At 39.1% G+C, this 144,179-nt stretch overlaps 1 protein-coding gene across 4 annotated transcripts; it reads right to left on the minus strand.

Annotated features, from left to right (window-relative positions):
- Positions 1-36,435: 36,435 nt before the first annotated feature.
- On the minus strand, positions 36,436-119,539 carry LOC138103804 (transducin-like enhancer protein 1). Of its 4 annotated transcripts, none has more exons than XM_069002375.1 (20): positions 119,419-119,539; positions 118,733-118,833; positions 117,080-117,143; positions 116,941-116,985; positions 97,886-97,948; positions 96,918-96,992; positions 77,694-77,895; positions 76,936-76,952; positions 68,806-68,922; positions 65,683-65,736; positions 63,939-64,091; positions 62,979-63,123; positions 62,080-62,270; positions 60,562-60,638; positions 51,996-52,245; positions 50,061-50,308; positions 48,214-48,361; positions 47,688-47,838; positions 47,196-47,272; positions 36,436-47,035 (listed from the first exon to the last, which is right to left on the minus strand). In XM_069002375.1, the coding sequence occupies exons 1-20, from the start codon at positions 119,440-119,442 to the stop codon at positions 46,928-46,930; spliced, it is 2,310 nt and encodes a 769-aa protein (XP_068858476.1). In that variant the 5' UTR covers positions 119,443-119,539; the 3' UTR covers positions 36,436-46,927. The 4 variants fall into 4 exon arrangements, with proteins under 4 accessions (XP_068858476.1, XP_068858475.1, XP_068858473.1 ...); XM_069002374.1 differs by having other exon boundaries at positions 77,694-77,898; XM_069002372.1 differs by having other exon boundaries at positions 77,694-77,898; positions 96,888-96,992.
- Between the last annotated feature and the right edge of the window lie 24,640 nt (positions 119,540-144,179).

The following is a 144,179-nucleotide window of genomic DNA, read 5'->3' on the forward strand; positions in this document are numbered from 1 at the left end:
TTTTCCATCATCACTATGGTCAAAAAAGTTCCATCCTTTTGATTTCTTGTCTGGCACTGACTTCATTTTAAATACAACCTAGTAGAGTACTCGGTTGCCAAATTGCTGCATTTTTAAACATTCTAAATAGGACATTAGTTCTTAGCATGAATGTTTTGAAATCTGATCAACAAGCCATTTCTCAATACATTAGGCAAAGCAAGCAAAATTAGGCTGTTTTATGTCAGGTACTTAGCACAAATCCCTTAATAATGTGTTTGAGTGCAGAAACCATTAATAAATGCATAATTCCCTAAGACAGGCTTGATTAATTAAGTCATATGTGTATCCTTCTAATTAAAAAAAGAACATTAGGCAGATGAGTGGAATTTCTGAGTACAAAATTCAAAGGCTGTTTTGCTTTTATTTGAACAACGAAAGAAAAGCTGCTCGTTAATATAGCTGCCAAAAAAACAGCAAGAGTGCTGACACAAACCCCCCAAACTCTGACTTGTTCAAAACAGCTAAGCATTTACTCACTCATTTGTAGTCCAATTTTTAATCAGGTAGCTGCTTGATTAATCCAGGCAGCTTAAATTACAAAGGCAGCTGGTGCTAATATACACATAACTAGATGATATGTTGGTTGCATTTCTTCCAGTAAATTGTTTAAAACCAAAGACTCACAGGTTTTCAAACTCTCAGAGAAAACTATTTTATGAAAAAATAACAGTCTAATGGTTGACCCCAGACTCTTCCCAAGCATGTACTTTACTGTAGTGTGGACTGCAAATTTTGGTATGATACCATAATTTGCAGCAACACTGAAGCAATAGTTATTCTCAAATGCACAGCTTTTCTTGTAAAACAATTAACTTTTTGAAGTTCCTTGCTAAAACAAGTAAACTAAACCAGAAAAAGCAGAAAACATAATGTTATGAGACATAACAGGAACATAAAAAATTCTGCTAAGCTAATAGATACTGTTAAGCATAACAATTTTGCCAAGGTGATTTTTGAGGATAAGTAGGACTGATAACAGTCAGCACAATTTGGTATAATAATGCTACCAACAATTTTGCCAAGGTGATTTTTGAGGATAAGTAGGACTGATAACAGTCAGCACAATTTGGTATAATAATGCTACCAAGCCAAATACAAGCCCAGTACTCTAAAAGTTTTAGTCTTAGAAACATGAACCTGTTGAAGATAAATGGTAAATTTAGTGGCTCGTGGGTGGGCAAACCTGGTACCTGTGAGGCACAGACAACAGACTGATCTGCAGGATTAACTCCTGTTGGGGAAAGGACTCTACTGCTTTGAGTAGGGGGTTTGAACTATATGAACTTCAGAGGTCATTCTGTGACAATGGCCCTTGAAGCATTGACCTATTTACAAGAACACAATGTCCTGTGGCCATTTAATTTACAGCAAAGTGTTTTGATTTTGATGAGAAAACAACCAGGTGTCTGAAAGCAAGAGGGAAAACAGTAGGCAACAATGACTAAGGAGCAGACACTGATAGATTTGATAAAGATTTGACAAAATACATTGCATCCGTGGGACAGGATGGAGAGAGGAAAGCAGAAACAAGGGTGTAGAAGTGATTTGAGTAAGATTTATGAGCATCCCAAGAAATATTATTTTGACCTAACGGAGCTGGTAAAGGACTTGAATCTCATGGCCTGAAAGAAGCTAAAAGTCAGATCCAGTTATAAAGCCACTGAGTTGGTTTCTCCAAAAACAACCGATGATTCAAAGGGATTAAGTGTTTTAGTTCTTCAGCTGCTATATCCTAAAACATCCACATAAGCAACATTCCCAAACTAAAAGCAAAGCAGCTCAGCATAAAACCAGCCAGAAGGCTGCTGTATGTAGTCCTAATCGGTTGGTGCAGTTAGATTTCCAGTCTAGGCCTTATACCTAGGCAATAACATAATTTGCAACAGGAGTGACAAGACTGAAATAAGGCCCACCATGACTGCTAGGTTTCCCCCCTGTGTCTTCCTCTAAAAGAGAGTTAGCTACAACTGAGAGAGTGGCTAAAGCTTAGACAGACAGGCTGAGTCTGCAGCTATGAAGAAGACAGTACATTACTGCCACACAATTAGTGCAAGATGACTTGCTGTGTTGAACGTTTATAGGAGGTTACATAAGGGCACAGTTGTTGTACAATCTGGAATGTGACTTTGAATTAAACAGAAATCCACTTTATTAGACAAGTAAGACTGCGTACAGCTCATCATGGGAGTTCCAACTCCCTGAGTTGCAAGTCTGAGATCTCCACACAGACAGACATGCTTAAGTACTTCTATCCAAAAAGACATACAGCACTGCACTTGCCCTTGTCTGCTTTTGCCATAACATATATTCATGCATCTACCAGAGTTCTGCTTAGTATACTGATACAAGGCTACCACTCTTTAAAAATCCAGTAAAGAAGATTTAAACGAGCATCATAAGACAACAAATCCTGTTACTAAAAGGTTGGAGAATTACAGGGAAATCTACAGATACAAGATGCTGGAAATGAGCAAAAAGAATATATATAGTAAAAGTTAGGTTGGAAAATGCTTAAATCAGGAGGGAGTGTTGTTACAAGAATCAGACTTGAAAGCAGCTTGCCTGTTGACATGGTCAATAAATATGACAGAGAAAACAAACACAATCAGTCTAGATTTAACTGTTTAATTGCAACTCCAGTTAAAAAACAGGCTCCAGCTTGGCCTCAGTTGGATGAAGGAAAAGAAAATAAAGTTTCCATATTTTAGATGGGTTTGAGTTTAATGGAATTAATTTTTGGCATGGGAGGAAGTAATATCTATCCTACAAATCAGCCACCTTTTCCACCATTTTTTCTATCTAACACAACTCGAACTCTCAGTGCCTTCTTGAACTGTAATTAAATCCATGCACTAATTTCCTCCTGTGAGAAAACTGTCTTCTTTCTAATGTTTAGATGCAAGGCTATGTCTCCTGTTGTTCTAACTCTCCAGATCATTCCTGTGCTATCCACCATCTCCCATGCCCTTTGTCTGTTGCCCTCCTGGAAGATTTGCCAAGCTTAGTACACTCTTGACGCAGTCCAGTGCCTTAATTGTGCCTCCCCTGACGGGAGATACTTTTTAGTCTTTGCCAGGAGTCTGAGAGACGGACAGGACCTCTGTATTTTCTCGGTGTTCAGGTTGTTTATTATATCTTATCAGTAATTCACATGCTGACAGCATAGCATGAAGCAGAGCAAAATACAAAAGGCGAAATGCAGGTAAGCTCAAGGCTTTTTAAAGGTAAACTAACCAGTGGTCACTTAAAATTAAAGACATTTTCACTTTTCTACCAATTATCTTGTCACATAGACAGGAACTGCAGAATTCTTTATCCAATCATCCCAAACTACTTCTACTGCAGAATATGGAGTAGAAGAAGAAGAAGAAGGTCTGGAGAACAACAACAATCCTCCATTTTGAAGTTTTTTGCTTTTATCTACTTAGTAGACTAACAAACCCAAAACCTCTAAGTTTTTCACCCTGTGATAATCTTACATAGTATTCTATCACCTAGTTCACACCAGTGTAGATTCTAATTCTTCCCAGAGGGTAGGCAATTTTCTGCACGGACGAAGGTCAGAAACAGTGTTGTCCAGTGGGGTAGAACCCTTCAAAACAGGCAGAGAAATATTCTCTGCACTCTGGGTTCCCACACACTCTCAGGAGGTTAAAGCCTCTCTCATCTCCCACTCACCAAATTCTTCCTTTCCTCTCCTTCTTTCTACTGTTCCACCCACAACTTTGTCAAAAGCCTATGTATTTTGATTTGGGTTGTGGTGTTTTAATTTTGATTGTTTGTTTTGGTCTTTTGAGAAAAAACTCCAACACAATTATCAGTTATGCTGCATATTGTACGTGTGAAAATGAGAGCTAGAATGGTCTGGAACCGGACAGTTTTACTGATGAGGCTGATTTAGGTGACCTCAGAATGTGAAGTCATGCTGATTTACAAATAGAAATCAAAATCAGACCTTATTCTGCAGACAGCCATTGAGAAATCTCCAGTAGGTGGATTTTTGTCAATACTGTTAGTTTTCCTTAAGCATTTGTTTTCTGCTATTGCATGTTCTTGGCTCCTGGCTGACAACACATTAGAGTGCAAGTCTATTCCCTGAAGACCAGCATTCTATCACCGCTTATCTTTCCTTGGGACTCAGGTCAGATTAAGATCCAGGTCCATGCGATCTAATCTTCTAAGGTCAAACATCACATCACACTAATAATAAAATAATTTTTTTTAAAAATTGTTAAAATACAGAGGTTGTCCTCTCTATCAAAAACCTTCTTCCATTCACTCTCTTACTGTCTTCTGGATCAAAAAGCTAAGAAACTAGGACAATTTGAGAATGTACTTTACAAGTGTCTTGGTCTGAAAGACAGGTGTCTGCTAAGGAAGGCAGGAGCCCCCCTTGGAATGGCAGATGCAACCCCCCTTCCCTCCGAGTTATTATAATTTTGAAATCAAGGGGCTTTCAGGCAAAGATGTGGAAAATAGGAATAACAGTTCTTTACTATTCTATATCTATATGTGTATAACCAGTCAAACAAACACCAATAACTCTGGCAGTAACAGCAAACAATCCCAAACCCAGTCCCGGCCTTCTCGGCTGTCGGGCCCTTTCCCCTCGGGTGCAGTTCCGCTCGCAGCCGGCAGGGGCGCTGGCGGCTCCCGGTGAGCAGGGCAGGTGCGATGGTTCCCCCGCGGCTGCAGGGGGCGCTCCGGAGCGAGCTCAGGGAGCACGCGGCACTGGTGCCCTGGGATCCCAGGAAGGGATGGAACAAAAAAGCTTCACAAACCGCTGGGTAGACGATCCTGGTGTCTGGCCGGACCCTCAGGAACAGCAGGCTGGAACGGCAGGCTGGAACAGGAGGCTGGAATGGCAGGGATGAGCACAAATCCCGGGTGGCAGACGAGATGTATCCAAGCAGGGAACCCCCCGGAGGTCTGGGCCGGCAGGGCGAGCACAGCTACAACATAGCGAAGGCTCCAAGCAGCAGCGGGGCAGGGCGGCCACAGCCCAGCTCCAAGCGGGGCGGGGAAGGCGGGTTTTGGGATCCCGGGGCTTCTCCAGCAGAAGGAAAAGCAGCTGAAGAAAGCAACCTCCCTCTCTGTCCAAATGCTGGAGATTGACTGCCCACACATCCAGATGAAACAAAAGAGTAGCCAGCTCTTTTGTTTTTCTTAAATACCCAGCCATTTGTCTCCCCAGCAACATGTATGGGGGAAATTCCTTTAACAGAAAAAAAAAAAAACAGGAGAGCTCCTAAAACCCCAACAACAAGTAAGCACTCATTTTTCCTCTCTCTTTTGCTGGGTTTTTAAAAAAAATTTTGGCGGTTTTTTTGGTTGGTTGTTCCTCTTTATATCTGTGTTTTGTAGAAAATGCTTACAGTTCAAGTACATATTCAAGGACACCAAAATTATTGATTTTCACCTTCCCTATATACATAAACCTTTCCTATATATGTAAAACAGCATTTAGACAGGGTGTGCTGACATGCTTCAAAAAACAAGGGAAAAATATTTGTCAATTTTCAACTTTACTAAGAAGAGCATCTCTTTCCTTGCAAGACCTCATTCTGGTGAATATTAGGGACAGACGATGGAGCATGGACATTCAGAGACAAGTTTCCTCAACAATTACATTTTCTTCTCTTGTACACAATCCCAGTGTTATTAAATGTTTGCAGACCATTCACTGCAGGAGACAAGGGCACAGCCAATTCAGACTGAAGCCTGGAACACGGATAAACACTGAAATTCTGGAACTCACCTAACAGCCAAGGGTCTGGAGCCAGGGCCAGAATATAAGCCAAGGCTGAAGCCAAAGACAGGAACCAAACAAACTGCCAACAGGCAGGACCCAGAGCCAAGATAGGATCCAAGGGCTGTGAGCCAGAGCCAAGATACAAGTCAAAGGTCAGGAACAGATGCCAGGGACTTGGATCAACAACAGGCTCCAACCATTCAACAGCTGAAGACAAAATACAGACACCACTTTAACACCCAGCAACTAACTACATGGGATGGCCACACATGTGACTGTGCTGCTGAAAAGCATCAGCCCTCTCTCACCCAACAATCTATAACAGGCTCCAGCTAGGACTGAGCTCAGGTCAAAGCCAGCAGTCCAGGCTCAAATAAATTGCAAACTATTGCATCACAGCTAAGTGATGGGGTACGAGCTAAGGTCTGAAAGTGGCATCACAGTTTCCTTGCCCCCACAGACCCGAATCAGACTGATAACATAGTTCATTACACACACCACATGCATGTGGTGCTGAATCCTTGTATCTTTGGTAGGGTGAGCAAGAGCATCCACTACTGTCAGCATGCAACAGGAAATGGGATGCCTAGATGACTGGAGATCAGAGCACAGAAGAGTTACAGGTACAAAACTACTTTTGGGGATAGTTTTATCAACAAACTTGTTGCTATAAAAACAGATATTCCAATAAAGCCAGATGGCAATCTGGACCTTTTTTCAGTAATCAGACTGTCATACTTGCTCAGACAAAATTTAGGAAAGAAGACAATGAGTAAATACATCCTTTTGCACAGACACAGACAACCACAGCAACATAATTAATTCACTTTCTTCTATAAAGTCTGAAAAGTCTTAAATGAGAATTAGAAGTTTCAGAAAAGAGTAGGAGAACAGCATGAACTACCTTATCACAATCTTTGGCTAACTGGAGGAAAAGAAAACCAGTAATTGCATGCAAGCTGCAGATGTAACAAGAGGGCTTATCTAACCAGTAAGCTAATAAGCCCGAACAGTGGAAGAATGAACTAAGACAGATAATCAGAGCCCATTGCACTGATGCATCCAAACCTCATTCAATTAGAATTAGAAGCATTGATAAAATAGTGTTGTCTAATTTGCCTTGATTAAATACCTGGCATTTCCCCAAACTTCATCCTCTCTGTATCATGTTTGAAATAAATTTTAATGAGATACATATATTCCTTTAATTTAGCCTTCAATATTTATTTTTCAGATGCAAAATTTCAGGCTTTGTAGCAAGAAACAAGTTGTATATTATCAGCATCCAAAATCATCAGGAGTCATGGTCTTCAGGCTCTTCCATATTTGCATTAAACATCCTGCTGACCCAGGTCAGGTCAATGACTGCTTATGAAAGGAAAAGGTGATGTTTTTCACTCCATTTTCTTTACAAATAGTTTTTTTAATAAAGTTTGGTTTAGAGCTGATAGTAGTTTCTATAGTAGCTCCTTAGGCAGGAGGATGAGAGGTATGGTTATGAACAATATTATTCTTAAAAAGGTAGGATAAGGAAAAGAAAAACAGAATGATACATGTTTTGAAGTATGTTAGAAAATTCAATTGATAGGACGTATCAATCTCAAACCCCTCAAATAATGGCTGCTTCTCTTGTCTGCTAAAAAAATCCAAAACACAATTCTCAGACTTCAGAACATTTAAAGCTTTAGGCTTTCATGTGGCTGTTGTCACTAGAAAATCAGCACATACTCTAAGAGAAGTTTTCTCAGTGAAAGAGGCTGTGAAATGATTGCAGAGAGGTCTCCAGCTAAAATGTGGGGGGTGGGGGGCAGAGGAGAAAGACTCATCCCTTCTTTAATTTTTGTTGTGAGACTGTGCTGAGGAGATGGATGTAATTCTTCTTGTCATGAAGTGAAACTGCTCAGATACCATTACTGAAACCCCTTTCTCTCCTATCCTTGAAGGTCTATATCTTTCTAGTTAAATACTGAAAAATATCTACTATCAGGAGTGCTAATATCAAAAACGATCAAGAATTTGTTGCGTAGGTGTCAAGCATCTCCTGAACAGTACTGTTAAAACTTTATATGGATTTTTTTTTTTTCAGACTAAAGAAATATCTATGTGTTGATAGGGACAAGTCCTGTGGAGTGCTAATACACTTTAGAACAGCTAGAAAGGATTTACTTAGGCCACCCATAATGCGAAAAAGAGTAAAAGTAGCTTTTAGCTTGTCATTTAGCCTGAGGTCTAAAAATAGTTTGTGACAAGGTTATGACACATGTCCTATAAGTAGAAGATCACTTCTCTACAGGGGAAGTACCTGGCTGCTATTAAAGCTGGATGGGTTATTAACAACACGGGTGCCCCTGTAATTTCGCAGCTGCCTGGAGGGTTCATCAGGTATCTCTTCATTTAAACATCAGCAAGTGCCTGGAGGCAAAACCATATGGGATGAAAAGAGCTCTCCCAGTAAAGTAATTTCTTACTTGTAAATCCTACTAATTTATGACCCTGTGTTAATTCCTCGAGCCCTTGAAGAACTATTACATAAATCTTTTTAACTGCATTATCATCTCTTGCACACAAATCATAATTTATTCTAAGGACTTCAAAGGTCATCAGTTATCCTGGCTGCAGCTCCAGCCTGACACGGCAATCCATTAAAAACCAACAAAGTTTTTCACTTTAAATTGCCAGATGACTGAAACTGTTAAGAGGTCACTTTCAGACAAATAGTCATCATATTTTTATCGTCTTTAAAATCCTCTGTTAAATTCTGCAGTCTACTAAGACACCAGCTATCTTCCCCATGGCCTCTATTATTCAAGAATTATTTAACACCCTCATTATGATATGTAAATGTATATTTGACCTTGATGAGCTTCATCTTCAGTATTATCCCAAACAAACTCTTAGGATGGAGCACACATCAGAGAATAAGCTTCTGCTTTGTAAATGTATTCAGAAGAAAGGCACCCTTTTCAAAGTATTTCAAGCAATATTTCTTTGGAGTTCAAAAAAGATCTTCCTGTTTCACATCTGTTTATACCCCTGGTTTGAATATGCTCTCTGTATCAAAAGAGTAAAGCATCTGTAAAAATACTTTTGAGTGTTTATCATACAAAGTCCAAAAAACAACTCCAGAGGGACTGGGAAATGTAACTATTTAAAAAAAAACAAAAAACAACAACCAATAAAAAAAACCAAAAACAAACAAACAAACAAAACTCAAACAACCAAAAAACCCCAACAAATTAAAAAGGCTTGAAAGCAAATCAAACAAAGAGGGATTTACCAAATGGAAAAGGCAGCTGTAATGGCTGAACTATTTTTATCAGTATTCTAACAAATAACACCTCCTGTGCTTTAAATATTTAATGTGAAATCCATGGATTTATATAGCTTACAAAATGCCAGAGGCTTATTATCTTTACAGATTGCATGACAGGAATATTCATATAATTTGATTCCACTTTTTAAGACAACAGGAATTCCTCCAGGTGCTAATGGTAGATAACTTGTGTGCTGCTTCAATAATCTACTAATTATAGAATCCCTCAGGTAGAACAATGTCATTAATCTGATTAAATTATTTATATTTCTGGAAAGCAAAATCTTATTAGGTCCTTGGCATTTGACTGTGTATATTATGCAGCTGCGTTTGCAGTTTATGGTGTGGAGGAAAAAGATCTATATTTTACCTAACCATCAGCATATCTGGAAAGGGACCAGAGTCTCTTTTAGCCTAGCATTGCCGTTCATAAATTCCAGGGCATAGCCTGCATTGCATAGGTTGTCCATTTAGAGCACTATAACACTTATGAGAATGAAGGTTTGTTGTAGGCATTTATTAGACACCTTGTCTTCAGCAATATAACAACAGACATGGATGGATTCTCATCCACCCACTGCATGGTAAGCATGTTAAGACTAGTGAAATTATCAGACATTCTCATGTAAAATCAGAATAAAGCCAACTGCCAGAATTAAAGTGAGGGTTTTAGTTTTCTACCAAATATAGCAGGACCAACAAAAGCAACATATGTTTGCAGAAAGCACAGTCTGATCCCACTTCAGTAGCTTTGATTTTAAAACAGGAAGGAAAGGAGGGGATTGAGAGCTGGGATTAACTTGTAACTTAGCACGTAATAATGACACTAAAACTAGATTCATTTTAAGTTAGGGAAAACAGAAATTTTGATTAGTTCTTGCAGCAGATAAGATACTTTCTGCAGCAAGCATTATCACATCATATGGGATAGATAATGTGTTTTTTAATAGAGAAGCAAAAAATTCCACAGTCATCTCTGTACACCATTGTGCAGTATATCTAGCTTCTATTCTGCCATGTGCTTCCACTTGAAATTTATCTTCCTATATTTGCATGACAATTAGACAAGTGTAACTAACATAAATACGTTCCCATAGTGAAGAAATAAAAACAACAGTAAATTTTTAGTAATTTAAATATTAATATATTTAGAGATTTCTTAAGGATGTGATTTGGTGTTGCACCTGTTTTAGCTGCTATATCAGACAACTTACATGTACAATAATTTACTGAATAATATAAAGGTGTCTCAGTAGGTCATTATTCTGCTAACATTTATTTACAGTCAACATAAATTCACATCCAGTTACGGCTACAGACAGGCTTAAATGTTAGCAGTATCCCTTCGAGCAAAAGATTGCTGTGGTGCTTTTATGAAAAACATCAACTCATGATCATTTATCTTCTTGCCCTTCTAAACTTCTAGAATATTTAAGTACAAAATAAACTGTATAGAAAAAGTTGAGAACACCAGTGTCCGATTTGGTGTCTATTAAAATATATGATCTAACAGTTCCTTCTTGCGTTAAAAATATATGAACTTTTACATTTCATATTTTGCCAAGAAATTCTGTTTTGTTATTGGAAATAACTTATACAGTACATACTGGATGTAGGCAGCCACTCTAAATACTATAAAGCATTATTATAAAACATTACAAGTCCTAACATTACTGAATAAAGTAGAGGTTTTTATTCCTTTATATGAATTACCAAGGATTCCTGCCAGGGCATTACTGTCCATCTATCAAATGTCTGAAAAGGGATTAGAAGGAGCAGCTTCACATATTCAGCTGATTCTTCTAGCAAAAAATAGTTTCAGTTTGTGAGTCATCTCACTTTCTGGCAACGATAACCCAAAAAAAAAGTGATAACATATTTCACCTCTGTACTATGCAAATCTGGTCCTATAAAATGTAGGATGTTCATGACAGTGAAAGTGAGAAAAAAAAGAGTTCTCTTCACCCTTCTATAGCAGCTCCTGCAATGTGTCATAGCAAAAATTCTCCTTGCATAAAACACAATCTTTCTCTCAGGCCAAATTCTCTCCTAGTTGATCTGGCACAGTATAACTGAAATTAAATAACCATCAACCATTTGTACCATAAGAAAGTTCAGTGCTCTTTTTATTAGCAGGTTTCTGATGTGCTTCTTGAGAACAGACTTTCCCAGGGGAAGCTGGTTTGCATGTCACAGATCTGAATGACAGCACATGCCTGCTGATTATCACCATCTTGGTAGACTTCCTTAAAGTCTCTTAAGTGACATAAATGCCCGTTTTTCAGACACATCCACTTGAGTGATTGCCAGAGGAAGTTTACAAGCCATCCTGAAGAATGCTAAAGTGATGAGTCTTCCATCTGCCTTAAATCACAGGGGTACTAAGTTTGTTCCCACAATCAGTTCACTGCTCAGTTGGACAACATGCTCAAGGTTTGATGCTTTCTTATGCTTAAGAAAGGCCTCTGCAAGGAATGAGATACATAGATACAAGCACTTTTTTTGTGACTGTCCTCATTGTTCCTCAGGCCAAGAAGGTCTGATTCATGTTTGCTAGATAGGGCATGCATCTGCTAAATAGCCAAGTTAATAGAGAAGAGAAGAGAAAAAGCCTGCAAATCACCTTCAAGTTTAAAGACCTCATTTTCTCCTTCTCTACAGCTACTGTGGTATCACAAGGCATTATTCAGCATATATAATGCTTCTGCAAAGTCTACTATATGGAGTGATAAAAATCCAAGTGGGTGGAAAAACAAGATTATTCAACGCTGAATGCACAGTAAATGCCTGTTAAAAGCTCTCTGCTGAAGGATTTTAGAGTTTGCTCTAGCAATACTCTTATTTGTTTTCCTAAGTCCACTAGCCATCAAATCCCAAAACAATGACTTTTTTTCACCTCTAAGATGTTATATCACTCGTCAGAACACAAATCTAGATTCAGAAGTCACTAAAACCAGCACTGGTTCCTATATCTGTTAGTGGGAAGGAGAAGATTACCAGAAATGACAGAATCAGCTATAGGTAATGCTGCCACGTTATTCATAGTTCTCAGTGCAAAAAGGCTTTTGGCTTAAGCTATCATGCCTTCTCATCTAATGTGAATAGCTCTCTTTCAGTCTTTTGTAGGAAAGATAATGAAATTCACCAGGAAGATAAGTGCAAGAACCCTGCTATTTAGAAAAAATTCTAAGGCTCCACTTACAAAATTAAATTTGCTTTTGCCCTACACAAAGGACCATTTTTACTTATCCTCAAAAAATAGAAAACTAGTAATAGAAATTTTTAAAGATTTAATTAATGCATAGTATTCTTTCTCTTTCACTACAATTTAAATAGGTCCTAAGTTCTCATGCAGGTGTACTCCATTACTGAAAGTTAAACTGCAAAAAGCAGACCAACAGTTCTTCTCACCTGAGTGCAAATAGACATACTAATAGAGTGAGCCTAGGGCACAAAAAACTGAGGGAATGCAAGACAGAATGCCATAAGACAGGACTAACAGATAATCTATTGTAAACTGCAGAACCTTCTCTGGCTCTGGTACACTACAGTGGCTTGCACAGCTAAGAGCTCTCCTGGGATGAGAGACGGGAAAGAGGGATCAGACAGAACAAGGTGTCACAATGCCTTGTCAAAACTGGATTTCAGATGTTAACCTTTAGTGAGAGCTCTTTGATATTCAAGCTATCCAAGATGTTAGTTCAGTGGTGGTGACTAGAGAGGTGAACAATCAAAAATATCTGCCAGGCCAAAAATATCCTTTTGCATTACTAAATTTCTACTCACAATGGGTATTACAGTTGCATTGTTTGTAGCAGGATAAAGGTTACTATTTTGCGCTTTTTCTATATCACTATGTACTTGACTATGGTTTCATGGTTGCCATTAATTTTTGGCAGATTAAATAATTGTGTGGTTAAAAGAAGGATATAGAAAGTTGTGAATTTTTTAAAATAACTATTCTTGCAACATCAGTGACATGTACACAATTCTTTAATTACTCATTAAAAATGACAACCTCAGGTACAAAATCATTCACATTTTAGTCACTGAAAAAAATATAAAATCTGATTCTCAGAATTTAAATATGCTCAGGCAAGTCTGCTGCCTCCAGCAAAATGACACCTGATGTCCTTTATAGGATTTAACAACAAATATCAGCAAGTGTGAAGCAATGTATTAGATGTCTGACTGTTCTGTTTGCCTCCATCATTCTTAAGTCTTCATTTCCATCCAGTAAAACAATGATACCAGCATCACTCAGATGCACTCTTGGCTTTGTGTGGGTTTTTTAATTCATAATGAATATTGTCCCTCCATCTACTTAATTCTCCTGATTAAACTGGTGTGAAATTCAGTAAAAAAACAAACACTGGTAGCCCTAACTAAAGAAAGCTGTCATCTCAGATACCTATAGCCCATTACCTAAGAATCCATCAGATCATAAATTCAATGATCATTTACAATAAAATCACTATATCACAGAACTACAGACTCATGTAATTCAGAGAAAATGCATCACAATATAAATTATAAGTATCTGTATATATTTATGTATATAAATTGTGTATGGTGGGTAAGATAGGGGCACTTAATTTAGTTCTAAAAACTCATCTCAAACATATATTTTTATTGCTTGGTTTAGACCTCATATGCTAGCTGAATGCAATGCTTATTAGGTTTTGGGAAAACAGGGACTAGTCAGCCACAAAAGATAAAGATAAAAGAAAAAGATAATTCTATAGCAGTAGGAATGTGGACTATGTGTATTTTTATCACTTTTTCTATCTCTAGTTTTCATGGTTGGATGGTGAACTATTTATAAATATTGTCTTTTCTCAGAATGCCCTCAGCAACATGTAAATACAATTTCAATGCTATAATTCATTCTTGGTGCTTCAGATGATTTAGCAATACTCCAATCCTCAACCCTTCTTGTGTCACTCAGAAATATCCACCAGTACATATATACAACATTATTAAGTTTAGAAAAAAACCTTTAAGATTGTCACATTCAACTATTATGCCAGCACTACAAAGTCCACCACTAAACCATGTCCTTAAGCACCCTGTCTATATGTCTTTTAAATACTTCCAGGGCCGGTGACTCAGCCACCCACTTGGGCAGCCTATTCCATTGCTTAACAACCCTTTTTGTGAAAGGGATTTTTCCTGATATCCAATTTAAAACTTCCTTGGGGCAACTTGGGGCCATTATCTCTCACCTAGTTGCTTCCTGCTTAGGAGTAGAGACCAGCCTCCGCCTCACTACACCCTCCTTTCAGGTAGTTTTAGAGAGTGGTGAGGTCTCCTATCAGTCTCCTTTTCCCCAGGCTAAACAACGCCAGCTCCCTCAGCTGCTCCTCACAGGGCTTGTGCTCCAGACCGTTCACCAGCTCGGTTGCTCTGCTCTGAACACACTTCAGCACCTCAATGTCTTTCTTTCATGAGGGGCTCTAAACTGGACACATGATTCAAGGTGTGGCCTCACCAGTGCTGAGTACAGAGTGACAATCCCTTCCCTATTTCTGCTAGCGACACAATTTGTAATACAAGCCAGGATGCCACTGGCCTTCTTGGCCACCTGGGCACACACTGGATCAGGTTCAGTTGCCGTCAACAAGCACTCCCAGGTCCTTTTCCCTCGTGCAATTTCCCAGCCACTCTGCCTCCAGCCTGTGGCACTGCCTGGGGCTGTTGTGACTCAAGTGCAGGACCCCACAGTTGCCGTGTTGGACCTCATAATTTCGTTCTCGGCCTGAGTCCAGATCCCTCTGCAGGGCCTTCCTACACTGTAGCAGATCAACATTCCCACCCAACTTGGTGTCACCTGCAAGCTGACTGAAGGAGCACTCATCCAGGTTGCTGATAAAGATAGTAAACAGAACTGGCCCCAACACTGAGCTCTGGGGAACCCCACGGGGGACTGGCTGCCAACAGGATGTGGTACCATTCACCAACGTTCCGTGGGCCAGGTCATCCAGCCAGTTTTTAACTCAGTGAAGAGTTCACCAGTCTAAGCCATGAGCAACCAGTTTTTCCAGGAGAATGCTGTGGAAAACTGTATCGAAGACTTTACTGAAGTCCATGTAGACACATCCACAGCTTTTCCGTCCTCTATTGAGAAAGCCACATGGTCATAGAAGATCAGGCTGGTCAAGCCAGACCTGCCTTTCACAAAGCCCTGCTGGTGGGACCTGATCCTCTGGCTGTCGTATATATGATGCATGATGACACTCAGGATGATCTATTTCACCACCTTTCCCAGCACTGACAGACAGATCCAGTTCTCTGGATCCTCCTTCTGGCCCTTCTTGTAGATGTGGCTAAGACTGGCCAACCTCCAGTCAAACTGGGACCTCCCTGTATAACTGGGACTGCTGATAAATGATGGAGCATGGCTCAGTGAGCACATTCACCAGCTCCCTTAGTACCCCTCAGGTGGATCTATTCTGGCCCCATAGATTTGGGAGCATATAAGTGGGCAAGCAGGTCCCTGTCCATTTCCTCCTCGATTATGGGGCCTTCATTTTGCTCCCCATCCCTATCTTCCAGCTCAGAGGGCTGGGTACCCTAAATATTACAGACTGAGGCAAAGAAAGCATTACAAGCTTTCCCCATTTGTAGTTGCTGCATTGGCATGGTATTTCTACATGGCATCCTGTAAAAGCTGATCACCCTGTGCTACAACCTAACAAAAAGTCTACACCTCACCACACGAGTTATTTCCTAGTACTTTAACTGAAGTGAAGAAGCACAAATAAGGATAGCAAATGAAGCTCAGATAAGAAGTGAGGTCTAATTCTCTGACACTAACAGTCCCCAAGGGTGCATTATCACCACTTTAAAAAAGTGTAATTAATTCTAATTCCAATCCTGCTCAGCATTTGTGTATCAGGGACAGGCCTAGAGCCTCTCTAAAAAAATGTAACATGCCATATAACTGTTGGTCACTTTATGTCTAGTATTCATCACATTATTTTTCCGGAGTACTTGCACTGTTTGGGATCATTTCTGAATGAAGACTTTGTGGTAGGTCTAGTTCAGAAATATCCTGATTAATTGTCTGCTCCATAAACCACCAAAATACCTAAAAGTTACCTTGCCACTTATTAAAACTGATGGCCATTTCTAAACTCTTCTCAAAGGACTGGAGCATGGAGCTCCCGGCCTTAAGACCCCCTGAATTCTCAGTGAATCTACTGACCAAAACCACCAACGAGCCAGTTTGCAGACTGCATGGCTGCTCTGCACAGCCTACAGTGGCCAAGGACATCCTTTATCACTTGCCACAGATCAAGAGGTCCGTGTAAAGTGTCCAGCCAGGACCACAGACAATTTATGACTCCACAGAACTGAAGGCATGCAAAAACTGTGGCCAAGAGGATAATTTAGAGTTTAGGTGCTCTCACTCAATTTCATATAGAATTTTCTGAAGTAAAGTCACCACCTGATTTTTAAGTATTGTGGTTTAAAAGACAGATGTCTGCCAAGGAAGGCAGGAACCTTCCCGGAAAGGAAAAATATGACCCCCTCCCCTCCAAATTATTATAACTGTGAAATTACAGGACTTTCAGGGAAAGATATGGGGAAAGGAATAAGAGTTCTTTACTATTATATATATAACAAGAGAAACAAACAACAATAACTCTGGCAGTAGCAGCAAACACAAACCCAGTCCCGGCCTTCTCGGCTGTCAGGCCCTTTCCCCTCGGGTGCAGTTCCGCTCGCAGCCGGCAGGGGCGCTGGCGGCTCCCGGTGAGCAGGGCAGGTGCGATGGTTCCCCCGCGGCTGCAGGGGGCGCTCCGGAGCGAGCTCAGCTGCCTCTCTCCACACGGTAACGGCGGCTCGGGCGAGGGGAGGAAGGGGAGGTGGTTCCCCTTGCAATACTCACAGGGAGCAGGAGGTCTCAGTGCCACTCCAGGTGGCCAGCTGGACTGTAGCAGGAACCTCGGAACAGCGGTCTGGAACAGCAGAAGTGAGCAGATCTGGGGACAGCAAATCAAAGTGTAGCAATAACCCCGATCCAGCTGCAGGAGCAGCGGCAGGAAACCACGGGGGCCAGACGCGAGGGGCATCTAGCTAAAGTGTGGCAAAAGTCCACATAGCAGTGGCAGGAAACAGCGGGGCAGGCAGGTCTGATCGGACCTGGTCTCAGAATGGACCCCGGCGTCACTCACTGGCAGCTGGCAGCGATGGTGAAGGCAGGCAGGTCCAATAAAGCAGCGGTTGATGTCAGCAGCCGGTAGAAACGGGAAGAAAAATAAAGAGATGCCGGGAGCAAAGAACAACGCAGCCTCATCAAGGGAAAGACAGGCTTCTGCTTCCCACATCATTCGTGGCTGCGATTGCGGAGAAGAGAAAGGGCTCAACCCAGCCCCTGAGCCCCAGCCAAGTCCCAGTTAGACCCCGACCTCTGGAAGTACCGCTGCACTTCCAAGAGAACCTCCCAGCCAGAGAGCTCACTCTCCAGCTAAGACACTGCCACAACTGCGCCCCTTCCCCCCCTCCCCCCCCCCCAGGGCCATCGCAGTGGAATTTGGAGACACCCAGCCATGTTTTTTGTCTTTTAAGTACTGTCTGTTCATCATCTCCAGGGCAACAAATGGGAAGAAAAGTCCCTGAGAGAAAAAAAAAAAGAAAATGCCTAAAGCCCAAAACGAAGATACTTACTTTTCCTTTCTGTAGGAAAGTTTGGAATTTCTACTTCTTGTTTCAGAAAGCTAGAATTTTGACTTTTGGACCAGATTTACCATCTTATGTCTGAAGTAGACAAATCATCATCATAAAGAAAGGAGCACCATGGAAGAGTATTTTCGGTGCAATTCACCTTTCTGTGTTCTACGGGTCCATTTGATGTTCTCAACCTTAGAATTTTAACGTAGTGGTCAGACCACACCCTTGCCATATTCTTTACTTCCTTCTAAAGGCTGCATGAATGGTGAAGGCAGCAAAGACATGAGGAGGTGCCTATGCAAGGGGGAACTAGGACCTGTTGAGCTGTCACCCTGAGTGTGGATGCAGAGGCAGGTTTTGTCCAAGCAAGTTGGCTCAAGCAAAGCCAGCAGCAGCACCAGCTGCAGCTCAGGCAGCCAGCACTGGGTCTGCCAGCAGCACCATCACAGGGGGACCTGCAAATGATTTGCACAGCTCAGCTCTCAGAAGAAGGAAACATCTAGCTTATCTGGCTGTACTACCTATTCCCCCTTGGAAAAAAGAGGGCATGCTTCCTCGAGGCTTCCCACAGCTGCTCAGAAGAAGCTGATGCAATCAGTACGCTAACCTTTTTTGGCAGCAGTCACCTCATGCATGCTGTCACTTTGCTGTGAGGCAGAGACTCCCAATTACATACTCTGAACCCAGTTTATTTTCTGCAAAAGAAAATCTTTATACTGCTCCACTGTTGCTGTCCATTGTGCATCCAAGACGGGACAAGACAGCTGCCAGCTGGAACTAAGCTGATTTATATCCAGTGGTGGACATCACTGGGGAGATGAGAAGATTCAGGGCTAACTAGATTCAGTCATAAGACAATTTTGGTGCTTGTGATCATATGTCTGTGATGGGCATTAGTCAGAGGTAAAAACTGTGCCAAAAGGAGAGAGATCAAGATTATTGCAAAGCCCCAAACAGTAAAAATAAATCTAAGTTTGTGGATAGAGATGCACACATTTCAGCCTTGCCTAGACATGACTCATTAGTACTCCTCTCTCCATGCAGCCTGAGGAGCTGCCCCAGAGCTTCCCTCCATCTCCCTCACTTACAAACCATGTTGGCCATGGATTTACAGCTGTATCCCTGCACACAGATGGCATATCGTGCATAGAAATTCAAGGACTACTGTTAAATAACTTTCTGTCAGCAAATCAGGATGCAATCAGATTAGCCTTCACTGCCTGACCTTACAGCCACACTACCCAGAACTTAGAAACAGTGCTTCATTTTCATCATAACATTAATGCAACAAGGAATTATTATAACCATTTTATAAAGGTACAGAGTGGTTAAGCTGTTTGCTCACAGTCAGCAGCAGATTCCATAGCCAAAGTCATAAAACTGAAAATCCCACAACTTAAAAAATACGGAGTCATCCATTATCTCTCTCCTTGATTACTCTGATGCTACATGAGAGAGTTTCCATGCATGGTTCCACTGCTTCTTTCTAAATGCAGTTACCATTTTCCAGATTTGCAAATAATAGAATGAGAGAGGGTAGACATTATAGGATGAGTTTATCTTTACGCTTAAGAACAAAATACAGATTAATTGATTGCACAATAAAACCTCAGGGAATTACACAAACAAGTACCACATTGTATACGTTAAAGCAGAAAGATAATATCCTAGTACAAAGGAAAAAAACTTCAAAAGTACAGCTGTGGTCAAAGAACTACAAATAAATTTATTTAGAAGTATCTATTGGAAATCTTACTGAGAGATTTTGATCACCCTGGACATAGCCTCCTAGGGGAGTCTTCATGCTCCTCCAGCCTTTAAAAGCAAGTGTATTATCATTGCTTCAAATTCCCCCACCTCTCACTCCTGCCCTTGACAGTACATGTTCTATAAGACATTTCCCAGATCAGAACAAGATGCCAACTCACTGTATAACTTCCCTTTCAAAAGAGCTAGTTTAAGCACTAAGACATCTAGTTTCCAAACAGAATTTTAACCTTGGAGAAGGTATTTCCTAAAGAGAAAGGCATAAAAATTCAGCCAAAAGGTTGTTTTTCCAGATATACAGGATGTAACTTCAAGACTTCCGCTGTTACACCACATCCAAGGAAAAACACTTCTCTTCCTCCCATTCACTTTACAATTAGAAACCGTGTGAAATGAGAAGGAGCTACACGAGCTACACAATTTCAAAGTAAGTATAAGGTAAGCAGAAGAATTTCAATGCTCTTTTCCTGCCTTGTTCTGTATAGAGATGTTTTTCTCAGATTTGTTTAATTCAGATCATTTTCCTTTTATTTTTACGGGGCTAAACTTTTGCCTTGTTTCAGTGCAACAAGTACTTTGAAATGTTATTAAAAGTTTGCACCATTTTTAATTGTTGCATAGGTACATGAGAGAAAAATATAATTTTTTGACCATTTATAAATTCTTTCCACCCCTCTGCCCTGGTGAGATCCCACCTGGAGTGCTGTATGCAGCTCTGGGATCCCCAGCAAAGGAAGGACATGGATCTATTGAAACAAGTCCAGAGGAGGCCACCAAGATGATTAGAGGGATGGAGCACCTCCTATGAGAAAAGGCTGAGACAATTGGGATTGTTCAGCCTGGAGAAAAGAAGACTTCAGGGTGACCTAATTGTGTCCTTCCAGTGCCAAGAAAGCTGGAGAGGAGCTTTTGCAAGAGCATATAATGAACAAGACAAGGAGGAATAGCAAAAGCGAGTAGGTTTAGATCAGATATTGGGAACAAATTCTTTACTGTGAGGGTGGTGAGGCACTGACAGGTTGCCCAAAGAAGCTGTGGATGTCTTATCCCTGGAAGTGTTTAAGGCCGGGCTGGATAGAGCTTTGAGCAACCTGGTCTTCTGGAAGGTGTCTGTATCCATAACAGGGGGATTGTAACTAGATGATCCTTTGAGGTCCCTTCCACCCTATGATACTCTATGATTCTATGACAAAAATAAGTAAATTATACTGATAGGTCTGTCATTTTTACATATTTATTATTGTGCTTGGTTTGTATAATAAGAAGATATTTCATTTAAACATTGGGTTACAGTGAATAGTGTCACTGTTGGGTAAACTTTAATGCATAGAGTTTAGCCTGGCTGATCTCTAGTGATTCATGAAGATGAGCTCATTATAACTTCAATAAAGAAAGCATATATCACACAAAGGAACAAAAACCAAAGGAAGATGTAGCTGGAGTGTCAGGGAAAATTGGTCTAAGTATGCAGAGTTACTGCATCACATCCTCGAGAGGAACAAAAAATAGCGAAGGAAAAATACTTTTCTCTGTTAAAAAACCCTGCCATTTTTAGGATATTTTATGGGCTTGAGAGCTAGAGAGAAAAAAAAAACTAAAAAGAAAGAAAAGAGAGGGAGATAAATAATCTATTTCAAGGCTAAGTGAAATTTTGGCAAATAGGATAAAGGTTCGTTATGTCTCTCCCTGCTTCTTTGTAGTTATTCTCTACGTAGACAACTTTTAATTGTTTGTGATCTGGAACCCAGAAACCTTTTTCTATGTCTAAATATCTACAGAGAACAAGTTTCTGGAAAAACACTTCACAATAGAATAACCTAGAAAGAACAGTGGAAAAGATACCATAATCACTGTCCTTTTAGTGAGGCTTCTTACATTAATCTTGCTGGGAGATGAAAAATATCAATGTATGAGATCTATGATGGGAAGGGTCACCATTCCACTGCTCTGAACAAGCTCCACATGGTATAACTTACACATCCCTGCTATCAGCTTTCTTCTTTTCCTGTGTGGAAGAGGTTTCTCTGTACTCTTTTTCAGCAGTTACAAACAAACCATGTTTTAACCTCCAAACCCGTCACAGTATAGCTGACACTCTGCCTTATGGTTTGCAGACTGCTCACACACCTCGTCTTTCGCTTTTTTCTCACTGACCCATGCTTCTTCTGCAGCTGCACAATATTACCACCACCCCACACGCCTTTTACTGTCGGTCATACAAGTGCCTTTCACCTTCTTGGAGTCACAAGTACTAGCAAGGTACTTGTTTGTTCACTGATTCCTCAGGCCTTGGCTGACATCTTACACTTTCTTCTAATTTGACATCAGGCTTTTCATTATTTTAACATCTTTCACATGGAAATCCCATAGGCAAAAGTCATTTAAAGGTGATGCAATTTGTCTTTTTCTGTCTCATTTTTAAATGAAAATTTCCAAATCCCCGCACTTGTTATTGCTTTCACTGGGTACTGATGGAGCCACCTTTCAGCACTATTGTGTGCAGAACTTCCCACTCAAACCAAAAAAGGACATCACGTCATTCTGATAACATGTCAGTTGAAGAACAGTTTTCTCTTCCTCCTCACATGAAGATCTCTTGTGTCCATGACACAGACTCATCAGGAACATCTCATGACAAGGGATGGTCACAAATGAAGTTGTGCTAATGCATAGGTCTTGGTTCTTGGGTATTAGCTTATTTGTTTTCCCACAGGGAGATCAACCTATTCTTACCCTACAATTTCCTTCACTTTGTCTGGAGAATAAGAAATGTTTGCAGATCTCAAACATATGCATAGCATTTTTCCCCTAACCTGTTTTAAAACAAGCATTTGTCATTTAATCTTGAATCTTTAATGTAACATTTTCATTTTTCAGGTGAAAGCAGCCTGAGATGCTCAGGTAAAAGCAGACTGAGATGTAACCATAGACCTCAGATGTCCTCAGGAAATTCAAAGAGCTTTAGCTAAGCTGTTCTCAGTTTCAGTATTGTGGGTGTTTGGAATTAGCACTTGTCACATTTATCTTAGAATGGCTACAAATGCATCACTGAAACCACGACATTTTAACAAGCTGCCACTACAGATTAGTGCTACCTAGATTTTACATGGCATTTTAGATGTGAATCTCAAGCACAGTACAGAAGATGATAAGCAACATGTCATTAGGCAGACAAATAAGAGTGACAGACACCGTGGTTAAAAAGCCTGCAAGAGGCTTCTCGGGAAAGCAGTTCCTGACAACTTAAACAGGGGTCAGTAACATCCTGAGCCAGAGCGGTCTCTCCCTGCCTGCCAGCAAAACTTCAGAAACAACTTGGAGACATGGGTCCAAAGAGTAGGGTTTCCATGCCATGCTATGGATCTTGAACCCTTGATGCTGCAAAAGGGTAAGGGCAAGGCACAAGGTACCTTGCAAGACTTCACTTCCACAGGTTGGCCTTCTAAAATGTTTTCTCAATTGCTTTTTCACCAGGAGTGCTTCTTCTGTTCTATCACACTCCAGTTCCATATTTTTAGACTATTCAAACTAGATTCCACTGCTGAAACCACTTGAAGTCTTCCCAATTTATACTTGAAAAACAAAGAAAGACTCTAATCAAAACATGTTTCCATATGAAAATGTCAGCAACCATCTAAAACTGCGATGTATTTCTTTAGGAGATGATTGAAAACAACCAGGCTCTTAGCCAGCCATTCTACTCTGCTGTACTGTATCTTCCTTCACTAAAGAACACTGAAGCTTTTTTAACTAATCACGCAGTCTCTAACATTGATAAAAAACAGGTTAAGCAGCAGACAAAAAAAAGAAAAAAACACATTCAAACATCCTGTTGATAGAATAAAACAAGGGTAGTCTATGCCAGTTAAAAAAAACAGGTGGCAAAAGTAGCAAACTCCTAGTTTTTAAAAGCCAAAATGAAAAAAAAAAAAAAATTTAAAACATCCATGGGAGAAGTCTTTGGCTTGAATAAACAAAATTCCAACTACATCTTTCAAGAAAGAGAAATCTGTGACGCAGTGCTGGATATCCAAACCTGAACTTCTTGGTTACTTGCAGTAGGAAGCAAATGCATAACATGCATAGAGGACCATGCTTAAGCATCTATGAATCTCTGTATATCTGACGTGTTTGAAGACCACTCAAAAGGCATCTCAGAGAGAACTGCAGCACTAACACTGCTTGCACCTGTGTGCCTCAGCACCACATCTTCTGTCTCAGGGACAGCTAAACATTTGCCAATGTTGGCAAAGGGATTGATGTGACACACCATAAGTTTTCTGTTGTGTATCCTCTCTAAGTCTTTTTCAACGCTTTGAAGAGTGGATTCATGCTGCTTCAGCCATATAATATGGTTTAAAAGTAACTGGAAGGAGAATAAATTGTAATTTGCATACCTTGAGTACAGCGCTCAGAATGAAAAACATTTTCAGAGCTACTTTTGAATTGTTGGACTTGCATGGCAACTTCAGGCTTCCAAAGAAAACTTGCGTTTCCTGCTTAAAATTACTCAAGAAAAGGGCAAGATAGAGATAAACTTTAAAAAGACAAAAATAAAGTTTTAAAGATATGTTTCATAATCATATTACATGGGGCTTCTAGTTTGAAGATTTCATGTTCATATTCTTGTAGGTAAATCTGCCCAGTTAGCTCATGTTCTCTTATGATGCATTACTTGTATTCAGAGTGGTTGTATTCCCTCCAGTATCCCCACAATGAAACCCAGTCAGGAATTTTGAGCACTAGGAAGAAGAGCAACCTGAGGACACAGAAGACTGCAGCATCTGAGAACAGAAGGAATTGTATTTTAAACAACAAAAATAGATTTTCTGTGAAAAAGATAACACCGTTCTTGAGAAGAAATTAGACTTTCAATTAGCCTTAGTTACAAACAGCAGCCCCCTTTTTATTGTAGAGGACCAGCAGATATTCTAACTGAATTTCTGTAATTAATCATTACAACAACAAATAACAAATTATCTAGTTAGATAGTGATATAGAAGTAATACACACTTCTAAAGGAATTACTTTACAAATGACCTGATTAATATATTTCTTGTGCTACAATTTTCAATTTGCTGGCCTGACAAATAATGCGCGCTGAGAGGAAATTATGAATTTTAATGTCCGAGCAATTCTGTCACAACCTTGATATTTAGTGTATGTTCACACAAGGGCATGCAAGAAGTGGAATCATTCACTAAATCACACTTATATTCGTAGACAGGGTATTCAGTGTGTTGTATTAAGCAGTAGCTGTAAAAAAGTAGTAAAGATACCTATTGATGTTTCTATCCATGCATTGGTAACTTTATGCATTTGTTCCTGGGTGAAGGGCTTTTTGTTTTGATTTAATACTGTAATTTATTTTTTTCAAAACGAAGAAACTGGCAATAATACCATAGTTTTTGGCTAAGAAAGGATCTCTGTATTGTCTAGAGGAAGAGCTGAAAATAAACAAAAGATTAAAGCAAGAATGTGATATTCGAAACCTTTAATGGTACATAAGGGGGTACTCATACCACCCCACTCAATTTAATTTTTTTTAAAAAAAGGGGAATGGAAAAAAAAACCAAAAGTAGCCACAAGGACAGTGTAGGATTATTTATTTCAGCAAACACTGGCATTCACAGCCATCTTATTCCCTGGGCCAGTATTAGGAAAACAGTGTATTCTCAAAGCAGATTCTAAAGCCCCCTACATCTTAGCAAGACAGAAGAGAGTAGGGAAAGTATCAGTCAGTATTATGACCTATATAAAAGAAATACAGTAAGAAAAATTTCTAAAATGATACTCCAGGGGTTACTATACTGAATAGATGTTAAATTTTTTTTTTCTTAGAGGATGATGGTTAAGAAAGAGTGGTTTCAGGCTCACAGGATAACATTCATGCTACTCTCTCAGTTACAAGCTTCACTTTCGTTTGTGTGCCCGATATCCTGTTCTACAGATATGCTCAATTTTTCATTCCTAGTTTCTTCTTCATAATGTCAAGGCTGCTTCCTCCTTCTTATTTTTTTACTTACCAGTTTCTTCAAATCTTATTAGAGATGATTAGAAAGAAATTATTTTTCTGTTGAACTGAAAGTTGGAAGCATTATTCCATAGAGAAATAACAAATTTACTTTCCTCCACAAAGGAAAAAAAAAAGATTAAGTTAAAACATAATTAAAACATAATTATGTGCACTTTGCCAAAAATAGCTTTTTTCCTGTGCTTTCTTTAAAAAAAAATTCAGTGCATGCTTTCCATTGAAGTGTGTAGCCTTTCAAACAACAAAAAATGCAATCATTTCCTACCAATCCTAGAAAGTCTCAATGCACAAGAGACTAAAAAAACAGGATAACACAAATCCCACAAAAACCCCACATGATTCAAAAACTTGCCTTCATGAGAACATAACAATCTAAAAAAGCAAAGTAGCCAACATCTCTCTCCTTCAGTTTCTCCCCACTGCTTGCATAAAGAAACCTAGTCCTCTGCCTCTAGTCTTCTCTGGCTCTCTTCCCATAGTTTCTCTTTTCCAGAGCCATTCAGTTCTAGCTCAAACCTGTTTAAACAAAGCTTGGGGTAGGCTGCAGGGAGTCACCTCTGAAGCTCACTGCCTCCAGAAATGTAGATAGGGTAAGGTGAGCATCTTTCATGTTCAAAATTATTTTCAAAGCCATAACTTTTAGATGGAAATGAGGATGGGTGGCAACAATAGAGGTGACCCTTTGTTCATATTTTCCCCCTTTTAAGCCCTTACCCAACCCTGTGAAGGGATGTATGTGGGTGAGGAAGCTTTGTGGCACATGCCTATGCTCTCTGCATAGGCAGTGGCTCAAAGCAAACACAATCACCAAAAGTGGAAGATGTATTTTGGCTTTCTGGCCTCTGGGAAGGGGTGTTTGGCAGGATTCTGGTCATTCCCATGTCCCCTGCTCCTTGGCCATTTTTAGGCAAGCTCTTCTGATTTGCAGAAGAGCAGTTTCTAGATCCTGGAACTTCTCCTCTTCCTTCATCTCCCATGTAGCAGTAGTCACATAATGAATATATTAAAAACAATTTTCAGATTAGGAAGAGTTAATCGAAGTATTTACACAATCCACATTCCTATTGAGGCTTGGAGTGGCACCCTCCTAGCTTGCTTTCATATATTACTAAATACAACCCATCAGGGCATTTCTACATTAGTTGTAACAATGAAATTCTAACATGTGTTTTCATTATTTTAAAATTGTTATATATTTCTGGCATTACTTAACCTTGGTTTTGTCAAATGCACCCAAAATAACATACACAATCCCTATCATATCCTTGTTCCCCAGTTATCACATATTTAATTCCCAATAACAGTTCTTGCCTTTTGCCTTACGTTATCTTCAAAGAGCAGTAGAGTTGCAATTAGCAAAAACTTGTGAAAGCAGAGCCATACCCATTCAGCTTTGGAAAAACAGAGCTAAAGTTGTACTGATGTGATTCAGCTTCCATTCTGGAGGCTGACAGCTGTGTAAGATGCCTTTCAACACAGTGAGAACAAGGATTTCCCCTCCTCACTCGTACTGAGTAACCTGGAGATGTAATTTATGATGAATTCACACACAAAATGGTCAGTGGTTCAGTACAAACCAAACATAAGCAGACACATTTCTAAACCCATCCGTCATGCTGCTTACACAATCTGTTGATCCATTGAACAAATATATGTTGAAAGATTAGGCGGGAGTTGACTGCCATTCAGTAAAATAAATGTAGACTAGACTCATTTTCTGCCTGACTTAACAGTTAAGGATTTGTATTAAAGGAGAGGGGGAGGGAATTCCAGCCACCTAGATTTTTGGAATGAGATTACCCTTCCAAGGACCTCACACAGAGGTCCCTACCAGCCCTCTTTCACATACTGAATCGTCTGGTTTTTGAATAAAATTGCTAGGCAAGTGAACTGGTACTAAAGGAGCACTAATTCTGGCTATTCAGGGTTTTTTCTTGGCAGAAGAGAAAAAAAGCAGAAGGATGAAGTTGTATGGCATACAGTTGTAAGTTAAAAGCGCTAGCTGTGCTGTCATGGTCATTGTTATACTGTTGTTTCACAACAGAATTGCAGAAAACTGAAGATCATTAAGTGGGGAAAAGCACTCATGCTGCCTAGGGCCATCCCCTAGCATGAAATAACACAGTATTTACTCAGCTTCTTTTTGGTGACAGTCACTCTAAAAGCAGCAGAGTTCCTAGAGGAAGACTCCTTGGGTTTTGTCATAAAAATCCTTCACCAAAAGACATACGGGTTTTTGGAAATTGTGTCCAAAAACCGTGTTTAAATCATGATTGGTTTAGATTAGAAGTAGTGCCTAAAGGGAAATGAGCTTGTTTTAGGACTCAGGTTTCCCAGGAGACTTGGGAAATACTGACATCCCCAGCAAAGAGGGCTACTGAAAGTTTAGGTAGGTGAGCTGACAAGAGCTCCAACAGGCTTAACCCACCTCAGGTAATTCATCATCACAAAGCACTACCTTTTCTGACAAACAAACAAACAAAAAGAAACCCAACAAAAGAAGAAAGTTTCTCATATGTTCTTACACAACTCTGAGATGTAATTCTGAATATTTCCGGCAGGTCTTCAATAGACCCCTGAAGAAATATTGAAAATAGAATAGATACATCTGTTTTGTCGAAACATTGCATAGAAAAATGTGATAAAATTCCAGATTCACTGCGGTCAATGACAACATATCTGCAAGTTTGAATGTATGTATGTTTTCAAAAGCTTACCAAGAAGCCCTCCATCTTTCCACTGTGTGTCTGAAGTTTGAATCCCACATGCTTCTGGGAATGTGTCTTACTGTAATGATTCCAGCAACCTGTACCAGGTTGTCTCTCTTGTGGTCCTAGGTCCCCTGGCAGCATCTCAGAGCCTTCTATCCCATGATACCTGAAAGGCATTTGTAAAGATTTTGGAACAGGTGACAATTTTTTAAGCATCTTGATTCTAACCCCTAATGCTTGCTGCATTCTCACATGAGGCAAAATTTGTCAGGCTGGATATGAATATCATTATACAATCCCTTGTCATGCAAGGACCTCTTGGACCAACACTGGCACATTCCCTTGAGTGTTTTGCTGCTTCACAAATAAGAGCAAACACCTTGCAAGCATCAGTGCCTGTTTCTCTTGTCTTACAAAAAAGCTACCCCTTCAGGTTTTTTGGGTTTTTTTTTGTTTTACAATTAAAAAAACCAACTTACAGTTCTTAACCTGGTCTACCACCACCTTTCTGCCAGTTTGTTTAATTATTCTAAAGCAGATCCTATAGCCTTTAGCACAGGATGCCTTTTTGGTTTGCTTGTTTCAAGAAGTGGAGCCTACTGAAATGCTGATTCCTACTGGACACTACTTAAATATTGAAAGCAGCATGTCAGCAAAATGAGTAAGCCCATTGTACCAGGTACAGCAAACACTGTCCAAACATTACTATGGTTGATTGCATCTCACTGATTCATGTGCAAACACTAGTCTCTGAATATTAAAGTTCAAGTTCACTGCAGGGATGGAAGCATCTTAGAAAACAGAAAAGGTTTTGTTTAATAATCGCCTAATACATATGATAAAAATCCCAGGCATACTCATGCATCGGTGCTAGTAGCTTGGTATTTTCTTGGGGTTTTTTATTCAGATGGAATTTTTTTCCTCCACTAGCAGTAGGTATTAGAGTTCCTTTAAAGATTTAATTCTACCAGGATCAATTCACATAAAAAAAAATTATTTAGTTCTCAGAATTGCTTAAGCTTTAGCCTACTTTGGTTAATCAATTAAATAAGATCTTCTGTCCCAAATTTTGGATACTTTTGGCAAATCTTTGAAATAAGTTAAGAAAGAAATCCAAAATAACAAGAAAGTATAGGAAGAAACAGTCTGGAAGCATGGGTAAAGACATCTATCTTATTTAGAACCGATGTTTCTTAGTCAATAACTGATCCAGCCATAGTAGGGACAAGGCAGCAACATTGGCTGAATACATTACACTTACAACTCGATGTTATTCAAACATCTAGATTAATCTCAGACAAAACACAATGTATTAGCTATCTCTAGATACCCTAAGCCAATCATTCAGTGTTGTACAGTGGTGTACTTAAAAAAAATAGAAAGGGAAAGAAAAACTAGAGGAGAAAAAGAGAGGGGGGGAAAGAAAAAGATTAGTTGAGTAGTTTAAATCCTTCAAAAATAAAATAATCAGGCACTTGAGATTAGTTTGGCAGACCCAGGCTTTTTAACCTAGCTGCTAAAATTATACTAGAAAAGAAAGCTACAATATGGTTCTAATGAATTCACTGGAGACAGTTTGCATTTTAAAGAAAACATAAACTTGACCATCTGGATTAAGTTACGGCAGATTGCTGAGTATTTTTCTTCCTCCAGTCCCACGTATATGACTAGCAACATCATATTTGGCACAGCAGTAATCTGTGATAGGCTCCATGGCTCTTTTGAAAGCCTGCTGGTACCTGCTCCAAAATTACGTAATTGAATGGTAATTGTCATGATAAATGACAAACAAGGAAAGCCTCATTTAGTAGCTTCCTTTCCTTAAAACAGCCGCTACTATTGCTCTTTCTTTTCATGATGTCATAACATATACTCAGCAAGTAGCATCTACAGATACCCAAATCAGTATATCATACCATTAGTATCTACAATGAGTATTTTAGACATACACACATACACACAAAGACAAAATCAGTATCTGCCCATAAGCTCTATGTTATTAATGAGCTCCTAGGAGTGCAAAATATGCCTAGTTCAGAATAACTACTTCGAATTTATCACACTTTCTCCACTCTCCTCAAGGAGGATGGATGTTCCACCTTTTATCCCTACTCACCAGAAAGGAGGAACAGACAAGCTATACTTGTTATATCAGGATTAGCAAACAACAACACAGAAACCAACAAATAAAAGTACACAGACAGCACATAGGAAATCCTGAGCTAGAAGAAATTGTTCACCGGCTATTGAAGTAGTCCAGTTCTTCATTCAGCACTGTGTACTTGCTCTTCACAAGGCACAACAAAATTATATACAACTGGTACACAGGTCAGGCTTACCTCTCTAAAAACTTTTACATTTTCTGCCCTTGAACTTGGAGATGAATTTGTCAGCTGCTAAACCCAAGAATTTTACAACCATTTACTTAAACAAATGTTGAAGTTTCAAACACACTTAAATTAAACTCTTCAAGGATAACAAAAAGAAATCCTGTTTGAAAGACAGGAAGTTGAGACTCAGAGTTTTTCCCAAAGAGGGAATCCCATAGTGCATTAAAATACTTGACCCAGCAAAAGGTAAGCAGTAGCAAGAAGAATGTATTTATTATGTCTGGAGAACACAGAACAGGTCACCCCTGCTTTCTGTTTGCACTGCAGTGAACCTCAAATCTCCTGGAGCAATTTGTTCACCTGTGTCTGCAAGCCACATTAAGTACTGTGTTTTATCAGGTAGGCCACATTTTACATTACCACCAATATCTCACATAGTTTTTGTTCTATGCTTATTACACTGGAAAAACAGTGCTTCTGCATCACAGGAACTTCAACTTAGACTTGACAAGCAGCAAACATAATCTATGCATCTCAGTGCTGTTGTAGAGTACATGGTGTCTAATTGGACAAGAACACAATGGATTTTGTAATAGCTGAAGCTGCAAATAGCTGAATAAGGAGCAGAAAATAAGGTCTTTTAGGATCTCTTCTGGTCCATCACACTGCATCTTGGATACATGCATATCTGACAGCACCAACAGCAGAGCTGAGTACTCCCAGGTCTTCTCCAGCAAGCATGCCCAGAGGAATATGACCATGAAAAGGTTGCTATCCTTTTGAATCCACACTTTGTATTATTATCACTAGCCAAGTTCTTTCCAGTGTTCCAAGTTCATTTCAATGTTCTGTGACAAAGACCTTTTAGGACAAGTTGAGCACAATAAGAGCTTTCTAGTGCTTTTGCTGTTCACCGGAGAATAAGTCCTTTTCCATAAAGTCAGTGCTGCATGCAAGTGCTGTGTTTGGAGTTAAGGTAAAGTCATCTCAGCTGCTGCATGGGAGGGAATGATTTATATACAGAAGAGTTTTAACAGTTCTCAAGGATGGAAACCACAATGGCACTTTTAAGATAAAAATTCCTTCCTCTTATAATGAAAGGGGGAAAAAAACATGACATGAATTTACAGCCTACTCAAGACTGAGTCATAATCATGGAGGAGTTAAAATTACCATTTTTTTTCCCCTACCAGGGAGAAATAACAGTCCACAAATCATTTTGTCCCATCAAACTCTTTCTGCTGGACTGGGCAAGGCACAGCTCTCTGGTCTTCACAGCAAATGGAAAAGAGGCAGCAGTCCTTATTCCAACAGCATTAGAAAAAACAAAACAAACAACATCAAAAACCCCAAAACAAGCAAAACACCCTCCCAAAAAACCAGAGAAGCCATAATGTGAAGAGCTAGGCACTGAAACATGTCGTCCAGAAAGCATATGGTATCTCTGTTCTCAGCGTTAAACAAAATCCAACTGGACAGGTCTTAAGCAACTCAACTTTGAAAAGGAGCTGGCAGAAGGTGAGAAGCCTTTAAGATAACCATCAGCACAAGGATTATGTTTCCTCCTTGGTTTTATTAAAGTAATGAATAGAGGTTAGGGAGCAAGAATACTATATGGAGGTAGAGGCCTACACTAAATAAATTATGTAGTTTTATGGGACAAATACAAGAGAATGGGCTGAAAATTAACTAGATTTTAGCAAAGACTGACATAGATGTATAATAGAGAGACCTACAGTGGCTGTGAATGTGTCATCCTCCCCTTGGTGGAGCCAGTAGGTCTAAAGAGAAAGGCTTTTTTCCAGTCATTTGTGTGGTTTGGTTGTGGTGGTTTTGTTGTGGTTCTTTTCCCAATAAATTTCCTGCTGGATGCTTGAATTGGTAGTTACGAGACGACCTCCCTCCACCCGCAGTGGGAAATCAAGCACATATTGATTGCACAAAATTACATTCATTGCAAAGCTAGCAGAAATAACAAAAAAGCTTCTTCTGCCAATACAACTAGATACTAACCACTGTGGCCTCCTAAGCTGCCAACAGCCAGAAGATTGAGATTTAAACCCATTTTTAACTAGTTTCATCTAAAGAGGTTAGTCCTAATTTACCCGTTCATGCAGAATAGTCCAGCAGCTCAACCCACTCACCACACTGATTCCTCAGGACCGGGTAAGAGAGAAATGGGTATTTTGCTTGTGTGCAACCCCAAGACAAACATCAAGGAGGAAAAAAGAGTAGAAGAGTTACAGATGTTAGGAAGGTCTTCCAAATCTCCAATTAGAGATACTGGAAAAAGGAAACACTTCCTTTAAAAAAGCTCAGAACTGAAGCAGAAAATAAATCAGTGAAAGTAAGATCAAATTAAAGCTGTTCTTCTAGAAGGGAAAACTTGATTTCTGTGGGATACTCAGACAATTGCTCAGAGCTGAAGCTGTTCTTATTGTTTAATTTCTGTTTTCTTTCATTTTACTTTTGTAATATGAATTTCTTCACATTGGCATAGCAGCAAGCTACCTCCCAAGGAGCTGGACAGACAGTCAAATAGCTGGCAAAGTTTTACTTTTGATTGAATGTCTTGCTCGAGGCATATTTTCAGGCTTTGGATGAAAGCATGGGAAATTGCTATTACAAGTCTTTGACTTACAAAAGCAGTGTAGTGGTGAAGACACTGCTATAGTACATATTGTGGAACATTTCAAAGCAACATGGCAGAACACTATTCTGTCACTGCACATGAGAATAACAACTCACATCAATATAAAACCCACTTTCAAGGATTTCTATGGTAGCAGACCTAGAAAAGCAACAATGATTTTGAACAATACCTGCGATTTTCTGTATTATTTCAAAAATAATTTTGCAAAGAATTTTCAGTTAGATTACCAAAGGATGGTGGTTTTTTTGGAGGTAAATGCCATACAATATTCAGCACTTTGTACATGGGCCTGTATTAGTTTCAAAACAGGAGTTTGTAATGTCATATTATAGTTACATCATGCTAAAAAAGGCAGCAGAGCCTTCCTCTGGGCAAATACGTCATCTGTTTCTTGCTCTATATCCAGGTTCCAAAGTCTCCAGTTTGACTTACCAAGAGTTAATAATCAACAGACTTGCACTGGGCATTTTAAGTCTTTTCTGGATATTGTATTCCTGAACAGGAAGGTGAAATTCCTTACAAGTAAGATATTTTCCTGGGAACAGAGAGAAGGATCGCTGATGGTACTTACATACAGCCTATTTTCGTTAGAACAATTGCAAGCAAGCTGTCTCAAATAAGAATGCTGAAGTCTCTGCCAAAAGCACATTTTACTTTAACCCAGTTGGTAGCCATTGCCTGGTTAGATAAGACCATTTCTCAGGAACTTACCAGACACGCAGATAAACATTTGCTTGGTTATTTGCTCTTCCACTGCCTTCTTTCCTGCGGGTATTAAAGAAAAACTCAGAACAACCAACAGTGAGTTCAGCCTTGCTGTATTTGGTTCAACACAAATGTAATATTCCACCCAAATATCTTCAATTGAGTAGAGTCTTGGCTTACCTTTTAGGTGTTGCATCTTCATTACTGCTCAAGTGTGCTGTTTCTAATGTATCTCCATTTCTTCTGTAAATGGAAAAGTCTTCCCTGCTGGCAGAAAAACAACGTTCTTTTCCAATCCAGTCCATAGTCACCTTCCTTTCCAGTAAGCAAGCCCCAGATAAAGTCCTTTGTCCTGGCTGAAGAAAGGCAGCAGAGCCAGGGTGTGCAATTCCTTTCCCTCAGGTGCTTCAAATCCACTGCAGAGCAGTTTGCTGCAGGGAGGTGAGGGAGATGAGAAGTTCGCTGTTAGTGGACACCCCCCAAGTGGAAGGAGCCATGACCAGCCAAAGACTTGATGTCACCCCACAAACCCCTTCACTCTGGGTCTTTTTCTTCACTTGTCCCTGGACTATCCTGGAGAAGCCCAGACTGACAAAAATACTTGGTGATGGGGCTGTAAATTATTTATTTAGAAATGTTGGGGCTCATCCTCATCCACAAGAGATTTATGCAAAGTCTTTTGATCCAAATTTCCCGCTGCTGACACTCTCCTCCTCTGAATTTCTCCCAGCAACCCTTCTCCCAGCAGGGCTCAAACACTGGCCCCTCTCCTGCACCTCCCCATCCCTCAGTTCCTTGCACAGCACTCCAGCCCCGCCTCTATCCCCAGCAGCACTGGGGCTGCCTGGGCAAGATGGAGGCCAAACTACAGCTACTGCTCTGTGTGCACACTGTTGCTTACATTTCCTCACCCCCAACTTTACTAGGAGTCCACCAGAACATGATACCTCTGCTCCTCCAAACCTTTACTAGCCCTGTCTTGGAGGCCACTGGTCTCTCCCAACTCATGGTCCAACTGATTCAAAAGGGAGGCTTTGCTCTTCATCTTCCTTCCCTCCACCCTATTTCAACCCACCCTCACACCATCCCAGCATGAAAAGCCTTTAGAAGCACTGTAGCTATGCTATATGCCTTCTTAGTGCCTTTTTTTAGCAGAAAGATGAATCTTTAATAGACTATAAAATAAGAATTTGGGGATTGTTCATAGAAATAAAACCTTTTTTGCTAAATGGACAAAGCTAATTTTGGATTTTGTTTCACAGTGTTAGATTCTTTAAAAAAAATGGTGGGGACTCGGTTTACTCTCAGCTAGAGTATCAGAAAGGTATGGTACAGGAGAAAGGATATTATGGTAGAGTCCAGGAATACTCAGAGCAACTGTTTCATAGAAATTAAACACCCAGTAGAAGCCATTGATGGAGAACTTGAAAAAAGTTGTGAATTTTTTCAATGAATGACATGAATATGATTCTGGGTACAATGAATAGTTTAAAAAATAATCATAGGTAAAAATTTTTGCTGGGACTAGAAGAAATGACACTAGCGAAAAATTTGATGGTCACCAGTATACTGCAAAATTAGAACCACCTTATGGTTCTGCACTTGGAATATTGGAAATCTGAACAGAGATGGGTAAAAAAAGCTGCATTTTTCTAATGTGGCAAGTGAGAAACATTACCCAGGAAAGCATAATTAAAAAAAAAAATCAGGCTGATTAAACAACTTGAATTTTGTTTTTCTGACGTGTTATTGGCTGTAACTATGCATTATGAAAAACATGATCTGACCAAAGTTGGACTGACCAGACCTTAGATTGAGAACAAACTCTCTTTCAACTATCTGCAGAAAAAGGATGCAAGCACAGTTTAGTGTGCTGTCTTTTGCTGGAGCTCATCAACTGTTACAGGACAAAGGGTGCTATGTATGGTTTGCACAACTTTTCCAGTCATTAAGTCTTGGCCGATAACTGGTTTGTCAAGAGTTGGTCCCCCCATTCCCCCCCCCCCCCCCCCGCCACCAATCCTCTTTTAAATCATCCAACTGTCCAGAGAAGCTTTTGGTGCACTCCGTGCACTCCAAATTCCTCACAGCCCAGTCTGAATTTTGGTTCTTTCCACAAGAAAGCAAGAGCTTGCAGCTTTGAATTTATGAAAAGAAAGCTTCTGCTTTTCATACAGAATGATTTGTTACCTCCTTGATCTGTGTAGAATAATAGGCTTGGCCTCATTAAAGCTGGAGTATGCATGCAGGTAACAGTGCTCGTGCCATCAGCCAGAAGAAATGAAATTCTGAATACTATATCACCCAGTTTGTCTGTTTGTTACAACAGAAGGCATATTCAGTGATTAGCCAGGGCAGATTTTCTGTATCCTTTAAATAGGGAAGATTCTCTATGTCCTCTAAATATTCTTTGTTCATCCAATATATGTATTGAACTATACAAAAAACCCAGTTTGTTACTAAATGGCAAGGTTTATTTTGAGAATGCAATTAGTATGTAATACCTTGGAAGATGAACAGCTATTGTAAATACAGAATAAAGGCTCAAGCACCATAGCTCTTCTGTGCCTGTATTTGTGTTTTACAAGAAAAGACACACAGCATAACTTCCATAAAAGGTGCTATAACTAATTTAGAAAGACAGTGCCTCCACGAATTAGCATTTCAGACTGACATATGTGTGCATTCATGATCACAAGAATTCAAAACAGTGGTCTAGAGAGCCATGAAGTTCTCTTGATCCCCTTCAGCTGTGCTTTGAACTATGCACAATACCTTTTTTTGCCATGCTGCCCCATACTCAGCTTCTGTCTCAGCTCCGTAAGGCAGGCCACTAATTTTCTCTAATCAGCTGTGTAAGTGTTCGTAAGCCCTCTTAGCTCATTTACAACAGTGGACACTAATACAACAGGAAATGAACCGATTGGTTTCACTTAGATCCCTGGGCAGCTGCCAGTTACTCAGAGATCTCAGCTGAGTTTGAAAACAGCAATGCTCTTGATTGCAAAATGACTTTTTCCCTGCTGCTGCTGCCCTCCTCATACTCACTCCTAATCAATACACCATTCTAATTCACAACCATATCTTCCTCAGGAGGCTTTGAATCAACTAAGTACAATTGCAAGCTCAAAGAAAATGCTGGCATTTATTTTTATGTTGCAAACTAACTCTACATACCCCCTCTCTCAGGATTCACAGAAAAGTTGAGTCTTTTATTGAAAGGCCCTATAAAACTGAGGTAAAGTACAAAATTAGAAAGGTAGCTCTAGTAGAAACGGCAGAGGATGAAACTCATTAGATGTCACACCATAAAGAATACAGGGGAATTGGTTTAAACATGACAGAAGTGAGCTTCCTAGCAGCAAGGAATTTAATGCTAAAATCTACGATAAGTCTTGTGTATCCCATGAGTTTTTACAAAACAGTTCCATTTCACTGTAACTGCTCCAAAATCAAATGTATGATACGTATATACAAATAGAATGAAATAGTCAAAAAGTTGTTCCTAGTCTGACCAAGACTCAACTGAACAGAGGCACCTATTAATATTTTTGCAATTAGCTTCATAAATTACCTTTCAGTTTTGTCACTAAACCTCTGAATTTCATATGTACCAACATAATTTAAATATGTAATGGGTTTTTGCCCATCTGTACAATGAAATTTCTGTATAAGGCTCTAACATCTCCTCTCCCACCTTCCAATGGGAATGAGCTGGGGGGGCAGCAAAACCTACCACTAATGCTTAAGCTTCCTGGAACAGGCTGACTACAAGCATAGCTAAGATAATAACTCCTTCCCTCCTTCAACCACACATAATACAGTCTTTATTCAGCAAAGTCGTTTCACACCATGCCAAAGGTCAGCTTTTGCTGTATTAATAGCTGCTCTGGGAGGATCAGTGTTGTGCTATCCTACATTTTTTCCAGGGCCTGGAGATGCAATTTCCTACAATCTGCAGGCAATTTCCCACCAATTTTCTTGGGGAGCTAATAGGCTGTGACAGGAGATGGAGCTAGCAAGCAGCAGGCGGCTTCAGAAAAGACAAATTGCATCTCTGCCACCTAACTGGGCAATCTAGAAAGACAGAGTTTATAGCTTTGTAGTGTTATTGGGCCCCATGCTAACACAGCAAATCGTTCAAGCTGCTATCTGAATTTCATATTCTTTTCCTTCTGAATTGTTATCACCACATATCACTTTGTTGCACTTTTTCTACAAACGACAGTTAGACACAGATCATGTGTGATTACTATTTTAACTGCCTTTTAACCAGACAAGCCCTGCTAAATGCTATCCACATCAGAAACAGAGAAATATACAGTGTCTCTGTCAAACAGCGATATTTTGATTATTTTCATACTTGTTAAGGCAAAGCAGACACCTATGGAAAGGGATTAATTTGTAAGCTAAATTCAAACGAAACAGACAGAGAAACTATGGGAACATTAAAAGTGTGAGCACACCTATTGTGGTAAGAAAGTCCCACTGATCATATATAGTACAAAATGAAAGCAATAAAGAACCCCCAAATATGACTGGTAAATTCTCCCTCTAACTCTAGTAGATTTTGAAGCCTAAGAAGTTAACCTGAACAGTCAAATCAGTTCAAAACCATCCATGCAACAATTTACCTTGCACATCTAAAATTAGTAAGACTAGTAAAGCTCTAAGAATGTATTATCATATCCACTTTGACAGAAATGAAACTGATTTAAAGCTGCTAACCCCACCTAAGATTACAAAAAACATTAATAACTAAAGAAAATTATTCAAAGGCACATAGCACTAGCAACTATTGCAAGTGGTATCTGTCACTGTACTTCCCCTTACTGTTATAGCTTACCCAGGGGATAAATACTGTAAACACATTCTATTACAGAACCCTGTATATCTATATGTTTTTCTTCAAAATATAGAAGAACAAATTTCTGAAGGCATGGAGGTTATTAAAAAATTTAACAATAGTAATGAAATTATTATAATTAGCAAAATTTGCAAGGTTAATATTTTTCCCCTTCCCCCATCCCAAGAATAAATTAGGTAGAGTAAAAACAATCCCATCTAAATTATTGCTGTCCACTGGGAGACAAAATTAGTACTGAGATGTATAAAATTTTACTATAATTCAACCCTAAGGATTTTTTTTTTAATTACTTAAGTAATGAAAAAATGTAAAATTACAGTGAACAAAGTGTTGAAATATTCTAACATGCATTTTAAAACTCTCACATTTAAACCACTTGTCATTAATATCCCCATTTCATATTTGTGGTTTTTAATAAGTTACAGCTAGATAAAATACTGAAGAACCAGGAAGAATTATAAATAGAATATCAGGTCAATAACTTGTGCTCAACAAAGAAGAGTATCTACATAAACAAAAAAAGCTATGAAAACCATTCAAAATCCAGAAGTATTTCCTTAAACAGATTCACTGATAAAAATACAAGAGTATCAGGACTTGGAAATCTTGAATTTGACAAATGAAAATCAATGATTTATCTATACAAGTCTATAAACTTCTTGAAGTACACATTCAAAAATTCAATTATACCATATATTTGTGGATATTCACTCAACTGCAGTTAGAAATACACATCTCACATAATTAACAATCAAAAAGACAGAAAAGTTAGAAGCATTATGTATGTATAACTCATTAAAACACCTCTAGAGATCTAATGTATATTCAAGAGGAAACACAAAGGAGCACAGTAGTAAACTGATTTCTGTATGAAAAAGGAAACTTATTCCAATAAATAAATTTAATGCGGCCACAAAAGTTGAATCACTCCAAAGTTTTGTTGCATGCATGGCATGCTAAGCAAATACCAGGCTGACATTAAGGACATTTACATACTTAACAGTAGTGTTTGGCTGAGTCATCAGCAATTAGAAAATATTTTGAATTTGCAAAGCCATCAGATTATATATTTACTTGAAATCTAATTTTAAAAAATTGGGTCCAACTGAAAAAAAACCCAACTATTTTTGTGACTATTTTTTTTAAGAATAAAAAGAATAAATTTTGCTCTGCAAAATATCATGCTACAGCAAAGCACAAAATAAGTTACTAGCTTATCATAATTGCAGCCAATTTTTAAAGTAAAGGGGTAATCCACTGTGGATCACTGAAGAAAGTGTGACAAAGACTGTGAAATGAGCAGATGGATTTTATTTTAAACAAATTAGGCTCACTACCAGGAAAGTAACAAGGATTTCTAAGCTTCCACTGCTATGGGTTAACTTTCATTTATGACCCCTTCATTCTGCTTGTTAACTTCTTTAAACTGCCATTAAAATCAGTGCTCGAAGGAAAAACAGATTTATTGTTTGCAGTTACAAGCTATCATCTCAATTTTCTATGTTAATGACAGAGTATACAAAAGGGATAATGATAACAGTATGTTTGATTACTTAGTCTCCAGACTATGTGTTATCTTCACCTCAAACTCATTTTTGGCAGAAAACAGATAGAAACAGGGTTTGAGAGATACTATACCTTTGTACTGTGAACATAGCAAAGGCAATCCTTGCCAAGCTGTACACAATAGAACTGTCTAGTGTTCCTTGCAGCACCTCTTCTATGAATCAACATAACCTTACAAAAATATGGGCAAAATCACATGTGAAATTATAGGAGAGGAAAGATCTCATAATTTTAAGTTTTACTTCAGAAGCCACCACAGAATTTTTCTGGGAAGAATCAACTATGCCAAACCAGCAATTCTATAAACAATAAAAATACAAATAATATAGAATAATGCAGCTATCTTATCTCTGAGTGCTTGTTTTAGTAAGGGAAATCATTACAGCAGACACTGCCCAATATAATCAATGCAGCTATCCACTAAAATATTCAATCAGATTTTCCTGTATTCTACGTACCATCAATAGGCAACTAAATTCTTACTAATGCATAGTAGAGCATAGAGCCAGAAAGGACACAGACTGTTGTTCAGCTTCTAGGAGTGAGCTGTGAGACCCAGATCTAAGAATATGGGAAAAAAACCCCAAACCCCACCAAAAACACTGCTCAGATTTGAAAATAACATTTGTCCCCACAACAGAAATTTTTTGGTATTCAGTTTTCTGACCAGCACTTCAGCTTCCAGGAAATAGAAATCCAGCTTTCTCAAGAATTAATGTATCACAGAAGCAGTAGGTTCTTTGCTTTGAGATACAGCATCTTCAACAACATTCTGCCCTCTGAAGACTATTATTCATTCTTCTGATTTCCCCGCATGTTTTCTTGTTGTATTCAATTTATACTTTTAAATTTATGTCAGAGGAAAAAAAATAAATAAATCAACACAAAATAGTAAAAAACCACAAACTAAAACAAAAAGAACCCAAGCCCACCCATGTGCTTAAAGTGTGTTCAAAACCTACTTTTTGCTGATATAGAAAATGTTTCAGTGCATGAGCTCTCCTATATAGCTGAGCAGAAACTCTGGGTAAATTTCGCAGAAATGTCAGTAAGATAGACCCACAGGACAGATTTTTCAAGCACCCAGTTTTTACATCTGGTTTCCCTAGCATAATCTACCACACTGCACTAAGCACTTAAGATGCAATGGGACATTTGGGAGCATGTTGCTGAAAATGGGATTATCAATTGCTCAGAAGCAGATCTTGAGCTACAGAAATAAAAGGTAATGGTAAATGATGGGAACTGGCTGTAATTTAACTCCCTTTCCTCTTAGGATGAGGTGGTTAGATGTTTATGGATGTCAAAGAAATGTCCACTTCCAGTTCAAACACACAGCTCAAGTGTCTTTGAATAACTACGCAAAAACATTTTAACAACTTTACAGAGAAAGAGAAGTCAGTGAAATTGCACACTGAAATCTCATTCTAGGTGAATTGCGTGGATTGCATGTAGATTACACCTAAAATATACGTCTATGTTCTCATTTTCCATTGTCCTGCAGTGTGACCAGGAGGCCAAGGAGGCCAATGGCATCCTGGCTTGTGTCAGCAATAATGTGGCCAGCAGGACTAGGGAATGGATTTTCCCTGTCCTTGTCACTCGAATGGCTGCACCTCAAATCCTGTGTTCAGCTCAGGCCACTCATGACAAGGACACTGAGGTTGTGTCCAGAGAAGGGCAAAGGAGCTGGTGAAGGGTCTGGAGCATAAGTCTTTTAAGGAGTGGATGAGGGAGCTGGGATTGCTTAGCCTGGGAGAAAAGGCTCAGGGGACACCTCATCCCTCTACAACTCCCTGAAATGAGGTTGTAACGAGTTGGATGTCAGTTGGCCTCTCAGCCACAGGACAAGAGGACATAGCTTCAAGCTGAGCCAGGGGAGGTTCAGGTTGAACCTCAGGAAGAATTTTCTCATGGAAGAAGTTGTCAAGCATTGGAGCAGGCTGCCCAGGCAGGTGGTAGAGTCATCATTCCCAGGGGTGTTCAAGAAATAACCAGATGCAGCACGTAATGCTATGGTTTAGTTGACATGTGATGTTCAATCAAAGGTTGGACTAGATCTTGGAGGGCTTTTCTAACCTAAGTGATTATGTGATTCTGTCTATGTTATTTCCTGGCATGAACCCTCTTGCATTCTGGTTTGTCAGGTTCAACTCTGAGTTGCTTCACCTTCCCCATTATGTAATAAAGTATGTCTGTCTGGCAGGACACTATGACTGAAGTCTTACATAGACCTACATTCTCAAATTCCTTCTGTGTACTTGTGGTAGGAGAAAAAAATAAAATCCTTTAAGGAGACAGCAGAGTTGGAGCCAGTCCACATTCTCCAGTGAAGTGATTTAAGGGGTAAACACTTTATCAGTAATGCAAAATCAGAAGTCAGTACTTCTCTTTAGCCCAAAAACTTTAAAATCCACCTTTCTTAATTAATGGAATGGTGGAACTTCCCCATCAACTCAAAATTGCACCAATATAGTATAAAATATGAAAGATTATTCTAACTAGACTACATAATCCCACAGGCTCATAAGTGGGCTAGTCGTTCCACAAAAATACAAACAAAAAAACCCTACCAAGAATTAAACACCAAAACCAAAAATCAGTTTGTGAGTTAAAGCTACTTCAGTAACTTAGAAGCTTCTGAAAATTCTACTTCTATCATCAATGCAAAAATGTGACCCAAAAATGATGGTCAATCATTCATACACAGTAGTATATATGAGACTAGATGACAGATTCTACATTGATGTTAATATTAAAAAACAACACATGTTGTAACAGTCTATGAAAATCATATTCATTTAGTGCTCCCTCTTTCCTTTAAAGGAAGAAAAGCCTTTGAAATGCCAGATGAGTTAAAAAGAACTAATGTAGATGAAAATTCTCTCTCAGGTACCAGTGGCTTGTAGACTAACATGGGGATTTATTGTTACTTGGAATTATAATAAAAAAGAAAGTCTGACACACTGACAAATACGTTGTGTAGAATGATACCATGATTTTCTGCACAATTGATTTACGAAGGGTTATGCCAAGTGCACATATACAAAATATACATATTAAAGCTGGCAAAGTATTTTGTTCAGTTGAATTGGTATTACCACAAATCCCCTCTTAATCAGTTATTGTATGCACTGACATCCAAAATGTCTTTTGTAAGGACTCCCTGCTTCTATCCAGCACTAGCATTTGCCAGAGTGGCATTCAGACATCTCTGAATACTGAGGGCCACCCAGCACACAAAGACTGTCCCAAAAAAGGGCTAACCAAAGGAATCTTTTAGGACTGTAATTAAATTAACCCCCCTCCCCCCCCCCCAAAAAAAAATTAATTACCTACACAATAGTTACTGGCGTACTTCTTTTTCCCATATAGTTTTTCTAGTGCCTTTGCTGCTGCTGCTGCTGATCTTGGTTGATCTGTTTCTTCATTCAACAAGCAATTATTTCCACCCACTACTTTACACAGAGCTACAAGAACTTACAGAAGTTTCAAGCACCACAAGTTTCAAATCTTGTAGGTAATTGCATAGGCAGACATGCCAGGAGTTCAGGGAATCTCTTTTCATTAAAACTTACATCTGCAAGTAGAATATGCTTTACTGTCTGACCAATGAAAAAACCCATGATGTTTCATAAACATTAAGTGAAATCTGCAACAACAAATGGAGAAAACTACTCATCCACAAGTAGGGATGATGCATCCACAAGTTTTCAGATGCATCCACTAGTTTTCAGACGCAAGGCTTAAAGTAGATATGATGGGCGGGGGGGTGGGGGAGGGGAAGAATTAATTTCTTAATTACAATCAAGAAATATATGGTACAAATATAATTAAATTCATTCACATGCATACATTTCTAATTCCGTAACTGCTCTGACACACTGTGCATTCTAGAAGCCAAGAAAATAAGGTATTTTTTGATTTTCCTAACAGTATGATTTTGAACGTCCTGATTGCCAAGAATGTGATCTTACTAGCAAGCACTATGTTGCAACATATAGCAGACCTATTACACTTGTGGGTTTTTTTCAATTTATATGGATGTGTTAGAATACTTGCATTCTTGGTTCCTCTGATATCAACTTCAGAGAACAGCAAAAGGATACCTATAAAGTAAAAGCCAAGGTGATAGCAGTTTGGCAAAAATCAAAAAGATCCTAACTAAAGCAAATTTGTGGGTGCTGCTAAAGTCAATGATCATTGGCAGAGCCGGATGTTCAGAGAAACTTCAATATGAAAAGTGTAAAAATCAATAATCTAGTAAATACTTGATTTTTTAAAAGTTTACCTTTTAAAAATGGCATAGCACTTCCCAGTATTTCAGTGTAGCAAATATAGTTAATTCTTTGAAAAGCCTGATGATTCTGCTTTTTGCCCCACTATGTCTGAAAGCAACATGACCAGCACCTAAACTGGTCTGTCATTTCATACAGATACAAATTAACAGAAAAGTAATCAACAAAGATATATATGGATACATATGGACTGAGGCTAATTTTAAATGTATAGGAGACCAGATTATCCTGAATGGGTAACATTCTACATTCCAAATGAAATGTTAGTCCATTAAGGCTATTACACATCTAGATGCTATAAAGTGGTTTCAGTGGAATGTTTATGTAAATTGAAAAGAAAGCCAGTGTCTCTTCAGACTACTAACTGAGATAAAATTTGCCCCCAGATGAAAAATTCTTTATCCAATCAATGCATCTGTCAGTCAAACTTGTTTCTTCCTAGCCATGTGTCTTTGAAAGAGCAGGGACATAGGCCATTGTCAAATGCTAGCAAAATGAGAAAGCAGCTCTTCTGTCTGCCAGTTTGTGTAATCTGAATTAGTTGTTCAAAGATATTCTTCTGTTCATCTGTACTCTCCATTAGCAACAGAAATTCTAACCAAATTACAGAATGTAGGAAATGCATGACCCTCACCAGTGCAATAGCAAAGTTTGTTGTCTAGCATACAGTGGCAGAACATGTTAGACTGAAAAAATAATAGTTAAATAAAGTGAACACATTCTCTCCTCATCCATTGCTCTTGAGTACACCAAGAAAACTTGAAGATGCATAGCTTTGGTAACTGACTGCTTAGCATGGCTCTTCACAGATGTCACACACTGATGTGACAGTGGAAAGGACTCAAAAGTTGCTCAGCATGAATACATAGAGCCTACAGGCCTGCATAATATGGGACACTCAGGAAAATTAATTCTAATTAATTTGTAGAGTGGATTAGTTAAAAATCAAAATCCTTCTTAGTCAATATTCTCACAAGAAATTAAGAGGCGAGTTTAACTTAGTTAATTCACTTCACTTGCAACCCTGCAAGTATTTAACGTCTTTAAGCAATCCCCTGTAAAACTCACACTTTTGGTAATTTAGTTAAATTTACCTGAGTATCTAAGTATAGACAAGACTTTAAAAAGGATATGGTCATTAACTACCACTTCTCTGTAAAACATGAAGGGCGCAACTTATCTAGCTTATCTAATCACAGACACCCTCAGTTAACGAATAAAGGCTCTGATGTACTTAGTTGAAATGCAGTCTCACATGAATTCTGTTCAGCTGGGGGAAAAAGGACAGGGAAGTCACCTCCTCTTGTAGAGAAATGACCAAATGAGTTATGATCAGGCACATATTACTGTATCTGCCAAAGAACATATACGTGGGACATCAGAATGAACTTAAACTGAAAAGCTTTATGAAATGTTCAATTTTTATATTTACACTATAATTAGTACAAAACTGCCTTTTTAAGTTTTCTGTAGAACAAGACAATATCTACTGGACTTGATACCCTAGTATGTCAAATCAACTACTTTGAAGTATGATAAAGGAATCTAAGAATAGTTATAAAGAATAAGACACCATTTTCAAACTATACATAGTGTTTGCTTTTGCTTCTAAAAAGGTACTTATATCCCCAAAAGATTTTTAATTTTAAATAAGCAGGGCAAGCAGGGAGGGGGCAAGGGGGAAGACTGGTTGTTCGTACTAAAGCCTTTACTGTAGTAAACTAAATATATTTACAATTTGTACAAATGTTTGACCTTCAACAAAAATACAAAAACATATCACAAGATGCAAAACCAGGAAACAAGTTCATCTGAGACACTGCTGCTCTACACAGGATAGAATGCAACTTGAACTGCAAGGAACAGAAAGGTATTTATCCCCCATATTCAGGCAATGAGAACAATTTGCATGAGGTCACAAAGAAAAAAAAATAAAAGGCTCCAACATTCTTCAGTAGACTTGGCTTTTAAAAATTATGTCAAAAACCTAGGCTACATCTGTCCATCTTGCCTCTGTGTTCCATCTGGTCCACGTAGCCAATATTTAGTTGCTGGATGTTGCCTTCTATTTTGAAAAATTGGAGTAGTTTCATGGCAAGGTCTGGAACCTCAACACTTGTGTTCCTTTCAAAAATTCAAAACCTTTCTACTTCTACAATTAAGAACAATTTTGGCCCAGTTCAACTTCTAAAAGAATATCCCCGTCATATTTTTCAGTAGATAACTTCATAGACTGTAGCCTTTTTGTCTCCAGAGCCAGTGACTATGTACTTATCATCCACAGAGATGTCACAGCTAAGCACTGATGAAGATTCTTTGGACTAGAAGAAAAATAGAAATATTTTTCATCATTAAAAAGAAGTCTGTTGCCCTCATTTCAGTATCCCATTTTGGGTAGATCACATATATGAAGATATCCGAGTCCACACTTGGGACTCTGCATGTTTTTTTTTTTTTCATTAAAAGCAATATCATTCTCACCTGGAAGATACTGGCTCCATAAGGAGTTCTCCATGCATTAAGAAGGTTATCTTTCCCAGTACTCACAAACCATTTACCTAGAACACAAACCAGAAGGATTACAAAAACATGAAAGAGATGTCTGACAAATTTTGGGTCTTCAATTCACATCAATGAAATCTGTTAACTAATTACCCCTATAGAAGTTCTTACCACTAATCAACACAGTACTTTTGCTTACAATCAATGTGGACACTCTGTGCATTTGCAGTGTGCTACATACTAGGAAATCCCTTAACTCTTCAAACAGAATAGCTTTTTACACATGAATCAATCCTCACAAGAGCTGCTAGATAAACAGATGGTTGTTTGTAGATAATTGCATTTGAATTGATAAAGCGGAGATATTTATGCATTACTTAAGAAACTGAGATGTAATAACTAATGACTATGAAATAACTAATCAGCAATATATGAATTAAGAGCTCCAGTTCTATGTTCAGGGCAACTTACCACAGTAAGCAAACTTGAGTGACAATACGCAACTCTCATGAAGGTGCAGTTGATATTTGTCTGGTTTATTTACATGTAGCACTTCGACATTGCTGCTCTCCATTCCCACAGCTAGCCATTCACCAGTAGGACAATAACCAAGGGAAAATATCTGAAAATTAAACCATATTTACAACTTCTAATTTTTTTCCTACAGATAATTTTTTTCTGCAGTTAAAATTATTTGGGAGAGGGAGACAGAGAGATAAGGGCAAATTCACGTAGTTCAGTAGCAAAACTGTAGTTCAAAATTCAAATAACTAAATAACCCCTGTTTTTACCTTTTAACTTATAAAAATAGGAAAAGAATAGTGTCAGGCTATCATTTTCTTCTATAATCTAAGCACATAAGAAAGCTGTGTTGTGAGCAGCCAAAAGAAAGAGAGGGAACAACCTGCCAGTTCTACTGGGCTCGATCTTACCTTTGATCCTAAGGGTTTCCTTTCCACCCCACACACTGCCCCAAGCAGTAGGAAAATCCAGTTACCTGTGATGTGAAGTCATGCTGTTGTAGCTGTCTCCCTTCTCTCAAGTCCCAGGATCTGACAGTGTTATCCAAACCTCCTGTCCAGAGCTTGGTACCATCATTAGAAATGTCAATACAGCTGGCTCCATCTGTGTGGCCCTGGAATTGCCTGATAAAACAAACCAGATTGAATAATGATTTCCTGCCAGAGCTCAAGGTAAACACTGTTGTGGTGTTAGTTTTGGACTCTGTACATGTGTGTCATCTCTTCTGTGTCTGCTGATGAGCAAGAATCAGCCCCTCCCTCTCACTGAGCATTAAATACCAGTATTACAAAAACATTTTCCAGGTGCTAGAGGAATGAATTGCATCATGGCTAGCTGAATAAAGTCAAATATTTCCTATCAGGTTTTGAAAAAAAAAAAAAAAAAGACAACCAAACCCACTTGTGAGAATATTAAAATCACTAAGGCTAACTTGGATTAAATCAAAGCAGTCGGGGAATAAAACCTTCGATTTCAGAAAACAGCTTCTGTATTTTTCTTTGGCTGCAAGTCAAGAAGATAAATAACAAGCAGATATACTAATAGAAAGGGATCCAGATAGAGATCCAGATAGTTAAACACAAGCATTGCTGAGCCACAAAGTTGCAGTCTCTGTGGCAGGAGATTACAAAAATCTAAATGGTGCAGTTGGTTTTATAACCTTCTCATTAGCAACTCTCAGCTTTCAGCAATGAGAAGGTCATCTCAAGTTTTTCTTAATCCTTTGGCAAAAGCATTCTGAGGCTCCTGCATTTTTCATCAGCAATTAGCTTTAGCAAGTCCTATGCCTCAATGTGAAAGGTGAAGGGCGGGTGGGGAAAAGACAACTAGCTTGGGAATGAAGGGTATGAATCACCAAGAGCCTGCCACAGAAAGGTCACACTGCACATTTTGTTTAGTAGCTCTGGTCTCAAAATTCCATGTGTTATCAATCAGCAAGATCAGCCAGCAAGTGGTGGGAACACATACAGCAAACATTTAAAAAGCAAGACATTCACAGATGTGTATAGATGCCACAGAGTGCACCTTTACAGGGACTAAGCATGCACATGACAAAGTGAAAACTTTATAAAACTAAAATTGTATTTATTGACCTAAAAGTTCAACAGAAAGCAAAATTTGCATGCACATTAACATGACTCTCTGCATGTAATTTTCAGCTAATTATGGATATACAGGAAGTTTAATTGAAACACAGCAGACTAAGTGTATTCTTTAATTTTTGTGTTCAGAACTTTTCAGGTAACATGGCCTTTCCCTAATTAGACTCTCTCTTCTCAAAATATTGTAAGCCACCACTACTTTGGTAAGCATAAGCTAAATTTTAGCTTATTGTAAGGCCCTGTGCTTTCCTAAAGAACTGAGAGGATCCACCCTTTCAAATACGTTTGTGAGATTAATTTTACTACTTACCATCACTAAATAAGAATTGAAAATACTCTTCTTTACCTAACAAGGCTTAAGACAAAGGAAAAGAACAAACCACAAAGCGTTCCTTAAAAGGCATGTTCAGTCTATCCCAATAACAAATCAGCAAGCATGCTGCTTGTAGAAACCTGCAGACCAATCCCAAATAACAGAAACCCACAGGAGTTTTTACGTTTACAGTAGGTGACAGACAACCCATTAGGCCCTGAAAACACATCTTCCAAGACTAGGCTGAAGCTACCAAAACTAGTTTCTGCCTAACTGGGGTGTAAACCACTCCTTTGAATAACAAGCACTATTTACTTTCCTGTCATGAACCCTATTCAGGGAGATAAATATTTATGTAACTGTCCAAAGAGTAACTCCTATTAAAATTTTCTGTAAACAATGACTCACCTGACCAGTGTCTGATTGTGCAGATCCCACACTGCAATGTTCCCATCACTGCAGCAGGAAAAGCACACCTTGGAATCAGGGCTGATAGCCAGAGCATAGCAGGCAGGCGCTGAGGATGTCAGCTCTGCTTTGATGCGAGGAGTTGGAGCTGCCAGGTCCCAAATGGATAACGTGCTGGCTTCCCCACCAACAATCAGGGTGCATCCATCGGGCAGCAATTTACAGGAGCGGATGTAGTTATCTCTGTTCTGTACAACACAAATCATCTCAGTTACATGCCTGCCAGTAATGACCACTAATATAATTCTGACTGCATCAAAGTTTAAAACTGTTACTTTTTCCATTACCAAAGTACTGAAGAGGAACCAGGAGATCCTATAAGGTTTGAAACACCTACTTCTCATCACTAATTAGAAACTGCAGGTGCAGAAATTAAAACTGCAGACTCCTGTTGCCACAGTCTATTCTGTTTCAAACCTGAAGAATGGCAAGGTTTCTATCTCATTACATAAAAACAGAGCCAAAGTAAGCTTGCTTTTCTGCAAAGGTACTCCATCAGTGAAGGTCACCAACAATAGAAATACTAAAGCAAATGACCTTTTATTTGGCATTTAACAACCCTATATGAAAATGTCATTCAAGTCTCATGCCCTTCAGATTTTTGAATTTTTCTTTCAAATACAATTTTGTATTCACAGTATTAAAGTTAAAAGATTAAGGATTCCTGTATTGGTCCTGTATTTATGTTGGTCCTTTGTTGTTCAACATGATTCTTATTGAATTTATTGATCTCTCATTTGTGATACTCTTGTTGATTTGAGAGGTACTGTGTGGGGAAGTTAGTGACAGAAGACATTTCTACCTTTCCTTATAACAGCCTTCCTTGACTGGCAGCAGTTTTTTACAAAATTGATGGTTAAGATCTGTAACTCAAGACACAGGAAAAAACACTGCAAGAATTAGTTAACAGCATTCCTACTATGATATTTTTTTTTTTTTAATTTGCAGCAAAGGAGAAGTAAGTAGGGCAGTGGAAATGTTGGCTTAATCAGTCATTACTGCTCCATAACTAAAATGAAGGCTCTGCATCCAGACAGATACCTGCCACAGAACAGAATACCCATTCAACTGCACTGTTACTACTAGGCAATTACAAAATGATAGCAGTAAAGAAAGGATAAAGGATGAAAAACCCCCAAACCCCCAACACATTTAATTGGATCAGCACTGAAGCTAGAATTTTCATTTACAGTACATATTGCTGTGCTTGACAACATTAAGTCTTCTCAGTTAACACTGCACAAACCTCTATGCTGCTTCTAAGTGAGAAGCATCTCTTATTGAGCCATCACCTTTTTTGAGTTAGCTTTTCAGCTACCTGTACCATTGCACCCAGTCCCTTTTGTGTCCTGCACATGTGAAAACAACCAGCCTGTATGTGTAACTAGTGGATCATGAACAAAAGGCATAGCAAAACTTAAAGTAACCTTTGGTAGCGTGTCACATTATTTCAGTATGTGGTTACTACTGCCTTACAAAAATGAGGTTTTCCCTCGTTGTATGAGTGAAAGACCTAGGAAGGTTCTCTGCAGCCCTGCATAGGACAAGCTACATTCCTTTTAAACTCATGCACAAAAATCATCAGTATAACTAGGATGGGAAAAAAGAAGTCAAAAACATGACATACACATTCTATTCAAAAATCTGATTTAATCTGTTATTTGACCCTTAGTGATAAGTATCATTAAAAAAATCAGCACTATTCTCTGTAGCACTGTCATATATGAAAAAAAAAAAAAAAAAAGGACACCAGGAAACAGATCTGCCTGCTATTTCCTTTTAATATGAACAAAATCCAAACAAGGATAGCTTTTTTTTTTTTTTTTGAGTCTCTAAGGAGAAGCTACCCTTCTGCATAAATTCCTGTTCACCTACCAGGCAGTCCAGCTGAGACACAGGGCTCTTGTTGCCAGGCTGACTGATGTCCCAGACCTTGACACACCCCTTCCCACCCGTGTACACGTGTCTCGTGGGGTTGCTGATGGTAACTGCACACACAACTTCTCCGTGGTTCAGAGTGTTGATCTGACGGGCGTGGCGAGGGATTCCTGGACCGATGAGGGCATCAGGAGGGAAAGGAACTGGCTGCATCTGACCATCTGCAGTAACATGAAAGGAGTAGGCTCTTTTGGGGAAGGGAAAGAAGAGAGAAGACAAAACAATTTTAAAAAGCAGCCATTGTAGAACTACAATGCAAGAAAAACAGTATTTTTAATTCTTTGCCAATCATCTCACAAAAATCAGAGCTACAGTGCCAAGTAATATAGGCAGATGAAACCTCAGAAGGAGACAAGGATTCGCAATAGAAATTTTCAGCTTGCCTCAGTTGAAACATTTGTGTAATGGCGAAGCAGGTTAAATTCCACCCTTAACTCTACAGATGAAGGTCATGGCTGCTATCCCTCAGCCACTTAGATAATCAAAAGATCTTTCAGCCCCTGGTTTCTAGCTAGCAGTCCCAAGTCTCAACATCCTATGCCAAAGTCCTATGGCAGCAGTCCCTGACCAGGCACTATTCTCATCCTTCCATGAGGCTTGTAGCTGTTGCCTTGCAGGACCACAAGCCAAAGTTTTGCTTGATTCCTGCACCTCATCTTTAACATCATCACTCGCTGTGCTCATATACCTCTCTTTCTAGCTGGTAAGTAGTGCTTTAAACAAAAACAGAAACACATAGAGTGGTTGCACACACATTTCATCAGAAAGCTGATATAATCTTCTCATAAATATGTTTTCTTGAATAAATACATTGGAAAACCCGAAAGGCTCCATTTTCAAGGTACTTTTGGCACTTCTGAAATACCTTTTATTTGTATTCATTGCATGATTTCAAGTTTAAGGAAACTGAGGCTTGAGAAAGTGACATTCCTGCACTGAAGAAAAGCACTCCTCCTTGGGGAAAGTACATGAAATTATTTTTTCATGGTCACTAAAAAGTTTAAAGTCAGCTCTACTCAAAGACAAGGGCACAAACACAAACTAATAAAGGTTTCAGGAGCAGGGGGGGTTGTTTGCTTATTTTAAATAATGAAAATACTGCTGTAAAAGGCTAGTTTTTGCTATACTAGTGAGCTCCTCTTCTGTTATTTCTGTTGTAAGTGCACCCATAGTTCATGCCTTTAATGTTGTTACATTAACATTATCCTTCAAGAGGCCAAAGTGGATAAAAAATTGTGAGAGATGAGTATACTTTTTTTTCACTAATGAGCTGCCATCTCCCTACTAAAACATTTATTTTTCTAATATATTCTTTTGTTCAGGATTTCCCTTTCTTTTCCAAATCTACTTCCTTCCTCAGAAATCTTCAATCACTGTAGCTCAACTATTACTATCACATCCATCTTCCAAGAACCCAACAATAGACATTCCTATTTCATCTCCTGTTCTGAATAATAAATTAGTATTTTCAAGGTATTTTATTACGTGTCCCCCAGTATCACACAGTTTGAAATGAAAGAACAAGGAAGATGCCTGGTTCTGGAACAGACATCAGAAAGCAAGTGAATCTGCTCTGCTCCTGGGCATAAGTATTCCTTTGAAAAAGAGTGAGGAGAGATGAAAGAACACTACAGCTCTTTCATACAGACAGTAACAGTGGTAACAGTCAATCCATGCAATATCACAGTTTTTTCTTAAGTGAAAGGTAAAAACTGGTTAACAGTAACTGCTCCTAAAAAGAAGAAATTAATAGTGCGTATATATGCAATTCCTGTACTCATTCTTGTTTCATGGTTGGATGTAAGACCAGAAAGCTTGCTCAGAGAATACCCAAAAATAGAGGATGAGCAAGTGCAAAAGATGGCAGATCTTTCTGTCATAGAAATGTCAGGAATGGGAAATGTAAGATAAGTAAGGAAGTGCAAAGTTCACTCTCTTACATTTATACAAGGCACACAGTATATCAAGTGTATTTTGTCCCATGGGACCCTTTCTGGGTTTTTGTATGAAGAATTATAGTAATGATAAAGGTTTAACTAGAAATCCATTCCTTCCTGTGAAGAAGAATACAGACAAGACTGTCCCAAAGCAGCTATTCACTACACAGATCAGTCACAGGATGGGAGAGAAAGCAGAACAGGAGTGGCAACAAGTCTGCTTGAGGCTGAACAACTGCTCAGGTTCATCTACACAATCCAACTAGAGTCACAACATTTAAGACACTGAAAAGCTTGGCCCCATCCTGGGCTCCAGATCAAAGTCAGTTGCAGAATATTTGTTAGCAGTAAGAGTACACAGAACTGTACAACTTTGAAGTTTCAGCCCGCCCTTGCTTTTATCATGGACTGAAGCAAAACAATTAAGCAAGTATTAGGCAATTTTTTCCAGCACGTTCAAGACAATAATCTACTTGTCCATGACTTTTTTTTATTTGAAGGTTACAGCTTAAATGTTCTGTTCAAGTCAAAATACCTAAATAATTAGTGTTTTGAAGTGCTTAGGTGCATACATAGAGCTTCTCAGTTCTTGCTGAGATGGGGCTTGAGGAAGACAATAGAAATATTTTTCAAGTACTTCCTGTTTACTGTAGAATTGTAATGACTCTTATACTTTGAAACATCAGAGGCCTACCCAGTGTATTTTTAATCATGCAGAATTTCATGAGTATGTCTGTGTTTAAAGTGGGGCTAAACTGATCATAGAAGGAGTCACTCTTTTTTTAGCATTTGCTTCTAAGACTAGTTGATCAGGATGTGTTTGATGGCCTAACAAACAGACCAATGATAGCTTCCTACTAAGCCAAGACAGCTTTTTCTACAGTGCAAGTTATCTGCAATCCACTGTAGAAAGAAACAGCTACACTTTGCCAAATCCCTCTGCCAAGACAAGCAAGTAAAACAGTAAATGTTCCTGTTTGCTTGAAGACATGTGGCATGTACGGCTAATATCACCACTACCAGCGTACTTACAGTATGATAGATTAGTGCTTGTATCTGCTAGGTATTATGATATAACTTTGTTACACAATACCTTTTAACCTTGAAAAAACTTGCACTGTTTGCCAGTCTGACACTCCCTAGACAAGGAAAGTGTCTGTCTCCAGAAGAACACAGGACTGGAGACAGCAGTGCAAATCACTTATTTGCAGCTCAGTCACTGCTGCCCTTGGCTTCCTGTTCATCAGGTCACCATCACAGAGGGCCTGCTACTTCTGGGAAGGACTGGACTTCCAGTGCTACACCTACAGAAGACTCAATTTTTAATGCACTAGACATATTCACAGGCCTCAATGCTCAAAAGTGACAAGAATTTCCATTGTCTAACCTCAGAAGAGTCAACAGCTAGCAAAATCTGACAAATACTTGAGTTCCCCAAAGCTCAGGATTTCTTAACAGCCACCACTTGACCTTCCATTTTTCTTTTAGAACTGACCATGTATGCCAGAAACTGCTGTTTAGTCTCATGACTAGCACAGATTTCTGTCTCAGAGCAGTCTGCCTGTATAAAAGACAGCTATCCAATCATGGATTCCATGATCATCCCTCTTTGGTCAAAAGAGAGTCCTTCCTTGTGTTGGGCTAACAACAAACAAAGAAAATTATCTTATTCAAATGCCATTAAAATTTAACATAAAACAAGCTAAGTACATATCAACTGATATGTAAATATACACTTTTAATTAACTGAATATTTTGAAAAGAACAATTACAAGACAAACTTCCGTGCCTTTTACTTAGAAGAGTTCTAAGAAATAATATACTGTCACTTATATTATTTCAGAATAATGGAAATATTCTTCTGAATTACTGCATCCAGAGACTTCTCCTCATGTGTGTGAAAGCAGTACTGAGAATCTGCAGAGTTCCTATGCAACATAGTTAAGTGATACTAATACAAACCAGTTTCTCAGCTTAAATCTCCAATTTCCAAGTAAGTATGTAGCAAGTATCATCTGACATGCTGAGGAGAAATCAGGATAATTAATTCACTACCCAAGAATATAGCAAATTAACTAAACTACCTGCAAGCTACACTAAGTATTCAGATTGACATACAGATGCTCACAATTCCTGCCTACTAAAGTACCATGCCTTAAAAAAAAAATCCCTCAAAAACTTCCACTTCATCCCTTTAATTCAAGCAGATTTCTTTGACTAGCACAACAATACCCCTGACAGCAAAACACAAAAGCAAAAGTTCCTTCCACTCATGAGTGCATTCTGCTTTCAGTTTTTCTTTGCACTCCAGCTCATTTTTAATTGTAGTTATCGCAGAAAACTGAATATCTGAGTGTGTTGTTTCATCATATGGAACAAAATGCCAAGAAATAAGGATAGAGGTTTTTGTACAGAAATAACTGAATCTTCATCTTCATACATGTCACCAAATAATTCTAGCCAGAGATACATGGCAGGGATGCACACACCCATAAATCTCCTATAATACAGTAAAATTAGCCTTCTTTTACAATATCTCTCACTGTACATTCACTGTGCAAGTATGAAGATCTGAAGACCAGAGTTCAGTTCAGCAGAACTGAAATCTAGCAATTCCAAAAGAGTATAGTACACCTCTCCAAAAATACAATGAATAGTCATCTTGCAACTAGATGGAGAAAGATTGAACATTTATCACGTAAAGTTTCCCTTTCCTACTAAAATAAGAAACATGTATTTTCAGGTTTTTTTACTGTCTGGGAAAACATGCTGAGAAATATATTTGTCCTCAATACTACCATTAATTCAGAATTTTAGACACCAGGGAAGCAATACTGTGGACATAAATCTTACCACTAATCTTGAAAATCTGTTTTTAGTCCACGATCCAACTATTAGAAGGCATGGTTGACATAAACCAGAAATCCATAAGAATGTTAATTTAGCAGCTATAGAAAACTAAAAGCTAAGTAGGTACTTTCCAGAAAGACAATGCAAAGCAAAAAAAAAATTATTAGATCAACACACCAAAAACTTATAGTCCAGGGTATAATTAAATGCGTTAAAACAAAAGAGTTCAAGACTCAGACAACACATGTTCATGTCCAAGTGGGTTTTTAACAGGCTACTAATTCTTCTAACGAGCAGGTCATTAACAGATCTCGGGATGTACAAGAGTTAAAAAAACCTGGGTGCTATCAGAAGTGTCTGTCCTTTAGAAACAAGGGAATATAATTTTCTTTTGGGTGAAAAAGCAGTATAAGCACAACCATTGATAAAAAATGCGCAGCCTTAAGCATACAGGAGTGGGGATTCAATAGTTCAATTTGAAAATTCTCTGTACCACTTGCAACAAGACTCACTAAAACTTCACCTCTAATAAAAAGAATTCAATGTGACACCGTATCTGCACTCAAGAAAAAGGTCTACTTTTAAAATAAACAAGGTGTACTCCACCAGTTTGCACGATTATATCTGCTCTGAAAAGAAAATACAGGAGAAAAACCTAAAGTAGGTGAGATACGCAGAGATGCTGCAGGTAGCAGACAGCATCTAGCCAATCTAGACTAAAAGAGGAGATTGTCTTATAGCTGTCAATGGAAAGATAACAGATGAGTTTATGGAATTTTAGGCTTGCTTCACTACAATAAGCAAAGAAGTAATTTTAGTAGAAATGTACAAGTAACATGACCACAGAAAACCTCAAACATTGCAGTACATATTAAATGAAGTGGAAACTACAGAGTATGTATCGAAGTAGGCAGTATATGAAGCAGTGAGAATAAAGTGGTAAAAACACTAAAAAAACCAAAACAGCCCCCACACAGCTTCCTGCCCCAGACAGTAATTTAGCTAAATTACCAGGATACAAAATAGGGCTGCATACATATGCTGTCCTTTTGTCTTAAACAGTGTAACAACTAGAACTCAGCCACAGAAAATTTCTGATTGAACAAAAATAGGCTTCAATAGCTTACAATATAAAATATTGCAAAGCAATAATAATAATAATGACTGAAACATTTAATATATGCTGCTGAATTTATTTTGTTGCAATATCAATGAGTCACAGCATCACTGAAGTATTTTAACAACTGCTTCATCAATAACTAAAACATTTAAATAAAAGAACTTATTGTGAAAACTCTTCTATATCTATGCACTACCTGCTCCACAACTGCTTCATCATAATAATGAAATACATCATTGAAAGCTTATGAATATACTTGTTCAGAAGTAAAAACTTACAGCCACTTGATTATGCGATTTCCACAAGCATTTTATTTAAGTATGCCAAATTCCATGAAAGTCAGCAAGAAAGTGTCTGAGTTTTGAGTACAAAGCCTGATCCTTACTGCACTAAATTTAAATACACCACCATTTGATACGCAACACTAACTCATTGAGCCCTCACTTCAGTAATCTTGTCAACACACCACCAACTTTAAGTAAAACCATGATTTAACAGGTTTCTCACACTGCCAACAGATAGCTAACCCTGTTCTCAGAAGTATGGTGGATAACCACAAAAACACATTCAGGATGGCTTTCCAGACTTAGTCTGCTGCTTTCTTATTGTTATAGGAAAAGATCAGAAGAAAATATATGCTTTTTTGCCTCTAATCTGGTATCGTTTCAAGGATGTTTGCATTGCAAGACTGACATTACAAGGTACCACTAGTTATTAATAGGAGTCCAAAATGAAAGCAAACAGAAGTATGCGAGTATATGACTTTCACCACAGCCTGGTGTCTTGGGGTGACGTTATGATGTGTATCCCATATCGCTGTCTATGCCCAGAAATTAATTTGTGTGCCTTTCTATGCCTCTAAACTGAGCCTGAGAGGGAGAAGAAAAAAACTGAGCAAAACCTTCTCAAAGCAGTTTGCAGCTTGTTCAAGGTCACATAAAGATAGGAGGGGTTTTTTTCCCAGCTGCGGCAGGGGAGCGAGGAAGCACCCGGCTTGCTGTGTTCCAGTCAGCTTTTGGCCAGTTGTTTTCAGTTTCTGGTTCTCCGGAGAGAGACCAAGAGTTGGACTTTGCTTTTCCTTCTCGCTAGAATTCCGGATTTTCTCCTTTTCTACTGGACTGCTTTCAACCTCAGAGCACATCAGGAGGACTTTTCATCGGGCACAGAGGGCCTTGGCCCTGGGCCAAGCCCCAGCTCCGAGGAGACCAAAGGGAGGACTCAAACGCTTTCCCAGGTTTTTCCTCCACAGCAAAAGATTTTACCATTTAACCTCATTTTCCTTTCCCGTGTGTTTGTTAAATAAATAGTTTTATCTCCTTCACTTTCCTTCGAGGAAAATTTTTTTTTTTCCCGAACCTGGTGGGGGAGGGGTGGTTGTACCTTCTCTCAGAGGATTTATTTCTAAATTTGGCCAAACCGGTACACCTGGTAACTTAGACAGCGTCCTAAAAATAATAGTTTCTAAATGTTTTCTGAAACTGCAAAAGGAAAAATTAGATTTAGATTGGTAAATAGACATTATGTAACATGAACATCCTGCACAGAAAGTGCAAAGTGTTAAGAAAGTTTCAAAATTATGTAAGTACCTAGGTAGAGAAAAACTACTCTAATTGCAAGTTCCTGTTGAAAGAGAAGTCAAGACTGACTGCCAAGTATGAACAAAGAACAGGTTCTACCAGAGTGTTGAAAAAACTGTTAGAATTCTCTCTGCCTCATTCAGTCCAGAAGAACAGCTAAGTTACATTTGCTCTGTTAGTACCCGCTTAGAATACTTGTCCAAAAATACCTAAACATTAATTGCATATTTTCAGAGGTCATGCATACATGAGTCATGCCCATGCACTGGTAAAGTTTAGGGTCAATGGTCTAACAAAGCCAGATGACTGAAACATTTCATATATGCTGCTGAATTTATTTTATTGCAATATCAAGAAGTCACAGCATCACTGAAGTATTTTATTTAACAACTGCTTCATCAATAACTAAAACATTTAAATAAAAAGAACTTTTTGTGAAAATTCTTCTACATCTATGCACTACCTGCTCCACAACTGCTTCATCATCCTTTTGCTCTCCAGCTGCACTCACACAAAAGGTTTAAATAGCTTGCTCCATTATGCAAGGTGTGTTATCTATTGCTAAAGTAACCACTTCAGATACCCACTGTCATCAGTTTCAGACTCCCATGCCTGATAAAACAAGTGCCAGACAAGGAGTCTGCAAGTTTGCACTACACATTTATCCTCAATGTATTGCAAATTCTAGTTTCAATATATTTTTATCTAACACATTTTGCCACTATTTACCATTTAGTCTGTAGTCCCCTTAACTTCCCCCAGAAAGGATGAAATAAAAAAAACTTAAAAGTATACCTTCAACAACTTTTCCTTGGAAATAGGTATATACACACCTGGTTTGGGATATGACAACCACCATTTCAGAATTTTTATGCTGCAGGTTTTACCTGGAGAAGTCTAAAGTATCCTCTTAAAAACAACCAGACACTATCCCCTTTCAAATCCCTGTTCACTGACACAGTATAACTTCATTCCCTCCAGATACTGCAGATGTTACCAAAATGTTAAAAGTTACTTACGGTTTTCCCCCAGGAATCCCTGCTAGATTTGGAGGGATTCCAGGTACTCTCATGTGAGGAGGAGGATCAAACCCAACCTGACAACAAAAAGTGAATTAATCTCAAACTTGGAATTTCTCATCAATTTCTCAGCAAGCTTCTTTTCTCCAATCCCAAGATATTATGCATTTAAACAAGAGATGGCTTTTACCCACAGTATCAAATAATTGCGTGACCCTCCATTGGGGGCACAAACCCCAGATGTTTTCCCTGAGCATACTTCTGATAGAAGCACTCATATGAGAATAGAAAATAATTTATCATGCATTCACACCACTGAGCATAACACAGCAGTCCGGGTTAGCAGGGAGAGTCCCGTGTTAGCCATGGAATTACAGTCCATGTCAGCACCAAGCCATGCCAGTGCTCTTTACTCCTGAGAGAGGAGCTAGCACATACTCAGGCTGGCACAGTGTGGTGCTGGAAAGCAGCCTTGAGCCCCAGCTAGGATCTCACTCCTCCACAGTGTTCTGTTTGGGCACAGCAGCTGAGAGATCTCTCAGAGAGCCACACTGTGGGGTGCAAAAAAATTTGTCCACAGCTTAAAAAATGACATTCTCTTTACATACTGCAATTCCACTGAATTTTTATACCCTGAATAAGTATGTACATCAAATAATCCAAGCAGAAATTCTGGACGAAGAAGATTTAGTTTTTCTTCTGAACATTATATTAGAGTAAATATTGTTATTGCCTTAAAAGCAGGGTGTATGCTATTTAGAATTTGCACATTTTCACGTAAAAGCCCTGTTTACCAGTTTGAAAAAAGTGGTCATACAAGCAATAATGAGAAGTCGACAAGCATAAATCCAATTTTCCAAATTTATGAGTAGGTAAGTTGGTCTATGCAGAAAGCTGCCATCAAGCTCATGTTTGCAGAACCAGACCCGTAGGTTATTTTGTGTGACAGCCACTATAACTACCAGGCTCCATTTACTTACTACACTCACAACAGCAACTATTCTTAAGACACCTGATCTCAGAGCTCCAAAATGACCAGCTTCTCAGGTTGATTTCCACAAAAAAAACCCAACAAAAAACAGGGACGGAGGCCCAGATAAAAAGACTTTTACATGCTTCAAGATTAATTTGTTATGTCTATATGGAACACAAATGTGGTTCAGCAACAAAAAAGCAGATGTCCACAGCTACAGTGCAATACCTTGTGTCTACCAAAACTGCTTTTTCATTTACAGCATGAAATAATTTTTTGGCATTTATTCATCAGTTAAAGCACCGATGAAGGTGAAGAACAAAAAGAAAACATACATTAATACACTGAGATTCTTTGTTTCCAAGGTGCAAATTTGTTTCTTCAGCCACACAGCAAAGTGAAGCACGCAGTGAGGCACGCAGTGAAGCTGTCAAGCCTCTGGCACTGTTATGAGTTGGGAATTCCGCAGTGCTAAATGAAGCATGTAGCTTTTCTCAGTGAACCACAACTCACAGGACTGAGATTGCATGCAACGTATGGCCTACCATAGGAGATCTTCCATAGGCAACCACGGCAGCTGCAGCAGCAGCAGCACTCATCTGGGGTGACATATTGTGCAGACTGGCATAGGCTGCCCCTGGACTGGTTAACTCTCCGTTCATGCCAGCATGAGGTACCATTCCAAATGGAGCAGGGTACGGTCCTGGTACTGCCAATGGCGTCCGCAAACCTGCAGCTACAGAATAATGAAATTAAGTGGGTTTATTTATGTATTCCTGCATATAGGAAAGAAAGCAGCCTTCCCCCCCCCCCCCCCCCAAACATCTCACCTTTCCCTCTCACATACACACAATATCAAAAGACACTACCATGATCTGTCAGTACCACCAGCTCTTTTCAGTGTAAATAAGATCTACTGAAGTCTGAACTTGCTGATTACTTCTAGCAATCTCTTCTAGCATTACCTATTTCCATTTCTGTAATATTCCCCTGTTTACATTAATCTCTTCTTTGCCAAATTAAGCAGTAAAGCTGACAGACATGGTTTACACAGCTCATGTCTGAAGCAACTGTGTGTACCAGCCTGAATAGCAAAAGTAAACTTCCCCCAGCATTTGTCAAGCTGTGCACTGCAGCAAATATTAGTAGACTCAGACAAAGAAGGGATTGCATGCAGAATAAGTACCAGAAACTTCTGAGAAATCTTTTTATATTGCATTCAGTCTCTGGATTATTTGCAAAAAAAGATGAAGACAAAAGTAAACAAAGAAGACTAAGAGAGAAAGAAATTCAAACTCTTGATAATCTAAACATCTGCTTCTCATCAAGCCTTCTCTTGATATCAAGAACAAAGCAATATATTTAGTTAATAGTCACAAAGAACTACATGTGTAAAAAAAGATTAATTTTGGAACCATAAAAACACATGAGGTAATGCATTCACCAGCTTGGTTAACCAGAGGGTCCATTGTTGGAGGTTTGCCAAGGCCTGGACGGAGTCCTGGAGTTGCACTAGTGCCTGGGGTTGGCACGTCACCTCGAGGAGTTGGTGTGCTGGATTTCAGAACAGGCGTGCTGGCTTTTTCATGCTGGTATCATTAAACAAATTAAATGAGTATTATTTTTAATCCAGGTCATATTATACAATTTATCACAAAAGCAGCTGGGATGCTGGGCACCTACTACCTAGTCCCTCAGCCAATTTTCATAAAGTCACACAATGCTGACAACATTAACTTGTGAGAGAGAAATGCTGACCTTTTTGCTTACTGCCAAAATTAAAATAAGAAACATAGAAAGTTATTTTCCCTTTTCTACTGACATTAAAAAAAGGAATGCCCGAGCTCATTTTTTTCTTCAGGAAAATACAGTATGCATTACCAAACTATATTAGCTTGAAATCATTAATATTTCAATTATTATTGGACACAGAAAATCTAACTACAAAAAGAAAAGACCACCATAGTTGATAGTATCAAAAAACCACGACACAAAAGTTACGGAGAATCTGATCAAATCATTAGTGATTCTGCAAGAAAAAGTCTTCAAGGAGTAACAGCTTATTTAGAAGAGTTTAACAAAAGCTTCAAGAACTTCTTCACAGGCCATGTTAAACTACAAGTTATTGTTCTTAAAAAAAAACCAAACCAGTGCTTAAGCAACTCTTGTTCTTTGCAGCAAATATGCAACTCATTTGACAGAAATGTAGGAAATAAATAAAAACAAACCAGAAAATATTGCTGAGGAGGAAAGCTCAACAATACTTTAAAGATCGGGAAAACAGTAGCCAATTTCAGCTTCAAATGTTTAATGCCAGGTAATTTGTGCCACAAGTAGTTCCTGAAAAATGGAGAGTTGGATTTTACAAGGAAAAATACTATCGGGACCACAGAATGCTACCTACCAGACCCATTTCTTTTGATTTGAGGGAAGTGGAACTTCCTGAAGAGGCCGTAGATGCTGGACTGCTGGAAGCATCCTTCTTCAGTAGGCGGGTTTTATCTATACCATTTTCACGTGGTGAATGAGTGGGACTTGCCCTTGGGGAAGAAGGATCCTAAAACAATGGGAAGGGAAGAACAGCACAGAACCGTGTCATAAACTGGTACACAAACACCACTAAGGAGTCTATGGGAGAAAAAAAAACAAACTAGAGGAATTTAAGCAGTAAGTACAAATGATGAGACATTTTGTCATCTTTATAGAAAAAAAGCTGAAATCCTTTCATCAGTCTAGAGAAGTAAAGTCAGATAGTTAGCAATCTGTTTTTATTTTACACTACATGTAATCATAAATTGTTTCCAAGCACAGAGCTTGCAAAGCATACCTAAGTACAAACTAAAGCAAGTGCTTAAAACGGGTAAGAGCAAGGAAGACCAACAGAAACTGCAGTAACTTGACACTATTATAATGGTACACTCTCCATGTTCCCGCTAGTCGCAATAAACATTTCAATAACCTCTTTTAGTTGATAAACACCTTGCTCATCTCTACTTCAGAAGAAGAGACAGACGCATGCCTTCACAGATTTCACAGAGTATTTTGAGTTGGAAGAGCCCCACAAGGATCATCGAGTCCAACTCTTAAGTGAATGACCCATACAGGGATCTTTATATGCCATAATAGCTGTCACATTTTTGCTCAACACAATCTGTAATTGCCTTGCCACTTAAATCTACAGGAAAACTGAAACCACCTCTCAGGTGATTCTTTTTCTCTGTTCCAGAGGCATTTTCTGCATTTACTTTAACTTGAAATAGCCAGCCCCATGAGTTACAATGCTATCAGAGCTCTGCAGGTTCTCCATGCTCCTTTGGCTCATAAGAATAGCACCAGGGAGAAATCACACCTCACAAAAGGGCAGTAAGTCTGACTGATTATTAAGCAGTTTCATTGTAAGCCAACCTTCTGAAAGGATTATTAAAATCACTAGTTGGACACCCATTTTTCTACTTGGCTGATATTGTTTGGGCCCCTGGAGCTACTGAGGACACTTCTCTATCAGCTTCTCTCCCTGTGTTTTGCAGAGAGCTGAAGAACCTCACTACTATATTCAGGCTTCCTAAATGTGTGTGTTGTATGAAATAATAGATGAAGAAAAGGGAACACCCATCCCTTCACCTTGATGCCATTGCCAAATCTCAGCCCTGGAGAAAAAAAGTGTCTACAATCTCTGAAAAAATCTTCTGAACTAACTTCATTCTAAAAAAACAGCATTTCTGGAAAATGTCTTTAACCAAGGACATTAAAATACAAGCAATTTTTAAGGCAACGTTTTTAATAACAACCCTGCTACTAAATACAACATTAGATAATGTCTTCCCTTTCCATTCAAAGACAGTAGAGTTTGAAAACCTCAGCCTTCCACATGCTCTTCAGCACAACCCTCTACACTATAGAGCAGCTGTGAAGTGTCAGAACGTTAACTGCAGAGGGAACAGACCTGGACAAAGCAGCAGAAGGAAAAACCGAGAAGGTAACCAGATAAAGCTCAGAGGAAGACACAGTAACTGCAGTACCAATAAAAAGGAGAAGTTGTGAATATTTTAACATATCCACACAGAGGATTATTTTTCTTCTAGCATCTAAATGCACTTTTCCTTTAACCTTTGGGCAAACGTCAAGACTACAAAAATGAAAAAAGTTACCTCATTGGATACATCTACAACCAAGTTATCGTCACTCTTGTCCCCATCACTGTCCTATTAAAAATAAATAAATATAGTGTTCATTTCAATTAGTACAATAAGAGCCCAGAGAGAAAGACTACGCATCTACTCAGACATTTGTTGTTTTTCCTAAACAAAAAACAAACAGCCTTTCATTAAGTTATTAGCAATAGGGAAAACAATTAAAACAAACAAAACACCTTATTTCTGCTACAATAGTAAAACCCAAGTATGGTAGAACTAGTTGAAAGATGGCAATCTCACCATCAGTGCAAGATGGTCCAAAACCCCTCCTTATTACCACCACATAAACAGTGTTATCACTACTCCTAAAAGAGAAAGGTACTCTGTTCATACACTAATCTTGTGTTAATTTAGAGAAAGTAGTGCTTGTGCATACCTGGAAAAACACCAAAAAACAGGTCTCAGGAAAATGGAGCTTTTTGGCATATTTGATTAATTGTCTTCCTCAAATTGATAGTACCATTTTTCCCCTTTTCCAGAAAGGCAAGTTTTGAAATACAAAGTTCTGGGGAAGAAAAAAATTCAAAAATGCCAAGGCATTTCAACATTTCTGCCCAAGAAAACCAAAATACTTGGGCATTCCTGAACAGAAATGTTCTATTGCAGCTTGTCAAGCTGCAGTTTGACTGTTTCCCTTATATCTATGTTCAGCTGAGCTGTTTTACTAACTATTGCTGTTACTGTAGTGCCTCCTGGTCCTTATCTCCAAGAGAGGCCAGGATTCTCCAGTACACACATTCTGATATGCAGAGGTCTAGTGATTTCCACAGTGGTTAAATTAGAAGGTAAGTCTTGACTCAAAACCAAACAAAGAAATTAAATTAATTTAAAAACTTTAAATTTCTGTGGGAACAAGTCCGATATTTCCAATAAAAGTACTTTTAGTTAAAAAGTTTCTATGCAAACAAACCAGACATACAAGATTACTCAGCTGTCTCCCATTTCTTCCTTTCAAACTGTCTGAGCTTTCACACATAACAGCAGATCCTTTCTCTCACTTAAGGCCATAATGCTTTAAAAAAACAAAGCAAAACCAAACCACCCAAAACCAACCAAACAAAAAACCCCAAACCAACCAACCAACAAATCAACCAACCAACCACCCCAAAAAATCCAACTGAAAAAACCTACCCCAAACCAACAGGTAGTTCCAACCCTTCCCTTCTGTTGACAGCTGAATCTTGCTCCAAGAAATACTACAAAGATATTAGGGATCCAAGAGTGCCACCGGACAGAGAGTGGTCACTCTATTTGCTACTCAGGACGCTATCCACCCAACAGGTGCAAAACAAGGAAATGAAAGCTTTAGCTCCGGTTATCTGCCACCTCTTGAGAAGCATGAAGCACCCTGAGTGCTCGAACAGGTAAGAGAATGTGGGAGAACAGTAGTTGGGACACTTGTTTGCCAGAGACACCACTCTGGAGGAGGCAAAATTAGCTGCAAAGCAATGCTTAAGTGAACTCCACTGACTTTTTCATCTTAATAAATAGAAATTTACTGGGATTATCAAAGGCATCTCCTGTAACTTCTACTAATATCAGAAGATTCTCCTCACTAATAAAGCCACACACTGAAACTACATAGGTACTAATATGAAAATTAGTCCAAAGTTAAAAAGGGGGAAAAAAATTCATTTTGCATTCTTTTTCCGAAAGCTACAGGTCCTACAACTCATTTATGCCCTTTTTGACAAAAGCAGTATTTCTTTGTCCCTACAAGGGCCTCATCTAAAATGAGCTCAAAACCAGCAGCTCTGTATTTGCATAATTGATGGACCTTCAAAAAAAAAAAAAACGTATTCAAAATTAGAATAAATCTGGAACTTTCAAATATCCTTGCTTTACTCAATTTTTTATTTTGATGCTGCCTTTAGCTGTAAAGTCCATTTCAAACAAACAGTGGGCAGAAACATATTTAAAGTGTGGATTAAAACAAACTGCTTCTACTGTGCAATAACATCTTTTACATTTCTTTACAGTAGAAACACAAGAAAAACAAGCAAGTTAAGCTTCTTCTTCCTTTTTAAATCAAGCGTAGCTTGAGAATGCTTAATCTTCAAATATTTAAAATTAAAAATGCCAATAAAATATCACACTCTTAAATTTGAGGGAGTGACATGGGGAAGTTTGCCAAACACTTCTGTAATCAAAATATTGTTAGTAGAAAGTGGTGGAAATACAACTTGTAAAACCATTAACAGCACTAAAACATCCAATAGCTTCTCAAAGACATTATCCAAGTGAAGAGAAATTAAAATTACCCTACTAAATATGGAGAAAATAAAATGGCACCTAATTTTCTCGTGTTTCAGTAACCAAGAACTAATTAGTGATCTAAATCACATAAACCAGACAATTTGCCACATTATTGCTATGTCAAAGTACAGTATGTTATCCTAGATTTAAATTTTGCTTTTCAGTACTCTCTCACACCAGTCCTAGTCCCTTAGGCCTGTTCAAGTACCATCCTGTGATTTGTCTGAGCATTTAGACTTGAAGTTGAAAGCCTGTGTGAACCTTCTAAGGTTCACATACATTGTTGTACTGAAGTGTCTCTGAAACCAAGCAACAAGTAAGCTAGTCAAAAATGCAGAACACAAAACTGTGAACTTTCAATATTTCAATTTGCTTTCTGCTGAAATTGCTATTTCAGCCAAAAGCAAACTTCAGTTAGTTGGTACAGCCTGACAGCATGTGCAATTTGGAATTATAACTCAGAATGGTAAGAGCTAGTTATCAATAAAATTTACCAAACCCCTCTCAATAACAAAATCTTCCATTTCAAACAAACCTGAGGTTAGAGCAGTCCAGAAAGTATGTCACAAACTCTGAGAAATGTCCCAGGGCATATGTGAATCCCAAACAACTACTTCTGTTGAGGCCTATAACTTAACAACATCCCAAACTACTGAGTCACTACTCTTCCCACAACTTAAATCTTGTGTCCCTCTGGCACATATATTCATGTACTACTTCAGCCATAAGAAAGTTGACTTGTTCTTCACAGCTCTTTTACTCCTCATACAAGCACAGCATGTGCAAATAAATTAATCATTTCTTTGACACAAATTTGCTTACATAGTGGCTGGAATCCTTATCATCCACCTTTCTCTTTTTGATGTCATTGGCATATTCAGGGCCATTCCTGCGTTTATCTGTGCTTCGTAGACTGTCCGGGACCAACAGAGAATTACTCTGTAAAGACAAAAAACAAGGTCAATCAAAAATCCCTTTTAGGATTGCTCATATATTCTTAAAAACTCAAACTGATGCAATAGATGCTTTAGAAATGTGATACCTACTTAGTCTTTAATTCAATTTAATTCAAAACAAAGTCCTCCAGGCAAACATGTACAGCTTCACACATTCTAAGGAGCTTGGCTTTTCATTGTTCAACTTATCAAAAGTTTGGTTCACTTGTCAGTCACCATCTATTTAACTAATTAATTCAACTGAATTTATTGTTTAGGAGAGGCAGGCTTGCTGTTTATTCATGAGCAAGTAACAACGATTTTATTATTTTTTTAAATACTCAGATCCCACCTAATAAAAAAGATTTACTACATATAATCTGATTGATAAGTCACCTTTAGAATATCAGAAATAGATGAAGCTTTGGTATGTCTACACATGCAGGTATGGACAATAAATAACAGCTTGCCTTTAATGCTTAAAATAACAAGTATTTGCTGAATACAGTTATGCAGTAATCAATTGTTAGCTGGAGTAAACTCCAATTGGATTCCTTCAACAAATGTATTGCAAACAAAGATCAAATATTTTTACTTCCAGCATAACATTCACTACTAGTGTGAAATTAAGGCTAAAGTCTTGTTTAATCAGACTTGATCTGAAAAACTGAGGCCAACACACACACACAAAAGACAAAAGCAAAGACTAATCTTTTCCTCAAACTACATGGACTGCTTTCATTCAAGCTAAGTTATGCTAAGTACAAACTGTTGACCCAAAGAGCATTTTAGACATTTTTCAGTCACATGACAATTTGACATGCCTGTGATTCCCGATTCCCATCTCCATCTCAGTTCCAGCTAAAGCATTAAAATGTGTTACAATGAGTTCTTTTAAGTGCAGGATTAGCATATGCAAGAGGGCAATTTGTTCACTGATGTGTTAATGCTGTGAACAATACTGAATGAGTTGAGAAAAAAATCTCCTTTCACAAAGACCTGGTAAGCCTAGATCCTAAAAGCCAAGTACATGCTTAGATAAATAAATACAGGCTCACATAAATATATAAGTAAACATGCGTTTGCATCCATACACATATCTCTCTCAAGAGAAAAGTCTAATACCAACATGTACTTCAGTGTAAGCCCTCAAAGAACATATTTAGATCTACCCAAGAGACAGAGATATCTCCTTGTAATATATCATAAACATATACTAATAACCAGTGAACTGTGCACTGAATAGCTTCCCCTTTAAAACCTGAAGACATCAAGGTAGTTTTGCTCAGACACAAATGTTTAGCCCCAAGGAGAAGGACAAGGAAACAGGGTACATAAGGCAATCTGAATCCTCTTTTTCCTAATTCAGAAGCTGCACTTTAAAGCCAACTCTAAGCTCTTTTATTCATGACTATTCAAGCTAAACAAATGCCAAAGGGCTTACATAAAGCATATAGGAGGGTCTATTGAAATTCAGTATAAAGAAGCTCAAAATAATGTCTTTACCGAAATGTTTTGTAGCTAAAAGGTGGGCTTGTTGGATCATTGAACTAATTGCCTTGACAAATACAGTCGGAATTTAACCCCTTATCTCCTCCCAGATGCACACAAATTCAGGCATTCACTAGTCTGAAAACCCTTAAAACTAATTTTCAACATTTTAATACTGAATCCATCATGTTTGTGGCAGTAGAAACATCTTAAGAAGCAGTAGAAACACTAAGAAGCAAGGTGGCAATTCAAACTTGACCAGAGATGTTTTCCTCTTCAGGAGGAAAGCCTTTTGGTTAAGAGATACTTTCCTTACTAAAAACAATTAAAAATATCTATTTTACTACTGACAAATTTAGAATAAAACAATAAAGCAAATGCAGGAAAGAGAATAAAGTCAGTTCCTTTGTTTAATTTTCTAAAAAAAAAGTGTGACTAGCAGAAAGGTGGCAAAGGGGCAACAACTTGAAAAAATTTAGCAAACCTCCTATTTGGAGTTACAGCTTGCAAATTTTTGGCAACCCATACATGTAACTACAATATCTGATTTCTTTTTTCATTTAAAATTCAGTCTACCTAGACAATGTTGACAATATTTTATACTGATTGTCTTGTAGAATTTCAAAACTGTGAAACACATGCAGGAAATCCCAGCTCTCACTGTGTCCTAAATGCCAAACAAAGATTATTAGATTTGTTGTTTTCTTCAAAAGACTGATGGTTTCTCACACAAACATGTAATTACATCACAAGCCTATTCTGCAAAACATATCACCTCTGGTCATATTTACACCACCTTTCTATAACTTACCACATTAATTTAAACCACGGTTCTTTGTGATCAGAGTATCCACACTAGAAGCTGTTGTAGACCAGCTCATTTCCCAATAGCTACATGAGAAATTGAAAATAAGATTGTGCTCTTTTTATGGCAAAATCTATCAGTAAACTCAAAAATTAAAAAGTTCCTGTTTTGTTTCCCACAGAAGTTCAACAAAGTTCTAACAACTGTGACTAAAATCAGGTAAAGAAAAAATACCTTGCTACTGTAAGCTACTACCATAATTCAAACTACCAAAAATGTAAGAATTCATTCAACAATGTGAAATTATGAATCTTTTAAAGTAGTGCAAATGGTAAATCCAGAATACTGAAGAACAAATTAAGTAAATGACAATACAAACAAGAACTGGTAAAGAGATGATCATTGGGCTATTGATATCTCTCACCCCTGTAATGTTGAGCTTCAGGGAAGAGTTAGGGCAGCATACCAAAAGCCACCTTTCCTCATTTCAGCTCTGGTGGAGTTTATATTTGCTATATGTCCGCTATCAAACAGGATCAGCCAGAAGACAGCAGCAACAGCTTCACAATATCAGAGTCTCCTTATCTTCTCTTTAGAAGAGTAATCTGTTTAGTTCTTCTAACAAAGTCTACTAACAACTGACTTATTTTCAGAAGTAGGACAAGAATTTTTATTTTGGCTATAATATTTTTTTAATAACTCTACAGAAATTTTCAGTTGGGATTGATCTTCAATAATAACCAACTTATGCAAAAAGGGCAAAAGATATATAGATGCATAGTTGATATCCCTAAAGAGAAACTTCATGGTATCAATTTTTATTTTGTCTTAATTTCAACAGATTAGATACATAACTGAGGATATTCCTTGCTTTCATACTTAGAGCTCAGTCTGTTAAGGATTAACCAACGCAACATTTGCAAATCATGAAGCTCAGATCAGAGCAAGTTGTCAAAATCAGTTTTTTGTGTTTTCCTTTTCTTTTGATCATTTGTTTTATACACGTGAAGCCCTTTTCTTCAAATAAGTACCAAAAGAAAATAAAAAGGTTAATGTAGCACTGCTTCCTGTCAGAATTACCAGACGGCATAAATGCTATGTAACAGGCAACTTGTGATCCTAAAGCAGCTCTGCTTCCAGAAAAAGTTAAATACTGAAACCACCAGAAGGCAAATGTGAAACAAAAACCCAGTCATGATGCACAGAAAGAAGGCAGGTTCCCTACTAGGAATATAATGCACATTATTCAAATGCACTGCCATACTGTTCCACACAGGAACCACTTCCAAACCTCAAGTATGTGTGCCAGCAGTACAGGCTGAGAGCACACAATATCTCATTTACCCCATTATCCCACTTATAATACAGCACAGACAATTCATATAGAATAGTACATACAGAACTGACAATTGACTTTATGCTGATCATTACAGCAATTAAATAACAGTATTTACATTACATCTGTGCACATGGTTCAACTACACCTGGTCCCAATCAAGATCTTCTCTAGTGCTGGGCTCCTAAGGTCTCTCACTCCCCTCTACCCTAAAGATGTGTACACACATAGGCTTGCTCTGTGCTTGGTGATTCCAAGCTCTCTGTACATCCGTGCCAAGGACAGCCACCAGCCATCACAGCCACTTACCACAGCTAACAACTTGGCCTTGCCTGCAGTGCTCAGTAGAGCCTCTGGGTTTATTTTACTTCACCACGCACGGGACCTCTGCCCTGCTGCTGCACCACACACCAGTGCTACCTACAGATATACACAGAAACAGGTGCAATTCCTTGCTGAGTAGGCAAAACAGCATCAAGTCTAACAACTACACCAAAACCATCAGTTACTCATTGTCAGCAGTCACTGACAGGAATACAGGAAATGGAAGATGTACTTCAATATCCCCCAGAAAGGCAAAAGAAGACTGGGCTCAAACCTATTCTACTTCAGAATCATTAACTTCAATTTGTTCAATACGCTTATTGCAAACACGCATGTCAACAACCCAAAAGCTGACTTAAAAAGTCAGTAGGTTTCATGTCAAATTACTCGTGATGGAAAGCTACTTGACTTCACCTTCTTTTCACCCACCATTTCAAGTTATATTGATTTTACAATCAGAAGATATTAACAAGGAATAGGACTTCTGTTGATTTCAGTATTTTCTAGCTAATGTTTGTCAAAATCAAGGTATCCCTAAAAATTTATACCAGACCACCTCAATCCCCTTGTCCTTTGTTATAAACCTTCTATCTTCTACTGTCATGCTGCCTTCTATCACCTACAAACGAAACTGCAACACAGCAACACACAGCTCTTACACATGAGCAACCTCTGCTGAAGATAATTCGTAGTCTGAAGCCATTCTTTCTTCACAAAGTCCAAGGAACATACTTGTGCTATGCTTATCAGTACACTATACTTCCATATAACAACTTTTATGATTTTTCTCCCCCCTTTAAAAGACTTAAAACACAAAACAAAAACAGCTTGAACATAATATCACTCAAAAAGTAGCACTCAATTGTTCATACCCCATTTCTCCAAGACTGGGAGGTGAAGAATAGGATAGAGAGCTCAGGGCACAGAATATTTTTCTACTGTAGGAAAAGAGCATTTGCTTTACAAAACAAGAGCAACATTTAGGCTTAACAATGAAGGCAAAAAAATGTCTGGGAAAATTTATGAATGCTTTCTAGGTCTTAGAAAATAAGCTCAGTGTTTTTCATGAGGACAAAAGATAAACATCAGCTAATGTAAATCCTAAGAACACAGTGAAGTAAGATTTCACTGTCTACAAATTACTACTGTTACAACAGAGTGCATCAAAACATTTGCATTTCTGTGCTGTCCAAATAGGATACTAGAATAGTGGGAAAACAAGTGATAAATGAACACCTATAACGAGTTTAAAAAAGGTTGCCCGTATGTTTCCCAAAGAAAAAAGTGCAGACATCAAAGATCTTTTGTATTGCTGTCTCTCAAAGCTTTTAGCTTCAGTTGCAAAATTTGCTTCCTTTGCCTGGCTTCGCTACCTGCAGACAGAATTTGCCACATTAGAAGGGACACCTGCATTTGCACAATAACATGACCCAGTTTGGGACAGTTAGAGATACATCAGCCAAAACCCACCAGCCATTATTCATGTAGTCACACAATTTAAATCTGACAAAATAATTTTAGCATTCATGTAGGAAGTATACTATTATTAATAACTTAAATGTTATATATTACACAAACACACATTTACCAAAAAACTTTTTTTCATTTTGCTTTCTGGAACTTAAGCTAGTATATAAAAGAAAAATGCAGCCCTTGCTATTTAGATATAACAAAAGTAGTTAAACTGGTCAAAATAAAAAAATAATGAAACCATGTCTTTATATTAACTTATAAATACAAGAAATTCACTACTTTTGTTGTATTTCAAAACATACAATACATAAAAGCTTGTGACTGCTTATTTATCTAAGGAGACTTTAAAAAAATAAACCAAATCTAATTTAAAAATGAATACGCTCCAGTCTGCTACAATATGCTTTAACCCAAAGTTATGTCACAGAAACTCAATTTAAAACCCCATAGACAAGCAATAAATTTTAATTTTTCAAACTTCCACATTTTAAGCTGTTAGCTTCTACTGATAGTGCTCGAAGGTCATGCTAGACATATTTGATGGAAATCATACTGTAGAACTGCACAGTATTTTTTTGGCAGCACCATTACTTTTAAAATGCTACTCTGAAAATCAAATTGATTTTACCTTGATGACCCAGATGTTATAAAATTATTTCAGCCACACATAACAACCAAACAGACCTGCTGCTATGCCTTGTGTATCTGAGATCCATTTCATATTATCCTTAAAAATATATTTTGTATTAAAAAAATTCCATTAAAAATACAAGAGAATTAGAGAAGTTTGAACAGCCCATAATTCCCAGCTGATCATTTTAGCCACAGAGTTGGACTTAACTATCTCTTAAATTATGATTCTTTGTTTGAAGATATAATTTACTGTTAAGTCAAGATTTTGATGTAACACTGTATTTAAACAATTTTAAGTTCAAGTTCACCTGTATTCAGCTATTAAAGTCAGCTATGAAGTATTATCCTACACTGAGACCAAAAAGAAACTAGAATGACCATAGTGTAGTATCCAGAAGTCAATATATCCACATGGCAAAATTCCTTTATGATATAAAGCCTCAGATTATTTAAAAGTTAATTAGTGACAAACCCAGCATAAACCAGTCTGCTTCAGGCAATAACCAAGCAATCATCAGTTAGACATACAGAGACAGAAGCAACTACAGCAACAATTTTACAGAGTTTAAGTAAAATTTACATCTATAGTAAACTAAGCAACTGATCAGCAACTCTTCCACAACACAAAAGCCAGGCTTAATTTCTGACAGTTCTCCTTCCATAGGCAAGGACTATTCTCAGCTACAAGATGAATTCAGAGTCCAAATTTCACAATGCTAAGCATCTGATTTTAAACTCAGACCCTTGACCAAACTGCATGATGGGCAGGGGAAACTGGGACCAGGGCAAGGACAGGAAACATAACCAAATCAAAACACAGAGCCATCACTACCACATGTGCATGTATGTGTGCACACAGACACACTCTGCAGACTTCCTTCCTTAGCCCTTAAGAAAAGTTATTGAGATTCCTGCAGTCAACTAGCAGCACTCAAAGAAGTATGCCCCACACAGAGGAAAAAGTCCTTGGTAAGTCAGAGACTTCATAAAAACCCATCTTAAAATTATTTCTGAAGTTACACTGTCATTAATAACATTAAGCAAGCTGAAATGAATGCTCCTTGCTTAGCAATCTAACACTAAAAGACTGCTGCAAAAGATATGCAGATAGTTTCCAGTAAATAAGTGTCAAGCAAGCCTTCTATATATATTAAATAAGCAGCAATAAAAATCAGAAGTTTAGTGCTGTAAAGCTGTCAAATAACTTTTCCTAGTTCTTGTCTTTTCTAATTGAGAAAAGGAGTAAAATAGAGCCCAAATTCACCTATGACATTAACAAAGAGAATTAGCTTTGTTACTTGAATTGACATTAAATTGCACATGACCATCTCTAACAGATTAATACAGCAATATCACTCAAAACAAAACAGTATGAAAAGCTGCAACAAGGTAGTTCTTTAGAGGGCTTTTCAGATAAGACCAATTCTATTACATCTTATGTCTACAGGGAAAAAAGTATCGCTGTAGAAGTTACACCTGAAGCACAAATTAAGCAGTAATGACATTAGTATCGCTTAAACAGATGCAGTTAAAAAAACCTCCTAGGGCCAAACACCATCATGACACATTTAAAATTATCATATTTAAATTTCTCACCTGTTCTCCAACTCTAAGTCTTCAAAATCCTAGAGACTAAACATCTTTACTCTGGACTAAAAATTATGTATTTCCAGTGATCTTTTTGATTTGCAGCTTCATGCCCCCTTTCTGCCACCAATAAGCAAACTCAAGCTCAAGTTTGCCTAAAAGCATTCTGCTCAGAAACAAAACTCTTTCACACAGTCCATCAAACAAATGATCTGGTGTTCTGCATAAACCAAGACATACATTAACAGAAAACACATACACCTTTTATCATGAAAATGACTAAAAAGAAGACAAATCAAACAAACAGCACAACATATGATTATTACATTATTGGAAATGGAAACGTTAGCAGGAACGTTGGTACTTACTGTGCCTGGCTCTCTGTCTGCTCCCGCAGTAACCAAGAAATGGACAGACATGCCCGTTCGGATACAGAGGCAAGAACAGAAATAAAAAAGGGGGGAAAAAAAATTAGAACACAAGCCACAAACAGTTTTAAAATGGCTTTTATTTATATAACTCATTGCACATTCCTAATACAGTGATTTCCTGAAAATTACAGTATTTTGTAAACATTATTTACAGTTTAACCATACACAAAGCCTAGTTTTATTTCATGACAGAATAAATTATTTTCTTTTCAAAAATTAGTCAAGTGCAATTTTGCCCAATATTTAACTGAGTACTAGAATTTAAGCTTATGAAACTAAAGTAACAGATGCAATTATCTAAATCTTTTTTTGAACGCATTCACTTCAAAATTCAACTTCTTATTTCCCCTACCTTCCCACCAACCCATTCAACAACATTACTTTCTTTGAAATAAATCACCAATATGCAGTTCAACAATTTTCCACAATATGGTGCAGGCCACTGCTATTACAACTAAGCATTTACCAGGATGTCAAAAGGCCCTGCAAGTACAGAGCAGGTGACACCTAGTGATCCCCTTTAAAATATAAAAAAATTCCAAGCTGAATTTTGCTTCAGTGGTATATATGCAGACATTTTAGTTTGCCAACAGTTTTTTCTCATTCTATATAACTTGAATTCTTTAGAGATGCACACAATTTGCAGCAATGCACAAATTTGACAACGTCCTAATCAGGCCTGCCATGCCTCTCACCTCTGTGGTGGTCTGCATCATGATGTTTCTTGTCATCTTTTATTGCCAAGTGAGACTGCCCACCCAAAGCACTAGAGAGGGCAAGAAGGCCAGCACTGCTTCCAAGTGGAGGGATTCCTGGAGGCTGAAGTCCTGACGGATGCGGCGTTAGAGGCACTGGAGGTCCATGGCCATGGGAGAGATGCTGAGCCTGCAACTGCTGCTGCTGTTCCCAGCGGTATCATCATCCCCAGAAGAAAAACGTATAGCACACAGTTTGGGAAGGATAAGGTAGAAGTTTGGTTAATTACTGAGAATCATTAGTGGATTTTGACATTTATTTGTTTCTTCTTCATCTAGCCTCTCCCCTTTAACCCACCACACTATATACACTGCATTATATCATGCTGTCTGTGGACAACTCTGCTCACATCCCATTACCCAAAAAAAGATAGCTGGATACTTATTTTGCAGCCTGACTAGTAAGTTCAACAAGTATAGGTTATTTTGGGCAGTTACTGCCTACCACAGCATCTCTGGCAACAAAGAACAGCAGCAGAAGACTCAAACACCCTTTTCTTTCTATAGAAAGGCTTATCACTGCTCTGGGAAAAAAAAGTTTCAGTGGCAAGATTGATTTAAACTCACATCCCTCTCTTCCCCCAGTTTGGAAACAAGTACATTTCTATTCTGAATATTAAAAAATGTAAAAGATATGCTGAATTTCGTATTTAGTAAAGTTTAATTTGCATTTTATTCTAGCTAAGGTTTTTAGGGGAAAGAGGGGGAATTATTAATGACCTAACACTCTGTTTAGGAACCAGCTTTGAGCTTAAAATCCAGGTATTCCAGATAGCATGGAATTCTCTATTAATGAACACCTCCACCTGTTTTAAAAGGAGCTTGCAAGATCAAAATCATAGACATACAACCCTGTAACCAATGTGCTAAAATAACCTGTAAACAATTTTAGAAACAGAGTTTTTAAAATAGAATGTCTTCCCCATAGTTTAAATTTTAAGATATTTTCTAGTTAAAACTTTCATGGTTTTATTAATGTTTACCAAGTTCAGCTATCCATTTAATTTGTTCAAAATGCTCAGCACAGGTTTTTTTTTGTTAGAAAATGAAGCTTCAAAACCATCTTTAGCTTAGTCATAGCTCCCATAATCTGCTCTAGTTTAACAGATTTTCTTCTGCCCTCTCCTGCTTCCTTGTGTCTGGGTATATGAATAGAAGACAGAACAATCCTCTCCACCTTGGCCACTCTCCACTCTCCCTCTGCTCAAGGCAGATACAGCTACAGTACCATTCAATTCATGGGATCAAAAAGGAGACAGATAAACATGTGTCTGAACAGGATGAACTCAAGTTTGACCAGGTGAGTGTCAGTAGTCCTGTAAGAGCAAGTAAAATTGCTACAGTACTGCTGGCAGCCACTGAAATAATACCTAGACTGCAGCTTACAATATTTCACCCATTATTCCAAAAAAAGCCTCAGGTCAAAATAATGCAGAAATATTTTATGTGTTTCCATAGGTGTGAAGACTTTTCAAGACAAACTGTCAGTAATATCTGTATAACATCTACTGGCATATAAATGAATTTATTTATTACTATTTATATATATAACTACTGCACTACTACACTTTTACTTCTCCTAACCCCATCCCAAGACATGCCTTGAACTGTTTATAAAATTATGCAGACACAGGGGCTGACATTCAAGAACTCTAGACTGGACTTGCTAATTTTTCACTTTTCTGCTGTCCCAACTCTCATGCAGCATTTACTTATTTTGATATACAGGAAAATCTTTAAATTTACCACAATCCATTTAGTCAATTTTTTAAAGCCACACATTTACCAAATCTCTCACACCATGTATCAGGAATTTATTTTCAAGTGCCGCATAAACAGCCTTGCTAGTCTAAACTTCAATACATACATCTGATCAACACCCTCTTTAGTATGTTTAGAAAACAAGGTAGAAGTGAGGTACTTCTTATTCTTCTAATTTAATGTGTTTACAACAACACAAAAGGTAACACTTTGAAGGAAGCATTAAGAATCATTTTTATTTTAAGTAGTTAACACAACAGACCACTTTCTACAATATCAATCAGTTATTGCTAGTGAAGCTTCACTTAACTGAAGAACTACCAGTAAGAAGCACTGTAAATTCTGACAGGACTGCAGGGGTTTGGTTTGGTTTTTTGGATCCAGTCTCTAAAGAACAAGAAGACATCCCTCTTCTCCCAGACTTTAACAATACTTAATAGTTTCTAGCACATTTCCTCAAAACAGGAGATAACCTGATATTTTGGCAGCCTCTCTCGGAGATGGTAATTTAGCAACCTCCTTCCTCATTGACCGCTTCAGCCAGGTCATTCATCTGCACCCTAGCTCTGAGACAGCATGAATCAGCAGTGCTGTGCAGCATTGTTGGCATTGGTCTTACTTGTCCCCAGCTGCACTATCACCCTGCATTACCTAGTTTTGGTGTGCAACTGCCTAAGTGCATTTACTCCTTCCAAACCAGTTTGGAAAAAAAGTGATTTACTCCTTCCAAACCAGTTTCACAGAGAAAAGCCTCCTCCCTTCTCCAACAATAAGCTCAAATTAGCTTCTTTTGCAGTGTTACCATGGGAAGGTCGAAACAAGGAACAGGAGTTAAACTGTTCCCATTCTTGTCTCTACTCTTCAGCAAGTGTATGAAGATAACCCTTATTCATCTCTCTCCTGCTTGGTTTAATTAGCAAACAAGTTAATCCACTTGATTTCAGGAAGCATAGGTTAACGTTTTAAGAAATGTTAAGAGCACGTTACCTACCATTTCTCTGGCTCTGGTTTGTAGCCTACACACCATGCATTTTGAAAGTCTGAGAAAGGAGAACAGATTAATGCTCTATAAAAGGTTCTGAAGCTGAGAGTGGGAGGGTTGTGTCCTGTGTTCTCTGGTGGTATTGCACACGGATAGTGGGGAGAATTGGGCAAGGTGTGGTATGAGAGCTGAAAGTGCATTGCAAAGCTACTCTGCACCTCTCTGTAGATTTGCAAATGGCTACTAAGGGGCATGGTACACAAAGATCCATAAATTTGTCTCAAACCGGGACAATGGCACTACATGAAACTGACTTAAGACTGAAATCCTGATCATGATCTTTTAAGCCACCCAAGTCATACCACGATTTCATGTTTATTATCTGAAGTTCACTGCTGTTTAGGACTTCAGTATACTTATTTATTGCTTATATAAGATTTATTCATAATATGTTTAAAGTTCTCCCTAAGAGATGAGGAATCACCCACAAAGATGATCCTTTCCAGAAGTTCATATTCTTTCTATTTAAAAAACTTTGATTTTTAAAAGCACATTGTATTATCTTTGTAGAAGGGATAAAAAGAATATGTGCTGCACATAAAGTAAGAAATGAAAGACCAGGGAGAGGGATAACAGCAATGTTTACCAGATGCATTTAGTAACTAAACATTTGCCATAGTAGATCCTACAAACAATTATGTTATGCATATAATCACTTTCCCATCACTTCAAAGACACTAATGCCTGCTCTGTAACCTTTTAAGAGCTTAGCAGCAGTGAAATATAAAATGGAGTAGGTTGGCAGCAGTATCATGGTCTACTAGGCATGTTCATTAGCAGTTAATTAAAAACTAGACATCTGCCACAAGAAATGTGCTCAAAAAAGGATGAGTAACAGGTCTGTTTTAGTACCAATTATTATCATTACTTGCAGAGCAAAGGCTGTGTCCACTTTCAGAGGAAAGTGGGAAGGTAGAGAAGAGTGCAATGATGCATACTTAAGTGACTGCACCAAGATAATTAGCTGCAGCAGTGATTTTAAAAACAGTGGTAGTTCACCCACCATTTTGTTGCAAACCCAGAAGTTCTTCATATTTGCAAAGGGAGAAAAGGAATTACAAACCCATATTACTGTACTGTTTAGATGTAGGTTTTATTGCCTCAGATTTTTATTTCCCAGCACCAAACCATAAAGTCCCAAAACTCAGCATACAAAAAACAGCATTTGTGTCTCTGAGCAAGCACCCCCTAACAATTTTAAAGGTAGTACAGCTTTTTACCTCCCACATTTTAGGTAAGGTCCAGCTATAAAGAGATCTTTAATCAGGACTTAAAATGTGGAATTATATTTTTAATCTCTCACAAAGACTTCCAGAGGCAGTTAGTATGTCTTTGTGAAATAGAGTTCCTATAATTAAAACGTGACAGGTCTCCTTTAGGCTCCTTGCTCATAAAGATAGAGCACAAGCTCCCACAATCCCACTCCTCACCTTTAAGCAGCTCTGTTGAAGTCTCAAACACCTTATTTTAATTAAACACTTTTTAAACTTAAATATCTGTTTTTAAATTCCTATCATTAAACAGTTAGAGCATTCTTCTGTTCTTAAACAGAACAGATGTCTGATGTACTCTTCTGTATCTCTTGAAAAGCACTGAATTAAAAATTCAGATGTGACTGTAAATGAACAGTGGAAAAAAGGTTATGCCTAGTCCCAAACTGCAATAACTGTCTTCTCTTGTGCTCTTCTAAATAAACACTTGAAAAATAAACACAGAAAAAATTTTCAAAAATCTTATCAGCACTAGCATCAGTAGTAATATCACCAGATGCCCCCAAGCTCCATAGAGGTGTTCTGAAAAATACCTGGAAAACACATAAGTCATTTAGAGACCTAAAAAGACACTATTTCATATCAACTTTTGTAAAACAGAAGAAATGTGATTTTGTTCAACTCAAGCAGGCAGAAAGACGTGAGAGAAAAACATGTATTACTGAGTTCAGTTTCATTATCATATTCACTTCCTTTTCAAAGGGACATCTTCCGGTTTTTCATTTGCTTTCTTGAATTTCATAAGGAAGTGAGAACCTGCATCAAATGTCTGTGGCCAACAAACACAAGAGAGCCACTGTCTGAGCACATACAGGTAGTTGATCAAGGAATAACCTTTTCCCTCACTGTTTAGAAATACTCTTAAAACCAATATTGCAAATATAACCTTTCAAAAAAGGAAGTAACTCAAGACTATACTCTTGTCACATCCAATTTTTCCCCTCATCCTAAAAAAAACCCTGCATGCACAACCTACAGTACCAGCAGTCAAATCTGGCAGGAAGAAACTCATTAGACGGTCTAAGCCATTAATTAATACTTGCATTTAAATTTCTGTAAGTACTTTCCAAAGAGTATTTCAGCTATATGGAAGGACATATTGCAGGACAACAATCAATCTCTCAGAAGATTATATTCACATTCTTCTGCAAAAGTGACTGTATACATGGACGTGGGAAGAGTAACAGATAGTATCTATTTAAGACTTCTGGAATGTCTTTGATATGGTCCCGCACAAAATTCTTGCCACTCAAAGAAATAGGGCATTGAGGGATGGATTATTACATGGATGAGGAACTTGCTGGATGACTGCATCTGAAGAGTCAATGAAACTCAACCCGAAGAATCAATGGCTTCACACTTCTGTGGAAACCAATAACTAGTGGTGCCCCTCAGGAGTCCAAAATGCGACCAACACTACTCAACATCTTCGTCAATGACACAGGTAATGGGACTGACTGCAACCTCTGCAAGTCTGCAGATGACACCAAGCTGTGCAGTGCAACTGATTCGCTTAAGGGAATTGGTCACATCGAGATGTACTTTGACAGCCTGAGAAGCAGGCCCATGTGAAACACATGAGGTTCAACAAGGCCAAATGCAATGTCTGGCACCTGAGCTGTGGCAATTCCTAGACTGGGGGACAGAGGGCTTGGGAATGGCCCTGCTAAAAATTCAGGACTGGGAGGTGCTAGAAGACAAATCATTGGATCATTGCATCTACAGCCCAGAATGCCAACTGTGTCCTGGGCTGCATCAATAGAATTTGGCCAGCAGGTCAAAGGAATTGATTCTGCCCCTCTTCTTCCCTCTACATCATGAGATGCCTACTGGGGTACCATGCCCTGCTCTGGGGTTCACAGTGCAAGAAGGACATTAACCTGCTAGAGTGGGTTCAGAGAAGGCCTACAAAAATGATCTCAGAGGGCTGGAACACCTTGCCTAAGAAAAAAAGACAAAGATGGGGTTGCTCACCCTGAAGGCTCCAGGGACACCTTACTGTGATTTTTATATACAATGTGGATCTGTAAAAAACTGGAAAGAGACTTTTTACCAGGGCTTGTAGCTACAGAACAAGAGGTTGTGGTTTTACACTGAAAGATGGTAAGTTTAGATTGGACATAATGACAAAACTTTTTAGGGTTGGGGGGGGGTGAGACACTGGATGCCCCATCCCTGGAAGTGTTCCAAGTTAGGCTCGATAGGATTTTGAGCAGCCTGGTCTAGTGGAAGGTGTCCCTACCCATGGCAGAGGCAGAGGCTTGATCTTTGAAGGCTTCTTCCAAGACAAACCTTTCTATCATAGGTGAACAGATTTATTTACGAAATATCAAATATGCTCTGCTTACTGCTTCATTTCCCAATTTTGCTTTGGCAGCAGCTGTCATGTTTCCTTCTCAGTGCTTCTAGATGTTTCTTTTTCCTTGATAATATCACCACACAAAATGTGATGATAGTCCCCACAAGACACTTCCTTCTGACCTATTTCAGCCCTAATCTTCAGTACCACTGCAGCAATTTACAAAACTAAGGTCCGAGTTTGCTTTCTTTTGCTGACACTACACAACTGAGAAGAGTGGCTGATAGACCAGACAGCTGTGTCAACATTCAAAGAGAGCTCAAAAGGCTGGAAAAATGGACTCACAGGAATCTCATGAAGTTCAACAAGGGCAAGTGCAATATCCTACACCAGGAGAAACAATCCCATAGACTGATAAATGTTGGGGTCCACATAGCTAGAAAACAGCTTTGCAGAAAAGGTCCTTCTATCTATATCAAGGAGCCAGCAGCAATGTGCAGGAGCCAGCAGCAATGTTCCCTTTGTGGAAAAGCAGGTGAATGCATCCTGGGCTGCATTAGACAAAGTATTACCCGCAGGTCTAGAGAGGGGATCCTTCTTCTCTACTTATCACTGTTGAAACTACAGCTGGATTGCTGTGTCCTGTTCTGGATTTCGCCTTTCAAGAGACATGGACAAAATGGAGAGCATCCAACAATATGCCTAGAGATGGCTAAATAGTCCCACGTCTCTCAGCTCCTCCTCATATGACATAGCCCAGTCCCTTATCTTTGCAACCCATCACGGTATAGCCCAATGACAAGAGGCAATGGGTAGACACTGAAACATGGGAGGTTCGTCCTGAACATCAGGACAGATTCGTTTTTGACCGAGCCCTTGCACAGGCAAAGCCTAGGGAGCTTTGGAGTTTCCATCCTTCAACATAAAAGCCGTATGGACACAGTCCTGCATAACTGGATCTAGGTGGTTTGTTTGAGCAGGGACAAGTAGATCAAATGAGCTCCAGTGGTCCCTTTCAACCTTACCACCTTCATGATTCTTGGACTGCAGAATCACAGAATGCCTGAGGCTTCAAGGGACCACAGGGGAACATCTGGTCCAACCTCCCTGCTCAAGCCAGGTCATCCCAGAGCACATGGCACAGGACTGTGTCCAGACATTTCTTGAATATCGCCAGTGAGGGAGACTCCACAACCTCTCTGGACAATCTGTTCCAGTGCTGAGTCACTCACAGTAGTGAAGAAGCTCTTCTTCACATTCAAATGGAACCTCCTGTGCATCAGTTTGTGCCCACTGCCTCTTGTTCTATTGCTCGGCACCTCTGAACAGAGCTTGGATCCATCCTCTTGACACCCTCCCTTCAGATACTGTAAGACATTGATGAGGACCCCTCTCAATCATCTCTTCACGAGGCTGAACAGGCCCAAGTCTGTAAGCCTTTCCTCATAAGTGAGATGCACCAGTTCCTTAATCATCTTTGTAGGCTAGTGACAGGCCTGCCAATAGACGCTGTGCCAATTCTTACTGCATACTGTTGTCTCCATATTAAAACAAGTTTTGGAAAAATGAGTCTGGTACTATATAATTTCTTAATTCCTTTGAAATATCTGTTTATTTTGGTCAGTTTGGTTTCCTTGCTTCCTCATCTTCTAAATTCTGTCAGAAAGAAAGCCACACTATACCACAGTAAACAAACTTTAAAGTGCCCACCACAGCATGTCTAGCTAATGAGCCAAGCATGTGGGTTTGTAGAAGTTGTTTGAAAACTATCCTTATGTGAACAAGCCACAGTGCCTAACGAGGGAAGAGAATGTCCCTTCAGAAACAAAGTGTCTTCAGCAAGTCTCTTCCATCTACAAACCACATGAAATGTCATTGTCCTACAGAAATTTAAGTCCATAAAAGGACAACATTGGCAAAAGCTATTCAAAGCTGTATATTTCACACATACAGAATTTGTGTGGCAGTGGCATGATTATTTAAAGGCCCAACTGTCTCATGGGTAAACTCCTGTTCCTTTCTCATGCTTTATTAACTAAGGTGTATAGGGTAGCGTCCTGGGGTCTTCACATTGATTTTCCACTCCCACAAAAAAAGCAAACAAAATCCCACAATTTTACGGGGAAGAGAATTTATGTCAGAAAGCAAATATCCAAGTCAGAAAGAAGATGTAACTTAAATAAAGTTTGTTATATTTCTGAACAAAAAGCTCTTCAAAGTTTTTCCCATTTCCTGTTTTTGCTTGTTCAGACAACACAAACCACACTAACAAGTATCAATTGCACAATAACTTCTTTTAAGTAGTAAAGGGTTGCATAAGTTGCCTCTCATAAAACAGAAAACTGATGCTATACTGGGAAAAAGGCAGCTTGCCACACACATTCCCCAAACAGTCCTTTTTTCACAAATTAATTTCAACTCTAAGGTAACTGAAATAAGGCAGAGAAGTTTTATTTCAGTGCTCCACTGATACAGTGATTTTAAGTACACTACACCCTTGTGTCACTTTAACTATGAAAAGAAAATAATCAGATACAGGAGACCCAGCAACATGCTCAAAGTAATCCATGATGCTACTTCAAAACAACACGAAGCCTAGTTGGAAGCCCGTCACTAACGGTGTACTCAAAGGTTCAAAATAAGTCCAGTATTGTTTAACTTTTTTGTTAAAAAAAAACCTGCCTCCTCAGCAGGTTGTTGATGGCACAAAGCTGGGAGCAGTGGCCAACACCCCAGAGTGCAGCCATTCAGAAAGGCCTTGACAGGGTGGAGAGATGGGCAGAGACCTGTCTGAAATCCAACAAAGGCAAATGCAGGGTCCTGCACTGTGGAGAAATAACCCCAGGCACCAGCACAGGCTTGGGCTGATCTGCTGGGAAGCAGCTCTGTGGAGAAGGACCTGGGGTTCCTGGTGGACAACAAGCTGTCCATGAGCCAACAGTGTGCCCTGGGGGCCAAGAAGGCCAGTGGTGTCCTGGGGTGCATTAGGAAGAACATTGCCAGCAGGTCAGGGGAGGTGATCCTGTCCCTCTACTCAGCCCTAGTGAAGCCTTCACCTAGTGAAATTAAGGTGATTTTGGAAATGGAGCACCTGTGGTATGAGGAAAGACTGAGAGAGCTGGGCCTGTTCAGTCTCAAGAAGAGATTACAGAGGAGACCTGATCAATATCTGAGTATTTGAATAGTGGGTGTCAGGAGGATGAATCCAGGCTCTGCTTGATGGTGCCGAGCAATAGGATAAGAGGCAATGGGCAGAAACTGATGCCCAGGAAGTTCCACCTGAATATGAGGAAGAACTTCTTTACTGTGTGGGTGATCAAGCATTGGCATGGGTCATCCAGAAAGATTTTGGAATCTCCCTCAAGGGAGATATTCAAGAACCATCTGGACACAATCCTGTGCCATGTACTCTGGGATGACCTGGCTTGAGCAGGGAGGTTGGACCAGATGTCCCCAGCGGTCCCTTCCAACCTTATCCATTCTTTTGATTCTGATTCTGTACATGTATTTTTTGGCTTGTATTCTAAAATATTTTGTATTTTTATGAGAAATTTTAAGTTTTTTTAATGAGAAGAGAACAAAAAGGTCTTCCAACGCTAGAAGGGCTTGAGCTGCTATTAATGACATGGCCAATACCAGTACTTTTGCTGAATCACAAGATCACATTTTAAAATTTTAATACTGTAGTTATCTTTACACCTACAGAACTGAGAAACAGGTCCTTAATGCTTCCCAATATAATTCAAAAAAAGCATTTAAAAATTAATATTCAAGGATAGGTTATTAACCAATCATTGATTAGTTTCTACATTACCACTATACATTGCGAGGGAGAAAGGACTCTTATCTTTCCCTTAGCATGAATCTGAGCAGCAACTCTTATCTTTGCTGCACCTCCCTGTCTTTCCATAAACAGCTAGGTTTCACTGCCTTTCCTTTTGGCATCTTCGAGGGCAAGCCCAGGCATCAGAATTAGAAAGATAAGAGATAATGCACTTCAGATCACTTTTGTAAACAGTAAATGAGAGATGTGGGTGACCCCACCCAAATGATTTGCCACCGCACCCAGTGAATAAGCCCATCAGCTGTTTTTCCACTAAAGTGATCAGCAATTAACTATTTAACAAACTTCTAGCGATAATTCTTAAATGGCAGGATTTCTAACACCCCATTAACATAGAATAATTATATGGCACTGCCAGCACGACTTGCGTTTTCACTGGAGTAGGTCTGCACTAGCAACCTCTCTACGCTGTGTGTGGATCATCCTACCCCATGCAGACAGAGCCCTGCAGCGAGGATGTGGGGCATCACCAGCAGATGGAATTCTTCCAGTTCAGTGACATCTTCTCCCCAAGATGCATTAACACTCCAGTGGTATAGCTGCACCCACACAAAGGCTTTTGCCGATAGAAAAGGGTTTTCTTCCTTCCTCTGTGCTTTTACGCACTGCAAGTCAACCTAAAACTCCACAGTTGTACCACGTGCAGACCCACTGAAGCATGAGCAGAGCTTGTATCAGCAGCTATAATGGCAACACAACAAGCAGCCCACAAACTAAAGAAGCCCTTTTGCTAGTATAACCTTTTATGTATGTACAAACACACCACATTTTGTATGACACATACACAATATTTTACATCTTAACATATGACTAATACATTGTTACACACGACATATACTATATATTTTACATACTGTTCTGTATATGTTACATATATATTGACTGTTTATACTTCTATGTAAAAATATAGATCTTTGGTGTGTTTGTATATATTCTTCTAAAAATGAATATTCCAGAGCTGGCTTAAGAACAGTTCCTGTCTCAAACACTTCATAGTGAAAAAACCAAAATTAAATAGAAATGAATCAGAAGACCACACTTTTAAGGGCCCTTGTAATAATTATGTTATTTGCCTTGCTATTTAACTTAGATAAAATTACATTGGTTTTTTCTTTTCTTAGGCTAAATTCTGAAGAAATAAGGGATAAACAGCAAAGCTGAAGGCAACCAGGAGAAAAAGACTGTACCAACGGAGGAGCCAGACAAGCCTTTGTAAAAAACAGATACCACAGGACAGGAGGGGTAGAGTCAGTCACCACAGAAAAAATGATCCTTGCTCGGGAAAACATGTCTCCACCAAAGGACTTCCCAGACTCTAAACGAAAGTAACAAATTCAGAACCACAGTCTAGAAGTCACAGAAGACGACCGTATCCCTGGTCCAGGCAAGAAAAAGGCTGGCTTTCTGAAACCATTCACATTCCTCTATCACTGTCAGTCTAAGTCAGTTGAAGAACAAAGCTTTTCTTTAATTTTAGACAAGTACATATTGCCTTCCCTGAAGACTCAGATGCAAGCCTGAAGTCTCTAGAATGAAGCTGTCAGTGCACACTGCTTCTGGTCTGCAGAAACTGCCAGCACATTTCATTTCTGCGGCAACCATAAATTCCTGCTATTACTCACCTTCTAACCTCAAATCTATGTATTTGCCTTTTTAGCTACTGTTAGCATACCACCACCATCCAACACTTCAAAAGCATGCTCCTGCTGCACAGCTGCCAAAAACAACTAGTTCAAGCATGCACCAATTTGGAAATGACTTACAGATATTACTCTAGAGGGTTTTATTACTGATGTATGATTATCTAAAAAAGTATTTCTTTTCCTTCCAGGCTCTCTTAATCTCCAGAAATTTAACTCTTGCCGAACATGACAGAAACGATTAAGTAGCAAAGCTTTTTAGTAAATTAAAATGCAGAAGTTAAATAGAGGATTTGAAATTATACTCACCACCCTTTTGTCCCATCAACTACTAACTATAAAAACATTTCAGAGACATCAAAAAAAGAAAAATATGACAGTTATAAGAAAAGCATTACACCAATCTTTATTTACTGTTCCAAGCCAAGACCAGACTCTTGTATGTTTTGTCTACATTCCGTAACGACTTTGACACACCAAACAACAATCATTTCTGAACATGCACTTAAGCACTTTTGCTAATTTGTGCTTTTACTTCCTCACTGCTGCTGCTTGTAAGTATTCGATTTGCAGAGCCAGTTAGCCAGCACCATTATAAACAGTACTAGATACTGTTTCAAGCAGTTCTGTATTACTTCCAGGCAATTAACTATTATACAATATAGCAACCTTGGTAGTTCAGCAAGTACTCTAAAAAATTCAAAACAAATGCAGTTGCTAGATAACAGAAATTCTGCAATTGAAACAAACTCCTATGCATCTTGAAGAGTTACAGAAAAATGCTGTGAAAACTGTGTCTTTGTTCTGCCTTTACTATTTCCCAAAGTTATCCTAACTGCCTCTGCTAGCCTCTCTCTATGCAAGAAAAGGAAAGCAAGCTTCTTGTCTTGTCCTCCCACACACTCCCTATCTCAACAGTCTGTTGTGCTCTTCACCCATGATAAACACAGCAAGCAGGCTGCTGTTTTCTTGCACATTTCCAATGTTTAATATTTACAGTACTTGTGTCCCCCTGTACCTACTTCCACCTGCATCTTCCTCTGCACGGTCCTACTCTCAGTGACTCCATCGTTGACACTGGCACCTAGTTCAAGGTGTATTTTGCCTGTGCATTCCACATCACTCCCATCCATGCAGTGGCTACTATTTCTCCTCAGTTTATCAGTGTTTCCTTCTCAAAATCCATATGGCTCATTCTTTGCACCGCTTTTACTGCAAAGCGGGCCAACTTAGAGCTCTACATCATTTAACATGCTAACTCCCAACAACTTGCTCTACTCCTACCCATGCTGGGATGGGCCAACTCTGTGAACATAACCATCCTTCACCCTTACTCCACTAACTTCTTTGCATTTAATTTCTCATCATATGCAGGCCAAGCTGAATTTTTCTTTTGTTTGGACCAACCAATTCACCTCTCCCACCCAACTCCTTCCTCCTCCAAACCTTCCGTATTTCCAACTACTTTCCAGACAAGTACTGAAGGTTACATCGTATTTTATCACAGCCTACTGACTCTTTATCTACTCCAATTCCCCCACATATCTCACTAAATATAAACACAAAGCAGACATTTGTAAGAGGAAAATTATGTCCATCTCTTCATTTTGTCTCCTTTTACTTATTAACTTTGTTTCTATGAATATTATCCACTTCATCACTATCTTCAAACATGGTAAGCTATTCTGCCTATATACTTGAATCAGGAGAGGTGAGTTGAATCACTTTCTAGAGGAAATAATCCTTTCCTCTAGGATTAAATAACTTACCCTCTGTGCCAATTACATATATGAATATACACACATACTGCTCCAACCACATTCTGCAAATTCTTGCTTTCAACTGTGGTATTTCAGCATTTTTATCCAACTTCAGTTCCTAACATTCCACCAAAACCATTCTTTCCAAGCCAGTCTAACAGAATCATTTGGAGACAAGTTCACAAAATTAATTAATCAACACTTCAATATCAAATCCTTCTATCTAACTCTTCCTGAAGCCACATGTTCCACTGAGACTGTTTTGTTCACTATTACCACACATTTTTCCAAACTTACCATGCACCTCTGCTGCAAAACAAACCAGTTTTGAGCTCTACACCATTCAACCTATACATGCCATATCCCCAACATCCACTCAAGTAAAAAGGAATCCTAGCAAGTGGTACCAATTCACATTTGGTACCTCACATGTTATCTCATAAGAATCTACCTTCTCTCTGCATTCACAGCTGCAGCTGCATATCATCAGCTTCTAGCAGTAGTTAACAATATTTCTGTTCAACTGTCATCCTTTCACTCTTTCCTGAAAGCTCTTAGGCTTCACAAATTTGCAACTGTATACTTGGCCTTACCTTTGACTTGTAGTTTAGATATTAGATCTAGATGAGAGCCACCTGAAGTTCTTTTGGTTTTGTTTTTGGGCAAGAGCCAAGGTGAAGATTTTTCCATCCACCCCACGTGAAGCCTTGCACAACAAAAGAGGTCTGGCCTGCAATTCAATTCCATTTGACTTTTGGATGCAAATTTGCCCTCTCCAGAATGACTAATACCTTCTTCTGCACAAAATTGTCTTGTTTAGATACTACCTTCCTCTATATTGCTGCTCCAAGATTCTTTATTTCCCCGTCAGTCCCACAGAGAGTGTGGGGGTGGGAGTAGGGTGTCAAGAGGAAACCAAGTTTGGTTAACACCATTCTTTCATATTTTACACACTTTCTCCCAGATTTTCTCTTTTGAGTAGGTCAAGTTACCAGTACACATCAATACCACTTTGTTACTTTCCCTCCAAGCTTAGTAGCACTAACAGTAGAAATCTGACCATTGCTTGGGGGCTGGTATTTCGAGAATACTGATTACCATGCTGACAAATACCTTCCTCCCTTGCTTTCTATTTTAAACTTGTAAACTAAGTCAGAAGCCTTTGTATTCTAAAAGCAGCCACCATGACAGAATCCTAGGATAAAACTAAGGTTTCTATGTATTCTAAAATATGAAGAATAACCCAGGATGTGCTGCACAGTAGAGCTCCTACTGCCAGAGTTCAGTAATTTGGACTTGTAGTTAGGGAGTTCATGTTAAAAGTGAGGAGAGTGTCTTGTGTTCACTAGATCTCATTTTATTTAATTTAAAAGAACTAGGCAATTTCCCCTCCCTCAGCACGTAATGCAGATCATGGCTGAGAAGGATCTAAAGTAATGCTACAGCTGCTTAGCTCTTCCCTTGCACTAAATTCTGCATTCATTTCTGCTCTAGTCTGTATTTCTATTTTATAATGAAACATACAGCCTAGTTATTTATAGGCTTTCTAAGGATTAACTACACACTCATAAGAATAAACCCTCAAGAGGTTAACCTCATCCTCTTAAGCTTCACACACTACAATCCCAGAGATAGCTGGCAACCACAGCCAAGAGAGAAAAAATAATCCCACATCTTGCTAATCCTTTAGCCAATCACCTCATGCAACAGTGGAGAGGCCTCTCAGAGGCCAACAACTCAATCTGTCTCAGGAGCACTGTCAGTCCAAAAGATACATATTTCACAGAATCATTAGCAACACACCTCAAAAGGCAAAATAAGACATACCTGGCTTCTCAGTTGTATGCTAAAATCATGCATCAAAAATACAGTGCTAAAGAAAGTTTCCAGTTTGCTGCTTGTATTTCTCATTCAGACATTTGCATATTCTACACATAAAACTAGTTTATTGATTAGAAAGTAAATCTAATCTTGTATTGTTCACACCTAGACATACCAATTTAACTGTCCCTCATACTTCCTAGCACGAACCTGTTATTTTCTAGACATATCTCAAGAAAACAACCCCACAAAAAAAACAAGCAAACAAGGAAACAAAACACAAAACAACCCTCAAACCACCCACAAAGAAGTCAAAACAACCCTTCAAGTTAAACCATAATATTCTACCTAATTCTTTCATACCATGATCTAGATTATTCCTTAACCCCAGAAATGGACACAGCCTGCAGCTGCAGAAATGCTAAGGAGTTAATGGGGGCACTTATCCTTTTAGTTAAAGGTTTCTCCTTCGTTCATTATTTATCTAGCAAAATTGCTACTTCATTCCACTCTAATATAATAAATATTAAATGGTGCTATTTTTAAAAAAATTGAAGAGAGATTGTTTAGCCACACTTCTACCCCATGGCTGAAAGTTAAAGCCTTCAAGAACATGTAGGATAAGTGTAAGGCCAGAAGTATGACTATTAATAACCAAACATCATCCATGGTTTTTTCCTGAAGTAAGAATTTTTAATCAACACAGGGGATTAGCACTGCTTGCAAGCTCACTGAGTCCAACTATATTACTTTTTTTTTTTAAAAAAAGTGTCAATTTATTCATTCTGTTTTGTATGTGCTATACACCTATTCCAAAGCCTGGCTTTTGATTTTGTAGGCAAATTCTCTGAAAAATCCCAGTCCTTTGAGACTGTAAGTCTCTATCCTCACAGTCTGTTCTCTAATAGGCTTCCCTCTTTTCAACTGGAAATAAAAAATATAAAATAAATATAGTTGAAAATCATTTTGTATTTCAAAACATTATTCCCAGTAATTAAAAAAGTCTTTGTACCCTTCCAGAATTCACACATTGTGCAGGAGTAACAGGAATTGCTCTAGCTGAAGGAAGCCAGTTGGGAAACTCTTAAATCATCTGGTGCCAGGAAACAATGACCCTTAAGGACAGAAAGGAAGGGGGGAAAAAAAGGCAAATCCTGGCAAAAATGCAGAATTTTATGCAGTCAAGAGAAACCAGGCAAGTTAATACCAGCTAGGAAAATGAAATTTCCCTCCTATCCTCAAGATTTATGCATGTATTTTAGGTAGTGTGACACCAGAAGCCACTCGATCGCATCTTCTACTGTTACAGACTGGTCCACCTGATTTGCACTCTGAAAAGAAGTTTGATGATCTTTCATGCTCATAATAGGTGTCTAAACCGTTAAATTACTATATCTTTTCTTATCTTGAAAGACACTGCACTTTAGCAGCATGGCCCTTCCATTGTTCTTTACACTAAGTCGGGTCCCTGAACAATACTGACAGCTGCTATCAAACTGTGCCGTGCTCACCCTCAGTGCAGCTGCCGCTTGTAGGAACAGACAGGCTTCTGATGTGCCCTCCCCTCTGGGGAAAGGGCTTGACACCCTGAGTGCTCAGTGAGGGGGAGCAAAGGTCCACTGAATTGTCAGCCTGATTTTATGCTATTCAGATTTTCCAGGACGTACACCGTCCCTTTCAAACAAAACCAAGCATATGTCAGAGCATGAAACTTATTGTGTGGCACAAGGTAACTATTGATTAATAAGACTGTAAAAGATCACTGGGACATACATCTAATTTTGGCATTATGTAAATGCATGCATCTACATGATCAAATACATTTTGTGCCCAGCATGTTAATTTCCTCACTCACAGTTTTGGATTTGTATGGCATCATTCAGAAGTCTTTCATAAGACACAGGAAAGTATTTCTTCAGGTGACTTTAGGATAATTAGAAAGCAAAAATGGTAGGGGCTGCTATTCCTGCTTCCAAAGAGCTTCCCTTCCCCACCCCCCCACCAAAAAAAATCCAAAAGTTCTTAATGGCATGTGGTACTTCTAGATCCTATGGCTTTTAAAAGACTGTATTGTGCAGACTTTAAAAAGAATTAGATGACATGCTTGAGATAGCAAAATTTGGTTTGTCTAAGTAGCACTATTTTAAGGCAAGAAAGAATCTTTAAAAATATATTTTAATATGTTTCCTTTTACTGCTTAAACTCTTCTTTAAAATTAGTTCATAATGAAGGGTTTTCCATTCCATTTTCATCCTTAAGAAGAAATTGGTTTTAAAAAATGCAAGAAAGTACAGTTCTCTAATCTTTGCTAATCAAATACCACAAATGTACATGTTGTGTATTTCAAAGATCAAGTCAGGTATTCATAAACTAACTCATTACACAAGCAAAGCATAGAGGAGATTCTGACAAATACAGATGTAATTGTGTGGGTTTCTAAGATGTGATTAGCAAATCAACTAAGTAACAGTCAAAATTTGATACGAAGGAAAAACAGCACAGATTTGAAGGGGGGGTATGTTTATGCAAAGCTAATCTGTCAAGTGTAATAAAGCAGCTTGAATAAAATTTAAGCTGAAAATCCACTGAAGCTCCCCATTTCAGGGAGGAAAAGCTATTAAAAGGAAATGAAGGTCACCCTCCCAGTTTATTTCACCTAATTGACTGCCAATAGCTTACCACAGGCAAACCGACTGCAGATCTGCAATTGAGAAACCGATGAAAGGAGCATTTTCAAGCTGAGGCTCATTCTTTTAATCCTCCCTCACTCCTATTTTTTTTTTTCCATCTCCAGTTGGGATGTAATTTTAAGCACAGATGGATTAACTGGTTCCATTGTCTGCAGACGTCATTGGACTATGGCACTGTTAATCCGTACAGCAGCATGTCTAATTATCATTACAAAGTGTCTGAGGGAACTATAAAGACCAGCAGGGCATCTTCTCACAAGCAATTAACATAAATTGATAAATGAGTAATTTGAATCCGCTCAAGGCGCTCACATATGAATAAAATCAGAAAGGACAGGTTCTTGTTTCGGCTACTTCTTTCACTTAGTCGGAAGGACAGAAAACATGAGAAATATTCCAGACTTAGTGGCGGGGGAAATGAACTCATACAGTGGAAGGAATGTATGGTTCAAAAAGTTCATTAATACAAAGCAAATGACTTGTGATTGACAACCAGTCACAAGCAAGTAGTATTAACTTTTTTAGCATATTTAAAAGCACATTCTTGGTGAAAGGCTATTAGAACACTGTGTCAGACAATTAATACTACTTCAAAAGCAAGTGAAGTTTCTATTCAGTAGCTTGCTAATTTAAAATTCATGAAAGATTCACAAGAAAGGGAAAGAAAGAAGAATGAATAGTTGTATAAGCTCCAAGAACTCAAGTGTCACAAAAAGCATGAGGAAAAAGTATCTAGCTCAACTGACATACAATCCCCATAAATAAACAAGCAGCTCTCCTAAAATTATAAAATTGTATTTCTTGCAGAAAACATTTTGTTACATGCAGCACTGCTGGACAAAATTATGTTCTGACAAAGGAAACTATTACCTTTAGCTCTGCTAAAATCTGTATTAAGCAAAAACATTTCAGCAACACTGGGCATCAAAACAGTGTTAGCTATCAAAACATTAAGTTTATTTTAAAAACAGCAAAGCAGTAAGATATGAAAGCAAGTTATACACACTGTAGGAGGTAGACCTGGAAGGCCACGTACCCCGATGATGGCATTCAATTCAGCCATGGTCACTTGTTTGGCACGTTCTACAGCTTGGGCCACTTGTTGCTGATGCTGTTGAAAGAAGAAGGGTTATAGGGAGGAATTTGGGTAAAGTATTGACCACACCATATCAAACCAGGATCACAAATACTTGAATAACCAGTTTGTCTGCAGAAGCCCACACTACCCATTGCAAGACATCGAATACAGGTAAAAGGTAACAATGCCCTATTTTTCAGCTGTTCAAAAGGAAAGAAGAAACCTGAAGGCAGCCAGCTTATCTCTTACCCCACACCACTTCATTATTAGTTTTCCGGCAGATGAATAATCATTTTTAATTGAGTTGACAGGACAATAATATCAACTTTACATTAGTGTCAATTTTAACATTTATAGACTCTGTGCCCACATAGCAAAACCGACTGAAATTTCAAATAGGCAAAACTGATTCACTGAAATCAAGAATTACAAATACTCTTGGTAAAAAAGTAGTTTGAAAATAACAAGCTTCAAAATGTAACAGCAGATGCCTACAAAATGTTAAAATCACAGTCATTCAGACCAAATGTAGGTTTACAACCTTTAACAGTGTTTTCCATATGAGCTAAATACTCACCTTTGATACAAATTATGTAGAGAACACAAGCATGCTTATTTCACTAGATCTACATTTGACAACTGAATATCTAATAAGCAATCACCATGATTAGAAATGAAAGCACTTTCTTGTATTGCTACTATTTTACAGACTCCCACTCTCCTCAGGCAATGACTGAGGCTGAGCCATTGTCACTAGTTTGAACTCAGATTTGTTAGATCAAATTAGCAGGGGGTCTGCACACTTCAGCTATAACAGATGTTCCTTACACTTGTGTATTGTGATAAAATTAACATCTTAAAACTAGCTAATTTGCAAACAGAAAAACAACATAATTGCACTTTAACAGCTGAACAGTTTTACTTACTTCCTGAGACAAAAATGGGATGACTTGTGCACAAATTGTATTCAATCTCTTGGCGATTTCTGTCTACAGAGGAAAAGTATTTTGATTAAAAACTGCATTTTAGGGGGTTTGACATATATTAACTATATACAGGATTATATTAAGTTCAGACAGTGAAGAAAGTAGCAAAAAAATTACCCATTTTTCATACTACTGCAAACATAAATACTAAATATGTAAGCCCAGACAAGGAAAGAGATTTCGTTAGCTACTCTAGGACATCTGCCATGTCTAAAGCACCTAATCTGTATACACATTTAGGCACAAATCTGGTCCTTGTACATAGTTCATTAACAAGCAGAGCATTTTTGAAATCCATTAACTCCATGATAAAGCCTTTTAAAAGGTAGATTTATTATTACTGAAATTATCAAGCAGCATAACATGAAGGCAACAGGCGTAGAAGAAAAATGCTTTTTTCATGATCAATTTTATCTGCCTATTAGAAGGTAAAACTAGTTTTACTGTCAGGAACATACCATCGGGAATACAAAAGAAATACTAAAACAGAAGTGAGGAAGAATGGATACAAAAAGCACAGACTTTTAAAATCTATAATGAAAGAGAATTAAAATAATGCACACAAGGAAAAGAAAAATCAGATCAGAAAATGTAACAGTCTGTAACAGCAAATTTGTGAAACCATGGCCAGCAAGAGAACAAAGTTAGGAACCAGTAAAGAACAGAACAATCCTTCAGTGAAATCAACAGAGATTACAGCAGGACAGAGAGCTTGAGTCCCACTTTTCAGCAGCTTTATGTATCTCGTACATCGTATCTCCCATTTTGGCATGTCAGCTTAAACACTGGATTCCTGGTGGGGTAAAGGGATCTTTTTCTGTCATAATTCAGTATTACCTGTGTTTACAGATTTTCAGACCTATACATCTGCCCATAATTCAGAACCACTGTTATAATTAACCCTCAGGGTACCTATACAGCTTCCTCAGTTTTCCTTAAAAACAGCTATTTCAGTCACTGTAGCACAGTTGCACAAAACCAAAATCAGCATCCAGTCAAGAACACAGCCTATGACAGCTCCTGTCAATCTCTGCCATACAATTAACCCATAAAGATTTTTCTTGTTTAGCTGGGGGGCTTTTTTATATTTTAAGACAGAAGAAACAAGAGGTCACACCGTGAATCATTAGGCCTCCTATGCAACGTAATAAAACTGAGCAAAGATAAACTCACTTAAATCAGACTAAAACTGTTAACTGTTAAACCAAATCTTTTCCTCCACCTTCCCATAATTCTGAGGTTTTTTAAGTAGACACTGTGATATGTTGATCCTTATACATCACTCACACAATAATTAGGATACAAAATCCACCCTGTAGTTTTATCTTAGCAGACAGGTGATTTGGAATCTAAATATAATTAGCAAGCTTTAGCACCTCTTTCCCAATCTCTGACAGACACAGACAAAATACATGATAGCATCTTGGCTTGTAAAATACCTCATCTCTCTGACAAGATGCACTCCACCTGACCAAAGCTTGATATTTGATACATCCAAGCTATAAAGTTTTGCAGAAGCTTCCAAAGAAGTTCTGGGATGGTTTCTTCCTAAGGATAAGAAGGTTTCCCTTAACTAAGGGCAATGAAGTCACAGTTGCTTTACAGGAAATTTGTATTCCCCGCAACAAGATGAACATATATCTATCCTCAAATGAAACAGTTATAATTTCACAGAGTACCACGGTGGTCTTTTCAATTCTGTTTGGGCCACAACCATAAAATATCCATAATTCCATGTTTAGCCTTTAGTACTAGTACTATATATGTAATAGCAAAGTTAATACTTGGAAGTTACCGGCTTAACTGTTACTGGTTATCAGACTTAACTATTACCAAATCTGTTTGTATTTCTCTGTTAAAAGAGAAAAAAAACCCAAACATGTGTACTAAAGGGCACTTTTCCACATACCTAGTACATCTCTCCAGAAAGCAGGGTACATCAGCTGTGGAAAGGTAGTCTGTTACACAGCAATCTGTTTGGCTGATGTTTAGCTAAGATGTTTAGAATCCAAGGAGTTAATTGCTCTAGACCAATGAGATTAACTTTGTTTTTCAGGACAGAAACCAGTATGAATCACAGCAGGTGACAAGAGGGGATAGAGAAAGAGTAAAGTAAGAAACTCACTTGGTGTCTACTGAAAAGTTCTTTGGCCTGTACGGCCTATACAAAAGTCTCCCTATTCTGAGGTAAGTGTCCTTATTGTTGCTATAAGGAAACAAAACACACACCTATTTTCAGTAAGGTCGGTAAAACATGGAAATTGTCCATATTATTGGCTTTTTCTACCCCAAGTCCCAAATAGCTGAGCTACACTGTAATAACATAGTATACATGACATCATATGGTAAGATAAAAGGATGCAACATCATGAGCATCACAATACAATTACCTTCCAATGAAGGTCAGTTAGATGTTTTCTTTAATTTATTTTCTAAAAAAGAGGGCATAATCAACTTTCTTGCTTTCCACAGCGATCTTCCATTAAAATTATTGTCTCAGTACTATCACACCTGACTTAATATCGGAACAGAAAAAAAAAAAAGTATTCTTCTTAGTTTGTCTTTACCAAAGCTGGCATCATTGATGACCATATATGAACAGCAACCTTAATTCAACAACAGTGCTAGGTAAACTTAAATGTACATGCTATAAAATAAGTTTTTTTTGAGATTTCTTGCTGTTGTTACAAGTGCCAGATAAGAGATATCTACATGGAAAACTGAAATGCCTATTCTATTAATCATAAGAAGTCTGCTTGCATTTAAAAGACAGTTTGCCTAATAGAGTTATTTCACACTCATTTAAAGTACTTAAAATTATTTATCTACTATGCTATTTCATGCACCTCCTGTTCACTACCCTCAAATATTAAGTAAAAAATATTTTTATTCACAAACACATTAAAAATATTTTTGTTGTCTAGCAAGTAGTGAAAGTTAGGTTTTAATGCACAATTCATGTAATTTTGCTGATCAAGAGTTGCAAGGGGTTGTTTTCAGAGTTGAGAAAAAGGGACATTTGTTACTTTAAATTTAAATGCAACTGCTCAATAGACAGTGTACGTTCGCTTGTTAAGGTGAAATACCCTTGAGTACATACCCGAGTGCCTGTGAGTGTATACACATTCACTCTGGAAAGCAAAACCCCTTTCTGAAGGAGTCAAGGACAGTTCTGTTAACCAAGACTAGGCATCAGTAACTGGGGTCATTAGAGTACACCCCCAGACCTGGGGCTCATGAATTTGAAAGTCTTAAAATAAAGGTACTTATCTCCTCTTTATAGAGGCCTTCGAATATAACATAACTATTACCTAACTGCTGATCTTGAGACATATAGAGAGGTCCTAAGGATGAATAAACAATGGAAACTTTGTAGAAAGCTGCTCAAACATAGACAAACATGACTAATTGCCCATGTTCTGTGGCTCCTTGATAAAGCAGACTACAGAAGCCTGCATCTCTCATGAAAGTCCTCTGAGCTCTATGACAGCTCTTAGCAAAGCATCTGAAGTGCCCTTAACTGTTTGTGTTCTTAATGCAGAGCCTCTTGAATACATTCATTTTTAATAGAGAACTTGAGTGTGAGGCCCATCAAAGAATAACAAAACTACATCATTCACTGGTTCTTGCTGCTGTAATGATTGTCTTTCGATTTATTTGCAAATGACTAGCTTGTCAGACCCCTGACTGAAGTGCTACCCTCCTTTCTGAAGTATCATTAAAAATTAACATGAAGGAATTCAGCTGCATTTTGTAAAATTAAGTTGAGCTGATGGATTTTTTTTCCTTTCACTTGTGTAATTTTTTTGCCTCTGTTCCATTTAGGTAAGGGCTTAAATGTTTTGACCTAACCATTGCCAAACTCAAGTGTTTGTACTTAAGTTTGTCTTGCTCACTTGTTAAAAGTGAATTCTTAACATAATGACAAAGAACAAAGCAGCCAGACTAGTTACTAAATATAATACTCATTTAAACAATGCATTTTACTAAGGACTTAAGCTTGTTTGTATAATTGAACTTTTTTTTCCTTCTGCATTGTTAAAAAAAGTATTGACCTGTTTCCTTTACAATAGTCTATTCCACATAATTTTGCATTTTGATAGCCTGTACTTTCCAAAGCTCCACGTAAGGTATCATACTTAAATCACCATGATTTCTTGAAAACTATGGATTTGTGCAATGAAATGGAAAGGAATTATAATACAAGTATCCAAATTCTATTTCACAGCATAACAAACATCCATGTGTATTTTAGTTCTAATGTAAGAAGCCCTAGCTTATGGGAACCAGCAGTTTAACTTCTGAGTGAAGAACACAGACTCCCTCTGAGGAGAATTAGTTAATCTCCTTTCAGCTTCAGGGGTTTCAACAGGAATAATTTTGGGTTTGCTCCAACCAGTGTCTACCAAGACATACCCCAGTAGTAATTTCAGCTATAGCATCCATAGTGATTTAAGGCAAAAATTAAATCTTACAACACATTAGTTTTAACAATCACTTGTGCTGCAACAGCTGCTCTATTATTATTGCTGAGACTCCACAAAGCTGTCCAGACTTTATTTTACAAAGGCGTGCTTAGCTAAAAACGTCCATTTTTTGTCAGAAGCTTGTTATTCTTTCTTGCACCGAACTTCCAGTATCACAAAGTTAGATCAGATCTGAAAGCACTCTATCACCAGTTCTGAAGGATGGGCTTATGTATTCTTATTTATTACATTTTTATTCATGCCATTATTTTGATCCAATTTTGAAAATCAAATTTGTAATTAAATTCAGAAAAATACATCTTAGGAATAACGTGATTAAAAGTAAAGCAAAAAACCCCAAAGTTCTGATAATACCAAAGAAGCACGTCCCCTTCAAGCAAAAGAATCAGAGAATCAGCCTTTAATGCACAGAAAGGAATATGCTGTTAAAACACATTCATAAAAGCTTTAGCAGGTGAGCACTCTTAAGCACTCTGCCTCCACTTACACTTTGAAGACTTAGAAAGCCAAGTACAACACTGAACTCCTCCTGGAAGGACAAAATGGACTTCCTGCCGTTTACAGCATGTAACACAGTAATCCACTGGGAAGTAAAGGTCAATGTTGCACTTTTGGTCATTACTGAATCATTTGAGATTATCTGTGGTGGGGATGAGAAGAAAATCGAAGCCTATGAGAATGCTGCAAATGGCTTGACCTCAGCCCAATTTTCATCTCCATCTGTCTATAAGGCATGTGAATAAAAGCCCTCTTTATGGGACATGCTTGACCATTTTTTTAAATCCCTGCTGCAAGCCAGAACTCATTCAAATACCCAAAGACTTCTGAAATGCAGTAAGAAACTATCTTTTAGTCTCGTGCTGAAGTTTAGTATCCATTTAATATTTTAATTTTTCCAACGGAATCATTCAAATAAGCGGTGCAGTAAAATGACGAAGCTTTTATTCTTTTTGTGATCAAGATCTTCAAAAACAACAGAAAGCACACACATTCACAGAACAATTACAGAAAAAGAAGTATTTCACTGTGCTTAGCTTTCTGCATGCTTTGTTAGTACTTGCTAGCAAGACGCTAGCACCTCCAAAAATTTGTTGCTAAGAATTCAGGGGATCAGGGGATGTTGGAGACATAATTAAATCTCAAAACTTAAACACTCAAAAGCTTCAAATGATTAAGGCTAGCATTCTGTGAACTTTGCTGTTCATGAGTTACTGAATCCAGGTTGAGCACAGAGATATGCATATATTATGAATGCCCTTTTGTTTAAAATTAATACACTACATTCCATTTTGCCAATGGCTGCAAAATAAAAATAAAAATAAAAAAAATAAAAATAAAGGCAACATGCCATTTAAAAGTTTAGACCCCCATAGTATATCAATGTCAAACAACGGCGTGTCAAGCAAAGATTCAATTCAGGTAAGTGCCACTGCCAAATTTTCTTGTTCCCAGACGTGCTTTAAGATTATTTTATTGCTTAAAATTTAATTTGTTCCAACTTGCGTTTCCATGACAACGTTGGCTAACCCTGCAAATCATTTGGGTAATTGGATATCTTATCTTTCTATTGCTCTCAAATCCAATGATTCTGGAAGAACTGCAGCAGCCAATCAAATTTACAGGCCTCCTGAGTAATAGACTTGAACAAGTAGCCACATCCATCTCCCCTTTACTGCTATATTAACCAACCTGTGACAAACTGCGGAAGTCGGCCTTCCAACTGTATTTTAAATTATAAACACTGTCATCACTAATACTCTCACCAATAGGAAGGAATGGGAAGGTTTATTCTCAACACATACTTGATATTCCATCTGACAAGCAGCAATTTCATTTCAACAACAGGAATAATCTCTGTATTTTGGGCATAAACTTCAGTTTAGTATGACACATCATTAATAAATACAGTTTTCCCTCTGCTCCACATATGTACTACTCATTCTAATTGTGAGATCAGTCACCCACAAGATGATGATATTAAAATCCCAGAAGACTGGGAGGAAAAATCTTAAGCAATGAAAAAAACCAAAACACCACCATATCGTAAGTGGGAGTAGAGAAAGGAAGTAGCAGAAATGTTAACAGAATAAAAACTTAAAATTATAAAGCCACAGAATGGTAAATAGTTTCCAAAGTGAAATTAGAGGGCTTTAATTCAGTACCTAAACTACTTTTACCTGATTCCTCTTAGATGTTCATTAAAATTACAGAAAGGTCACATTAATTTAAACATAAACTACATATGATACACAAGACAACAGCTACACTTGCCAAATATCTACTACAGATTTGGATCCCATTCAAGTATAAAGTGGCTGGATATATTTCAGATGTCTAATTTCAATGTTTTATAATAATAGAGAGAGGCTGTGTGCAACTCTCAATGAACCACTGTACACAACTGCCCATCCCATTTACAGCTGTAAATCCTGTTGAAACAAAGCCAACTGGCAACAAAGAATCTTTTCTCAGGATGTCGAAGTGCTCCTTTCACATATCTTCACTATGTCAAGACTCTTCTTAAACTTGGCTAGAGGGTAGTTACCACATTTCTCCTTTAATCTAACTTCAGCCCATCTTGCTTAAGCACTTACAACTACAAAAGGTGTGTTTATCTAAATTTTAGTTCCATTGTTTAGTTTCCAAGCCTAAGATAACCTTAAATACACACAGAAGTATTTAAATCTCTGAAGTGAACACACAGCTTTGTTTTACTTTCAAGCTGTTTTCCAGGACACAGAGTTCCCACTTTAATTTAGATTCCAAGAGATGCTAAGCAAATCAAAGGCTGACTCCAATCCAGAAGAGGTCTTTGTCACCTTTGCCTCCAGGGACACAATTTCTTTGAACCATACTGGAGACATCTAGCGACCTGCCAAACAACTCAACAACTAGTCAGGCAGAAAACATTACTATAATACAAAATGGGAAAGGGCCAGCTTGGTAGACCACTATGTCAGGGAGCTAAATAAACTCACAGTTTATTCAGTTTAAACTCACACTCTCCATCCGGTTGGAGAACAGCCCAAAGTACAAGGAGAACCAAGATGGGAGCAGAGATTTTTGTGCGAAACATAAGTTATCAACGAATTCCCCTCTTCTCATCTGACTACACTCTAATGAGCTGTTATGGTGCTCTAGAAGCAGCATGGTCTCCAAAATTATCCAGCACGCTTTGCAGTATTACCTTTAAGGTCATTAAGAACTTGATTTACTCTGGACAACTGAGCAACACTGCATTACACAGTACCAAGGAGGAGACAAAGAGAACAGAAAGATAAAAGTGTATAAAAACCATAAAAAAATGTATCTGTAACTGCTACACTCCTACCAAGAAAGAGCCCCAGTGACTCTTCATTTAGTTTAGGATATTATTTCAAAACTACTTTGTATTTTGCTCTCACTGCCATAAGCCACATTGGAATTTCTGCAAATATCTTTTCAGTACTTGTCACATTGAGCCACTTGATTGGGATGGCAGTAGAAAGTCAGAATTCTTACGCAGCTGGAGAAGTACCTGGAATAACAGAGTTTCTAAAAATTAGAGCATAAAGTTCCTCAAACCAAGCACATATGTTTACGGTATTCAAGTCAATAACAAAACTGCCAGTCAGGATTCTGTCCTTATCAACATTCAAGTAAGACTGTAACAGCAGTAGAACCTAGACCTTACTAGAATGATAAGCATGCCATCCAACAAAAGAGACACTTTAAGACAAGGGTCTGAATTATGGGGGGGGGGGGGGGGGGGGGGAGGGAATAATCACTATGCTATAACCAGATTTTAGAAAGAACTACCAAATTACACTTACCAACTAAGTCACATGTACTATTCTACCTTAAATATAGTTTCATCATTTTAAAATACTTAGTATATTCACAGCTCAGTTTCAAAAATCTATCAAGTCAGAAAAACAATTTAAACACTTAATCATATCAATGCTTCAGGTGCCATCAGGTGACTCACTAATGAATAACAAGTTAAGAGGATTGACAACTCCTTTGGTAGTAACGAGCAGAACTACCCACCACATAGGATTTGCAAGGAAGGAACTACCCACCACATAGGATTTGCAAGAAAGGTGAAAATAATGGATATTTTCACTACGTGGGGGAAAAGGTTCGCAAATCTTTCAGCAAAACTTTGGGAACATGACAGTAAATTCCTCACCCATTTTATTATTTTTTATATATATATTCTGTTGCTTACAGAATAGAAACAATAGTAAAGAGACCATCTAGATTGCATTCTAATAGACAAGAGCTGACTGAAACTGTCCAAACAGAAACAAATTCTATTAAGCCTGCAATCACTGCAGGGTTTATAATGATTGGGAAAGGAAGGAAATTAAAACCAAGTAAAAGTTCAGAAAAGCATATGCTAACTGCTAAGGTCAGCTTTATAGGATCTGCTACTGATGAGGGAGATCAAACAGCATTATGGAGAGAGGACATTTTCTTTTTGAAACAACATTAGGACATAGGGTGGCACACATGGAGGCAGAAGAGAGAGAAGAAAAACAGAACGGATGGAATCGTGCCAAGAGACTAAATCCCAGATTCTTCACTGACTTCACACAAACAGGAAAGCATACATGAAGTGGAAACTAAATCCAGCGAGGCAGTGCAAACATATACAGCACAAAAGCATATATGCCAGTAGTAAGAAACAGCTAAAGTAAAGCTTCTGCTTTCAGATTGGAATAGTAAGGTTTGATCCCCTCATTTAGAAAAAGAAAGATATGGTCAAGGACAGCAAGAAGGCCAGAAAGTCCATACTTTTTTGCATGTATCTTAACTATATCAGAATCATTACAAATCATTTATTATAAATTACTAGTTATGTAAGGTCAACACTGCAGCTTAAACAGCAAAGAAACATGAGAGGACTCCAAGTAAAATATCTTCATATTGACTAGGTCTGATGAAATACCAAAAGCACATTAGTGAAGACTGAGCAGCTAGTGGACACCTTGCAGAACCTCAAAAGTCAAATGGATAGTAAACTATGAAAGGACAGTGCCTAACAAAACACAGTAAATGAAAGAGCAAAGACACTCTAGCTCATTACTCAAATTTAGGCATTAAAAAGCCTCTTATGCATAAAAATTTAAGTGAAACAGATATAAACCACAGTTCAGGAATATTTTTCAGCAGAAAACATAAGAACTACGCAAAGTCCAAAAAGGAAGAATAATTACAGATAAGAGAGGCAGATGATGTTAACATCTTTGCTAAGAATCTGACAGTCATAACGTTATTAGGAACAACACTAGCAGCACAGCGAAAACTTAATGGGAACAAGGACAAAACTGCTTGATTATTAAACGATGTATAGATAATTTTTTTTTTTTTTGAAACTAAGGAGTTCTGCATTCATGATCAGCCCAGTATTTTTTAGTATTTCCTACTAACAAGCATAAAGATCTCTTCATTTACCCTAATCCTCAATTTGCAGTGAGTTTCAAGCTGAGAAAGACAGAATATGCTGGAGAATAGCTTCTGAACTCATTTTACAGTGAATGGAAAAATGGACTGAAAAGTAAAAAGAAGGACAGGGATAAAGGCCCATAGCATGCCTAGACAGGAACATAAAGGAAAGGAAATAATGGGCCTTAGGAATGAATCTCCTGGTCACAGAGGATCAGAAGTTGAACATAAGTCAATGGCATGCTGTTGCAAAAAAGGCCGCCACCCCAGTAAGCTGTATACTAAGTAAACCTTCTGTGCTACTCAGCACGGCATTTCCTCCCCTGCAGTACCACACTGTACTTCAACTGGGCAACACCATTCAGAGAATGAACACTCGACTTTAGAGCTATGCAGCATGGTTCTGGAAGGCTGGGGAATGATTTGCTCTCCTTCTTCAGGGTGAAAAAAATGCACAGTAAAGAGCTGAAGCTGCAACAGAGAAGACTGAAATTGTAACTGAAGAAGCACTTCAACAGCAAGGACATAAAAGCTATCTGCTATCTGAAGAGCATGAGCATTGCCACTACTGTTGATGTCTTTGCTAACAGATAGAACAAGCACCCTATCAGCAATGACACTGGTATAGCTGATCCTGCTAGGAGGACACAGGGATGCATTAGGCCCCTGCTAGTGATCTGATTCTACAGTTCATATTTCAGTTTGAAGAAACAACCTAAAAGCTTTCCATAGGTTTTGTTGAAAATTTTGCATTTGTTTAACTGACAATTTATAGTCAGCATTTGAGGCCACAGACAGCTAGTCTAGTTTACTGTCTGAAATGTAATGGCTGGAAATCTTATAACCAGTCACAACAATTGGAACTCAGAATTACCTTATGCCCTTACATCTTAAAGATAAATGTTTTACTTTTTTTTAACAAAACAAAAAACTTTGTTGTAAATATAAGCTGTTGGGGCAAAAGTACAAAAGAAAGATCTTTCTGTAAGTCATTTTTCCCAAGAAAGTTTAGGATTTTCATTCCTTCTTCCCAGCTTAATTCAAAACTCTGTACTTAAAGCTGAGATCATCATGTCTTGAAGCAGAAGGCATGGCATTTCAAGGGTTTTAGAACACTTAAACAAATTCATAAATAGGCAGATTTTCACATATCATAAAACCCACCCCGTTTCAGATGTCCTTTCTTTTTCTTGAGCTAACAAAAGCAGGTTCTCATAGACTTAATACCTAATCAAAATGCAGCTGAACAAGCGCACCCATTCTTGCTCCCCTTCTCCAAAATGAAAGGTATCCTTTGTTTTTGCTTGCTAATCCATAGAAGCCTTTAAAATGGCACAAATAGAGATGGCAGCATTTTGTTCTCTAAATCAATTTTATCCTCAGCCATCAACTAGATGTTCCAGCACACAGAAAGATCAGTCCTTCCCTTCTAATTCAAAAATCCATACTACCACTGCCCTTGCAAACTGCTAAACAAGCAGTATCGGCAATGCACTTGTGTTCTGTAATATATTTACTGCAAATCCCACCGGCTTGCCTCCTAATGCAGTTTTCTATTGTGTCTGTTCTTGTCAATACACTGACTGGTCACCTTACAAGTAAGTTGCTTTGACCAACTATTTACACAAACATAAAAAAGCTTCAAGAGGAAGAAAAAAAGACCAAACAAAAAAAAAGAACATGCATGCTGCTGAGGGAGAGGGACAAAAAAAAAAATAAATCCAAAAACCCAAACCAACTAAGAAGTCTTAAACCAAAACACAAATTAACCTCAGTTTTCTGTTTTGTTATCACATAGCCAAAAAGGCTAGTTAGCTCTTCAGATCATGTAAGAAGTACAAAATACTTTCAGATAGGCAGCCTTGACACAAAGCTTACCTACCCCTTAAAGAACTTTAATCTGTAATTTAATCATCAGGGCTAATTTGTTCACTAAGAACAAATGTTCTGAAGAACATAAAGAAAAGGTGGGAGCAACTTAGCCAATCACCAATTAGTGACTAGAGTCTTCTTAAACACTCTGCAATTTCTCATTAGACACAGAATATTAACATCATAAAAATGTTCAGGGACACTCACCAAACACATTAATTTCCTGAACTGATTTCCCCGTACTAGAAAGTGTATTTTATAACTAGGCTTGCTAACAACTGAAATAATACTCAACACTCAAAACCAAAAAAACCCAAACAGCCCACCCTGATGCTTTCAAGATTCATGTAAAGCTATGGAAACAATACTGAAATCTCTAACTTGGAAATATAATCACAATACTTTCAGGTGAAATTGGAATGGAAAAAAGCTTATAGCATTATTTCACGGGGTTGTAGTATTTTAAGGTTTTGTTTTGTTGCAGGTTTTTGTTTGTTTGTGCAGCACTAGGGCTTCTTTTTTAAAAGAGACAACCTCAGGAAATAACTGATTTTTAAGTCTAACCTGATTTAACTACAGTTCGGTTAAGATTAAACTCAATTTCAGCAAGCTCTAATCTACTTTTCAATCACCTCCAGCACAATGCCAGAAACAGTTCACTGGTGGAGTTTCACAGGGGCTTTTGCTGCAATCTGTTTTACTAATATGATCAGCAGCACAGCCTGGAAAAGACAGAAAGCGGTGGGTAAGAAGACTTGCTCCATAAAAGAATTAGAAAGAAAGTAAATGCAAAGGCTTCAAGGAAGTAGAAATACATTATTTTATTCCATGGGAAAGTAAAAGCAATGGCTAAAGAATTGCAAAGAGACCTTACTAGAGTAAATGGGCAATGGAAACAATTGTACATAAACAAAATTTACACACACTAGGAGTAGACATCCCTAGCCATGTAAAATGATGGTTCCTGAGATTACAATTACCATTCATGAGCAAGAACTCAAATGTGAAAGGAATCTCCAGCAGTTCAGCATTTCAGAAGCAAAAACTTGAAAACTTAACCAAAGAAGAAATAAAAATTAAGAAAACAAACAAAAACCATCCAGGAAACAGAAGAAGGTGGTAATACAAATCTCTGGTTCACCAGCATCCTGAGAACTGCATATAGTTCTATTTTCCTTATTTCAAAAGCCTAAGTTAAAAATTAAAAAGGTTGAGTGAAAAGCAAGGAAAGTGATCAAAGAAAGCTACACAACTGTTTAAGCTGGGACTTCCCAGCCTGAAAAGGAGTCAACACAGATGGGCTGCAAGAGGTGTTAACATATTGACTCCATTGAAACTGCAGCTAGGCATCAACAGCTTCTGTCCTGAAAAGCAGCAGCCATCAAATAAAGACAGTGGAAACCAGGTTCAAAGCAAACGAAGGTTGGGAGTTGTCCTAAAGCAGGAACAACCTTCTCCACAACACAGCACAGCAATGGTAGAAACACACTAGAAAGCAGTTTTGCAGAGGAGGGCTCTGGAGAACAAGCTGAATATGCATCAGCCCCACACTCATGTGCTGATGAAGGCTACACCTCATATGAGGACACAGTATAATGACTGTAATCAACTGGCTGGTTGAAACAATTCCCCTTTCTGTTCCCCCTGTCTGGCAAGAAGGAAGATGTTGCTAAACTGGAGTAAGTCTCTAAGTGTCACCAATAAGGTGATCAGGCAATCAGAGCATACATTATACCAAGGAGAAAATAGATTTGATCAGCTTCAAGAAGAAGCGGAGAAACAAGACCTCATTACTGACAAAGAAGTGATTATGGAGAGGACTATGTCAGCTCCTTCTTAGAGGTGCACAATAGAAGAACAAAAGGCACACAGTGATTACCAGTGCGGAAAGGCAAACTCCCAATTGGTGAAGGATAAAATTCTTCAGCATAAGGGCAGGTCAAACACTAGTAAGCGTTGTCCTGACATGTCACGCAATATTACCTCCATAAAGCTATTTCAAGTAGAAATTTGATACTTAGAAGAACACGGGTTGCAAATTCAGCTTGACTATGGGACCAACCTGCAAGAACTTTAAAAGCCATAGCCTACATGTAAGCACAAGGACTAATCTGTTAAACTAGATGGTTTGACAATTAAATGCTGACAAAATTATGAATTCTCCCCACCTTTGTTTTTCCCCTTTCTGAGAGGAACTATGTGAGCAACTATTGTTCAAATACCTACACACAAGAGTCCAATTAAGAAGTGTGATGCAGAAGGTGACAATAGTAGCATTTGACATAATTGCCATTAGATATCCCTAAATCTTACCCCAAGTGGAAAAGTAATTTCATTAGTTCCATTCAAAGCTGTTATAATTTTGAAAGTAGGTGCAGTTTTCTGATAAGTGCCAGTAGACCCGAAATTTGCTCTAAAGGCTTTTACTGTATGCCAGTGGTGATCTATCAAGCCTAAAGGATCCTAATTTTCCATTCTGCACAGGAGACACTGCAATTTTAGCACTTCGCTACAAACATTTAAGTAGAGAGAGAAGAAAGGCAATTCAAATGCTCAGCTTGATTTGGTATAACAACCAGCAGACGGAGGAAAACCATTAAGCTTTCCCCACGGAATCTCTTGTGACAAAAGGATATTGCACATTCACAAAGCATCTCCCTCTTACTCCTCTCCTTACCCCAAAAGTTACTAGGACTTTTTTTCCCTTTCCTCCAACTGAGTAGATACACAAAGTACATCAACAGACATGTGGCAATGCAAGCTCCAGCAACGCAAGGGAAGTCTAACAATGTAACTGGTAGAAATAGTGTTCCTCTCTCCGGCTCTGTGAGGAACCTGAAATCTGGTAGACTAAGTCTAAAATGAGAGACGATCAGGCACTATTTAACATATGTACAGTGTTTACACTGTAACACACTTTTGAATTAAGTTCTATATGGAGCTGACATAATAGATGGTATCTGACAACATGGTTATGTGAAAGCCACATGGAGATGTACTTCACAGTGCCCTGAATCTGTCAGATAATTCCTTCACAATAATGCTGGCCTCGAGCTTGAAACATGGTTCAAAAGTCATGTAAGTTGAAGTAATTATTCCAGTTTCTTCTTTCAAACCAGCAACTCTATTTGTGGTTGAAATGGCTAGGCTGCTGACACAACTGTACTCATTTAGAAACCAAATATTTGTACAATCAGTACAATTTTTAGAGAGAAAAATACTATCATTTTCTCTTTTAAATAAAAACAAATTTTGCATGTCTTTTTTGGCTGTGCCAACTGTAAAATGCTCTTGAAACATTCACTGCACACCACCAAAATCTTAAGGAGTTTTTCAATCCAGTAATTAAAATGTAGGAAAAAAGAAAAAAATTAATTTATCTTTAAATCCCTTTCAACAGCAAAGCCATCCTTCTCAGGAGCTGTAGAGAGCTAACTAAGCTCCTTAATTCCCTTCTGTTTAACCCACTCCTGAAGACTGATGCTCTAATGAGATATCATTAGAAGACTTTGTCCTTTGCTGTAAAGCATTAGAAATGATTCCATGGAACAGTCCAGGATAAAACGGACGTGTAACTCTTGTACAACTGGTTAATGCAATGCAGGTTTGGAGTTTGTGTACTTTTCTACAACAGGCAAGCTACTGAATGACAGGTCTGCCTCCAGGCAGGTCACAGAGATCAAAAAGACCCACCCAAAGAGAAGGAAACCTTGCCATAACTGTTGGGATAGCAGAAACCCAGACACTGCAGTAGTTTATAAGTCTAGCACCTGGTTCAGCACTGATGAATTTTTTTTTCCTATGGCTGCATGCCAATGAACAAAAGATAATCTTGCACCTAACCAACCTAGACATTAAATGCACAGGAAACCTTATCTTCTGACTTATGACAGAAGATGACAAGCAGAGCTGGGGAAAATAAAGACACACTGCCCTAGGAGCCCAGGGCAGCAACTCTAAGTACAGCAGGATTTTTAACACCCAACCAGCTCTTCATTTGGGCACTAGCAGCTGGTTCATCTGCTTTGCCAGCCACAGATGTCACACTGAGGAAAATCTCACTTGAACAATATAATACAGAAAATAAACTTAAGACCACACAATGTTCTTATTCATTCTGTCTTGACACATATAAAAACAACATCTAAATCAACCTACATCTACCTAAACAAATCCTCAGGTGGTTGTTTCTGTTTCAGGAATGCCAAACTCGGTCAGTAACTATTGACCTTAAAATAATTTCTAAGAACACCTCATAAGTGTCTACATAAAACATGCTCTTAAGAAAAATCTTTTAAATTCTTTAACTAAAGAAGTTTAAAAGCCTACACAGAAAAAGAAGGAAACAAAACAAACCCAAATCTAAACCAGACACCAATGTGTCAAAGAGATTATTTCCTGACCACTGTTCAGCCAGCAGACTGAAATGCAGCAGCACCTTGATTTAAGCACACATCATGCAGTTAAACACTGCGAAGTGCCAAAGGTAGATTTGTGAGGGAAGCCTTACCATGGCCATTTCTGGACTTAAATGCAACATATTCCACTGGAAGGCTCTGCCAGTAGAGCTGTTTGTGTATGCAAAGTTCACCTCAGTTAAGTCCGTTTGTAACAACATTCAAGTTTTGACTAACTTTATTTTAGTTAAATTGTAATAGATTACTGAATTAAATGAAGACAGAACTGCTGACACAAATCCATCCATACAAGAACTCAAATTCATTTACATTCAGGCTAACTGCAAGTACTTCATTTTATCTAAGTGACTGTACCTTAACGGTGATGTACACACCACACTCCATAAATAAGCTCTGCTGCAGCGTAATTTTATTTTTCAAACAGCAGCCCAAGCAGTCTGAAGAGTTTCACACAGAGCAAGTACAGCACCCAAACAGGAGGAAGACCTTAAAAATGTTAACGTTTGTTCACTGGAAAGTTTCCCCATCACTGCATTTTCCAGTAACAAAGATGTTGTCAGAAATGACAATTTTTTGTGTCCCCTGATGATGCCTTGCTAGCATTTGGTTATAAGCCATAAAGCAGGAATAATTTCAGCCTGTCAGGAGTCTAGCTAATGCCCAGTTTCCCCCTAGAGAGAATTCCTGTCAAACGTAATGAGAGCTCCAAAGGCCCTTTCTACAACATAATGAGCACTTAGGCCATGCTGGTGATCAGCCAGCAAAAAGCATCAATTTGAGCCTGGCTACACCCTTGGGGGTAGACGTCACCAGTTAATAAGAATTATGATTACTATCTGTCAAAAGCCTCCTCAGAACTTATCGTTAGCAGTGGAAATTCAGAAGAATGTCATTGTTAGGCTTTTTTTTTTTTGCTTCCTGTAATCTAAGGCCACCTACATACTGAACTGCAACACCATTTGGCATCCTCACTGCAGGCATCTAAATCAATAGCCTTTAACATGAAGGTGCTACTTTTACTAGAAATTAGAATTACTTAACATGTAAAAGCATAGTATCTGAGACTCACATCCAGAGAAATGTGTTTATGCCTTCAAAAACCTATTCTTAACAGCACACACAAAGCAAGTGGGCACTATGCTCCCCAGCTACAACTAACACAGATATATAATGCTCGGTCATAAATCTTAAACACTTGCGAAGTATCACTGCCTACAGGGTACATAATTCTAATTGCCATACATACAGAACATTAAACCTTTACACATATGTTAAGGTCAAAGTGGAAACCTTAGCTCTCACACAATTTAATTCTGTGGGTTTAAATGATTTTATCTGAAGTTAATTCCTAGTACACAAACTGAAATCACACATTCTCTTCAAAGATCTCCTGAAAATAACATCCATTTTGCAGCAAATGAGCTTCCTATACAGATACTGGCTTCCTCACAGGTTACAGTATGCCAAGAAGTTGTTGAAGAGAAAAAATGTAAAAAAAAAAAAAAATCTCAGAAACACAAAGCTATGAAAAGTCACCTCAAAGGAAAACTGACGTTATTCTAAAACACAAGCCACAAGAAGATTAGTTAAGCTACAGTACACAACCAAGTCAAACACTAAGCTTACTGTTCCATCTGGTTATTTGGTGCATTATTAAAAAAAAAAAAAAAAAAGAGGTTGTCATGATACTACTTCTTTTAATGACATTTTGAATTGAAACAAGCATACCGCCAAAACCCAAAAGAACACCTACCCAGACTTGCAGATAGAAAACTATCATGGAATTACAATGCCACCTTACCAAATATAATATCCTTAGGGAAAAACAAAGCAAACAGCAAAAAAAAAATCAAAGAGTTCAGAGTTATAAAAGCAAAATTCAACTCCGTAATTCACTTGCTTAATGAATGTCTTTGAATATACTGAAGATCTGAAGCCTGAACTAATCAATTTCTTCGCTGTGCCCTAGCCGGTCAGCCATGCTCTTTAATTTAATGAAACAAGAGTTTTAGATGAAATAGCACATACACATCAAGAAAGAATTGTATTGTTGCACTTTGAAATGTGTCCAACTGTGCAACTTCATCTAATGATAATTTTTTTAAGAGGCCATCGATTTCTGAAAGACTTATTGTACTAGCATCTTGATGAAAAAGTGAATGTCAGCATATCTACAGAATACTTACACCCTGCCATTAATGCTTTATTTGGCAGACAATGACTACTCAATTGAGGGTCCTCTGAGCTGTGCAATCATTTAGCTTTTCTTCTCTTATGAGGTCCTTAGTGTCTTGTTCCAGTTCAATACTCTTTTTATTCGCCATTATAGTTGCCATAAGTGTGAATTTTATGGGAACTTGCAAACTCATAGTCATAACCAGAGCTTTCCAAGTCACTAATCTCTTCATACCTTTATAAGGCAAGGATTTGAGTAACTATGACTACATATGCTACACAGACATAAGATCAGTTCTACATGTCAGAGCCTCTACCAGTAACAAACAAAAAAACCCAACCCAAAAAAACCCAAACTTGTAAAGTACTGAACTGCATTTTTAAAACCACAGACCTTCCCTATTTATGCCAAAGTTTTTCAAGACCAATACCAAAAAGGCATTTAACCTAATCTACACCTCATCTGGGCGGTAGGCAAAGGTCTACTAATCAGGCTACAAATCAGGCTATTGATTCAGACACAATACAGTCATCTGAGCATAAACAGCAGACCTACATTTAAATACACCAGACAGACTGCAGATTTTGTGGCTTAAAAAACAAAATGTCTTACCTGTTTGTGCATTTCAATGTTTAATCCATAGGACATTTCATAGTACTGCAAATAAATGAGCATACATTATTTTCTTATGCTGATGTACGTTGTATTAGGAGATATTTACTGAAATAAAGATAGAACCAAATATACTTACCATCACATAATGCCTCTGCATTTCCGTCTTTTCGCTTGCCAGCTTCTCACATTCCAATTTAAGGCTACAAAATAGATCATGCTTTAATGTAACATGTCATTTTTTTGACATCTACCCACTCTATTTGTATTTTGACAGAAGCTGCTAATTAAAAAAACCTCAAACTAACTTGCAATGTAGAAAGACTTAATTCATACTTCAAAAAAAAAGTCTGAAGAGGAAACGTAAAAAACATTTCATGGGTGCTGTATGAGGCCTGAACTATCTCCAGAACCTAAACATATCCACCTTCATAATTTGACAAAGAGCTGCTATTAAGTGCTACAACTTACAAGTTAGAATAGGATATGAATTTCTCTGAAGTACTTCTCAGGAGTAAAATAGATAAAATAGAGGCATTTCTTTCTACACAGTATTTAGTAAATTACTGCGAAGAAACATCACTCCTATTTACAATTACAGCTTGAGTATAATTCTTACCTTAAATACACTCTAGCAAATGCTACCTTGCCCAGTGCTTGAAAACTAGTAACTCTGACTATCATTTACTGGCAAGTTTCTTTTCCATTTTTTTTTCATAAACAAAAGTAAGTTGCATTTGGCACTTGCACATCTCATCACAAACAGTGGTATAATTCTGACTACTTTCACTGAGAGCCTCAACATTCCCTTTGTTTTCTATCAAACTGATTTTTTTTTTAAATGATACTTGTGAGCATCCTATGGAACACTTGGCGTGCAAGCAGTATTTTTCACTTTAAATTACAATACTGAATGTTTAGAGTTTACACTGTATTTCTTAAGCAATAAATAGCTTAAACAAGTTAATGATTTTTGATAAGACCACACTTCCAGAGGTAAAGGAAGAGGAATCGTAACTAAAAGCAAGCGATTCTCAAGTGGGAAACCCATAAAGCTTTTACTTCTCTCCAATTATTCCAGCTGCACATAAGTATAAAATTAAGGAAGATTAATGCTCCTTAACACCAGTTGCCCAGGGTCAAAAGAACCTGTACACTAAATCTCTGAAAGGACGTCAGCAGCAAGCACACACACCACAAAGGTGAAGAGCAGCGCAGCAATGACGAGCGCATCCCACGGCTTCCATGGATTCTGGCAAACTTTTTGTTGCTACTCCAAGTACTTGTGTGCTTTAACCGTCCTCCCTGGCTCTTAACCACAGGACGCTGGCGTTTTACTAATTTTTGCATTAACACCACACACAAATAAGCAAACAAGAGAAGTAGCCTCTTTAACGCGCTGTGCCACAGAATTTGCGCAGGTCTTCTCTTGATATACTGCAATGACCCCTCCACATACAGGTTCCCAAGACATACTACATATTTTCCAGGGCACAACGGGGCCGAACTGTCCAGCTTCGACGCCACCACCCTTTCGCAGCTGCCTGGGGAGCACGGGCCCGCGCAGGGCAGGGCTGTGTCCCCGTTCGTGCCCCGTCCCCCCGGCAGCCCCCGCCCCCACCGCGGACCAGGGCTGTCCACGCTCCCCTCATCGGCCCGTCGGGGTCTCTCGGCGGGGCTCCGCCGCGCCGCCGCACGCCACCGCCTGGACGCGGCCGTTCGCTGCAGCCCCCCGCGCCCGGCCGAGGACCGGGCGGTAGTCTCTGTTCCGGGGCGGCCCGCCGGCGCTCACCTGTGGTACTGCGCCTGAAGGAACTGGAACTCTTCTTTGATGCGGTCCAGCGACTCTGGGATGGTGAATTTGAAAGGCTGACCCGCAGCCTGGTGCGGGGTCTGGCGCGGTGGCGGCACGGGAGAGAGATGCACGTTCAGACATAGCGCGGCCGCCCCGCGGGGAAGAGGAGACGGCGCTGCCCATCGCGGCCGGGCCGGAGGGATGGAGAGAGCGTCCGGCGCGGTCCGCCCCCGCCCCGGGGCGCTGCGCACTTGTTACCCACCTTCCCGTCCCTCATCTGCGGTGGGGCCGAGGTTACCCGCACTCCGACTCCGACCCACCCGCTCCTGCCGCCAGTGTCTACACGAAAGCGGGGCGTGCCGGCTCCTCCCCGCCGACCCCCGCCGCGGAGGCACAGCCAGCCCCATTCCGGGCCCTGTGTTCGCCGGATGCTGCCCGGCCCGGCGGCGACCCCCTGCCTTCATTCCCAAGGCAAATAAGTTGCCCACGCAATAAAAAGTAGAGGGGGCCGCTCCGGCAGGCAGGATGAGCCGCTACACCGCGGAGGGAGCGAACTTGTGAGGGCGCCTTCCTCTCCCTCCCCCCAGCTCTAGCCGAGTAAGCGAGCCGAAGGTACGCTCCGGACCGCCCGGCCCTCGCCCCGCGCCCCTCACCCACGGAACGGCGGCCCCAGTCGTACTTACAGGGTGCCGGCTCTGGGGGAACATGGCTCCGGCCGCGGCGGGTCTCCCTGGCAGCGCGGTTCTCGCGGCGAGACTCCCCGCCCTGCCCCGGCTTCACACTGGGTGCGCCAAGGGGACAGGAGCGGCGGCACCCGCCGACCGCCTTCCCTCCGCCGCCGCGGGCAGGAGCGGGGCGAGGCGCGGCTCAGTGCCCCCGCCGCGGGGACATCCCCCAAACGCGGCGTCTTTTGTTGCTGTCGTTCCGAGGAGGGCTGAAGGTGGCCGGGAAAGGCGGACGGGCCGCGCTTGGGACGGTCACCACCGCTCCGCGCTCCTTCGGCGGCGCGTCGACCGGCGGGCGGCGCCCGCAACGCCCGGGCGGGACGGGACCCGACGGGGCGCAGGGGGGCAGGCAACAGCCGCCCCTCAGCGGGAGTGAATAATCCCCTTCACGGACTCGCAAGTCGTCGATGCGATTGTAAGGCCGGAAACCCCGAGCGGAGGCGACTCCTCTCTCCACTTCTGCCCCTTGTCAAAAGGGGAAAATCCAGCCTGAGAAAGCCGGACGTAGTGTCAGCGGCGGGACGGTCGCAAGCCGAGGGGCCGAAAGAAAGTCTCCAGGGAGGGACGCGCTGCTCCCAGGCGTCGGCGGAGGGGTCAAACCACCAGCAAGACACAGAGCGATGAACAAGGGAGGAAGGCAGGAGGAGGAGGAAGGAGGCGGGCGGGAGCTCTTGCACAGCCGTCCCCGATCGGAGCAGCTCCAATAGCACATGCACGAAACACTGGAGGACAGAGGAAAGGGTACCACACACGCAGCAGACACTCTTCCGTTAGTTGCAAAGAAGTCCCTAGGACAAAAGGAAAGCAAACCCCTCAAGATGCTCGCTGGCCTTAGCGTCCAAGCAACCAGCCCCGTTGGGGAAGATTCGGGGAAGAAAAAAAAAAAAATAAAAAAAAAAACCAACAAAAAGCAAGCGTCCGTTTGAGGTTTAAATCAGACGGGAAGCTCCTTCGCGCAACGGCACCACTACAGCCTTCTCCAGGCGGGCGCGTATCTGGGAGCTGCGCGTCTCACCAGAGCCCCCCGAGCGCGATACATCGCGGCGACATCAGCAGCAGCAGCATCATCCTCATCCTCGCTCTTCTCCGCGGTGGCCCGCCGCTCCTCGTCAACCCGGGATAAAGTTCTCCCCTATTGAAAAATCCGAACTCGAGCGTATGGGAACACCACTGGCTTCCTTTTCCCCGTTCCCTCCGCGCCGGCCAACAGCAAGGGGAAGCCGAGGCGGCGGCCTGGCGGGCGGCGCTCGGCGGGACCGGAGCGCGGCCGTGGCCGAGCTGGACACGCCGAGTTCGCCCGCGCCGCTTACATTAGCACGCGGTTTCACACTCCGCCGGCTAACCAGCCGCGTGGCCCCGCCTACGCCGCCGCGCGGGGGGGCGGCCGCCCAATCGCCGGCTCCGCCGCCAACGTGGGCCCGTGACGCGCCTCAGCCCCACGGGCCAATGGCGAGAGCCCGAGTCGCGCCGCCTTTCGGCTTTCCCTGGGAAGCGTTCTGCGGCGGAGCGGCGGGAGCGCTCCGAGCTGGCCAATGGGCGGGCGCGGGGCGCGCGGCGCCGCGGGGGGGGCGGGGAAGGTCGGCGGGAAGGAGAGCGGGGAGGCCGAGCTGTCCATCAAAGTAACGTGGGGCTCCCGCGCGGGCGGGGCTGCAGCAGCGTGCGCGCGGCGCCTGCGCGCGCTCCTCCTCTGCCGGCGCCGCGGGTGCGGGGCCGGCCCCGGACAGCAGGCCCGGCACGGCGGGGCCCGGCACAGCCCGCCCCGGCACGGCGGGGCCCGGCACAGCCCGCCCGGCATAGCGGGGCCCGGCACAGCGGGGCCCGGCACAGCGGGGCCCGGCACAGCCCGCCCGGCACAGCGGGCCCCGCACGGCGCCCCGCGCTGACACTGCGGCGGGCGGGTCGGGCGCGCGGCCCCGCCGCGTTCGCCAAGCGACAGCGGCGGGGCCGTGGCACCTGCTGACAATGCGCCACGGAGAACGCCGAAAGCAAGGATAAACCCTCCCGCGTGCCTGCGCGGCTCAGGGCACGCCAACTGCTGTGTGGGTTGGAATGGCCCTCTGATCAGACGGAAGTTGTCGTTTGGGGAAAACCGGCTTCTTTTTAAGAGGGGCCTGATAGAGGAAAGCTGTCAAGAATTTTAGTTTATAGGCCCACTTGAGATAGATTAGGGTCGAACAAATTCCACAAACTGTGTGTGCTTGCTGAGGAGATGACAAATGGTGACATAGCTTGCAGTGGGAAGTAAACTTCAAAACATATCCTCTATTAGCAAGCACCTTATTCACAGAATTCCACAATGAAGTGTGAAATACCTTTGGACTTAAAAGGGTGCCTTAAGACACACTTGTGCTGTTAGTATATACCTGTGTGCTACCTAAAAAGAGGTCTTAGCATGTTGAATCATTTAAACACGGTAAGGGTGATGTTATAGTGTGCATTTTCTTACAATTCCTCACTAATTTTTACTAGATACAGATTACTTCCTTAGAACTGGGTTGTGCTTCATCTTGTATCCCAAAGAAAGCAGTCTGTGTTTAAAATAGGATAGGAAATTTGATGTTTTGCAATATCAAGGTAAAGCTCTACTCATTCAAGAGTGATAACTTCCCATTATTATTCCCAGAATATTCTGTATTCACAGTTTTACTTAAACACAACCAACACAAAAGGAAATGAAACTGTCTTAGTCTTCTGCAGTGAAAAGTTTGGACTTCATTCCAGGACTGCAGAGTTTTATCAGTGAGCACTGATACATCTGTGTCTCAATGCTTGTCTGTGTACATGTATATATGTACATGTAATGGTGTCTGTACCTACAGGTGTACATATATATGTGTGTTTCTGTTTATGTATAGGGTGCATATGTGCATCCTGGGGAAAACATGAATAAATACATAGGCTTTTAATGGTTTTTAAGACACGAGGCAAAATACCCTTGATAGTGAGCTTTGGTAGACTGTGGTTCCCAGGACGGGAGTGTAAACTTCTCTGGTGTTCCACTTGCATAAGCAAAGCTAAAAATCTTGCATTCTGTTCCCAGCTCTTCTCTTGTTCTCTTGGACAAGCCAACTCTCTACTCTGTTCATAGCAATGGAAAGCTTAATTACTTAATGCTTAGTAAAGTACTTAGATCTTCGATGAAAGGTGCCATAAAAATGCAAACTATGATTATGCACTTTGTGTGTGTACCTAGTAGCTATGGAGTCTATAATAATGTAACACTTACCTAACTTTCGTTGTACTTTGCTTAACCTGCTGGCACAAGTTGTTAATGAGATATTGACAGATATGACATTAATACAACACTGTTTTGGAACATAAACAAAAGGGGTTTGGGTTTTTTTTAATTGCTCACCTACATGAAAGTTGAAATGTCTTGTTACCTGTATTTGTCAACATTAAAACGTCCAAGGCATGTTTTAACAGAAAGAGAAAAGCTCTGTTTTCCTGGTTTTTATTAGCAAGTGCTTTTAACCTACTTAGATTCTGTAATCAGACACTTAAGGGCATTTTGAATCTTATCCATTATATTTGAAATAGAAGATCTGTACAAGCAGGAGCAGAATCAAATGTGATGGCTTTTTTTCAAATGAGAGCCACTGACATTACATAGCAGGAGTAATAACCAACATGATCTGATATTTAACTAATTTATAATGCATCATCATTGGCTCATTAGAACATAAAAAAAAAATCTTTTTGTTGGATGGATATAAATCTGGATTAATTCCAGGAAACTGAACATTCTCATTCCATGGCAATATTCACTATTTACACCACAGAAAGGCAGCAAAGTATGGCTAAGCATGCTGTATTCCAGTAGGTAGCATTTTATACCAGATCATTATTCCATCATTACACAATGTTGTATATACTCTACAAAATTCTCCAACTGGATTAAAAATAATTGGTTTTAAATCTGTCTCATGTTTTAAAAATAAAATTAAAATATTTCCTTCAGTATTAACCTCCCCAACCATGCTGCCTAGTCATCCATTTGACTCTGTTGTTTGAAATCAGTTGTTTTTTACTGTAAGAGTTTTAGTGTAGTCTTCCTACCTCATACAGCAAAGAGCCTAATCCTAAACTGGCTATGTACTGAAAACTCACATGAAGCAGTTGAAGCTTTGAGTGAAAAAAAATCACTATTGGGTCTAAAATGTAGGTTAAACATACTGAGAGGGTTTCAGATGTAGTATCCATTTCTTAGGGAAAAGATGTATTGTATGATGTTCTGTTTAATGCACTGTTTATTATATTTTTTCTTTCACTGTTCACAGTACTGTTTACAGGCAATATTTTTTAACTTTGCACAAACTGGCACATAAAACAAAAATGTTGATAATGTTAATCACTAGGAGTTAGCTGCCGGTGGGCGGTAAACAATTTAGCAAATGTGTGATTTGTCCCACTCTTCTACTCTCTATATAGTGAGAGCAAGTCTATGGAGGAAGCAATTCTAAAATTCAATAGAGTTTATGCTTTCAAAGTTTTAGATGGATCACTGGATTTTCAACTGCAAGAGAAACATGCTCATGGGCATGGGGGTTGTTCTGTTTGGTTTTGCTTGTTTTAGGGTTTGGTTTGTTTTTTTAATGCCAGTGTGGTGCAGATGAAAGAGAAAAAAAAAAAGTACCTGAATCATACAGTACATGTGGTATAGTAGTGACTGTCAATACAGTTGAAAAAATAATAATTATTATATATGCAAAACAATATCACTTTTAAAATATTCATTTATTTATGAAGTGCAAATGGTGTGAATAGGGTAAAGCAATTACATTTTTAATTATTTGCTATCTTTTGGCTAATATCCATTGCATACCCTTTTTGTAATTTGATTTCTTTTTAATTAGTAACTTTCCTTGTAGGCAAGAATGTTCAAAAAGTTGCACTATGTCATTTTACCATCATGACTGTATTCACTTCCCCCATTCCTTCACCCTTAAAAAATCCCTGAGTTGAATTTGAAAAAAACAAGTCAGTAGCAGATCGTGTAGCAGTAAAACCTCACATAGAATCAGATCCAAAGAATCCCTTTTGGTTTCACACAATATGGTAAAATTAGAGATTGCAGGAAACCAAAAAAATTAAACTGGGAACATTTGAAAAGAAATGACTGGGCTTTATGAAAATGACACATTGACTGGCCAGTGTGTTTTTTTATCGACCATTTCTTTGTTGAGGCATAGATCAAAGAAACCTGCATATGTTTTCATTTTGTTCTAAGTCTAACTAGAAAATTACATCCAGATGTTTAATAGGCATTCTGTTGGTTTTCTGCATTGATTAGATATGTTGGTACTGTTTGCTTACAAGTGTAGCCGGATCATTAGCTAATGCAAAGAAATGTTTGTAGCGAGTTGCTAATTAGGTCTTTTGGAAACTCTCCATACTAAGGAACAATTTGTACAGTGGCCAGAAAAACTTGCGGTACTTGAGAAGTTGCTTTCCCTTCTGTGTCTGGGAAAAAACAGTCAGTTGCTTTCCCTAATCTTCTTTTGCCTACAGGGATTGCAGCTTGATCCCAGTGGGTTGAAGTGCAAATAAATTAGGAAGAGACCACACACACGCACGTGCGTGCGCGCACACACACACTCCCCACACACACTCTCCCCCCACCCCCAATCTGCTCCTTTAGTCAAAATTCAGTTGTACAATCTTACAAAAAGCTAGCCAAAATGGAGTGCTTAAAACTAAAATGTGTTAAATTCTCAACATTCATGTTATCAAATACACAGCATTTTTGAGCATACTTTAGAGACAGATGGGGAAGCCCTTTATGATAAATGAGTGTACTTGAATTCATTACTGTGGTACTTATAATTAAAGTAGCTCTTTCTCAACTTCACTACTTCTGCAGGGTACTTCAAGACAAAGCTTGGGGAAAGTGTATACATGGATGACAGAGGGGTGAAAGAGGCGCAGAAGAACTTTAATCATCTGTGTTTTGTTAAGTCCAAAAAGAGGTCAGATGTATTACCTGTTTACAATATTGACACAGAAATTGTTGTAGACTTCATGGCTCTGGCCTGATAACCTTCTAGGTGCAATGTCACCTTCTAAAGGATGCTTGACAGTGTCAATGACATTTCTAATAAAGACCACTTGCCAGTGTATCACACTTCAGCCTGTAGCAGAATGAGGCCTCCATCGCAGGAGGTGACAGCTAAAGGAGCAATGTGTGTATATTACGTACAGTAAATGAGAGCGCATGATCATACCAGCTCCCTGATCCTGTCATCACACACATGACAAAGTTTTACTCCTGGAAATAGTCCCTTTGAAGTCCATGACAATACTTACTTGAAAAAGGGTACCTTTGTGTCAGACTTCACCAGACCAGGGCTGTGCATACAGAATAGTATACAGAATAGGTTGTGTGTGACATACGTATGCAAAACACATGTTTTTATCAATGACGCCATGCAAGTGTAGAAGTTTTATCCCCCTCTTCAGGAACTACCTAAAAAGGAAGGTTTCCTCAAAGGTACATTAATTACTAGTCACTTCAGTGGACTAGTTGTGGGATACTATTTTTCCTTGCCTGGCAAAATACTAAAACTTTTCCATCCCATTTTAGTTCCATATATATATAGTCTTTTGACAAGATTAATAGAAGTTTTTTTCCCTGAAGCTGTCAATAACATTAGAGTCTACAGATCACCAAAGACCCTTAGACTTAAAACCAGTAGGGAAATAGCATTGGCACAAATGGTCTTGTGGAAATGATGCTTTCAAAACATTTGTTGAAATGGCTGAAGGAAGTTTCACTGTGCAAAGAAAGGGATTGTCTGAAAGGGAGAGATGGCTCCAAGTGCACTAGCATTTCAGGATTAGGAACAGCAACTTGCTTGCTGCTGCTAAGGTACATGAAGCCCTATCTTTTATCCTAGTATCTGTTCTCCATGTATGAAAGCAGCAGTCTTTAGGAATCTTTAAAGTACAGATGTGATACAGAAATATTGTGTGTGGAGCCATGGCTCTCTGTCAGCCGATAGGAAGCAGATTAAACTGAAAGTTGGGTACAGTTTGGCAGCTGTTGCCTGTAATACTTCTGCCTCTCAGTCCTTCAGAAGAGGTTCTTGCCTACTGAGGTTTTAAACATCATATGAGCTGCTCTTATACCAACCTTCTACTCCAGACTTCAGATTTCAGTCTGGTAAAGTCTAGATGAAAGCAGATTGTCCTGTCCTGCTGTCTCTTTGTAATGCAGATGCTGTAATGTGCTGGCATGCTACAGCTGCAACATCTGTGGAGATGCTCTTCCAGCACTGGTGGAAAAAAGACATTAAGTCTGCTTCCAGATTTCCCCATCCCTAAAAACTCTGGTCTCCCATATTTTTGCGGGAATGGAATTAACAAATATGTCTTTTAGGACCCAATGAGAAGTAGAGGAATTATGTGAAAGAAGTTGCTACACAAGGGTAGTGATGAGGAGAAGAAATGGGGAGAGGAATTAAACAGGGACCAAACATTTCAGTACCGGCATGATGCAATTCTTAACAAATGTGGAAATTTCCTTAGTAAAACACCATTGAACTTCAGGCAAGATTGTAAACAGTAACAGTTACTGACAGGATAAAAAGAAAATAATTAACTATCTGAGTCATCCAGTACTGTCCACCTCTCTGTTTTTCTACTTACACGGCCCTTCCACTACATTCAATGCAGGTGTCTCAGTTGATATCCTGAGGGGCTAACATGTAATGACAACTGTGATTACTAATAGAGTATATCCATTTTCCAAAATATGAAATAATAAATTCCACCATTTGACATGCACATAGAATTGTCACTAATATGTATCATCTACTCAGTCCTCAAGTGAACGTCCACATGAAGCATCCAATCAAAAGGCATGTCTTGCCTGTCCATGTATTGTGTGTCCATCTATGTCCATCTATTCTGATATACTCAGAATATGCTCATAATCATTGACATCACCCAGTAGAAAATTGGTAAGGAAAGAAAAAATAGATCCATCCTGTTTAATTCCATTTCTATATTACTGCCTCTAAAATACCAATATGCCTTCTGCTGCAGAAAATCACATCATGATTACATAGACAGTAGAATAACTGTGGTTAGTAGTCCAAATATCTGAATATTTAGCAGTAAGAAAGCATGATGAAGAGTTAATAATAATACTGCTTGTTAAGAAGGGAGCAGCCAAAGTCACTGAAAGGATCTCTTTTGTGAAAACAAGAGAGCTAATAAGTACAGTATAGTTGGGATGTTGAACGCTGCTTTGGTGTGGAGGGGATGGTGGGGGTAGGGAGGGGTTATGTTACATTGTTTCGGGTCTCAGTTGTTTTTTTGTTGCTGTTTGGTTGGGTTTGGGTGTGTCTTTTGCACAAGAATGATTTTCTATCTATCCTGAGCTCAAAAGCAAATGAAAACTATGCACATATTCATAATTTACTTTTATAAATTCAGTAGTTGGTAGCAAGACATTTTCTACCCAGCCTCTCACATTTTCTGCTGTAGTTTTACTGTTAATGTGCTTATGCATGCTCAGGTGCTCAGCTGTCTGAGTTAAGTAGCATCCATGCAGAAGAAAATCTCAATGCATCATGACCCTAGAGCATAGCTCAGGAGAATGTCTATGCCCTAAAACTGGCAGTAGATTTTACTGAGCAGACTGAATCTCATAAGTGAAACCATTATATCTTCATTAATTTTGCAATAAAATAGCTTGCAAATCTCACCCATGTAAACCCCAAAAAGCAGAAAGTAAGCAACCCAAGACATACAGGAAAAGAGGTGCACATGCACCATTTAGCATTATTATACATTGAAGTAAATATTCTTATATTGCCCATATTTTGGTTTTGATTAAGTTGTTTCACTTAAATGAAAGAGATACATGATTAGTCTTCTGGAGGTGGGACAATACAAAACCACTTTTATCAGTTCTTTTCACATCTGCAAGTGAAATACCTCCTCTCCTCTCCTCTCCTCTCCTCTCCTCTCCTCTCCTCTCTCTCCTCTCCTCTCCTCTCCTCTCCTCTCCTCTCCTCTCCTCTCCTCTCCTCTCCTCTCCTCTCCTCTCCTCTCCTCTCCTCTCCTCTCCTCTCCTCTCCTCTCCTCTCCTCTCCTCTCCTCTCCTCTCCTCTCCTCTCCTCTCCTCTCCTCTCCTCTCCTCTCCTCTCCTCTCCTCTCCTCTCCTCTCCTCTCCTCTCCTCTCCTCTCCTCTCCTCTCCTCTCCTCTCCTCTCCTCTCCTCTCACCATCTCACAACAAATATAAACAGATACTATTGCTAATAAAAAGCTTTGAGCAGCAAGTAAGTTAATTCTTTTTGTATGAAGGCAACGTTTTTTAAAAACTGTGTTTACTCATAGAAGCTGATTGCTGGAAATGAGAGACAGGTAATTGTTTCTCTCAGTGGTAAACATGAATTACTACTTTGTTTCCAAAGGAGTTTTATACACCCTCTAAAAGCTGAATGGCATGTAAGGTGAAATGCAAGATTGAAAAGATAGAAAAGCTCTTTGTTGATTTTAAGCTTAGTTGGGAAGACAAACAGAAAACAGAACCATGGGTTGGCATCAGACATGCATGACGTAGGAACATTAGTCATGTAAACAAGGCAACCTGAAAGGATTAATAAGATAAATTATACCCTAGTAATCACCATCCGAAAATCTGAAAGAAAATATTCTATTTAAACATCAAATCACACGTTCCACAAACAAGGGATAAAAGTTGACAATCTAGACAATAAAACAGATTCTTATAGATATGCTACTGGTTAAAAAGGAATTGAATCCATGCTCCAGGTTTTGCAGTAGCAAACAACTGCCTGTTTGCCTACTTGTGGACTTTTCTCTTTTAATTGAGAAATAATTACTTTCCTTGCACTAACCAACAGTTTAGGCCAGAAATGTTGGCACAAAACCTCCAAATAAGCGATTTTGCATAGTCATAAGACTTGCGCTCCAGACCCTTCATCATCTCCGTTGCCCTTTTGTGGACACTCTTCAGTTCCTCAATGTCTCTTGTCATGAGGGGCCCAGAACTGAACACAGGATTCAAGGTGTAGCCTCACCAGTGCAGAGTGCAGGGGGGTGAACCCTTACCTTGTCCTGACGGTCACACCATGTCAGATGCAAGCTAGGAACCTCATATAATTGGCCTCAGCCCATGGATCTATTCTATCCTAGAGCCTTCCTGCCTCCAGCAGATCAACACTTCTGCCTGACTTGGTGTCATCTGCAAACTGAATGAGAGGCCACTTCATCACCTTGGTCAGTAGTTCCAATCTGACAGATCTACCACAAGAAACGAAGGCTGTTTTTTTGCCAGCCATGTGCCTGAGTATGTACTGCTCTTAAATATCCCCCAGCACTATGAGAAATTCATCAATTACTTTTTATTTTGATGATAGACATGAAATTTTCCTGTTGTATTTCTACTTTTTGAGGCCTGCCTACACAATCTCCAATTTGTCTTTTGGACTTGCCTGCCCTCTCTGCACAAACCCTTCTAAGTCTTCTTAAGAGGTGTTTCCACCTAACAGTCAAGGCCTAAAGGCACGTGCCTCACCTTGCCCATTCAGCCACCAACTGTCTATGGATTTTGGGAATGCTTCTTATTTTTCATAGACTTCTTTCTTGGCAGCCACTGCTTTGAAATTTTCACAGAGGTCTGCCCCCTAGGGGACTGGGAAGCATGCTTGTGACCAAGGTGAAGAACCGGGCACTATGCTTTGTTGAGCCTCATACCACTGGCCTTGGCTGTCCAGATCCTCTGTAGAGCCTTCTGACCCTCTGGCAGATCAACACTCTCTTCCCGTTTGGTGCCATCTGCAAATTGACTGAGGGTGCCCTTGATCCCCTTGTTCAGGTCATCAATAACGATATTAAACAGAACTGGCTTCAACAGTGAGCCCTGGGGAGCCCCACTAGTGACCAGCTGTCAGATGGATGTAACTCCATTCACTAACACTCTGGGCCCAGCCATCCATACAGTTCTTATCCAGCAAAGGGTACACTCATCCAAGACCTGGGCAGCCTGTTCTCCAGGAGAATACTGTGGAACACAGGACCGAAGGCTTTACTGAAGTCCAGGTAGACTACATCCAGAGCTTTTCCCTCATTTACTAGGCAGGAATACAGCATGCTACAAAAGAAATGTGGTGTACTTTCTCAGAAATACCTTACTTTACTCTTTTGTTGCTTTTTAATGCTTCCTTCCTCTCATAATAAGAACAAAGAAACAAAGAAAAGAGAGACCTTTTCTTTCAAGTTTAAAGCAATATTTTCAACTGGATCTTTTCAACAGGAAACCTTGAACAATGGCAAAGAAGTCTTCAAGAATATATGGAAGCTATAGAAGTAACCTATGTGTCCAATCAAAATATGTCTTTTCAGAAGAATTAGCCCATGAAATGCTGTAGATCTTTCAACAGTTAATGCACTTCTTGGGCTACTGTGTAGCAGAAATTGCAACTTTTCTGTGCTACTAAGTCATTCCTGGGTATTTTCTCTTATCAATGTGCATCAATGGTGCTCACATACAATGAGATAACTCAAGGGAATATAAAAATGTTGGAAAAGTTTACCAGACCATTTTAATAGAAAGAAAAATTCCTTTAGGAAAAGAGGCATTTTAAAAATAATTTTTCAATTGTAAGTGCTTTCAACTTCTTAATGTGCATATCTGCTGGTAGGTATAGTGGCAACATGTTATAAGGAAGCAATGACATTACATGATGCAGAACTTCAATGTCTCTTATCAATTTGGATGCACTTGAACTTCTTTAACAAGCCATTGCATTGGGTTTTGGAGGGTTTTTTTGGTTTTGTTTTGATTGATTGGTTGGGGTTTTGTTTGGCTTTTTGTTTGTGGGTTTTTTTTCTTATTTTTGAATAAAGAGAGTGAAAATAGCCCATTTCTGAAATACAGGGATGTAAATTTAAGGTAGCAACAATAAAATAGCAGGAAACACAATCAAGATTGTTGAATACTGAAAGCCGTGACCATTTGTTGACCAATCTACTATTTCCAGTTGACACTACTGTAAAAAGTCTCAGTCCTTAGGAAACATCACATGTGATTGACAGAGGGGGTTTTTCTGCGCACTAAAAAGAATCAGACTATCTTAGGGACAGACTAGGTCTTCGCTTTTCCTCAGTACACTGCATTTCAGGTGTTAGAATCTAGATGAAGAAGGAAACCTGGTAGATGCTCAAAAGAGCATCTGGTAAATAGAGTATTGTAGAAGTGAATGATAACTTAGTCTGACTTCTACCAGCAACTCACAGCCACTGGGTTTTGTTCTTTATAGGGTATGCCCAGTCCCTGCCCTGGAGGGATGTCTGCTGAGATAAGGAGATTGCTCAGTCTCCCAGCAGGACTCCCTGGGAAGGCAGCTAACTTTCACTTATGGCAAGAAAAGACAGACCCAGAATCCTCTGGGAGACCCTATGCAGATCCTTTGTAACCCATTGGCCTTTACCCTCTGGCACCCACCCCCTGTATCCCTATAAAAGTTAGCCCTCTGCCCCTGCGAGACAGAGAGCCTTCGTCCCTGGCTTTCCCCTTCACCGGAGGGGACCAACAATAAAGCTACCTTCCGTGTGGAACCAGCCACACGAGCCTCTCGTGTCTCTCTCTGGTCTGGCTTGGCTGGGAGTCTGCCCTGCAGAGCTGAGCTGGAATCACGAGCTGACAATCACTAAAGAGCTGACAGCTTTTGCATGGGCCCTCCTGCCAGCAGCTGAGGGAAGACACCGGGCCTTGGGAAGGCGATTCCTTTCGGGACCATCTCTCTGGACCAGTTACCTCTTCCTCGGTCAGAGCTACTGACCCATCACCAGCTGCAATAGTTCTTATTTAAGAAAAGCTTATTAATTCTCACTAAGATATATCACAGGTCTGAGAAACCTGAGTCAAGATTTATAAAATGGATAATACTAAAAAAAAAAAAAAAAATCCCAGAAGTTACTTTTATAAATAATGTAGGACCTAAACTACAGCATGAAGAGAATCACATTAAATGAGTTTTATTATTTCAAACATACATATAAACATGTAGAAATGCCTGTGACTTGCTGTTTATGGGAAAGCTCAACATATATTTGATTTAAAATGTAGATTGATTGACTTTTTCATACTTTCCATAGTTTTTATCACTTAAGTATAGATAAAACAGAGCTTTTTAGTACACATAAACCAAACCATGCACGCTGTAGAGAAATGTCTGCTTATATTCCACAAACTGCTATCACTTCCAGCAAAAGATTGTTTTAAAGTTGTTTTTGGCTAAAGATTAGGAGAAACTCCACCAGAAAGAAGACAGGACTTATGACCACACATTATCAATGTAGCCTGTGGTGGCTAGCATAAAATCTGTTTGTCTGTGGATGCGGCTCCTTCCCTTTGGAGTTACTGCAGCTCTATTAGATCTAGATGTATAAGAGCACAAAGCTGTGATTCATGTTGCTTGGAGTTCTTTCTTCTCATATTAGCTTAGTTGCTAAATCTCTGGGTACATCAAGTGCTTCTTACTATTTTTTCAGTTGCATCTCTTTTCTGTCATGAATTTCTGACTAAAAACTTAATACTTGACAAAACCAAATAAGTAAAACGTATCTTTGTGGTCACATCTGACTACACACCCCAAATTTTTCATGAAGTAGAGGAAATTGGGGCAGTACAGAGGAGCCTACACAGAACTGTTCCATGTAAAAAAGCACAGTTATGCAGCTACCAGGTGAAAGTATCTGTTAATAGCACCCCCCTTGACACAAGGAGAATGGAACAACTGGCAGTGTTTCTTCAAGAGGAATGTCAACACCACTCTCTTCTGAAAAAGCAGGCTTCTCCTCTTGAGGTACCCATTGGCTATCCCTATATTTTGTGGAGAGCTAAGATAGTGTTCCCAATGGCTGCTGTTGGTCCTCTCTCATAATATGCCAATATGTTGGCATATTATCCTGTTGTGCTAGTGCCATTTTAGCAGTTTGCATTGATCAATAAAGTATGGTTGCTATTCCTGTATTTCAGCAGTTGCAAACGACAAATTAAAAATTCAACTAAATGAAAAATTCAATGTTTTGAAAAGGCATCATTTTGACAGTTGCTTTTTTCCAGTGGAAGTCTGAGTGTGCTCTTTGAAAATTATTTTAATATGACATTAGCACCCAATCATATTTCTTCAGTTCTTCAAGGTTGTTTTGTGGTTATTACAGCAACATCCCCATTGCAATGGGTTGAACTACTTCACCCTTACTCCAGAAGGGAAGTCAGTGTACTGAAAAATTACAAGCAATTACAGAATATTTCTTCCTTGCAGAAGCACATCAAGTACCAGTTTCCACCAAAATACCCAGCACATGGTTGATAACAAGCTCTAAAAGAGATAGCATGGACACTGAAAGTGACCTAGCTGGACCACTAATTGCAAAGCAGGTTAGTGCCTCTTTACTGTATTTTGGCATGCTTCCAATTCTATCTTAAACTTTTTCCACAACTGATATGAGCATAGACCCAAATATTTTGAAAAAGAATCTTAAATAGGGTTTGTGGAGAACAGTTTGGTCACATGAATCTTTGTTTCTGCCCCTTAAAAGCACATCTTTGATGACATGAAAGAAAATATAAATATCTTCCTACAAATATCACACAATAATCAAGTAATTGAAGCTAAAACCTAGGCATTTTGCAAAATACTCCAAAGCAGTTATTAAAAAAGTACTTTAAAAGAAGTACTCACGGTTTTTTAGCCAACGTTTTTATTGTATTCTAGTTGAAAGCGATAAAGCCCTAAAGTGAAATTCTATGAGGTTTCTTTAAGCAGAAAAAGAAAAACCAAAAGCTATAAACTCCAACCTTGTTACTGTGACTGCTTCCCTCTAATAACCTTCAACACCTATGGAACCCTGATACTTAATTTACAAACTGCAGATTTCTTCCTTTTGAGCCAAAAGGAGAGGTCTTTTAGCAGTGAGCTGTAGCTGGATCTTTAAGTTCTTACTGAACTGGAAAGAATCCCTAGACACATAACCAGCCCCATCCTCAGTGACAGAGCCCCCTTAGTCCTTCAGATACCCATGGATAAAAGCTTGGGTTTACAAATATCAGAGAAATGAGTGGGCCCAACCTACTTGCAACAAAATAATAACTCCACTTTACTAAATTCTTTTTCTTAAAATATCCCTGACACATGAATATTCAGCAGATTTATGTAAAATATTAGTTTTCAAGTGGTAACACAACAACAGACACTTTGATCTAGACTGACTAAAAAAAGATTTTGAATTAGAATATTTTTAATATAATGGAAAAAGTTATTTGACTAATTTATTCTTTGCTTCACAGAAACATTCTGACTTCCCTTTAAAGTAAATGGGATAGACACCAAGCCAAACTTTTTTTTCCAGTCTGGAATTACAAGACTGGATGAAACAGGGTTTCATATTTGTGGCTGATTTTACCCTCAAACCTGAGGGTGTTACTTGGTATGTTAAAAAAAAAAAAAGCCAACCAGTGATTATTTTGTGGGACCAAACCAACACCACTATACACATGAACTGATTGGCTCCAGTGCTCTTACATAAAACCTGAGGACTACATCACAGAGGAAGCTTTTGGATTCCCCTAGTGAACCACTGACTCTTTCATTTTGTTGTGCAGCAGCTGAAGAGCAAGATGTAACTTCTGAGTATGTCCTGCCATGATTTTCTGCAGCCTTGAAAGACACATCTTTTCCCCCTCTCACCAGTAAGTAGGCAGTGGGGGTAATTCAAATGGGAAAAGAGAGAATGGTGTGTGGAACAGAGTATAATGTATTCTAAAAACAGTGTTGGAGAGTTTTGAATTAAAATAGAAAATACAGACATATCACCATCCTATATGAGCTCCAATATGTCATTCTTCACTATACAAAAATCTCAGTCTGGTACTGAGTACAGTTTTGCTCTGGGTGACCAGACCCAGACTGAACCACACATAAGATATCTACATGGTCTCACAGTTTACCCTTTGTACATAGACAAAGGGGGTGTCTATTCTCATGCTCTCCTTTAACCAGACTCAAGGATGAAGATAAATTCACAGCTTGTTTTCTTCCTATATATAAATGTAAAACATCATGTCAGCCTCCCATCCAATAAGCTAAGGGACCAAGTACACCTATCAACTAGAAAACCCTTTTCACCAAAACACAACCGAAATACTTTTATAATTTCTTCTATTCTGCATAAATTGATCACAAATCCCAGCAGCTTTGCATCTCCATAGTCATGAAGCATCATTTTACTTGTGATGTATTTTTTTTGTGTGAATGTATGTGAGTGTGCAGACTTGTGTATACAGAGGAAGAGAAATTTGGGACAACAGAGTCTCATATTTAAAAACATGGGTGTTAGAACCCATCTGAATGAGTTATACAGCCCCAGAAATGGACAGAGTGACTTGTAAGCAAAAAATCCACAAAATGTCTAAAGCACAACTTTGAACCAGTTAATATAGTGTTACTTTTACATCTTAGTTTGCATTTAATAAAATCAGACTGTTTAATAAAAGGAGGAAATATATTTTGCCTTGCATTTGTGTAAAACTTTGGAAAAAGAGAAATATCAGGAACTCAATCTGCAAGAAGAATGTTCCACCATTTCCTTATCATATGATAAAAGGCTAAGGTGTTTTGGACTCTTGATTACAGAATTATCTTCAGAAGCTTTTTTCCTCCTAAGATATCAGCAGATATTTATGATTTAATTTAAATTATTCTCCATGTATTTATTTTGTGGTAAAATCTATATTAATATGCCTGTTTTCACAGATATACACATTTGCAAACAGATGATCTAAATGAAGGTGATATTCCTTTGGGCAGGCTGTTTGCATTTTTCAATGTCACGCCAATACTTTCAGTGCATTTTAACACTATTTTTCAGGTGCCAGTAGCAGTTTGCCATTTATATTGAGGAACAGAAGATCTAAAGTGCTGACAGCAAAGACAGCAGCATTCCCTGGCATTTGATGCTCTTAAGAGGGACACTTTTAACCAGACCGTATGCATTTTGCATAATCATTTCGAATGGGAAAAGGGAAAAAAAAAAAAATAAGGTTACTTTGGTTTGACTTCAATGAATCATGGCATAAACTGAAAGTTTAACACTTCTGGATCAGGTTCTCTTCACAACCCTTCATGTTCGCTGAATGCCTTGCCTGGGAATTAAACTGATCAGTTCTTACCTCATGGTGTTGTATATGTACATGTCTACATTTACATGAATGTAATCACATGTATGTGTGTATATGTATATATATACATGCACAAACAACTTTCTGATTTACCAAGGAACAGTAAATTGTTTTTTCAAAACAATCAAGAAACAAAATTATACCCTGTATCATACAATATTTTGTGTCTTATCCATAATTTTGTATATATCACACTTAGTGATCTAAACAGTACCTCTGAGTTTCCCTTTCTGCTCATCTGATGCAAGAGAAAGCTGGGAATAACATTTATACATTTTACTATTATTTCATATGTTCAGGATACTTATAAAATATACTTTTCCAGAAAGTTTGGGAAAGCATTAATATTCACTTTTTCATTCAAGTAACACATTGATATATCTCATTCATAAATGGGCAACTAATAGTCACATACTAGATAGAAGATGGAGTTCAATCAGAGGCTGAAGGCAGTACAATCTGCCTTCTGTAGAGGAAAAATCTTCCTGGGCTGGGCCAGATGCTAGTAGCCCAGTTTTCTGTAATAATCTCCCACTCATTAAGAAAATATCTAACTAGGCCCAAGACATCATGTAATGATTCCTCCAATATTTTCAATGAAAAAAAATCCAACAAAGCAAATGTCTAAAGCAGCACTTAAAGACAAACTAAACTCTCATGCTTTTCAAATACATATTATGCCAATAAATATTTTCTTCATTTTTACTGGAGATTTAGTATAGATGACTTGCAATGATATAAAAAAAGTTGAGGGCACTATCAATATAATCAGCTGATTGATTTGAAGATTTCTGTTTTTAAAGTTCTCCTACATTCCCACTAGAAGTTAAAAACTCTGTGGAATAAAAAAATCCAAACCACTGAATAAGAAACCAAATGAAACCAAACCAAACTAAAACCCCCAAAAAAACCCAAATAAAAGTAAGTGACAGAAGGATAACTTGAAAAAAAAATTGTTTTTCTGAACTCAACGGCTGCTTATAAATATTTTCTAGTTGTCTTGGTTTGAAAGACAGGTGTCTGCTAAGGAATGCAGAAGCTTCCCTCAGAACAGAAAATGTAATCCCCCTTCCCTCTGAATTATTATAGTTTTGAAATTAAGGGGCTTTCGGGGAAAGATATGAGAAATAGGAATAAAAGCTCTTTACTTATGTATATATGTAAGTATAGCAGGTCAAACAAGCACCAATAACTCTGGCAGTAACAGCAAACAATCCCAAACCCAGTCCCGGCCTTCTCGGCTGTCGGGCCCTTTCCCCTCGGGTGCAGTTCCGCTCGCAGCCGGCAGGGGCGCTGGCGGCTCCCGGTGAGCAGGGCAGGTGCGGCTGCAGGGGGCGCTCCGGAGCGAGCTCGGGGAGCACGCGGCTGCTTTGGTGCCCTGGGATCCTGGGAAGGGATGGGACAAAGGCTTCACAAACCGCTGGGCAGCCGATCCCAGTGCCCCAGCAAGACCTCTGGGAACAGCAAACTGGAATGGCAGGAATGAGCACAAAAAATCCTGGGTGGCAGGCGAGATGCACCAAACTCCGTAGCTGCAGCGGAACCCCCCGGGGCACCTGGCCAGGCAGGGCATGCGGAGCTGCAGTGTAGCAAAGGCTCGGAGCAGCGGCAAAGGAACGGCGGGGGCGTGGCAGCGGCGGCCCGGCCCCTGGCAGAGCAGGGAAAGGCGGGCTTGGCATCCCGGGGTCTCCTGAGGCACCCGAGCAGATGGCGAAAAGGTCCCTCTTTTAGTGAGGTAGGGTGTTAAATAGGGTCCCAGTGCAACAGCCGCTCCAGTGAGCAAGCTCCAGTCACAGTAGAAGGAAGGCAACAAAGGGCAGAACCCTGCAGTGGTGATGAATTCTCCCCACAGTGACTGAAGCCTCTCCTGCTTCCGAACGCAGAGAGAACAAGAGCCCTAGGCACACCACCCAGCCCCTTATCCCAGTCCAAAACTCGCGGCATCCCGGCCCTACACAAGAAAACCCCAGGTAAAAGAGAGTGGCCAGCTAGACCCCTCCCCCCGAGCTGTGGCCCGATCTTTTGTCTCTCTTAAGTATCCAGTCATTATTGTCTCCTAGCAACATGTATGGGGAAAATTCTTTAAGAGAAAAAAAAAAACAAAAGAACTCCTAAAACCCCAACACTAGTACTGTATTCCAGATAAAGTCTATTTTAGCACTTCTTTGTGCAAGTAAACCAGTCCCACGTTCTTCACAGGCAAAAGAAGATATTAATGCAGAGCAGCAAAATTATGAAAGACCTTAAAATAAGAGTGGGCAAAGAGGGACAAATCTTCCCTATAGTGAAATTCTACACCCAGAAATATTTCCACAATTGCCCAGGTTTCTTGAAAAGAAAGCTTTGCTTGACAATTAGGGTAACATAGATGATTCTGGATGGTTGATTTTCTCTCTGAGAAAAAGGAAAACTCTCAATAGGGCATTCAGTATAGTTTACTAAACTATATGAAATCCTGCCTCATCTGAAGTGAATGGGACCTCTTGAATGCATAGAACCCTATAGTTAGCCCTGTACCTCATTCATTTTATGACTGAGGGGATGGGGACACACATCAGCTCGACTTATCCTATTAAACAAGGTAGGATAATGTGTGAGGCAGAGAAAAGGAGATGAGGTTTATGTCCCACATTCAAGGGAAACCATTAGAAGATGACCATCCCTGTGCAATACTCCGTAAATGACCTGTTGCACTTCATGGACTTTCTGTGAGGTGTCCAACAACTTGGGATAGAAGTAAATTGGGATAGAAATAAACATGCTTCTCTTTCCTATTGTTTTCAAACACAGGGGCAAAAAATGCCAGGCTTTGTTGAGCAATTTGCTCGTGGGGAGTTTTGCTCAATCGTGAATTCAGAAGTTGTCTTGTGGTTTGGCTGGCTAGTTCAGAGAGAAACAACAAATACTCAAAACTTATTTAAAGACATGTGGGACCTTGTCTGCACCATCTGACCAGTTCAGCAGGAGCCCTCTGTGAACCACTTAAAGAAAAATCCTTTAGAACACAGTCTTTTCTCTTCCCATAGTATCTCAGACTAAGAAAGACCTAAAGGTCAACAATCATGTGTTATTTTTTTTTTCTCCCTACATTTATTTGCTCTTTTTTTCCTGCCAATGAAACTGATAGTTTAATAAAAGAAAGTGTACAGCCCTCCAGTTCAAACTAGGTGTGATTTCAAAATAAAAAATCTACTTTCTTAAATGGAGACTTGAGATAGGCATTCAGGTGTCTATATACATTCAGACACATCAGAATTTATAAGAAACAGAGGCAAAATTAAGCTCCTAATAAAATCATGTAAATAGAACCAAAAGGGACAAAGCTTTGCCACATTAATTAAATGAATTAAATACCTCTGCTCTTTTAAAGGAGTTGCATTGAAGTAACTGCTCTTCACTGCAGGTAGTACATTTCTCTTGAAAATTAAATGCCACATCCTGAATTGATCTGCAACACTGTAGCATTTGCCATGCAAAATGCATGTAGGAAATATCCCTAAATGTTCATCCACATCTTTCTTTTGTTAGAGAAATGTTTCTCAGTTTCGTTGAGCTAAAGAAAAATATAGAGGAAAGAAAAGAAAGGAGGAGAGGAGAGGAGAGGAGAGGAGAGGAGAGGAGAGGAGAGGAGAGGAGAGGAGAGGAGAGGAGAGGAGAGGAGAGGAGAGGAGAGGAGAGGAGAGGAGAGGAGAGGAGAGGAGAGGAGAGGAGAGGAGAGGAGAGGAGAGGAGAGGAGAGGGAGAGGGAGAGGGAGAGGGAGAGGGAGAGGGAGAGGGAGAGGGAGAGGGAGAGGGAGAGGGAGAGGGAGAGGGAGAGGGAGAGGGAGAGGGAGAGGGAGAGGGAGAGGGAGAGGGAGAGGGAGAGGGAGAGGGAGAGGGAGAGGGAGAGGGAGAGGGAGAGGGAGAGGGAGAGGGGAAAGGGAAAGGGGAGAGGGGAAAGGGAAAGGGGAAAGGGAAAGGGAAAGGGAAAGGGAAAGGGAAAGGGAAAGGGAAAGGGAAAGGGAAAGGGAAAGGGAAAGGGAAAGGGAAAGGGAAAGGAAAAGGAAAAGGAAAAGGAAAAGGAAAAGGGAGGGAAGGGGAGAGGGGGAGGGAGAAGGAGAGGGAGAGGGAGAAGGAGAGGGAGAGGGAGAGGGAGAAGGAGAGGGAGAGGGAGAAGGAGAGGGAGAGGGAGAGGAGCAGGAATAAGAAACTTTGGTGGTGCTCAGGGAAATGAGAAAAGATGGTAGAAAGGGACTGCCTGGATCAATGAGTCCCCTGCTTCCGTTTATACCACACAGTAGAAGTACCTTACATGAATAATAAGATTAAATTGTCTGTCTTGAGAATTCTGTATTTAATAGTTAAACAAACTGCCCATGTACATCTTTAAGTTCTGAGTATCACTGTTACAGCATGGGACTTCATTATGGTATATTACAGTAGAGTTTTGATTGATACTTAAAGTAAGTTCAATTTACTTAAAGAAAAAGGAAGTCTTTGAGAGTGGAAAATCCTTCAATTTATAATAAAAATTTAATAAATTAAAGATTTCTTATTAACCTTGTATTTACCTTAGATATTTTTCCTAATCATACTTTTAAAAATACTTTTAAATATTGTAACTCAGTTTTGGATTCCATTTGGAAATAATTAATAAAAGCATCTTGTTTTCTTATTTCAATTGCACGGAACCCATTTTTTATGGGTTTGAGATTGCCTATATTAATTTATACTTTCACATTTTAATTCGTGAAGTTGTGAAAATTTTGCAGGCATTACAACTTTCCTTACCATTGGCTTCTCTTGTTGTTTTCTAAAAATAGCAATTGTTTAATGCTGTAAAAATAATAGATTCTTACGTGGATAATTGACATTTTATGCTGCAAAATCTTTTTATTATTGTGCTTCTATGCGCCTTTCACAGAAAGTCATTAATGTCTCCTTTTTGTACTGAACTGAGGTGAGGCTTGGCATCCATTCCTTTATGATAAACACAACACCACAAAGAAAAACCAAGACACTTTCAGCCTCAGAGATTCACAATCTGAAATTAGACTTACATTCATCTGGAAGATTTCTCTTCTTTTCTCTTCTAACAAATAAATAAAATCTGATCAGTGTGAAAGATGCAAGGTAGGGAAAGAAAAGGGAAAGGTACTATTGTCCTAAGTGTTTTTCCATGAACTGCACAAACCAAATGCATGGCAAAATTCCATATCCTGCTATCATGGCCAATTCAGCATTGCACATAATGAAGAAATACTGGGTAAACTCTACTTGAATTGACAATACTGTTGACATCTAGATCAACCATTATTATGAAATCCAGTGGCAAAACATAAAGTGTATAGCTACTATGTAATTAGGATGTTATCTTTAAAAGATTTTAGCAGTAGTGCAATTATTTTAAAATGGGAAAGAAGAAGGAGAGGAAAAGAAATTCTGAGTTATTCTTATGTCTATTCTGACTTTGACTTTTGATGATTTTTCATTAGTTGGTCAGCTACTGCATGGAGCCTAAAGCTCTGCCCATCTAAAAGTCATTGCTTTTTAACACCAGCTTTTACTGCAGTAGATGCTGTGCTGGAAATTAAAGGCCTATGGAGTCAAACATCTTTTGAATAGTATACCATCTGATGAATAATATAATAAATGTCTCTTCCCATAACTCCTTTTTATATGCACACGAATGTTTTTGCATTGTTTGGCCTACAAGAACTAGCTTAAGAATGTTAAGGAGATTTTTTCTCTTGTGTAGTTTTGATTTGTCTCAGTGCATAGAAGGAAAGTAGTTTCCTAATTTTCATCCCATTTAAAAAAACTTTTGAAAGTCACTTTATGTTAGAGAAAATGTCTCATGGAAGGCATACAGAGCAAACTCCTTTGTTTCCTTTCCATAGTAAACACTTAGTCTGAGTGGTGTCATTGTAAGGGCATTCTGGCAATGAGCGGGAGATTGAACATCATAATTTTCATTTCTGCTTGTATGTCAGCCTATCAGGGTCATGTCAGCAACAGTGCTTTTCGTACTGTATGACATGTTCAGAAGAGGAGTGGCAAATAGAAATACTGCTCTGAATCAGAAAGATGACACCTGGGAATGAATTTCTGGCAGATGCTATAAAAATATAGATATTTTTTATAATTTTTTTCAGGCAAGGAGACTTTTGAATAGAGGGGCAAAAATTAATTGTCATTGCACACACCCCTTCAATTTTGTCACCACACACTTTCTCATGGAAAAATGTCGTTGATCCTCCTAGGGAAAGTGACAATAATTAAAGTTACTTTTAAATACAGTAACGGTATTAGATATGAGCCTAGCCGTCCATAGTTAAAATGCACTGCTTCTTTTCTGAGCAGAACACTGTTACACTGCACCAGGACTGCCAGATGGTTATTTTTCACTATGACAAGGCTAATCTTGGCTCTGTGCAATGTAGTGCATGGTGCTAAGATGAAGGCCACAGTTACAGGGATTTTGAAGAATGTAGGAAGGAGGATAATTTAAAGGGCCTTCTGAGTTTAAAAATTGTTCCAAGAGTTTTCAGTTACACTTTCCACCATTTCAAGTGAAATTGAAGCCTTACTCATACTGCACTGCGATCCCTTGTTGAATTGTGTAGGGATATGGCCAGGCCCTGAACTGAGGCCATGGTTCATGTGGGGATTTGGGACTTCGACAACACTTGGGCTTAAGCACTTGGTGAATATGCAGTTTGGTGTTATGCATTCCAGCTACTGGTACAACAAAAGTGAAGAGTGAGGCCCATGGAGAACCCTAGAGAGAAAACAGAGCTGCCTGATCCTGGACATAGGGAAATTTCAGGACAGTTGATATCTTAGTTTCTATCTCAGTCTTCTGCTTAGGTTTGGGATTGAGGGGATGTATTTCTCACAAGGAGCATCTACATCCATAGCTCAGGACACTAGCCTTTTCCTTAGGCAGCTGGGAAAGCCAGAGTCTCTTAAATGCATTGGAGGAATAGAGAGGAGACAGAAAGAGCAGAATTTCATTCCCTGTTTTTCCAGCAGAGCACTGTTTCAGTTGAGCACCAGTCATCAGAATTTCAAATCTATTCTCGTGTATGTATACTTTATTTTTTCCTTTGCTCCAGCATATGTAAAAAGGGTGTGTGCTACAATGTTCACGGGTTATAGGGTGGGAAGGAACAACTTTTTTTCCTTTTCAATCATCAAGTTATGAGACACCACTCAGTGTGTATATCAGGCAATTATAAATAATTAAAACAGTCATGTACTTCAGAAGTAATGAGGGACACCGTCATGCTTTCAGTGAGAAGCTTGACTTGGAGCTTCTTTACTTCTTTGGACAAACAGAATTTCCACTCTAATGTTGCTGTAATGTTGCTTTCAAGTATAGTTCTTATACATATTTCAGTCTACCTTGCCATTGTTGGAGTGGATTAAAAAAGATCCTAGCTACATTTCAACTTCTATAAGTATTTCTGCATCTTCTGATGAAATACTATTTCATAACCACAGCAGCATTTCTCGGAAG

The sequence above is a fragment of the Aphelocoma coerulescens genome (assembly GCF_041296385.1).
Source record: "Aphelocoma coerulescens isolate FSJ_1873_10779 chromosome Z unlocalized genomic scaffold, UR_Acoe_1.0 ChrZ, whole genome shotgun sequence".
NCBI classification, from domain to species: domain Eukaryota; kingdom Metazoa; phylum Chordata; class Aves; order Passeriformes; family Corvidae; genus Aphelocoma; species Aphelocoma coerulescens.

Bases quoted from the DNA above. Each gene is read 5' to 3' on its own strand.
- LOC138103804 (XM_069002372.1), bottom strand. From the start codon at position 119,442: ATGTTCCCCCAGAGCCGGCACCCT. The intron at 97,949-116,940 runs GTAAGACATTTT...TTTCCTCTGTAG, and splicing joins ACATTGAAATGCACAAACAG to ACAGAAATCGCCAAGAGATT. The intron at 65,737-68,805 runs GTAAGCAAATTT...TATTTTTAATAG, and splicing joins ATAAGGATTCCAGCCACTAT to GACAGTGATGGGGACAAGAG.